The 123,374-nt window shown below is 40.9% G+C and overlaps 4 protein-coding genes and 1 pseudogene across 15 annotated transcripts; 2 read left to right on the plus strand and 3 right to left on the minus strand.

The window, feature by feature from the left end:
• Nucleotides 1-4,413: 4,413 nt before the first annotated feature.
• Nucleotides 4,414-6,233, minus strand: pigp (phosphatidylinositol glycan anchor biosynthesis, class P). The gene is given in 4 exon segments (NM_001304232.1): nucleotides 4,414-4,926; nucleotides 5,426-5,544; nucleotides 5,693-5,765; nucleotides 5,956-6,233. Coding segments are annotated over 4 exon segments (387 nt in total). The 5' UTR covers nucleotides 6,038-6,233; the 3' UTR covers nucleotides 4,414-4,813.
• A 4,313-nt stretch (nucleotides 6,234-10,546) lies between these two features.
• Nucleotides 10,547-20,721, minus strand: LOC105023996 (annotated as a pseudogene).
• Nucleotides 20,722-21,777: 1,056 nt separating this feature from the next.
• On the plus strand, nucleotides 21,778-54,013 carry ttc3 (tetratricopeptide repeat domain 3). 6 transcript variants are annotated; one of them, XM_010870853.5, is made up of 46 exons: nucleotides 21,778-21,858; nucleotides 22,680-22,752; nucleotides 25,288-25,330; nucleotides 28,977-29,133; nucleotides 29,407-29,488; nucleotides 29,577-29,630; nucleotides 31,167-31,299; nucleotides 31,568-31,653; nucleotides 32,996-33,090; nucleotides 34,510-34,572; nucleotides 34,668-34,722; nucleotides 35,706-35,889; nucleotides 36,122-36,167; nucleotides 36,268-36,373; nucleotides 37,020-37,056; nucleotides 39,101-39,161; nucleotides 39,351-39,441; nucleotides 40,299-40,451; nucleotides 40,861-40,941; nucleotides 41,034-41,143; nucleotides 41,233-41,359; nucleotides 41,472-41,594; nucleotides 41,686-41,787; nucleotides 41,885-41,977; nucleotides 43,904-43,968; nucleotides 44,146-44,285; nucleotides 44,471-44,788; nucleotides 44,987-45,262; nucleotides 45,424-45,470; nucleotides 45,571-45,630; nucleotides 45,901-45,983; nucleotides 46,073-46,231; nucleotides 46,387-46,990; nucleotides 47,069-47,140; nucleotides 47,381-47,530; nucleotides 47,715-47,854; nucleotides 47,988-48,056; nucleotides 48,187-48,283; nucleotides 48,508-48,611; nucleotides 48,733-48,817; nucleotides 48,937-49,038; nucleotides 50,444-50,733; nucleotides 50,808-50,934; nucleotides 52,888-53,046; nucleotides 53,152-53,244; nucleotides 53,338-54,013. In XM_010870853.5, the coding sequence occupies exons 2-46, from the start codon at nucleotides 22,690-22,692 to the stop codon at nucleotides 53,464-53,466; spliced, it is 5,514 nt and encodes a 1,837-aa protein (XP_010869155.3). In that variant the 5' UTR covers nucleotides 21,778-21,858; nucleotides 22,680-22,689; the 3' UTR covers nucleotides 53,467-54,013. The 6 variants fall into 6 exon arrangements, with proteins under 6 accessions (XP_010869155.3, XP_010869153.3, XP_010869152.3 ...); XM_010870851.5 differs by having other exon boundaries at nucleotides 21,802-21,925; XM_010870850.5 differs by lacking the exon at nucleotides 21,778-21,858 and adding an exon at nucleotides 22,129-22,148.
• A 105-nt stretch (nucleotides 54,014-54,118) lies between these two features.
• vps26c (VPS26 endosomal protein sorting factor C) lies at nucleotides 54,119-63,032 on the minus strand. 3 transcript variants are annotated; one of them, XM_010870844.3, is made up of 8 exons: nucleotides 62,837-63,032; nucleotides 62,479-62,622; nucleotides 62,131-62,280; nucleotides 57,991-58,071; nucleotides 57,812-57,886; nucleotides 57,493-57,643; nucleotides 55,550-55,702; nucleotides 54,119-55,063 (listed from the first exon to the last, which is right to left on the minus strand). In XM_010870844.3, the coding sequence occupies exons 1-8, from the start codon at nucleotides 62,891-62,893 to the stop codon at nucleotides 54,981-54,983; spliced, it is 894 nt and encodes a 297-aa protein (XP_010869146.1). In that variant the 5' UTR covers nucleotides 62,894-63,032; the 3' UTR covers nucleotides 54,119-54,980. The 3 variants fall into 3 exon arrangements, with proteins under 3 accessions (XP_010869146.1, XP_012990043.2, XP_010869147.2); XM_013134589.4 differs by lacking the exons at nucleotides 62,131-62,280; nucleotides 62,479-62,622; nucleotides 62,837-63,032 and adding exons at nucleotides 58,171-58,249; nucleotides 59,084-59,247; XM_010870845.4 differs by lacking the exons at nucleotides 62,131-62,280; nucleotides 62,479-62,622; nucleotides 62,837-63,032 and adding exons at nucleotides 58,171-58,249; nucleotides 58,401-58,558.
• A 9,250-nt stretch (nucleotides 63,033-72,282) lies between these two features.
• dyrk1aa (dual-specificity tyrosine-(Y)-phosphorylation regulated kinase 1A, a) lies at nucleotides 72,283-123,092 on the plus strand. Of its 5 annotated transcripts, XM_010870857.3 has the most exons (12): nucleotides 106,739-106,818; nucleotides 109,752-109,909; nucleotides 110,118-110,228; nucleotides 110,317-110,409; nucleotides 112,168-112,356; nucleotides 113,532-113,679; nucleotides 115,467-115,753; nucleotides 116,764-116,910; nucleotides 117,110-117,250; nucleotides 117,363-117,666; nucleotides 117,853-117,977; nucleotides 118,154-123,092. In XM_010870857.3, the coding sequence occupies exons 3-12, from the start codon at nucleotides 110,202-110,204 to the stop codon at nucleotides 118,763-118,765; spliced, it is 2,073 nt and encodes a 690-aa protein (XP_010869159.1). In that variant the 5' UTR covers nucleotides 106,739-106,818; nucleotides 109,752-109,909; nucleotides 110,118-110,201; the 3' UTR covers nucleotides 118,766-123,092. The 5 variants fall into 5 exon arrangements, with proteins under 5 accessions (XP_010869156.1, XP_010869157.1, XP_010869159.1 ...); XM_010870854.4 differs by lacking the exons at nucleotides 109,752-109,909; nucleotides 110,118-110,228 and adding an exon at nucleotides 72,283-72,907 and having other exon boundaries at nucleotides 106,622-106,818; nucleotides 110,290-110,409; XM_010870855.4 differs by lacking the exons at nucleotides 109,752-109,909; nucleotides 110,118-110,228 and adding an exon at nucleotides 72,283-72,907 and having other exon boundaries at nucleotides 106,622-106,818.
• Nucleotides 123,093-123,374: the final 282 nt, after the last annotated feature.

Consider the following 123,374-nt stretch of genomic DNA (forward strand, 5'->3'; position numbering starts at 1 on the left):
GTAAAAGTTTCTTCATTTTTACTTGCCATGACTATTGAGCTGCATTAAAAAAAATCTACTTTCATTATTAGCATTCACATTAAGTCACTGTAGACAACATGAAAATGTAAATTCATAAGGTGTAAAAAGTATGTATGCACCAGTTTTGGAAGAGCTAAATGACCAGATAAACAGAGTTCATAACTAACCAGTGACCTTAATTGATACTTTACACTCTTCCTTTTTATTTAATTGATCACTGGTTAGTTTTGAATTCCTTTTACCTAGTTACTTAAATCTTACTTAATTAGATACTTCCCTGAAGTGGTGAACACAGCTGAACCCAGAGTATTTTGTACTTTTTACACCTCTTTTCATAACTGAACACTTGGAGTGTGTTCTGGGTATTGTTCTCCTGAGACACAGCCCCAAACAAGACACATTTCAAACTGTGGAAACTTATTTTGATAATACAAAATTCAGGCCTTTAAATTATCTTGTTACAATGTACATTGAACTATAGATGAGGTTAATGAGATATTTAAGACAAAATACCCAAAAGTAGTTTAAATGGGGATTTCAAATACATGAAACCGAAATACTACCGATCTTTGATGACCTTTTGATTAACCTGTCAAAATCTAGGTCTTATGGCCACTGAAGTCTCCGTGAACCTCTCTTACAAGCCAGTAGAAAATCACGCTATGGAAAGAGACAGACCCAATCAATCCTTACAATCAAAAAGAGAATAGATGATGAACAGGGACACAGAATATCAAACAATGTAAATACACACAATCTGAGAACATAATACATCTCACAAAATATCTCACATGAAACATATCCTTATTTTATTGGCAGAGAACTTAAAACATTGAATCCATAAGATGACCAAGGATATGATGTTATGGGATCTTGTAAACGTCATTGTCCACCGTTATAACTTTTGAAAGAAAACAATTGGAAATAAGTTGGTTTGGTCACTCACAAATAATTCCTGATGACACAAGTCCAGTGATCAAAGCCTAGGTTGAGGGTGAGCCTGGGGGCAAATTTAGTCCTCAACCAAGCTCCCAACACACAAAGTGAACGGTAGTGGGCTCTCCATCATCAGATCCAGCTTGGTTTACAAGCAGGGCAGCAGGACCTGATAGTCCTCCAGAGGTTAAACACTGGCCAGACATCTGATCCCAACCTTTTGTTTGTTTATGATGGTTTATCTGGGCAGCCTCGCTGAGATGCACGCCCGACCTGTCCGGTCAGCCGTCTGGGACAGTCTAATGCTGGGGGGGGTCGTCAGACCCCTGTGGGGGGCCTGATCAGGTGGTCAGCAGACTGATTGAGGAGGCTCAGCGAAATCCTGGAGATGAAGAGATAAGGTGACCATTTCACTTGCAGTCTGAGTCAGGAGGTTATAAACCAAACTGCATATCTTACCTCAACTGAACAGAGGACATTATAGAAGCATGAGCACAATGCTTGGCCCAATGCAGCCCAGAGGTATCATGAAATCAAATAGAGAACCCGATGCATTTTAACAGTTAGTTGAAAGGGCCATGTTAACAGATTATCACAAGAGGTTTAAGAGCAGGAGGTGACTGAGCTGCTATGGTCAGGTCACCTGGGTGCCCAGGGTTCATCTGCAAGTCAGATCTTTGTCCTGTCACATGGAGGTGATGGAAAAGGTATATCTAAAACCTCAGCAAACTCTCGTAGTGAGGAGAGATGCAGTTATGGGGGATAAAATTGCCCTCTGTGTGCCCCAAGCCTTCAAATAGTCCACTGGCTTAATGCAGAGGGTGAATAATTTATATATATATATATATATATATATATATATATATATATATATATATGTTATCAGATCAATTACATTTCATGTATAATAATACATGTTCAAATGAAATAAAAATGAAATACAAATCAGAAGCATGACACCTGTTGTATATAGAAGAGTTATCCAGGAAGATTTTATGCAATCTGGTATTGAAAACAAACATAGTACAGTAAAATGTTTTTCTACTGCAAAATCATCAGCATAACGGTTCATTAGTATCTTCATTTGAGTTTACACTAGAGGATTTTAGACAGACAATATTGGGAGTGAAAAAGAGAAGAATTGGTCACATGAACATTTTAGGAGACTTATGAATTCAGTCCCAAATTATTAACATACTCAAACAAAATAAAAAATGAAATAACAAAGGAAAACAGCTTTTTAAAAACAGCTTTCTTGCACTATAAAATGTCTTGTTTTGGTCTCATTTATCAACCATGGGAATTTAAATCTAATTACTGGGATCTTTCCAATGGAATTCAACACATTTTTATATTTCCATCAATCAATTCCATAATATATTTCTGCACTCATGGATGAGTGTTCTAACCCTGCCTGGAAACCTGCCATAATTCAGCTTTTATGGCTGTGATTTGAAAAAAATGAAATGTCCAAGGCAGCCATTTCCAAATAATTTCTGAATCTTTTTAGAACAGGGCATCCTCAAAAACTGAGTATCTGGGCAAGATGGCAACCAAGATGCCTATGACATCTCTAAAGGAGGTGGAGTCATTGCAACAATAGCCTGGGTGCTTCACAAAAGTAGCCTTCATGGGAAAGTCGCAAAAAGAAACTTATCAAATCTTTGAGAATTTTCCAGAAGGCATGTGTGTGACTGAGACTAAGTGGAAGATTCTATGGGCTAAACATTTTTTGGACGCTAACACTAAGTGTTTGGTGCAAGGCTAACATTGCACATCCTCTTAAATACACCATTCCTACCATGAAGCTTGGTGGTGGAAGCATCGTTCTGTGGGGATACATCTCAGAGGCAGGGACTGGTAGACTAATCAGGATTGAGGGAAGGTTTAACAGAGCAAAATACAGAGGTGCTTGAAGAAAACCTAATCCAACTGGAGTGAAGATTCATATTTCAGCACGACAATGGCCCTAAGCACACAGACGATACAATGCTGGAGTGGCTTTAATGTCTGTGAATGTCCTTATGTGGTCCAGTCAAAGCCTGGAATGAGTTAAAATGTGGAATGAGTTAAAAATTGCTTTAGCGAAAAAAGGGCAAATGGACTCATGGCTGTAATTTCTGCCCAAGGTACCGCTCCCAAATAAGGGGCTGAATACTTTAGCAATCGATTATTGTCTGTTATTATTATTGTATATTTAATAATTTCAAACAATTTGGAGACTTAATTTTCTAAATCAGTGACAATAACTCCAAATGAAATACATTTTGAGTCTGATGGGAATAAAGGGAGAATTTGTGGAAAATGTCTTCTTCTGATGTACATTTATTTTAGTACTTTGATTAGTCCTTCAGAGCCGAATGCACTAAGAATGACAATAGCTGTGTCTTCCATGGTCAATGTCTTTTCCTTCTCTGTATTCAGGCATACTGTGATGAATGGAACGTCGGGTGAGCAAGGCTCTGTGTGGAAGACCAGGCCTTGGGCCTAGCACTATTCACTGGAAGTATCCCTTTTAGGCGGAAGGTCTCAATGGCAGCTGGGGGCTCCTGTTCCATTTATTGTAAAGATGAACAGGACTCTATTCCTTATTGGGAAAGCCGAGTTAGCAAAAATACCTATTGTAACAAGCCTCAGCTGTCGTGTGTGAGTTTTCACCAAGTTGTCTGGGCAATCAACATTGTACGACCTATGTCTGCTGGATCTATGTCTGTGTGCAACCTCGCATTCCCTAGGCTACATCATGGTGGCAGCTATTCCTTGTAGGTGCATTCATCAAGAGCTAATGGCGTCATCTGTACAGCTGGGAAGGAATACGTTTGAACCCCAGCAATGTCAAATCAGAATAACTGTCATGACATGGTTTGTCATGATACTTATATATGATTAAATCTGAAATAGTTAACTGTTCTACTAACGACTGAAGAGAGCCACTGTACAAGTGCAAACCCTGGCTACAGATTCTTTTAAACATTAACAGCTAATTCAAGCAGTCGGTGAGTAAATGAGTCCATAATGCCTAACAGTTAGACCATCTGATCAGTAACCAAAAGTTGTCTAGACCTCAGAGCCGGCCAGGTGAAATATTGGTTGTTTTATAAGTTAGCAATACAGTTAACCCTAATTACACCTGAAAGCTGATTGGGTGTCTGCTAAATGAAGAAAGACATACGTTTTTAATGTCTATCCCCTGCCTTGGAATAGATTATACAAATGAAAAATGTGACATTGTGCTCCACAAGCGCAGCAATAATGTAGCTTACTTCGTGGCTGGGGGAATGAGGTATGGACCAATGGTGATGTTTGTAGTGGAAATAAACCAGCCATGTCAGAGAAAGAGATACTGAATATGATTACAAATAGGCCTAAATAACTTAAGTAGGCTGCAACCCAACAACATTCAGATAATGTGCTATGCAATGTCTTTACAAACAGCCAGAACAATTAGTCTATCAACATCTTAAAAAGGTTTTTATTGCCAATATTACAATCCCAATTGGTTTACTCAGTTTCACCCTAACTAATGTTTGCTTACAGAACAATTATTCAACAACTAGATTCTGAACACATGTTCTGAAGTTTGCATGTACAGAAATACCAAACTTAGTGGGAAAATAGTTTTTGCACATTTCATTGCACACAAAAAACATAAATCAGGCCCCGGTTATCCCAGGACTAAATCCATCCTTGATTAAAAGGAGTTTGATAGGGTGTAATGTTGGACATATACTACATAAAAATGTTTTTTTTTTCTGCTGTGCATACTGAAAACATTGCACCTTAAGTCAGTATCCTCACTGCTGCCATACTTCCTTATTCTGTATTACCCTTCCAATGGGAAGGTGACATGTCATTGTCACTGAGGTGATGAATAGAACATTCTGTTAACGTCACTGATTGAGACATCCTTTAATCTAGGTATGGCCCTCTTCTGGCAGTCAACCATCCGCTGACCTCTGGCATATACATCTGTTCAAGACAAAAACATATGATATTGGTTGCAGTAGAGGTTTTGAAAAACATTATACAACCAAATAAGACATCAGACATGCTACAAACTCATTAAATGTGTGGGCAATTAATACTGTGGGGGGTTAGTTTGTCTTGTAATACACAATATAGGGTATTCTGTCCATTTGGTCAGGACTATAACTGAAACATCTTGGTCCATCGCAATGTCAAAATAATTTCATTGTGCAGGATGGCGCTGTGTTGTTCGGTGCATTTGGCAAATAAACCTTGAAACTTGACACCAAAAAAAATCTGATTTCCATGTTCACATCAGAAAAGTATTTCTAAAACAAATGGAGGAACAAAATAACCTGATCACTGATTTAAGTTAGCATGAAAAGCATGCTAACTAAGCATGTTAACTTTGCCTTTAAAAAACATTAAAGGCAAAGAGAAAAAACCTGAAATGTCATGTCATTTTGCCCCCACAGTCAGTGTCCAGATGCCTGTTCCATACCTGTTATGTTGTCCACTGAGCATAGTGGAGCCGTGTTAATCATGTTGACACCAAACAACATCACTACACAGACTACAACTGCAGCCAGTAGATAAACTGGCACACCAATAGCCCAGTACCTACAGAGACAGCAGAAATGAAAACAGAAACTATGGACTACCACAGGATAATTAAGTCACAAGCAAAAAAATAAATAAATCAATTTGAGATTCGAGTCTCAAGACACACATTTTCTATTTTCCAAACATGTTCTGTGAATACACTTACTTTTGAGGCCAGTATGTAAGCCCTATTGAATGAAGCCATTCCTCTGGAACATAGGCCCACACCAAATACAAAACTATGAATTGAGCAGAAATGGGTCAAGCATTTTATTAAACAGTAAGTCAAACTGACACTACATTTGATAGCAATTGGGACATTTTATGTAGCCAACATTGAAAACTGTGACACAGAGAAGTCATTAAATGCTCCCATACAACAGTCAGTGTGAACAGACTAAACATATAGTACACCCAATTGTTACTTACAAAAGCCAAATTGTGAGCCAAGGAACAAAACAAAACCGTAGATAGCCCGTTCTGGCAGGGGGGAGGGAGAATTTTCAACCATGGTCTAATTCCACAGAAAAGAGGGCGATGGAGATTTGACATACACAAAGAAACATAGGCAGCTGAAAATACTTAATTGTAAAAGGCTATACAATATGCATCACTAGATACATCCACCACATCGTCAGCCTGCTTCGTTCGACGGTAGCTTAATGCAATTTCAAAGGAACTCAGCCTCTTATTAGCGTCATGCTGGCAACATTAGAGATTCAGTAGCAACAATAAGACTTCCGGTTTTCGCAAAATGACTTCAAAATAAAAGTCAGCAGTAAAACGCGAAATTAATCATATTAAATTGATCTATTTTGCCACTTTGCTTAGTGTATACTGTAAACATATAGATAATAAAAGGAATATCTACATTCACAAAGGATTACTAATATTCTTAGGTGGAGCACATTGAGAAATGGCGATGGAGTAAACTATTGTTGTTAACATTTCATATTTAAAAAATGAGTTGATGATGTAATTCTTGTTACTTTGCTGGTGTTCATTGATTATGTATTGGCTCTTTGAGCTAAATCCAGCAACATTATACATTCCACCTCCTCCTCCATTGCAACACATTATAATATACTGTACACATCATAAAGCAAAATCTATTCTATACGTCACAGTGAATCTATTGTAGGAAATGTTCAGGAGAGTGTCTACTAACAAAATAACATGAGTTTTGGATGGGAAATGTGTGCTACATCCAGCAACACAATATTTTCCACACCCTCTACAGCACCCAAGTCAAAACCATATAATATACTGTATATGCATATGGGATGCATATTGCACTATACAGAAAGCAGTATTCTATACACCGCAGTGGATGTATTGTATGAACTGTTCAGGAGACTGTACAGAGTGATTATATGCAAAAAAAATCAAGGGGCACTATGTATTTGCATTGGCCACAATGTAACTGATTTCTTAGATTGAATGTGGAGCAGGTCATTTGCTAAAATGTTGGCAGGTAGAATTTCCTGAATAAAATCTTCAACTATATCCTTTACACAACTGTAATGAAGTTGTTGGTGAACAATGGATTGTGAAAACATGGTTGAATTCAATGCTTCTAACTAGGAAGTGGCCTTATTAAAGTGACAAGAAGGTTTCACTTGATCAGCTTTTTGCACTTAATCTCTTATTGCATTTTTGAAATGCTGATGTAGTATTTAGAAAAATCTAAATGGGTAACGCTTCATAAAGTGTATGGTTGGAGAAGTATTCATACTGTGGAATCGTAGAAATATCTGATTCTGAATCATGTAGGACATCACTACAATTGATTTGTGTCTGAAGCTCATTTGCTACTTCATAGAAATACACCAATCAGCCATAACATTATGACCACCTGCCTGATATTGTGTAGGTCCTCCTTTTGCCACCAAAACAGCCTTAAACCATCCAGGTATGGACTCCACTAGATCTGTGAAGGTGTGTTGTGGTATCTGGCACCAAGATGTTAGCAGCAGACCCTTTAAGTCCTATAAGTTGCGAGGTTGGGCCTCCATGGATAGGACCTGTTTGTCCACCACAAATGCTCGATTGGATTGAGATCTGGGGAATTTGGAGTCCAAGTCAACACCTTGAACTCATTGTTGTGTTCCTCAAACCATTCCTGAACTATTTTTGCTTTGTGGCAGGGCACATTATCCTGCTGAAAGAGGCCAATGCCCTCAGGGAATACCGTTGCCATGAAAGGGTGTGAAACAATGCATAGGTAGGTGGTACGTGTCAAAGTAACATCCACATGAATGGCAGGACCCAAGGTTTCACCGAAGAACATTGCCCAAAGCATCACACTGCCTCCGCCGGCTTGCCTTCTTCCCATAGTGCATTCTGGTGCCATGTGTTCTCCAGGTAAGCGCACACATGCACCCAGCCATTAATGTGATGTAAAAGGAAACGTGATTCATCAGACCAGGCCACCTTCGTCCATTGTGCCGTGGTCCAGTTCTGATGCTCAAGTGCCCATTGCAGGCGCTTTCGGCTGTGGACAGGGAACAGCATGGGCACCCTGACTGGTCTGCGGCTACGTAGCCCCATACGCAACAAACTACAATGCACTGTGTGTTCTGACACCTTTCTATCAGTACCAGCATTAACTTTTCAGCAATTTGAGCTACAGTAACTTGTCTGTTAAAACAGACCACACGAGCCAGCCTTCGCTCCCCATGTACATCAATAAACCTTGGCCGCTCATGACCCTGTCGCCGGTTCACCGCTTTTCCTTCCTTGGACCACTTTTGATAGGTACTGACCACTGCAAACCAGGAACACCCCACAAGGGCTGTAGTTTTAGAGATGCTCTGACCTAGTTGTCTAGTCATCACAATTTGGCCTTTGACCCTTACGCTTGCCCATTTTTCCTGCTTCTAACGCATCAACTTTGAGGACAGAATGTTCACTTGCTGCCTAATATATCCCACCCACTGACAAGTGCCATGATAATGAGATTATCAGTGTTATTCACTTCACCTGTCAGTGGTCATAATGTTATGGCTGATCAGTGTATCCCCTTCTGTACTTATGCAACCTCTTCCCTATTCCTGCCAACAGAAATGTGTACGTCATCAGCTCAAATATTAAAAGTGTCAAAATCCAGCATGGACCAGAAAAGACCCCTGTAGGTTTTTTACCCGAATGACATATCACAGAGATCAATCTGTACATCTCCTTCTTGTTGCCAACAACTGGGACTTCAATTGAATGGGAGTGAAGAACTGAGTTTCTGTTAATTGTAAAGCTGTCTGCTAGACAGGGCACAAACAACACAATAATATCTGGTGTGGTGTTCCAAACAATTTGTCTAATCAATACACCATCATACTGACTGCATTTCTTGGGTACCCCCCCCCCCCCCCCCCCGGTGATTAGTTGTCTGAAGAGAATATCAAGCGATGATGTGTCTGTATTAAGTCCAAGCTGAAAATACGAGTTCAAGTAATGCTCATTGTGTGAGATGCTGTTTTTGCACATATGATGCAATATGTATTTCATATCCATTGAGTTACATTGTGGCCAACGGTATAGGCGGAATAAAATGCTAGCAACAATTGCAAATACATAGTGCCCCTTGGTTTTCCAGCATACTTTTAATATACAGACTCTCCTGAACACTTCCAACAATACATTCACTATGGTTTATAGAATAATTTTTGCTCTATGATGCAAAATGAATCCCATGTACAGTATATTATAATGTGTTGCAATGGGAGAGGAAGAAATGGAAATGATAGTGTTGCTGGATTTAGCACAAAGAGCCAATATAAAACAAATGAAAACCAGCAAATTAACGATTTTTTTTAATATGTAGATATTCCTTTTATTATCTAAATCTTTACAATATACAGTAATCAAAGCGGCAAAATAGATTAATTTAATACTATTAATATCGCGTTTTACCGCGGACCTTTATTTTGAAGACAAAATCCGAAAACCGGAAGCCTTATTGTTTCTACGCAATCTCTAATGTGGCCCGCATGACGTTACTACGCTAATCCCTGGCCGACGCCGTTTGGCACAGGCAAACAGGCATTTCTGATTACTATTTTGTTCCTTATATGGTCCTTATACTGCCACCTACTGTTGTTACCTAATCCTGGAGGGGTTTTCAAACTAGTGTCTTCTGTGATTCATGGGACAGCTGTCCCAATAATTTGCTATATTCAGAGTTTGGATTTAAAATCTAACACTTACTATGAGGTTCAAGTATACATGAAGTAACTTTTTTTTTATTGACAGGCCAATTCTTCCTACTTTTTGTCCCTGATAAACTCCCTAGTTGCTATGGGAGTACATTTGGGTTCAATATCTTGCTGTTTCATAAAACACCACTGAATGGGTTTTGAGTATATACAGTAAGTTTTCTTTCAGTAAAAGAGTATTGGTCCACTGTCACAATAAACCTTTAATTTTGCCACTACATTCAGAACTTACATAATCAATTAATTAAGATATAAGGCAGTTTCAGACATAATATTTATTTCAAAGGTTTTCCTCTTGCCTTTATGTTGGTACATATTAATCTTTGTATCATGTGTCCACAATACTTTTTCATAACTCTGCAAGCTCTTTTGGGTACTGCAACCTGAAAACCCTTTTTATTTTTTTGTAAGAAATGTTCAGTCATCTATTGTAAAGGTATTTTTCATCCTACTAGGGCTTTTGCATAGTTCACCAGTGCTTTCCCTTACTGATGTTTTAAACTGTTGGTTTTGATTATCCTAATGTTGTGGCTAATGTTGGCAGACACCAATAGCAAACTCCAAAGGCAAACACAAAGCCTCAAAGGAAGATTAGACATTGATACCTCACTAAAGCCTGCACATATGTGACAATACACACCTGACTAACCAGAAACACCTTTCAAGCCAATTGTCCTAATATTCTTTATTCCCTGGGGGACTATAAAGTGATATAATATCTTAATTGTGAAACCAATATACAAATACTTTTTATTTTGATTAAAATGCAAAATAGTTAAACCACACATTAAAATAAATTAAACATATGTTCAATGGTCTGGAATACAATCAGTTACAAAGGTAACTATTCTCTACTCTTTAATTTTACAAAGCAGGTTCTAATAACCCAGAGGTCTGCCAACATCCATACATTTCACTGCTAAAATAATATCCAGTACATGACATTATAAAGCTTTTATAAAGCATTATAAAGTTTTTGTGGAGGCAAAAACTTGGGCCAGGGAGGAGTTCGGTGAGGCCATGGAGAAGGACTATCGGCTGGCCTCGAAGAGATTCTGGCAAACCGTCCGGTGCCTCAGGAGAGGGAAACAGTGCCCTACCAACGCTGTTTACAGTAGAGGTGGGCAGCTGTTGACCTCAACTGGGGATGTCGTCAGGCGGTGGAAGGAGTACTTCGAGGATCTCCTCAATCCCGCCGTCACGTCCTCCATTGAGGAAGCAGAGGATGAGGGCTCAGAGGTGGACTCGTCCATCACCCGGGCTGAAGTCAGAGAGGTGGTCAAGAAACTCCTCGGTGGCAAGGCACCGGGGGTGGATGAGATCCACCCTGAGTACCTCATGTCTCTGGATGTTGTGGGGCTGTGGGGCTGTCTTGGTTGTACGACCGAAGCAGGAGCTTGGTCCGCATTGCAGGCAGTAAGTCAGACTTGTTCCCAGTGCATGTTGGACTCCGGCAGGGCTGCGCTTTGTCGCTGGTTCTGTTCGTAATTTTTATGGACAGAATTTCTAGGCACAGCCAGGGGCCGGAGGGTGTCAGGTTTGGGGACCACACGATTTTGTCTCTGCTCTTTGTGTATGATGTTGTCGTGTTGGCACCTTCAAGCCAAGACCTTCAGCATGCACTGGGACGGTTTGCAGCCGAGTGTGAAGCGGTGGGAATGAGAATCAGTGCCTCCAAATCCGAGCCCATGGTCCTCAGTCGGAAAAGGTGGCTTGCCCACTTCAGGTTGGTGGAGAGTGCCTGCCTCAAGTGGAGAAGTTTAAGTATCAAGGGGTCTTGTTCACGAGTGAGGGAAGGATGGAACGGGAGATTGACAGACGGATCGGTGCAGCTTCTGCAGTAATGCGGTTGATGTATCAGTCTGTCGTGGTGAAGAAAGAGCTGAGCCGCAAGGCGAAGCTCTCGATTTACCAGTCAATCTACGTTCCTACTCTCACCTATGGTCATGAGCTTTGGGTTATGACCGAAAGGACAAGATCCCGGGTACAGGCGGCTGAAATGAGCTTTCTCCGCAGGGTGGCTGGGCGATCCCTTAGAGATAGGGTGAGAAGCTCAGTCACCCGGGAGGAGCTCAGAGTAGAGCCGCTGCTCCTCCACATCGAGAGGGGTCAGCTGGGGTGGCTTGGGCATCTGTTTCGGATGCCTCCGGAACGCCTTCCTGGGAAGGTGTTCCGGGCCCGTCCCACCGGGAGGAGACCCCGGGGAAGACCTAGGACACGCTGGAGGGACTATGTCTCCCGGCTGGCCTGGGAACGTCTCGGTGTCCCCATGGAAGAGCTGGAGGAAGTGTTTTCTTTGCATAGGTTGCAACAAACTCTCTGTGTTCTCACCCTGGCAGAGGGCGTTTCCATCAGAGGAGATGCATTAATATCTGTTGTCGGTCTGACGAGCCCATTCCCCATTCACCATGCTCAAGAAGCGTCCCCAGAAACAGTTCTCCTTCTCAAACTTGCAGTGTAGGCAGAGAATGGAGTAAGAAGGAGAGTTAATATTTTGCTCATGAGGGAACACTTAGCTATTCATCACACACAAGGAAGTTATTTAACATTTTGTTGTAGTAATGGAAAGGAGAAAATGCAAAAAGAAATAAAGCATACTATAAACTCATATGAAGCCAACATTCTGCTTTTGAAGGAGTTCAAAAAAAAGACTTCAGGGCCGCTGTGTAATTTGACAACCTCTACCTTCAGGGCTACTTTGGTGTGGTTCAGTAACACTGTCACTTGGACTGTGGTGGCCTCCAGGAACAGGCTGTCTGCAGAGTAACCCCCCCCACCAAAAACAACACAGAGGCAAAAGAGTGAGGACACCTCCTAAAAGTATTTTAGGTTATGCAATAATGCTACACTTGCCATTCTCATTGCAGCACTGCATTCCCTTGACTTGGCTGCCCATTGCCAGCAGGGCCTGGGAGACACGTCATGTTACTCTATGGGAGATTGTTGCTCCACTCAGACATTTAGGTGAACGGGAAAATGGCCTGGTCATTACCAGAACTGCCTGGCCTGCGCTGCATTCATTGCCCATGCGGCCATCAGCTCATTAGGAGTCCAGTAGCTTCTGCTTGATGACATCCAGGGCCTTGTCCAACGCAGCCTCCTGCACCTGGGCATCAAACTCCTTCATGCACTGCAAGGCCTTCCCAGCCATGGCAAGCATGTCTAAACAAAAACACAAGGGTACAGCATAACCTCTAAAAATCACCTATAGACATTTTGTTTGGGGGGAACCAATGTAAACACATTGACTTTAGAATTGGGAGACGTTCAGAATAGGGAGAATTTCCTGGATTTCTTTGGTCACACTTACTAATGCAATCAGAGTCTCCCTGTTTGATATGTCCATGCTCTACCCCATTGGTTAGCTTGTTGCTGACATGAGATTTTACTCGAACTCCACTCACACACAGTGCCAGCATGCACAGAGAGGACTGGTAGTAATTAGACAGAGGACGATTGCTCACTGCAAAATAGAAAGATGGACAATCAAACAAAACCAAGCAACATTAGTCTTGTCCCCTATAAATACTGCACCCTACCCTTGGACTAATTGAGATAGTGTGTGAATTACAAATTTGGTGATAACTACAGCCTTACCTTAAGCCAATAGGTGTAATTTTGTAAATGTGGAATCCTTAAGACAATACAGGTCATTCACCCAAGTTTCGTCAAAAGCGGCCAAGTGATGTATGTAGATTTTGTTTTTTCTTTAGCACCCCACAGGCCAATCATTGTAATTTCGAAATGCCAGTTCTCTAAGGCTGGATGCATCATTCTTTCATTCTTCCAAGTATTTTCAGAATTGTGCCTTGAGTGATCCTGAACTAAACAGCAGTAAAGTCACTTCCTCGTAATACATACGTGTCATTGCGGCCAGGAGTTAAAATCCTGGTTACTGTATATCCTCAACACCCAGGGCCACTGCATGTGGCGTTGCAAATTGGCTACCCAATGTCCGGGGTTTGATGTTTTAAGTGCCGTGTCTCTTAACGTTGTAGTGACTCCTCATGGTAGGTCAGGCGCTCAAGCTCAATTGTGTTTGTTATCAGTGGTCAATGTTTTCCTCCAATAACATGGTGGAATAGCAAGGAGTACGGCTCGGCAAGATAAGTATCAGAACACACATCTCAATCTATGACCCAATTTTTGACTCTACCAAACCTACCCAGAATTGCTGTGGAGAGGCAAGGCCATACGCAAAATTGTAGCGGGGATAAAAACAGCAGACAATTTGGAGAAAACATTTAGGGTCAGTGGAGGTGCACATTGCATGTGACGTACTTACATGTGTATTAAAGGACTGAAAACACAGTAAGGGACAGAATCCATAGTAGCCCCATTGTGGGAGACAATGGGCAAGTAGCAGCAACAGCTGACGAATAAAGAATGACAGCTAGGTTGTACAGTACACTGACAAAGAGGGTAGAGGCAGATGGTGGAGACAATGTGCTCTTTCTCCCTTTCCATCAGTCTCTTGAGAAGAGTCAGAAGGTACTCGTTCCTGTGGTTGACTGTGAAGGTCAGGGTGTTAATGTCATGGCAGGAGGCCTTTAGGGCCAGGGGGTACAGGGCCAGGCGACCCAGAACTGGCTCACCGTTTGCCAGAGAACTGAAAGCAGAGGACATGGGTGAGTATATTGGTAAAAATACTTCAATATAACCTCTGAAGTAGCAATCATTAATACTAAAAGCAGGAAATTGTACTAAATATATAAATGTATTATACAGAACAATGTTTAGACAATGATGTACAGTACCAGTTAAAAAGGTTTAATGGGTAAGTGTCCAGAGTATTGCCTGGTATTATATATACAGTAAGGGCCGGTTTCAGAGATAGGGATTAAGACTAGTCTAGGACCAAAAAAAATCAAGTTCAATAGAAAGCTTGTTTTTTTTTTTTGTCCTAAACTAGGCGTAATCCGTGTCTGCAAAACCAGCCCTAACTGTGCCATTAAAGGGCTTTATAAATATGATCTTTTACCTCTCAATCTCATTTGTTTTAGGTGAATTCAGATGATCTTTCTCTTTGCCAAGGTCGTGGTTAGTGGACAAACGCAGGGCCAAGTGCACACTGGGATAGGGAGATGTTCCCTGGTCCTCCAGAGAACGCAGCAGCTGCTTATTGAGTGAAAGGAGCAATTCACTACGCTCTGACCCAACAGGATCTGGAGAAAATAAGGGATGAGAAATGAAAAAAACAGTATTAAAATGTTTTGCATGAAAGCAACTTCCACTGTTACTGAAGGGATGTTCTGTTAGAGGACTATAATAATAAACCTATAGTATAGTATATAGGCCCTAAGGCCATATACATGCGGTGTCCTCAGACAATCACCGAGGTCAAAGCATTGCAAAACCACTGTTTCCTGTGGCTCAGGATTCACACAAACAAGGAAGAAACCAAAACATTAGCAACTTAATAACCGAAGGAATTTTGGGCAATTCCTTGGAACAGTCAACTTGAGCATCGACCAATAAAGTTAATCAATGAATTAAACCGTGTTCATAGTTAACTTTGATATGTTAGAGTTTGGGATTTATTTTAAATATTAATAAGTGTATAAATGACACCCATTACAATAATTGCTATTTTAAAGAGCAAAATCAACAGTAATGAATTTCAGAGTACACAGTAATAATGGAAATGTTTTCATCAAAGCAACTTTGAAATGACCAGGTGATAAAGTAGTTCATATTTACCAACTCTACCCAATGTTTACCCACTGTCTTTTCAAAAAGTTTTAGTAAATCAATATAAAATCATGCCAAGGAGACATCATCATCATCATCATTACTTTCTTCCGCTTATCCGGGGCCGGGTCGCGGGGGCAGCAGTCTAAGCAGGGATGCCCAGACTTCCCTCTCCCCAGACACTTCCTCCAGCTCTTCCGGGGGGACACCGAGGCGTTCCCAGGCCAGCCGGGAGACATAGTCCCTCCAGCGTGTCCTAGGTCTTCCCCGGGGTCTCCTCCCCGGCTCATTTCGGCCGCCTGTATCCGGGATCTTGTCCTTTCGGTCATGACCCAAAGCTCATGACCATAGGTGAGAGTAGGAACGTAGATTGACTGGTAAATCGAGAGCTTCGCCTTGCGGCTCAGCTCTTTCTTCACCACGACAGACCGATACATCGACCGCATTACTGCAGAAGCTGCACCGATCCGTCTGTCAATCTCCCGTTCCATCCTTCCCTCACTCGTGAACAGGACCCCTAGATACTTAAACTCCTCCACTTGAGGCAGGCACTCTCCACCAACCTGAAGTGGGCAAGCCACCCTTTTCCGACTGAGGACCATGGCCTCGGATTTGGAGGTACTGATTTTCATCCCCACCGCTTCACACTCGGCTGCAAACCGTCCAAGTGCATGCTGAAGGTCCTGGCTTGAAGGGGCCAACACGACAACATCATCCGCAAAGAGAAGAGACGAAATCGTGTGGTCCCCAAACCTGACACCCTCCGGCCCCTGGCTGCGCCTAGAAATTCTGTCCATAAAAATTACGAACAGAACCGGTGACAAAGGGCAGCCCTGCCGGAGTCCAACATGCACAGGGAACAAGTCCGACTTACTGCCGGCAATGCGGACCAAGCTCCTGCTTCGGTCGTACAGGGACCTGACAGCCCTTAGCAAGGGACCCAGGACCCCATATTCCCGAAGCACCCTCCACAGGATGCCGCGAGGGACACAGTCGAATGCCTTCTCCAAATCCACAAAACACATGTGGATTGGTTGGGCAAACTCCCATGAACCCTCCATCACCCTGTAGAGGGTATAGAGCTGGTCCAGTGTTCCACGGCCTGGACGAAAACCACACTGTTCCTCCTGAATCCGAGGTTCTACTATCGGCCGTATTCTCCTCTCCAGAACCCTGGCATAGACTTTCCCGGGGAGGCTGAGAAGTGTGATCCCCCTATAGTTGGAACACACCCTCCGGTCCCCCTTCTTAAAAAGAGGGATCACCACCCCGGTCTGCCATCCCAGAGGCACTTTCCCCGACTGCCACGCGATGTTGCACAGGCGTGTCAACCAAGACAGCCCCACAACATCCAGAGACTTGAGGTACTCAGGGCGGATCTCATCCACCCCCGGTGCCTTGCCACCGAGGAGTTTCTTAACCACCTCTGTGACTTCAGCCCGGGTGATGGACGAGTCCACCTCTGAGCCCTCATCCTCTGCTTCCTCAATGGAAGACGTGACGGCGGGATTGAGGAGATCCTCGAAGTACTCCTTCCACCGCCCGACGACATCCCCAGTTGAGGTCAACAGCTGCCCACCTCTACTGTAAACAGCGTTGGTAGGGCACTGTTTCCCTCTCCTGAGGCGCCGGATGGTTTGCCAGAATCTTTTCGAGGCCAGCCGATAGTCCTTCTCCATGGCCTCACCGAACTCCTCCCAGGCCCGAGTTTTTGCCTCCACAACCACCCGGGCTGCAGTCCGCTTGGCCTGTCGGTACCCGTCAGCTGCCTCAGGAGTCCCACAAGCCAACCAGGCCTGATAGGACTCCTTCTTCAGCTTGACGGCATCCCTTACTTCCGGTGTCCACCACCGGGTTCGGGGATTGCCGCCTCGACAGGCACCGGAGACCTTACGGCCACAGCTCTGAGCGGCCGCTTCGACAATGGCGGTGGAGAACATGGTCCACTCGGACTCAATATCTCCAACCTCCCTCGGGATCCAGTCGAAGCTCTGCCGGAGGTGGGAGTTAAAGATCTCTCTGACAGGAGACTCGGCCAGACGTTCCCAGCAGACCCTTACAGTACGCTTGGGCCTGCCGAGTCTGTCCAGCTTCCTCCCCCGCCATCGGATCCAACTCACAACCAGGTGGTGATCAGTTGACAGCTCCGCCCCTCTCTTCACCCGAGTGTCCAAGACATACGGCCGCAGGTCAGATGAAACGACAACAAAGTCGATCATCGACCTGCGGCCTAGGGTGTCCTGGTGCCACGTGCACTGATGGACACCCTTATGCTTGAACATGGTGTTCGTTATGGACAAACTGTGACTAGCACAGAAGTCCAAGAACTGAACACCACTCGGGTTCAGATCAGGGGGGCCATTCCTCCCAATCACGCCCCTCCAGGTGTCACTGTCGTTGCCCACGTGGGCGTTGAAGTCCCCCAGTAGAACGATAGAGTCCCCAGTCGGAGCACTTTCCAGCACCCCTCCCAGAGACTCCAAGAAGGTCGGGTACTCTGCACTGCGGTTCGGCCCATAGGCACAAACAACAGTGAGAGACCTATCCCCGACCCGTAGGCGCAGGGAAACGACCCTCTCGTTCACCGGGGTATACTCCAACACATGGCGGCAGAGCTGGGGAGCTATAAGCAAACCCACACCAGCCCGCCGCCTCTCACCTTGGGCAACTCCAGAGTGGTGAAGAGTCCATCCTCTCTCAAGGAGTGTGGTTCCAGAGCCCAAGCCGTGCGTAGAGGTGATCCCGACTACTTCTAGTCGGAACCTCTCAACCTCACGCACAATCTCAGGCTCCTTCCCCGCCAGCGAGGTGACGTTCCACGTCCCTAGAGCTAGTTTCCGTGTCCAGGGATCGGGTTGTCTAGGCCCCCGCCTTCGACTGCCGCCCGATCCTCTCTGCACCGGCCCCTTATGGTCCCTCCTGTGGGTGGTGAGCCCACGGGAGGGCGGCCCCATGTCGCTCGTTCGGGCTGGGCCCGGCCGGGCCCCATGGGGAAAGGCCCGGCCACCAGGCGCTCGCGAACGAGCCCCAACCCCGGGCCTGGCTCCAGGGTGGGGCCCCGGCTGCGCCATGCCGGGCGACATCACAGAACACAAGTTAGTTTTCATCATTAAGGGGTTTTTTGAACCGCTCTTAGTCTGACCCGTCGCCTAGGACCTGTTTGCCTTGGGAGACCCTACCAGGGGCATATAGCCCCAGACAACATAGCTCCTAGGGTCACTCGGGTACTCAAACCCCTCCACCACGTTAAGGTGGCAGTTCAAGGGGGGGCAAGGAGACATCAAACAAGCAAATGTTCTAGTGTTCAATAGGAAATTATATTTAGCGCAGGGTTTGCTTCCAACCAGTGCCAGCAGTCCACTCACAATATACAGGACATACAGGTGCTGGTCATAAAATTTGAATATCATCAAAAAGTTGATTTATTTCAGTAATTCCATTCAAAAAGTGAAACTTGTATATTATATTCATTCATTACACACAGACTGATATATTTCAAATGTTTATTTCTTTTAATTGTGATGATTATAACTGACAACTAATGAAAATCCCAAATTCAGTATCTTAGAAAATTTGAATATTACTTAAGACCAATACAAAAAAATTTTTTTTTAGAAATGTTGGCCAACTGAAAAGTATGAACATGAAAAGTATGAGCATGTACAGCACTCAATACTTAGTTGGGGCTCCTTTTGCCTGAATTACTGCAGCAATGCGGCGTGGCATGGAGTTGATCAGTCTGTGGCACTGCTCAGGCGTTATGAGAGCCCAGGTTGCTCCGATAGTGGCCTTCAGCTCTTCTGCATTGTTGGGTCTGTAGTATTGCATCTTCCTCTTTACAATACCCCATAGATTTTCTATAGGGTTAAGGTCAGGCAAGTTTGCTGGCCAATTAAGAACAGGGATACCATGGTCCTTAAACCAGGTACTGGTAGCTTTGGCACTGTGTGCAGGTGCCAAGTCCTGTTGGAAAATGAAATCTGCACCTCCATAAAGTTGGTCAGCAGCAGGAAGCATGAAGTGCTCTAAAACTTCCTGGTAGATGGCTGCGTTGACCTTGGACCTCAGAAAACACAGTGGACCAATACCAGCAGATGACATGGCACCCCAAACCATCACTGACTGTGGAAACTTTACACTGGACTTCAGGCAACGTGGATTCTGTGCCTCTCCTCTCTTCCTCCAGACTCTGGGACCTTGATTTCCAAAGGAAATGCAAAATGTACTTTCATCAGAGAAAATAACTTTGGACCACTCAGCAGCAGTCCAATCCTTTTTGTCTTTAGCCCAGGCGAGACGCTTCTGATGCTGTGTCTTGTTCAAGAGTGGCTTGACACAAGGAATGCGACTGCTGAAACCCATTTCTTGCATATGTCTGTGCGTGGTGGTTCTTGAAGCACTGACTCCAGCTACAGTCCACTCTTTGTTAATCTCCCCCACATTTTTGAATGGGTTTTGTTTCACAATCCTCTCCAGGGTGCGGTTATCCCTACTGCTTGTACACTTTTTTCTACCACATCTTTTCCTTCCCTTCGCCTCTCAAATAATGTGCTTGTACACAGAGCTCTGTGAACAGCCAGCCTCTTTTGCAATGACCTTTTGTGTCTTGCCCTCCTTGTGCAAGGTGTCAATGGTCTTCTTTTGGACAGCTGTCAAGTCAGCAGTCTTCCACCTGATGGTGTAGCCTACAGAACTTGACTGAGAGACCATTTAAAGGCCTTTGCAGGTGTTTTGAGTTAATTAGCTGATAAGAGTGTGGCACCAGGTGTCTTCAATATTGAACCTTTTCACAATATTCAAATTTCCTGAGATACTGAATTTGGGGTTTTCATTAGTTGTCAGTTATAATCATCAAAATTAAAAGAAATAAACACTTGAAATATATCAGTCTGTGTGGAATGAATGTATACATTATACAAGTTTAACTTTTTGAATGGAATTACTGAAATAAATCAACTTTTTGATGATATTCTAATTATATGACCAGCACCTGTATATTTTGACCAACCTGAATAAGAGAAAAATAGTTTGTAATGTCATAGTTGTAATCAGTTAATGCTATAGTTTAGCTGGGGCTCTCGGCTCTTGGGATTGTAACGGTATGTGCAGAGTTGAGAAGCTCTGAGAAACTCTGCCTTCCTATCCTAAACAAATCATTTTACAGATAATTTGTCTTCTTGTAGCGGTCAAGACTTGTCACTTACCCGTAGAACTAAGTTTTTGCCAAGACTAAGTGTTTGGGAAATGAAAACACTCCTGGGACAACCTGACTTTATTTTGACTTCACTCTCATGTTCAAGTCACGGGACATGTAATTCCAGGAACTACAGGATTATCAATTTGCAACAACAAGTCCCATGAGTCCCTGTTTGCAGTTTTGCATATTTTCTAGAAGGTCAAGCATGTTATTTTACATGGCTCTTTTAGTAGCGTCATGCTGGCAACATTAGAGATTCCGTAGCAACAAAAAGACTATTGCCAGCAACAATTGCAAATAGTGCCCCTTGATTTTTTTTGCATATAATCACTCTATAGAGTCTCCTGAACATTTCCGACAATACATTCACTGCGGCATATAGAATAGTTGTTTCTGTATAGTGCATTATGTATTTCATATATATTCATTTGCATTGTGGCCAATGGAATGGGTGGAGTAAAATGCCAGCAACAATTGCAAATACACAGTGACCCTTGATTTTTTGTGTGCATATAATTACTCTATCCACTCTCCTGAATATTTCCTACAATACATTCACTGCGGCATATAAAATATTTTTTTCTGTACAGGGCAATATGTATTTCATATCCATTGAGTTACATGGTGGCCAATGGGATAGGTGAAGTAAAATGCCAGCAACATTTGCAAATACATAGTGCCCCTTGATTATTTTGCATGTAATCCCTCTATAGAGTCTCCTGAACATTTCCTACAATACATTCACTGCAGCATATAGAATAGTTTTTTCTGTACAGGGCAATATGTATTTCATATCCATTGAGTTACATTGTGGCCAATGGTATGGGCGGATTAAAATGCCAGCAACAATTGCATTGCTTTCTCTGTGGAATTTTCAGTATTTTATGAGCTATGAGGCTATATGTATTCCATATTCAGCCATTGACAATGTCTGAATTTAGCCCTTGCAACGTATTTTAATACCCACCTTTTATTGAAATTACTCTTAAATATGATCAAATGTGAATTGTTGTCAATGTTTTGAGAGGTACATTTTCTTAAACAATGAATAAACTACATTTATGTCCGTTTTGAAGTAATACGTCTCTTTTATTTAGAAAATGTCCTAATTTTCGTGACCCGGAAGTGTTTCTTTAATGTCGCCCACAATACGCTGATTGAGTGGGTCACGTATCTTTTAGCGTTGTCTGTGTACCTGCCCATACGTTTTTTCGTCTCGGTGACAAGAAATAGGTAACGATAAAAAGAACGGTTGCTGATGTTGCGGTCAATAGTTTTCATATGTATTAGTGATATAAAGGTGAGCATAGTTTGAACAAAAATAGTTTTAGAAGCTACCTATTTTTCAGCTCAACATTCTCAGGAAGTGAAAAAGCAAAGCTGGTTGGTTTGTGCGTTCCAATATTTATTGTGGACTTCACACTGCTTATTTTGTAGTTCGCAAATAAACAGAACTGCGCGCATAGTTAATAATAGCTGCCTAGGCCAGTTGAACACTAATTTTCAGGACAATGCCAGATGAGGTATGGTACTAGTCTCCTACTGGCTGTCTGACGTTTACTTCCATAGCCCGACAAAGCAGAGGCTAAATAGTAGTTAACATTAAATGGATAGCGTTATCTATCTATCTACGCCATTGTTATAAGGAAAAACATTTAACCCACTAGTTAGTTGATGTTGAAGTGAGATCAGTATGAGCGGAATTATCATACAGGTTGCAGTAATAGTATTACTTGGGAATTAGCATACCTTACGCTTGTTAGCTAGGGAACAGCTAAGTTAAAGTAGCGAGATAAATACATGTAGTAGCACCGCACCCATTAGTTATCTTTAGAAAATAGCTACTGAAGATAGTTACGATAACATTAAACATTCGTTCGTTAATACCAAATATGTTACCCTTTGTTAGGTAATATTTGGATGGTGAAGTTAATTAACTAGAGAACTCGTCTTGGCCTTGAATAACTTGTTGATGTAGTAGTTAGCCGATTCAATGCTAGTAGTTAACAATACAGTCATTGCATTGGATTCAAACATGGTTCTTGTTGTTTCAGACTTTCCAACATGTCAGATTCAGACTCTGATCCAGAGTTTGTGGACTTCGACATCAGACACGGGGCGAAATTTGTAAGTTAATAAAGCCTTGGGTAATTGCTGACGTGTATGGTAGTGTTGTACAGTTATTTTGTGAACAACTCTACTGGTCATTTTTGCTTATTTCTATGCTAGTGGTACAGCAAATCGTACACATTGCCCCTTTAAAGCTATTCTGTCTGCGTTTATCACATAGACTGTATAAATAATGGACGACGCCCTTTCGCTCTTTTCCATTGGTGAAAAATGAAGCCACCAGTGTCCTGATACGGCGCTGACATCTTGGACTTGCGTCTGCGCAGATAGCGATCTTGGGACCAGTTCTGCGCAGTAGTTATGCGCAGTAGCGAGAAGGAAGTAAAGCCGTAAAGCCGCGAAATCAACGGCCCCACCCCTGTGCCCCGCCCTCACTCTCCCTCGCAGAATGCGCATACCGTAATCAATCGCAAGTCCAAGTACAGTACAACCTTTGCTTGTTAAACCTAGACGATATGTTATAGCCTAACTTACATCATGTTTAACCTTAATTTAGAATAGGCCTAATACAAAAATAATTGGTAACTTCTAGCTAACGATCACCTGCTAGCTATTAACGAGGCTTGTTGTCTTTTAGCTAACGTTAGCTAGCCCATTACATTTATTTACTAATTAAATAGCTTATTAAACTTACCGAAAAAAATTCAAAGATCGATTGGAAATGCCAGATCGGTTAGCACAATGTACAGCAGAACAACCCATTATGTCCGTGTGAAATTATATCAATTCTAGAAATTTAGAGATTAAATGTAAAGTTCCAATCTCCTCAGTCCTCCGAAGATTCAGTGGCTCCTCGCTCAGATAGCTGTCAATCACAGCTGTGAATCAGGACGTCACACCACCGTTTTTAGAGCATTAAACAACTAACTAAAAACAAACTTATTTTAAAAACAAACTCTTGAATTTACATTAGCGTGATACAAACTACAGTAAATGACAGAAACCAGCTTCGGAAAAAATATATTTGAAGGGTAATTTAATTGTTTAGTTGGTCTCGCGTCCCATTGAATAACATGGGGAGGGCGGGGTTTATGACCTATACTGGGACCACTCACCAGGGGGCGATCGAGACGTTTTGGCTTCACTTTTCAGGGCTTGTGTGGCACGCTTGGTTTATCAGCTAACTAAACAATAAAATATATATTTTTTGCTATTGGATCAAGCCCAGACCTAAAGATGCCACTGGTTCTGTAAAGGGATCGTTCAACCTAGATTCATGTTTGGCTAAACCTGCGTTGTTCTTGTTGGAAGGCCCGTGGAGTCATTTTTCACATCAATCCATTCGCTTCTGGCCTGGAATTAGCATTATCAGCATCACCAACACTGAGGAATTCAAAGTGTCTGCCCCGATCCACAAAAGCTGCATTTCCAGCTGAGACCTACTCCAAAACCACTTCGAACTAAGACCAGTGGTGTTGTTTACCTCAAAGAACTTGTCAATGTTGTATTCCTCAAAATCATTTTAAATTTGTTGCTGAAAATCACATTTTCAACTAATCTGATACTTCCAATGTTTTCCGGTCAGTTTTGTTCACCGATCAGTGTTATTTTTTCTAGGAATGGGAAGTGTCAGCATAACTTTTGTAAACAACCACTTGGCGTTTGGTAGCTACGGATGACAGCATTGTAGTGGTTGTGTGTTGTGGCTACAGAATAGAGTTCCACAGTACCAGTTTGAAGTTACCGATTTTTTTAACGTCTGTTTCGTCAGTATGATTTTGTGGTTTGGACCGAGGTGAATTATGGCTTATGAAAAATCACTCCATGGGCCTTCAAGAACAACTCAGGATAAGCAGAATATCACACAAATATGAATCTAGGTCAAACTATCCTTAGCAGCATACTAAATATATTTTTATAATTGGATGCAGGGTAGAGCAATTATTGTAATTGGTTAATTATTGTCATGACTGGCACAGATTTAGTGATGAACTATACGTTTGCTTAAGTAAAAAAAAATAATAGTGTACGACTGAGTGGTGTCAATTTTATTGATAAATTATGCAACAAATTCTACAATAATATTATTGTCAGGATTCATACCCCATCCAGCTCAGTTCAGTGTATCAACCAACAACTTTCAACATGGCAGCTTTTGAGAAGGTGTTCATGACATAATTGGACATAGTGTGGTCATTACTGAGTGTTATATATACACAGCTTAATATTTACCTAAAAACATAGCCCCTGCTTACGTTAAAGGCTTGTAAACAATCTAGTGATTTGTTCCATTGAATCATTCATTTGAATGAAATGATGAGCAATGTATTGTCTGTGGTCCTATTGGTGTAACCAATACAAATGAAAGTAATGGCTCAAAAGATGTGCTGCTTTTACTGTATGACTAAAAATAATCTGTAGAAAGGCAAATTTCACATCCCAAATGTGCAGCTGGTCTATAGTCCACATTTGACAGGTGTTTTACTAGCTATCTTTAGTTAACATAAGCTACAGTAGCTGCATGTTTAATTAGCAGACAGTATAATTTCATTTAACAAAACGTCATAACGTTAACCACATCTTCTTCCTCAGATATATGAGAACGACAGTCCTTTTGTAGCCCTGCAACCTCCAGGTAAGTAATATAGTTAAGTCGTCACAACTTTTCTGCATCATGTGAATTATGAATCAAAAGCTCTATTCTGAAGATGGATGGCATGATACAACATTTAGCAAATGATCAGTTACTATTAAAACAGTTTATTTCAGAATTAATAAACTGCAAAGGAATAAGTTGCAAAGGAATAAGCACAATAAATCCCCCCCACAAAAAATAAATTAATTGATTTGCATTTTAATGAGTGAAATAAGTATTCAACCCCTCTGCAAAACATGACTTAGTACTTGGTGGAAAAACCCTTGTTGGCAATCAGAGGTCAGATGTTTCTTGAAGTTGGCCACCAGGTTTGCACATATCTCAGGATAGATTTTGTCCCACTCCTCTTTGCAGATCTTCTCCAAGTCATTAAGGTTTTGAGGCTGACGTTTGGCAACTCGAACCTTCAGCTCCCTCCACAGATTTTCTATGGGATTAAGTTCTGGAGACTGGCCAGGCCACTCCAGGACCTTAATGTGCTTCTTCTTGACCCACTGTGTTTTGGGTCATTGTCATGCTAGAATACCTATCCATGACCCATTTTCAGTGCCCTGGCTGAGGGAAGGAGGTTCTCACCCAAGATTTGACGTTACGTGGCCCTGTTCATCGTCCCTTTGATGCAGTGAAGTTGCGTAGTGTGTTACCAATTATTTTTTGGTGACTATGGTCCCAGCTGCCTTGAGATCATTGACAAGATCCTCCCATGTAGTTCTGGGCTGATTCCTCACCGTTCTCATGATCATTGCAAGTCCACAAGGTGAGATCTTGCATGGAGCCCCAGACCGAGGGAGACAGTTCTTTTGTGTTTCTTCCATTCGCGAATAATCGCACAAACCCTTGTCACCTTCTCACCAAGTTGCTTGGCTATGGTCTTGTAGCCCATTCCAGCTTTGTTTAGGTCTACAATCTTGTCCCTGACATCCCTGGACATCTCTTTGTGGGGAGTTTGGAATCTGATTGGTAACAAGCAGAAATTAGGAGGACTCCCTTTAAGTGTACTCCTAATCTCAGCTTGTTATCTGAATAAAAGACACCTGGGAGCCAGAAATCTTTCTGATTGAAAGGGGATGAAATACTTATTTCACTCATTAAAATGCAAATCAATTTAACATTTTTGACATGCGTTTCTCTGGATTTTCTTTGTTGTTATTCTGTTTCTCACTGTTTGAATAAACCTACCATTAAAAGTATAGGCTGATAATTTCTGTCAGAGGCAAACATACAAAATCAGCAGGGGATCAAACACCCCCCCCCCTCACTATATTGGTATGGTATGGCTAACACAACCAGTAGACAACATCTGTAGTAGTAGCCAACACCAAAGTAGCTGAATTTGCATTTGTCTACCCATACAATAAAACCTGCAGTAAACCTGCATTAATGCAATAAAGTTATTTTGGAAGCAGTCGTCACAGTGGCATGACTGAGTTTTGTGGATTTTCCATATAATGTATTCACATTATAACAGCAGTGTTGTGGCTGTGTGTGAACGGTCAGAAGTGCAGTCAGTTGAAAACATTCTAAAATGGGCATCAGCAGTTGATGCAAATATTTGACTGGCAATTCATATATTGACTAAAGTATCAAGATTTGGCAGTATTATTTTTTTGCCAACTCATGTTTGCATCACTTCAGGGTTGAGAGGCTATTTGTCCTGTTTATGCATACGATGTCAACTGGGGGCTCATTTATAAAACTGCATAGAATTCACAGAAAAATGTTGCGTACGAATGAAACACAGTGCTTAAGCACCAAAATATTCAGATTTATGAAAGCACGTCCCATGCTGATTTTCTTTTATAAATCACAACCTACTTGAAATTATGCGCATGTGTGCACGTGTATTGTCCCAATTAATTGATGCCCATAATTGCCTATAAATGTTCACTGTAACGCCCCAGATTAATATTAATCTAAACTGACTCCATGATTACAGTGACGGCAAATACCAACAGAAAACCTAAAAAAGGTTCTTGTAGGGGTGGTTGAACGACGGAAAAATATATTGTTTGGTGGACACTGTGTGAGCATTACAAATGCCAAAAAGGCGTTAGAGTGGCAGCATGTGGCGAACGCTGTGAATGTGACAGGCTCAGAAGGTCGGACCATCCCAGAAATGAAAAAGGTGTGGTGTGACATTAAAGTGGAGGCCAAAAAGCCCATTGCTTTACACAGTCTTTGTGCCACAGGCGGGGAAAGGGGGCACCGGAGCTCACCTCCATATGACGGTGTCATGGGTTGACCCAGGCCACCGAGCCACTACATTAGTCAATACCATGTCCGCATCACATTTGGACTTCAATGGAGTGATGATGCTTTCGATAGGTTAAAGCATATTCATTCCCACTGAGGGCCTTTATAACAACAATGAGCAGAGTCAATAGCTCCGATTACATTTGGGAAACTGGATTTTGCTGCAAATTGCACTTTTTTTACTTGCCTGTTCAACCACAGAGGAAGGATGCTTTATGTAGAGGGGCGTCAATCCAATGATATCTCTTAACACATCCGGCATAATGCAGCTGAAGGTTGGCTGAGAGATCCCTGACATGTCAACCAATTCCCTTTGAAAAGTGCCAATTGCCAGAAATCCGAGGGTTGTCACGACTTGTAGTACAGACATGGCTTGGTTTCTGCAGGTGCTTCTCTGTTAACTTGGTCCCCCTACAGCACAGAGATCCAAGATATTAGCTCTTGGTAATTGGCTCATAAGCCACACATCACTGGCCAGTAAATCTTGCTGGTCCCTGACAATTCGATCTCTACGAATTTTTCCATTCGCCAAATATTCCAACATTGCCAAAGCAGCCGTTGTGCATCATTACGCATTGCAATTGCATGCTTTTTTATACCCACCCATTTTATGGTAAAAGCCACCTAATTTCGTGACACTTTCAGGTGTGGCATTTGCACTGATTGTTCTTGATAATGACAGGGCCATTATCACATTGACAGTTATGCGCAACAAACAATGCCATGTTATCACGTGTGCATTTGTATCTGCCCGACCGAGGCAACTGCATCAGTTTAAACATAATTTGTCCTCATGTTCATCTTATTAATTTTGAGAAAGAATTACAGAACATGCTAGAAGTGTTGAATGATTACAGATACAATCAAGTATTATTCCCTATTCACCTTTACAAATATGTGGGGTGCATGAACTGATATCGCCGTTTGCATTTATCTGAAAATCCCAAAACAAAAAGGGGCACTCCAGGGGACTCTTCAATATGTGAGAGGTCTTATTTCGGAAATGTTTTCACAATTTGAAAGCGTTTCATCCTGCCATCAGTCGCAGTTTGCCCTTTCTCAATTTTTTGTGTGCGTACCCATGGGGCAAAGTGTGTGTGGAGAACTGCACATTCTTACGTGAAGTTAGTTTTTATAAATCTCAAAGCTTCTGTGGAAACTGGTGTATGCATTATTATATTATAAGTTCATAAATAAGGCCCCTGGTTTTGAGGTGGAAATTTAATGTCACATGATCTCAGCATTTATTATTTTTGCGTTCATTGTGAACGGGATTGTCCACTTTCTGAGACTATGAACGATATTCATTTAGGATGTGGGCTGAGAAACAACTTTAATGTTCTTCTGAATGACACACACATTCTTGTTTCAGATGCTATATATGAGCGATGGAATAAAATTCCTGTCAGTTTGAAAAAGAAAGCTGCCCAGTTGATGCACGTGTGTGGCTTTTGGTACCACATTCTCCTGTGTCGAGGGAATCACAACACCACACGCTGGGCTGTGCAAGTGGGCTTCATAGACTCAAAGTAAGATCCATGACCTCCCTGTCTCATTACTGCCAGTCTCAATCACAATTAGGGTTAAATGTGCCGTAGGTAATTTAGGCAGAGGATGTACTCAATAGACTTCTCACTTATTTTGCCTTTTAAACCAAAGATATGTTATGAAAGATGAATTTTGAGATGCAAAGGAATTTGAGATAGATGATTGTGACTCTTACCCTTTAACCCCAGATTCTTCAGTTTTGATTACCGTGTGTTACAGCTCAAATGTTCCCTTTTCACCTTTTCCTCATCTAGTGTCAGCAACGATTTGAGCCTGAAGAGACTGCATAGGATAGAAATTTTGGAAGCTATCCTGAGAGCAATGGATAAAGGATGTGTAGGTTTCATGTTTTTTCTTAAATAGCATTCTACAGGAAATGCAGTGTTTTATCTTAGGCTTATGTTGTTAACTTTTCTTCCTCCAGTTATTAGATGAGCAAACAAGACACATGGTCTGGATAAGTAATAAGTTTAACTTGGTAAGTTGAATGCATGTTTTTGCTTAATTGCCAAAAAAATACCTTGCAGTGCTAGGTAGTACTGTAATTCCCCGTTTATAACCCACACAGTGTATAAACCACACCGTTCATTTTATAGCTTTGTGTGCATACAAACCCGAGTATTAACCGCACCCATATATGAACTGCATTTGCCTGGATAATTATCTGTCATAGGGCGCTGCCAACATTTATTTGTTGAAGAATGAAGTCTGTTTTAAAACCCTGTAACACCAATTGTAGCATATTTGCTACATGAGTTTCTGAGACCTGTGTCGTCAAGCCATCATCTGTGAGAATGTTCACCGGTAGAAACGGCTTTTAAAATGCTAACTTGTGTATTAGCCGCACCCATGTACACTGCTCAAAAGAATTTAGGGAACACTTAAATCACACATCGGTTCTCGATGAAGGAAATATATAAAAAATCATTACCTTTACTGTACATTTTGCAGGCAGCATAACTTTCACCATGGCGTCTCCAGACTCTATCACGTATGTCATATTTGCTCAATGTGAACCTGCTCTCATCAGAAACATGCACACCAGTGGCCCATTGGAGGTAATTTTGTAGGGCTCTGGCAGTGTTCCTCCTTACACAAAGGAGCAGATAACGGTCCAGCTGCTGGGTTGATGCCCTCCTACGGCCCTGTCCAGCTCTCCTCGTGTAATGGTCCATCTCCTGGTATCTCCTCCATGCTCCTCAGACTGTACTGGGAGACACACAAATCTCCTTGCGACAGCATGTATGGATGTGCCATCCTGGAGGAGCTAGACTACCTGTGCGACCTGAAGGGGCTGTAGGTACTGCCTCATGCTACCAGTAGTGACAAGGATATTAGCAAAATACAAAACTTGAGAAGAATCAGTCAGGAAGGATTAGGAGAGAGCAATTGTCTGTGGACTGAAAAACCATTCCCTTTTTGGGGGTTGTCTTGCTGTTGCCTCTCCAGTGCACCTGTTGTCACTTATTTGCACCAAAACAGGTGACATTGATCCACAATTGCTTATGCTTCCTAACTGGACAGATGGATGTCCCTGACGTTTAAATGACTTGATGTTACACTTTGATGATTACGTTCCCTTTTTTTTTTTAGTGGTTTGTTATCCGCTTTGGGTGAAAATGTCTTCAAAATACATGTATAAGCCACGGTTTATAAACTGGAAATTACAGTATTAGCTAATCCAGTTGGGAAACTATACCATTAGTCGCAGCCTTTTCTATCATGAGTGTTACTGACTTTTTAGGGCAATGTGGTTTCTTCCTACAAGACCTGCCCTAGAGGGAATGAAACCATGATCTCCTGTTTCTTGCACTTGAATGTGAATCGTTGATTTTATCAAGTCATCCTCAACCGGATTTGCTGCAAGGTTCATCTAGCGTCAGCAAAAATTACCCCATGCAACATAAGCTTTCCATTCCCAACTATCGCTGATTTGGTGTTAGTGTCATGACAGTGTTAAGGAGTAGTTTTGGTATGGTGATGTTTTGCTGACTGAGAAATCCCATGTTGTCAGCATGTGCCGGAGGCCCTGGATGATGCAATGCGCTGGCTTGAATGGACAGGAGAGCACCGGATCAAGCAGCGGGTTCAGGAGCTGGGCCCCAGCAGGAACTGCTTTGCTGCCCTTCAGTTCATCTTCACGGAGTGTAAGAACCACCATAGAGTCAGGTGGTGTCCCTGTGCTTTTCACTTGGTGCCTGGTGATATACTGTGTTTGAGCCTCAGATGTACTCTATGTATTCTCTACCACCATCTCACTTGAATTATTAGTCCACTCATTCCCAAGAATCCTAGGAACATATGGTAGGTAACTCAAATGTTCCTAGGAGAGATCAGATGTTTTTTCATATTCTAGTAAGTTGGTTAGTATGGAATGGGTCTGAATATGAACATCATCAACGTCTTTCCCACCAGATGCTCACTATACCCAGGCCATGGGTGCTAACAGGAAAAAACTTATGTCTGAGCTTGCAAAGGGCCCTGACCAATGTTCTAATGAGGTAAGAGAAACTCTGTATTTTATCATATAGCTTTATCTGTTAGTGTTTTGTACAGGCTTTTGTTAGCGGCCTGTTTCTCGTCGTCATTGTATTATGTTTTTCCTTAGAAGTTACATTATAGCTAGTTTCAAACGAACCTTTCGGTTCATCAGCTGCTGTGGCAGGTAGGTTGAAGTGGTAATGGTACCAACAGCCTCTGCTGTGTGTATTTCCTGCTGTGTTGCCTCTGCCTAGCTTGAATCTGATGATACTGTTGTACACTTGCTGTTGCAAAGCCACCAAGCATGTGAACAATCGGGGTGGGGTCTTGCACAGGGATTTTATCATTCTACGCTCTCTGGGAATTGAAGCCATGAATCCCTTTTACATTTGTCCAGTTTTTCCTATGAATTGAATATGGCCATGCAAGTGATCTTGTCTAACTCCATTGGTTAAGCATTGCGGTTGTATTGTCTGGATTGTGAGTTTGCATACTTATGTGGTCCTGGGTTTTGTCCTCTTGCTATTGAATGCTTTTGGCAAGCTCGTCATTGAAACTGGGAATTTGTTCTCTGTTGAATTGCAGAGCTAAATCATGGTAAAATATATAAGGGCCACTCATTAACACTTAAAACAATTTAGGGGAGTTCTTGTGCTCGTGACTAATTGATTACATGCTGGGCAGCTGAGAGTCGAGGGTGGCCTGTTTTGGATGTCAGTTGGCCTAATAAGCTTTGCTAACGTGGCTAGGAACATTGGCATTGATTTGAAACGTGCCTGAAACAAGTACTTTAGTGTTCAGGACCTGTTATCAGAATTTTTTCCAATTTTTTAACTTGGTGTTAATGTTGAAAATCACGAATACATTTACTTTTGTTAACCATGCCTGGGCTACCCAACAGAAAGCATTATCCGGGAAGGTCTCAACAACTGTCCTGATTCTGCTGTCAACACTTGCTCCCTAACATACATCATTATTTTGTTTGTCAGGCATGTCTATATATCCCTGCCTTGTAGCGGTGGATGGTATGGATGTTTTAAATATGCAAACGGCAGAATTCATTATGATTTTAGAATTCCTATTTGAATACTAAATTATTTTGTTAGCTTTTATCTGGATATCTTTATCTGTTAGTTTTTAAAGAATTAATCTGTAAATGGTGTCAAACTGAAGATTTCATATCTGTATGTCCGAATGTCTTGAGAAAAATACAACTTTCCAGGTGGTGTCCTTTTTCACATGACTAATATAGCGCCCAGGCCTACTAAGTTGACCACACTAGAATTTACTTGAAATTATTCCTGCTTATGCAGCTGTTTACTATTTTGAGTTATTAATGTCATTATTTCCTTATTTCCTCAGAGAAGTGAGGAGATGAAGAGTAAAGGAAATGATCATTTTCAGAAAAAGAAATACGATTCTGCAGTGAAGTGTTATTCAAAAGCCATCAAATATAAGTAAGTTACATGTTCAGTTTTAACATGATTTATACTACCGTTCAAAAGTTTAAAGTTGCTTAGAAATTTCAAGGACAGTTTTTTTTCCATACATCAGAAATACAGTGTAAACGTTGTTAATGACTATTGTAGCTGGAAACAGCTGATTTTCAATGGAACATCTACATAGGCATAGAGAGGCCCCTTATCAGCAACCATCACTCCTGTGTTCCAATGGAATGTTTTTTGCTAATCCAAGTTTATTATTTTAAAAGGCTGTGATCATTAGAAAACCCTTTTGCAATTGTTAGTCCTGCCAAAAACTGTTAAGCTGATGAAAGAAGCCATTAATCTGGCCTTTAGACTAGTTCAGTATCTTCAGCATCAGCGTTTGTGGGTGTGATTACAGGCCCAAAATAGACAGAAACGAAGAACTTTCTTATTTTTGTTCTGAGGAATGAAGGCTATTCCATGTGAGGAAATTGCTAAGAAACTGAAGATTTTGTTCAACGATGTGTACTACTCCCTTCATAGAAGAGTTTCTATGGCGGAAATGCTCTGTTCAGTACATATTGGGCGCCATAGTGTATTCACACTTCACTGATTGGTGGAGAAAGTCTATGGTAGATGTTCAAAATAATTTAGTTGTTCAAAAGTTCTAATTTATTTAAATGTGTTACCAACACAATCTCCTGAGATGTCTTGTTAATTTTACTATAACTATAAGTGTGAATCGGCCATATGTTGATTTTGTAAAGGTTATCCTCCTCACTGCCTGCTGTAGCTATATTTACATTTGTGTAATTTAGCAGTTAACATAATTTCCTTAGTTTAACATTATAGTATACAGTGGATATAATGTCTACACATCCCTGTGAAAATGGCAGGTTTTTGTGATGTAAAAGAATGAGACAAAGATAAATCATGTCAGAAATTTTCCACTTTTAATGTGAACAATTCATGTGAAAAATAAACTGAAATCTTGTGGCTGTGTTCAGAATTAAACAATCACATTCAAACTCATGTTAAATAGAAGTCATTACCACCTTATCACCTGCCATCATTTAAAGTGACTCTGATTAATCACAAATAAAGTTCAGTTGTTTTAGTAGGATTTTCCTGACATTTTCTTAGTTGCATCTCAGAGCAAAAGCCATGGTCCTCAGAGAGCTTCCAAAGCATCAGTGGGATCTCATTGTTGAAAGATATCAGTCAGGAGAATAGTACAAAATAATTTCCAGAGCATTAGATATACCATGGAACACAGTGAAGACAGTCATCATCAAGCGGGGAAGATATGGCACAACAGAGACATTACTAAGAACCTACCACCTGCTGTAATATTTCCCATTTAGCCTATGAACCTGGTTGGTCAGTATCTAGTTTAATTGCTTAGTATTCTTTTTGTATCTTGTTAAATAGTTAACATTTATTTTTCAGCCCTTACAACCACATCATCTATGGGAATCGAGCACTTTGCTATATCCGTTGTGAAAAATATCTGTAAGTCTTTTCCAAACTATAAACTATTGTAAACAAACCTGTTTGTATATGACTCTCAGGCTGATGAGTAAAACATTAACATCATATTTTTGCAGAAAAGCTGTTGGTGATGGTAAACGAGCTGCTTTGTTACAACCAGAGTGGGCAAAGGTAAGAGTTTCCTGTGAGATTTATCAGCAATAAACCCCCATGTCATTTTAGTTAAGTTCTTTGAAACGATCAGTGTTAAAACCTTTTATTGTATAGAATAATGTGTCTTTAGGAAAGTAAATGCAGAGCTTGACAATAACGATGGCTCCCGGGCTAGTATAAAGGTAATTCTGGGCAATTAAAGCTAGCTACTCAATGTCCCGATTGGGCCATTTCAAAATTATTTGAGGTTGAAATAAAATAATCGCATTATAAACTCTACATCCTCCAGTTGTTTCTTAATCTGGCACATGCAGAAATAACAACTTTGCATTTCTTTTGCGATATGATGCGCGGCTGTGTGGTATTGGGTCTCACGCACGCATGCGTGAACTCGGGTGCACTGTGTTGTCTGCTGTAAGGTCCCAGCTAGAGCAGACCGAGGCACTGACAACTTTCGCAGAACAGTCCGCAATTAGCAAACAGCACCTGGTCTGCCTGACAGCCATGCAGGTGGATGACAATCCATCTTCAGGGCCCATGACCTTGGTGGTCAGGAATTCAAATGCAGATGCCCATTTGGGGATTGCATGACTTAAAACAACCGCACACCACAGAACTAAGGCAGATCAGCCATTTGCCTTGTTCACTCAGAGATGAATGACTTAGTAGCTATGTTTCATGTAAGAGTAAAACATTTTGACTTGCTTCTAATTATTAAAATCAATAAAAATGTGTAATTATTTCTTATGTTTTATATATCCGGGGTGCATTTAATAAAGGATTAAATATATTAAGTAACAAAAGTATTTGGTTTATGTTGTGACACTGATAAATTACAGTAAAACAGTAAAAATCTTGTTGGGGCCAGGACTTTTCAAACCCAGTTCAAAATGTTAACGCTGAGCCCTGAAATGTCAATAAATTGTTAATGCCCGAGTACCAACCTTTTATAAAAGGTGTTGAATTATGTCATCTTCACCTTCCTCTGTCCTGTGTGCCAGGGTCACTATCGGTACTGTGAGGCTCTCTTCCTCCTGGGGGAGCGTACGCGAGCGATGGAGGCCAATGAGTGGGCCCTGACCCTGTGCAAGTCTGACCCAGAGGGCATGAAGGACCTGCTGCAGCAACATGAGAAGTTCCTCTCCGAGATGGAGGCCAGACGCCTCTCTGCAGAGGATCGCAGAGGTATTGGCATAACAGTCACTCAGTCTTGTTTGCACATAGATTCTAAGTGACCCCATCCGATCCATTAAAATGAAAAAAACATTTCAAATGATTTTCATAATTTTTGAAAATGACGTTTTTTACTGTAAGATTAGAATTGTTTGTTGGCGGATCTAGTTTTGCAAGGTTACTTAATCCAGGTTATGATATGTAATGATTCTGATTATGTAAAAGCATTTATCTTAATTTGTAGTTGGAACATCCAGTAAAACTGCGGCTAAAATTGTGACAAGTAAAAGGTATGTTTTTTCAATTACGAAATAGAATTTGTGAAAAAACAGCAATTACGCGTTTGTGGATTGTTTTGAATATGTAACCCTGGCATGTCCTTACCTACAGAACGGAAAGTACCACCAGAGGCAACACTATGGAGACATCACAACAGACTGCTAAACCAGTCAGTAGGGTTGAGCCTTCCAGCAAGAGCAATGTTCTTGAGAATAAGGTCTGTTACTCAGACCTCATCAATTTGTTATTGTACATTTTTTTGCGTTCACGCTCTGTTTAGGGGCTTTTTCTCTGTGGGTCAAGCATCTATGATTAACATAACTAGTAGGGCTCATCCCAGTTCACTGGTTGACAGTTTAGACTGGCAACAGGTGGGCCAAAGGTCATTCATATTTTATAAATTACCGCCAAGTGGCCTTGTTTTATGAGAACATATATTACCCAAAAGTCCAACGTTACACCTTTCTTTTGAAACTTTTTGAGGGATATTCTGATGGGTTTTGTTCATTTTCCCCTCCAATGAATGCAAAGAGGCCTACATCACACAAAAAATATAGGCTTTGGTGATTTAATGAATGTAATCAGACATTGAAATATTTAATGTTGAGTGCTTCTTGGATAGCCTAATTGAAAACCAAATAGTAGCCTACAATTACAGAAATAGATGTGGTGTTTGTTAATTTATGCTTCTCAACAAAAAATAGGGCAATACAATGAGGCAGTTTTTGATTGTTCCAAAATAGGACTCTCAACGCAAGATGAATATTGATTGCTTCCAGTGTTTTGCAGAACAAATGTTACCCTAAATGTTTTAACCAATGTATGTTTATTTCTTGTCTTTTTCATGTCACTACCAAACCTAGTGCTTGGATGTCAAATTGGAATGTCAGACACAACCAGGTAAGAGACTTTTGCTTATATGGTAATTTTGAGCAATATTCAGACCCCTTAGCTTTCTCCATATTTTGTTGTGTTTATAGAATTTATTTATAATTGTAGTATAATTTTTTTTGCCGTTGATCTACACACAATACCCTGTAATGGCAAAGGGGGAAAATGTTTTTAGAAATGTGTGCCAGTATACCGGTCTCCCAGTCCCTGCAGCTGAAAAGCATCCTAATAGCATGATCCTCCCACCACCATGCATCACCCAGATATACTGCTTTGCATTCAGACCTAATAGTTTGGTTTTGGTCTCATCAAACAAGATTTCCATGCGCTCAGTCCTTCAGGTGTCATGTCATATGCCATAAAGGCCTTATTGATGTTGTGCTGCAGAGCTAGTTGTCCTTCTAGCAGGCTCTCCCATCTCTGCAGTGAAACTCTGAGGCTTTGTCAGTTGCCATTGTGTTTCTGGTTTCCTCCGTGACCAAGGTTAGTTACTTAGTTTGGTTTGATGGACATCTCTAGGCAGATCTCAGTGGTTTCGAACATCTTGCATTTCACAATAATTGAGCCTCCAGTGCTGCTGTGCCTTGACCAGAGTTAAATAGATTCCTTGGACTTCATGGTATTCGTTCTGATATGCACTGTGAATTTCGGGACCTAATATATACAGATGTGTGTGTCTTTCTAAATCCTATCTAATCAATTGGATTGGCCACAGATGTTCACCAATCTCTAGAGACCATAGAACACAGGATGCATTTGAGCTCCATTTGGATTGTCATGGCAAAAGGTTTAAATATTTATGTACATATTTCAGTTATTCCACTTCTAATAAATTGGCACACATTTAAAAAGAAAAGTTGATGTTATGGACAATTGTCGATCGATGGCAAAAATATATATTAAGTCTATAATACTAAAATATGTGGGGAAAGTAAAGGGTTCTGAATACTTTCCAAAGGCACTGTATATAGGCTACTGCTTTTTGATTTCATGTATTTTTAAAGGGGCATTTTATTTTTATTTGTACATGGTATTTCTGAATTAATAGTGAAAATTATAATGTTTCACAACATGTAATATCGCAATTTATTTTGGCAAATGCTGAAATGCAGAATTGATATTGGTCAACTGAAGCTATGCCGGCTTCTTTTTTCACATGGATCCTGAATCCATTGACAAGCATGGTGTACAGGGGCAAGCACACTCTGGCATTTCCTGGTTGCTGAAGTTCTACACAGTTCACAAAATTTCAGTGAGAATCGGCACTGTATATTGTTAGTCATTAGTCACTATACCATTTGTTTTTTTAAGCTAGTCTACCAAATGTAAACCTTTACAGTAATGTGATTTTAACATAGTTGTGATTGTTTTTGGTGGATATTTTTCGATATTGAAGATACTCAAGGTGTGAGAAAATACAAAGGCTTCATTGAAGGGTTAATACAGATATTTACTAGCATCAGATCTGGGTCAATACAGCACTGCCTTTTAGCCTGGGGCCACGAGGTTAACGGGATGTAGCCACATCTGGCATACGTCTGCCCAAGTTGCCAGATTGGGGCCCCAAGTATAAGGACACTTACCAAACACATTCCTGGACAGTCCATAGAGAATTACCTCATTTGGTTTCTCGCATCAATTTTCATACATAGACAAACAACGACCATTTTAAAACATGCATTTGCTTGCTGTATAAAGGATTTTGTTTAATGTGAACAATTGCACTTCTCCCAGCTGTCACATGGAAAATAAATTCTACAGACAGCCCGTTTTAATACAGATATTCCTTTAAAGGTTTTGTTGAAATGTCACTTGGTTATGTTGCACTCTCACATCGGTACACCTGCCCCACTCAACCAATGCGAAAAATGTTATGTTGTTTCCATTATGATTAGTAAAACTGGGTGTTGTCTGCCAACCGGTTGAGACATTTTGGTTTTTACTTCCTTGAGCTGTTTGTTTCCACATACTGCAAATTTGTTGATTTGGTTTGGTAGAAGGCACACCATGTTCTTTTCACAGAGATTTCTGAATCAAACTTTTTTCCACATAGGGAAAGATGAAGGGAGCGCAGATTCGGTGGATTATACCCAAAGGCCTCAAGACACAAAAAGGTATGATTTTACAATGGATATGTCAACAGTTTTGTCATTCTATTGACAATGAGTTTGTGTTCCAGTTTTATGTCTGTTTTAGCAGGCAGGAGATTTTCAGAGATTTTTTATTTCTTGTTTTTGTACTGAACAATTTACTCAAGTTTGCCACTCTGAATAAGTACAGAATGTTTTCTGTTTTTCTTTCAGGGAAATGGCTGATAAAAAGAGAAGCAAACCAGAGCCAAATGTGTCAGAGAAAATAAAAGGGAAGGGCAGAAATCAGCATTCAAAGGAGAAGGTACATACTCTGGGTTATTTCTGAATGGAAAGGGGCTAGGTGGTAAGAAATATGGTGCTGCATACATTTTAGAAGTAGTTTTCTTATGTATCATTGTTGCTAAAATAAAATTCTGACAATAGCCCATTAGCATAATTACCTGTCACACTGCTTTTGATATTTTACAGATTCATGTCCTATGATATCATTTATATTTTAGTTATTCAGCATATGCTCTTATCCGAAGTGACATGTTGATGTATAGATGGATGACTTGATTTAAAGCATAGGCCTATTCATCATTGAAATATGTTGATCAAAACAGCTGTAATGTCATTAAGTATAAAATATTTAATGGCTTGATCAGAATTTTTATTAAAAAACCTGCTTTGCTATCAGTGTCTATGACAAGTAGCCAACCAATAACCCTAACCCGTAAGTCCCAAAGGCTACTCATTGAGAGAGTAAATAACTAGGGCTCAATGCTAGCTGCCGTGTCTTACCAGGCATGTTCTTTGTCTAGAGAACTCTATTATTCATTACTGTTGAGATTGAAAGCTAGATTAGCAGTATGGGATTTGTTCTTTTGGCAGCTGGTTAGTATTCAAAAGTATTTGTGTATTTTAAAATGAAACAAGCTTATGATGTAAATGAAGCACTCTCTTCCTGTAGTGTCTCATCATATTTTCTACCGCCCATACTTTCTGCTGGAGAGTAACATATCATGCAGTTACATATATACATTTAACAACTTTCTGCCACAAGTTAAAGGCCTGATGCAGATGGGATGTTACAAATGCATGATGATGTTGTTGCAGTCCATCCCCCATTTGTGCAAAAAGTGTCACTAGTGACTACTGATACCCTTTCCAACCTAGATGGTCATTTTAAGCTCCGGGGTCCCGAGTTTGCGGGACGTGCTGGTGTCAGCTGTGCAGGAAGCTCACATGGCCCTATCTGACCAGCGCTACCACAACGCAGAGAATGCTTTCTCCAGTGCCCTCAGTATCCTGGATACCAGCACGCCAAAGGTATGTCAGCCATTTCCTTCCTACCACTTGTTTGTGTGGTAAAAAGTGAGTGGGGCAAGCAGAGTACAAATTGTATTCTCCGTCATCCCACACTCTTAGCATTTTCTCAAAACTGTATGGTCTTAATGCCCTCCCAAATGTTTATTTCGGTCATGAAGCTGGCTGAGAGAATGCCAAAAGTGGGCAAAACTCTCATCAAGGCAACGGGTGGTTCCTCTAATGAATCTAAAATATAAATATATTTAGATTTCACTTAACACTTGTGGTTACTACATGATTCCATGTGTTCATAGTTTTGATGTCTATTTTTCACATTGAACAATAATAGTTTAGTGAAAATATAGAAATACCCTTGAATTAGTTGGTGTCCAAACTTTTGACTGGGGCTGTATATTTTTCTCTTCCCCAGGAACTTGGCCTCTGTGCTCTTGACCAAGTTGTACTAATTTATGGCCATGCCACAGCTCTCATACAGATTGGTCAACCTGAGGTAAGCCGTGATCATTAGCCACTGAACGTCATAGCTACAGTGCCAAGTATGCCTTTATATGTTTATAATTTGACATTTATTTTATTACTTAGAAACTTGCTGGGGCTCTAAAGGACTTTGAAAAGATCAAAACCTTTGAAGAGAGGACATTTCACTGTCTGGTTTTTTATGGAATTGGAAAGGTGTATCAGAAGGAGAACAGGTAAATGCGCATGGGGCAATATATTGTTTATAGGACACTGAAATTATAGTTGCACATCACTGGGTACACTTTTCTTCTCCACCCTTTAGATTTTCAGTTGCCCTGGAACAGTTTTTGAATTCTATGCAAGTGGTCAAGAAAAATATAACACCTGGTAAACTGACCTGGCCCACTACAAAGGTTATTGTTGAAGAAACAAAGCCAGACTATTTCAAGGTATGTAATCATGCATTAGCCCACTGAGGTTTGAATAAATTCAACTGTGTGAATTAGGCAGGAAATATCATTGCTTGCTATAGTTTTAAAATGTTTTCCCTTGTTGAAACAGGAGCTTCTTGAAGATTCCATAGACATGTGCAGGTTTCCACCTAACCCAGATGCTATTTGTCGGCATCACAGTTGTCATGGACATTCCAAAATAGAAATCTACTTCACAGATCCAGATTTTAAGGTAAATGTGAATGTGTTCCATCTAAATTATCTACAAATTAAAATGGTTAAAGTGTTCACTAAGTACTCAAACTCCTGTCTTTTACTCATAGGGTTTTATTAGGATGGTTTGCTGCCAAAGCTGCAAAGTGGAGTATCATATTAGCTGCTGGAAAAAGTTGAAAGCCACTGTTTTTCCTGATAAAAATGAGAAGGTTATCTTTTTGTATCTTTCATGTTCAATTAAACACTATTTAATATTTTACCATAGCTGCCGCTGGTATGCTAATGTTGTTTTTTTGTCCCCCACAGGATTTCTTGCAGGGAATGTGCTTCACTCCAGACTGCGGGAGTAGAATCTGTCATATTGTAATCTATGGTTCAACAGGTCTTGTCAAATGTGAGGTGAGAAATTGCTTTAGATGGGACGTGTTAAGGTAAATTCATATCTACCCATTCTTTCCTGACATAGCACGTGGGCCATTTTTGCTGGACCGCGTTAAGCAGAGCCGGCCAAGAAGAGCGAATGTCTCTTACTGACTGACAGACTACCCCTTGTTAAATAGCGTAGTGGTTAGAGACGTGGACTGCCATGTTGGCGACCAGTGTTCCTAAGTATGCATTAGGATTTGTTCAGGATAGACAAAAACTTCACTGGCTACAAGCTTAAGTAGCTACATTACAAGTTAGCATAAAAACTGTTTACGGTTATATTCCGACTATTTCTAGTGGGTTGTTGAAGTACGCAACCGTGCATGCTATTTGGGGTAATATAGACCACAACCCCATGCGCAGTAAAAGAGGGGTTTCCACGATTCTCTCGTCTCTTCACTTGATGAGTAGGTAAGTTATCGTCACCTGTATTGATAGTTATTGTATCAATGTCATTCACAAATTAAAGAAACTAACATTGTTGTGACATTAAATGACTTTGGCAGTATGAAGTTCATCTACAGTCTCACTAGCAATTGCTCACTTTTTATGACTATTCCAAGTAGTAATCAGTGGTTCTCAACCTTTTTTAGGCCAGCGCCCTTTTATCCATTATCTAGGTCCCTAACTGTCCCCCATCAAATAAGATGTAGGCCAATTTCCCTGAAAATGAATTATTATTATTATTAAGATTATTTTTGTTGTTGTTACTATTGTTATCATCAAAGCGGAAAAGGAACCAGCAAGCCTAGTTCAGCTGGCCCGCAATTAAAAGCGATAAACGTTATTGCCCACATTTGATTCAAACTCGGGTCTCCCATGTGAATGGCTGTGTCTTTTACCACTACACCACGATGCTATACGTTTGCCCATTGTCGGTATATCATCTTGACATTAGATCATTTTGTCACACACTTACATCACGCCACGTTTGAAACGTTTCTTATTAACTTTACCTCCAACACAAAAAGCGTCTATGAACTCTATGGCTTTTGCCACTGGCTGTTTTAACAGCTTATTGGCCAGTAATAGACTATTTGGAAATGGTTCTGTTAACCCAACCATACTTATGGGCATCAACCAACATTCTTATGAGGGCCTCCCAGAGCGCCTTTAAAATGGGCATGATGTGTAACCAAACAAATTTCATGTCTGCGAGAGCTGGCCTTTCTCAATCGATGAAGGCTTTGTGGGACAGATGTGAATAAAACAAAAGTCAGGGTTCTGTCATGTTGTCACGATCCTATCTGACGGTCTAAAATGCCAGTTGGGTCATGGAGTGGGGGCACTCCAATGAATTTGGGTCCGGATCTGATTTACGTCAACTTCAGGATACCCTTGCCTGATAACACTGGTAGTGCAGCTCCAGCCCATGTCTTTTGTAGGAAAGATGCTTCATGCTGATAATCCACAGTTTACCTGAATCTATAATAACAGGAAGAATGATGTGAACAGTTCTATTTGTAGTACATTACAAATAGAGGATAGATCATTAAGTAATGTTGGTACATGGATCAGCTGTAGCCGCAGGTGACCACTAACCCGATACTGAGCTGATGTCACACCCCCAACTCAGAGAGCAAGGTTTTTCAAAGCCACTCCCACATCCGTAATGCCAATGGTTTATACACTGAAGCCCCTGGGGACAGAAGAGTTAGGTCAGGCAGCAGCCTGGATATGTCTGGTGGTTCCCAACCTTCTTTTTTTGCTCCACCACCATCTGAATTTTGCTCTCCCTGAAGTACCCGCTCATGAGTATTTCACCAGTAAGCCTATAGTCTCAACTCTCACCATTGTGACATCCCAACCGCAGCTTGTGATTGGAGGCGCTGGGGGTTCTTCAACTACCTATATTATTGTAGTAAACCCAATGTAATACATACATGTTTGTCTTTTTAGTTTGAAGCGTCTATTGAAAAACCTACCGGCACAACAAAATTGAGAGTTAAGCAGAAATGTACAAGGTGAGTTGAACTCACGTCTGGGCTTAACTTTCCCTATCAATAATCGATGCATGTTATCAAACACTGCGTTGAACAGGAAAAGCGCATCAAATATGTCTGTTTCAAGTCAGTATTATGTGTGCCGTTGCAATTGTTTCTGTAGCCGTTCAGTGTTTATAATTGAATTTTGTTCGCCAGTCTGAAGACGTTGAAAGCCAAAGAGGACCGTAAGCTCAGGCGGAAGCAACGTAGGCAGGAGGCTTCAATCAATACACAAGACAAGAATGATCAGAGAGTTTTGGAGAACCAAGAGGCCGTTGCTGTAGGCCAGGAGAACGGTACGGACATCTTACATTTTGTTGTATGCCACATGATGCGCTTTAAACATTCTCCTTTCCAGAGGCATTTGTTTGGCTGACCTCCCAATAAAAGGTGTGGCTGTATAAATGTTAGGCTATGTGCCGAAGATTGTTTTGACAAAGCTACACTATCCTCAGTTCCTAACTTATACACTCTTTTCTAGCTTCATCAACCACCAACTGGCAGTCTTATGAAGACCGTGTTTTGCTTCAGATCCACAACAGCAAAGAACTGTTCCGGCATGAGAGCCACAATGTTTCTGTCCTGATGAAGAATTTAAAGCCATGGATGGACCTGGACCAGTTTAAGGGGAACAAGCTGTGCATGTATGCCAGGCAGCCAGAGACACTGGGGGCTGTGGTAGATATCCTTCTGGAAAGGAAGAACCGGGTGTGGGCCCGTATCTTTATCCAGAGCCTGAGCAGCTGCCTGGACACCAGCCCCAAGCTGCACGACTGGGCCCAAGAACTGGAGAGGGCAGGTCAGCACCAGTACACTTTCTCCAGTTAGAACTTCTACGTATGTTTTGAGGAGCGCTGCTAATCTCCAGCTGCGTACCTGTGTACCCTCACACCACTAGAACACCGGTCTGCATGGCAGCGACAGAAATTACTTTATGCTTTTTATGCGATCTGGGCTCACTTTCCTTTTCCTCTTCCCTCCTGATCCCTCCCCCCAGGTCTAAATGCAGCTGGACTGTTTATTGACCGATATGCAGCACACCTTGAGCAGCTGGACTTGGCGCCTTTGCTCAGTTTTCCCCCTGTGCAAGACATGCTAATAGAGAAGTTTGGAACCATGCCTATGTTTTTTAGCAGTCATGGTCTTACTGTAACAGAATATCTTAAGCAGGCTCCTCCACATGAGAAAAGGTTGTTTATCTGGACGTTGGAGGAACACCGAGACCAGTATACTTCCTGCCACACTGTGCTGGATGAGTATTTTGAAATAATGGGTAAGTATTTGGTTTTCATGTGGGACAAGCTCACAGTAAGGGGACAAGGTCACAGTAAGGGGACAAGGTCACAGTAAGGCTACAATTGGAATTTGTTGTGCTGCTGGTGTTTTGGTTTCTGTTGCCTGTTGTCAAACTTAACGGTTCTTCACCTCTTTCAGATGGGTTTTGTTTAGTGATTAAAAAGACGGATATTGAAAATAAACTTGTGAGTATTAATTATTCAATGCTACACTTGTCATTTTTCCATTTTTACCAATGCACTATTGATGTAATACGTGAGGATTCACTAAAACGTTCTTTTTCAGAATTCTCCTATTAAAGCTAAGAACAGAAATCGCAAAAAAAAGCAGAAGGATGCAAAGGGGGTGAGCATTATGACTTAGCCTTTTTTACCATCACATTTGGCCAGTGCTCATTATAACAAGGAGCTTTATTTAACTTTAGAATTAGGCCTAAGGTTAAGTTTGGGCATTAAGGGTTAGGTTAATGAATTAGGTATAGGGTAAGGTTAGGCATAAAGGCTAGGTTATTGGGGTTAAGGTTAGGTTTAGGTAAGTAATTGCCAGTCGTCACCTTGATAATAAAAACTGTTTGTTCTGGACGTCATTCTTATTGTCACGTTTTCTATTACTCAGTCCGTTATTGTCCTGTCCGGAATGAGAGGAGGAGCCTCAAGGGATGAGGACGACGATAATTTTTTTGATGGGGATGACTCTCTGTAAGTAGCCTAATTGGTAGAAAACTAATCCTTTTAAGCCTGCAAATTGACAACCCCCAGCTAGTTCCAATCAGTTCACCCCCTCTCAGCAGATTGTTTGGAGACCTCACTGACCCATTCAGCGTTCCCCATCATCTTCGACATCAGGTAGCAGAGTTTGAAGGACAGTACAATACTGGCAGCCATAGTAGCCACTACAAGAGAATACTGGACAACAACCCTGACCCAACAAAGGAGAGTTTGTATGAGTAAGTGTCTCATTTGGCTATTGGAAACATGGTCCAATCAATTTAATTGATCTATTGGGGTTGCTTTGATTGTGCGTTTAGTTGTAATGCTGATTCATGTTTGTTCGGTCTCTTGTATGGCCTGTGTCTTTTCTTACCTATATCTTTATTTCCAGCTACTTCGCCCAGATCCTGGAGAAGTACGGCCCACTAGAGACCCAGGACCCCCTGCTGGTGGGCGAGTTTGAGAATTTTCCCCCTGACACCCAGATGATGATCCAGGAGGCCGGCGGACTGAAGTTATTCCTCCTGGAGTCGCTACGCTTTGTTATGATTGAAGACCATGTGGGCCTCATGAAGCATGCAGTATCCCTGCAGGAAGCCAACTCTCAGATAATGGACGGTCTGGAATCTGTAGGGGATGTCTCCAATAGTCTCTCTCTTAACCCATCTGCTTATGAGTTCCTTCCAAAGTTTCAAGACTCTGGACCTTGGGGTTATAACGAAGAGTCGATGGCTACTATACCTGTACAGCCTAACCAGGTTCAGGTGTGCCCTGGTCTTCCCAGTCCGTATGTTTACCCTGTTTTTACCCTGAATGCTAATGGAGTAGCAGGTGCCGATGACAATTTCCATAACAACTATGACCCGGTTAACCTTGAGGACCTAGACCTTTATATTGGCGATGTGGATGAACAAGGACCCTGGGAGACTGTGTCTGCTCCTGTTACACATGGAACTGTAGCAGCAGTACCTGGCAAGATTGCAGCCGAAGTGCAGGTTGGGAATTTTTCTCCTCACTTCATTGGAACAGTTTTGAGAATACAAGAACAAGTGTAATATGTCTTGTTTCTGCAGGTATCAGCTTTTGACTCCTTGAGTGAAGTTGCGGTTAACACAGAGCCTTATGAGATTTTTGAAGGGAAAAATGTGAGTTTTAAATACCAATAAGCATATACATTTGCACCTATTAGCTTGTCGCTCTTTTAAATTGACTTATCATGTCTCTTAAATATAACAAGCATGATATGCATTGTTCTAAATAGCAGTGTGCTATGTTATCCTTTTGATTTGTTAGTGCGTTCCATTCAAACTCCAGCATCTGCAGCTATATTCCAAGGATGTTCTTATGTTTTGCTACCATTTGATATGTTTCTTACCATGTTATAGGGAGACATGACCAAGAAAGAGAAAAGTAATGCAGAATTTGAGCAGCAGATCGAGCAGATGAAGCAGGATTACGACACGGTGATACAAAGGCGCCAACAGGAGATCTCTGACCTGGAAGGAGAGCTAGAGCATGTCAACCATTCAATACAGGTAGGAAGAATACTTCCATACTGGTATTTGGAATGCTCCAGGGTGAAGTTTAACTAGATACAGATCTAGGGTCAACTTCCCTAATCCTAACATTAATGTATGGTTGAGAAATGCAAAATGAACCCAGTGTCTATGGGCGACACTACTTCTTTCTAGAAGAGCTGAGTGTGTGTTTGTGTTTTAGATCACACTCAAAGAGCTGGGCCTGTTCCGACAGAAGCTGGAGGAAGAGGTTAAGAAGGATCAACAAGAGAAGAAAGAGAACCAAGACATCCTGAAGACCTTAAAGGCTGAGATTAAGGAGCTGGCCGAGTCACAGGAGAGGTATAGATGAGGCTGTCTGCCGTGAATATCCAAATGGGCAACATTAAAGGTTCCTGTAAACCAGATCGACTTTGAAGACATGCATAGACACATTGTCTTTATCGATGTAAATAAAACGTGTATCCTTTCACAGTATTTCCAAGAGCATTCATGAGAAGAACAAGGAGTATGAGACATGCCTGAATAATTTCCTGGAGCTGAGGTAAGTTATGACAAAGCATCACGGCATGTGCAGCGGCGCCACGCGCCATAATCCCTGGCATTTAGGCAGCGGCTCTTCTGAGCGTTCTTGCTGCTGGTGTACTTAATGTGCAGTGATTCCTTCCCCACAGTAACCAGTCAGCCACGGAGAAGATGAGCCTGGAGGACGAAATCAAGAGGTGCAGGGACTCGTGTGCCAAGGCAACCCGGAGGTCTCAAGGAGCAGAGGTGTGTCAGTATAGGTTGCACGTCTGTGTGGATGGACTTGTGTGTTCCTGGGAATTTGAATGCGGCGCCCTCTGTTAGCGGAGCTTGCTGACTGTGCATGTTTCATTGTATGAATGTACATTATATTAATTCAGCGGACCCTCTTATCCAGAGCTTGTTACAGTTCGTAACTGCTATTAGATCTCGCACAGTCTTTCCTAAATCAGTTGTTTCCTGTTCCCTAGCTGTCTGTATTAGAGAACCGTCGTGAGCGTAGCCTGCGCTGCCTCTACAAGTTTCTCTCTGACACTAAGGCCATCCTGGCACAGCTCAAGGAAGGAGCAACCAGGTGGGAGTTAGCTAAATTAACTACAGGACAGTCTAATGCACCATACACAGTCACATGCTGGATCTAATAGCCTATTGTTGGTTCAGGGTCTTCTTCACAGCATCCATCTTTTCTCCATCAGGTTCCCTTTCCCACTCCTCCAGTCAGCAACAGATGCCTGGGAAGCATGTTTTCACCAAGCAGAAGAGAGAGTCCGTGCAACTGAGGTAAATTGTTTGTAGATTCAATTACTGTAATGCAATTTCCATTAATGACTTTTACAGTAGACCTTGGAACAAACTGGACCGGTGTGTAATGCGAGTGAGGTTTTTTTACGTCTTCACAGGCCCAGTACCAAGAGCAGATGGAGCAGGTGAAGAGGGGAACCAGGCTGTGTACTCTGCCCCTAGTGGCTGTCCCTAGCATTCCCCAGGCCCCAACCATACCGGTAAGATGCAGCACATCCAGGCTTACTTGATCTTTAGTAGAGATTTAGAAACAGCATGTTCATTTTGTAAGTAAGCTGTGGTATAGTCCATCCAGAAAATAAGCCCTATGTGGAAAAATTAACCCACCCAAATGACCTGAACTGATATCCCCCTGACGCAAGCTGTGCTGTTCACATAGACTGATGGGAGACGTTCTGTTGCAATGGATGCAGATTCACGTTGGTTTCTGTTATGAAAACGCAAGTGTGTGCCTATTTACAATGGCATTAATTTAAGGTCCAACTTCTTATCGATACATTTGTTGCAATTGTCAGAAATGTTTTCTCCATCTACATAAACCGCTGTCCGCCTCTCACGGTCTTTGGCAGGGTAGGAAGAATGTGTGTAGTGGTGGTTTGCCCAACGAGAACTAACATGGCTCTCACGGACCCTTCTGACCATTTCCCCACCTTTTAGAACACTAATCGACCTATATTTAAAATGTTGGTTTGTTGAATTAGCATGTAGGTCAAATTATGTAGGGTCTCTGTTTTGAAATTGAGTTCTGAAAGCTTGGAAACAAGCGTGTTGTTGCCTTTAGCTCAAGTGTGCATGCATCTAGCACTGTTGTAGCTTGGTTTTGCTAAACTAACGGCCACTTGATTGTATAAATATATACTTTTACAACCATCCTCATAACTTGTTGACTGAAGATGGATTGACTCCATAAACGCAATGGGATTATTTTTTAGAATGTGGTGCCATGTGAGAATCTGTCCACTACTGACTTAGCATCAAGGTTTCCGTAAGGTATGTATTCATATTACTTAAGTGATGGTATTGTTACAATAAAACCACTTTACACAAGTTTCCAAGGAGTGCCACCTTGACTTTACTCTTCACCAGTTGAGTGAAGCTTTTGTGTGGGGTGCACAGCCCTTCTCCCAGATGCAGTCAGTCCCAGAGATAAACCCAACCCCGTCACTGGTCCCCTTCCTCTTCCAGTACCCCCTCCTTCCCTTGGTCCCCTGTATTGGCTCTCCCCCGCCTTAAGCTTTCCCTCAGTGGTGCCAGGCTTGAGACCCGCTACAGGCTTCAGTCCACAGGTAGGAATGGTGCTTGGGGCCACCTCCCCATCTGAGGGCCTGAGGACAGAGCAGGTCTATCAGGGAAGGAGAGGTTGGGTGAAATGTGACTCAATGGGCCCAGAATCTACAGTGGTCTGTGTTACTTTTATGAAAGACATGGAGACCTAGTAACACAGCAAACCTTCGGTATCTATCTAGAGATCTGTACATTCAAAAATATTAGTCTCCTCTTGTCATGTGGTCTTAGAAACCAGCTTCTGACCTGTCTCGCTCTCTGGCTGTCCTAGGCCTGTCTCACTCCCTAATTTCTCTCTCTCTCTCTGTCTGTCTCTCTCAGATGCTGTTCCCCCCCCACACTCACCAGCAGCTCCCATACCCCCCAATGCACATGAGAGGCCCCGTATATGTCCACCAGAATGCGCCAAGAGCCGCATCAGTTCCAGCCAGGACTCCAAGTGTTGTTTCACAGCCAAGCACGGTTGTAGATCCCTACAGACCTAGTGGCGGTGTCCCAAGGCCTTCCCAGCCCCAGCAGAACCATGCTTCCAGACCACTGGCCTCACAGCCCAACAGTGTGTATGAGAAAATTGTGGGCCGCCTACGCGTCATGTTCCCCCACTATAGCAGGTAAAGACAACACACAGCAAAGCATGTGTGAAGGGTGTACGAGGGCTCCAGTGTTTAAAAGCTGTTTGTTTCAGGGACGTACTGTGTAAATTTATTGGGGAGATGCGCACAGAAAATGGAGGTACCCTGAGTTCCCTGTCCTACGAGGAGGTCATCAACAGAGTGGCCCAACTGATACTGGACCACCAGGACACCACCAGGGTAAGAAACCCCAAACTACTGGCATTCTGCTTATATTTCTCACCTTTCTCAGGGATGTTGTTTCTTATTGAGAAAAGCAAGGGATAGGTACAGGTGCATCAAAAAACAAAGAATATCGTGGAAAAGTTATTTTTTTCCTGTAGTTCAAATCAAAATGTGACACCTTCATATATTATAGATTCATTACACATTGTGAAACATTTGAAGCCTTTTGGTGATTACCGCTTATTGCTCATGGAAATCAAAAATTCAGTATCTCAAAATATTAATATAAAACCTTTATAATACAGAAATGTTGACCTGAGAAGAGCTCTAATCATCTAATTAACTCAAAACACCTGCAAAGGTTTCCTAAGTATGTTAATTTATGCACGCAATACTTGGTCAGGGATCCTTTTGCACAAATTACCGCATCAATGTGGCGTGGCATGGAGGCAATCAGCCTGTGGCACTGCTGAGGTGTTATGGAAGCCCAGGTTGCTTTGATAGCAGTCTTCACCTTGTCTGTGTTGTTTGGTTTGGTGAATCTCATTTTCCTCTTGACAATACCCCATAGACTTTCTATTGGGTTTAGGTCAGGTGAGATGGCTGGCCAATGGGCAGCACCCCAGTTACCAGTCATTTTGGCATTGTGGGCTGGTGTCTAGTCCTGCTGGAAAAGTAAATAATCTCCACAAAGCTTGTCAGCAGATGGAAGCAGGAAGTGCTCAAATCTCCTGGTAGAAAGCTGCATTGACTCTGGACTTGACACAGTGCTGCATTGACACAGTGGAGCAACACCCGCAGATGACATGGCACCCCAAATCATCCCTTACTGTGGAAACTTCACACTGGACTTCAAGCAACTTGGATTCTGTGCCTCTCCACTCTTCCTCCAGACTCTGGGACATTGATTTCCAAATGAAATGCAAAATGTACTTTATCTGAAGAGAGGACTTTGGACCACTGAGAAGCGGACCAGGTCTTTTTCTTCTTCACCCCCCGGTCAGACGCTTCTGACATTGTCTCTGGTTCAGGAGTGAAGAATGTGACACTTGTAGCTAGTGATTGCCAAACGAGGTTTCATTAGCGTTATTTTAGCAGCCGGATATTATGCTGGCAGCACTCGATATTCTTTATCACAATAAAAGCCATCATTGAAATTTATAAGGCAATGTAGTTAACAATATAGTCTGTAAAAAAGAACAGACACGAAGGGACCTTAAACAGAAAATGACAGACTAAATTAACTATATAGCATTATATATTTCAGTGATAGATTTTCTTTTGAAAAAGAAAATCTGAGTTTGCTCTGCTAGAAGAACGGCAATGAAGCCTCGAATCACTATTTGTAGCCCACTTTCTGGACACCTCTGTGCGTGGTGGCTTTTGATGCACTGACTCCAGCCTCACTACTTGTGAAGCTCCCCCAAGTTCTTGAATTGGCTTTGCTTGACAATCCTCTCGAAGGCTGTGGTCATCCCTGTTGCCTGTGCACCTTTTCTTACCCCACTTTTCCCTTCCAGTCAACTTTCCATGAATATGTTTTGATACAGCACTCTGCAAACAGCCAAACCTTTCAGCAATCTGTGGCATACCCTCCTCGTGGAGGGTGTACATTTGTGTTTTCTTGACAACTGTCAAGTCAGCTGTCTTCCCCATGATTGTGGTTGTGTGTACTGAAGGCTCAGGGAGTTAATTCCGTATACACAATAGAGCTCTTCTCGGGGTCGACATTTCTGTATTGTAAATGTTTATTATAATATTTTGAGATACTGGATGTAATCATTAAGATGGAAACCAAAAAGTCTTCAAGTGTTTCACTTTGTGTATTGAATCTAGAATATATGAAGGGGGTCCCTTTTTTGATTTGAATTACGGGAAGAAATGAACATTTCTGTGATACTGAGATGCACCTGCATTCAAGTATTTTTCCAATGTCATCATGGTCATCCAAGTTTGGTCTGTGTCCAGGAGCAGCTGACCAGTGTGGATAGAGGTGACCCTGGGTCTCCGCTGTGTGTGACCCCATCCCGATCCAACTCCCCCGCCTCAGTCCGCTCCACCGGAACCCCTCCCCCTGCCCATGTCTGGAAGACTGGGGTGGCCAACAAGCGATCCCAGTCCAAGGCAGTGAGTTCAGCACACTAATGGACTTGTAATACAGTGTATGTGAACAGTAAAGTTGGTTGTGGTGTAATAGAACAATTTAATTGATTCTGATGTCTCTTTTAACAGCTTAACTTGGAGGATCCATGTATCATTTGTCATGATGAAATGTCCCGGGAGGACTTGTGTGTGCTGGAGTGCAGACACAGCTTCCACAGGGAGGTATGGGCCACCTCCAACACACCCAAATGTAATCTGAATTCGTGTTCTTGGCACTCAGGATTTGTTTGATAGTCACCCTCTCTCTTCCCACAGTGCATTAAGTCATGGCTGAAGGAACAGAGCACCTGTCCAACCTGCAGAGAGCACGTTCTCCTGCCCGAGGACTTCCCTCTGCTGCCCGGAAGAATACGCAAGAGCTTCATGCCCGCCACCTTTTCCTAAACACCCCCAGCTTTCTACCCTTAACCCTCCCAGGTTTATACTTAATACCTGAATTCCAAAACATTTTTAGTCAATGCTCACCTTCTCCATTCATACTCAACACTTCTGTAAGATGTTGCAGTTGGAGACAGAACTTGGACCAAAATCAAGTGTGATAACTATTTACTCCCTCTACTGTGGTTATAGACCAGTCTATATCATGAAAGGAACGTTTGGTTTTGTATTTTTATTTAGTTTTTGTTTGAGCTTACATGTTTGCTTTCATTTAATGTTTTCGTAATTGAGTCTGTTCATTAATCACAGCATGGTTTTTGTTAAAAACATGCTTGAGTGAGGTAGTTTTAGTTGGGGCTGGTTTTGTCAATGCTCTGCTGCGTAAGCCTTCTCATGCCTTAAGTGCTCATGCCAGGTTTGACTCTGTTGCTTTGTGAGGCTTCGGTGTTTCAAAAGTAATCTGTCAACTTTTCTAATGCCACTTACATTTTATGTAAAAAAGTTTGATTTGCATTTTAAGATTTTAACTCAATTAAATATCTTATCAGATTTGTGTCAAGCTGTATATTTCAGATTCTTAAGGTTTATTGTATAGATTAATGTACTGCTGAGATTGGGTCTTGGAAAAGACGGGTGAGTAATGTGACAGACATTTAAGTTCAACAAACCATTGTAATAAATGTGTGTGAAAGACGTGTCACATGCAATGACAACATTTTATGAAAAATGAAGGGTGCAGATCAAGTGTCACAATGCTCATAAAACCTTGTGGCAAATGGGACACATTATTTTTGCCTTTCAATTTTTCTTTTCTTCAGGACAAGGTGACATTTGCCAAGTGATCAATTTACAAAAGAATCTGCGCTTTTATTTGGCCAACAATGACAAGTCATCTTGCCCTGTAGATATCTACACATTAAAACACTGAGTTGGTGTTATTCTAAATGAATCACAGACCTTACTTGAAGTGGACCTAAAAATCCTCAAAGAAATTGAAAGCTGTAATCAAAAGACAATGTTGATATTTCTACCAAGTGACCCAGACAGCCGATGAAACGGGGTTTACATAAATGATTTGTCGTGGAAGCTCATCGGTGTGGTCCGGATGGTCTTAACCTGACTGCAGTTCGCTATCATAGTGTTTTCACTAAGCAAATGCACACCTATGGCCACTGTGCTCTTCACAGATGAATTCCACTAACCGTATAGTTACAGTAAGTATTAACAGCGCTCTACAAAAGCTGAAAGATTATTTTCACAATTGACATTTGTACTGTTGTTAGATAGCCCATAATCTTAAATCCTGAGCATTTTATGTATTCTTCAGAACTGAAGACATCGTTATGACAGCGTCCACATTGTTCAGAGCAAAGGCCCAACTAACAGAGACATCTGCCAACACTTAAGGCTTGGTCCTCTATGGACTTGGTCACTTCAGATAGGTCTTTCCCAGGCAGGGTAAAGGTACCACTTCGGCCATCCTGAACATTGCAGTTAATCCTCAGATGAACTCTAGGCTTTCAGACTCGGCACAGCTTCAAAGGGAAGTTTTCTGTGATCAGATGGTCATCATGGAGAACAATCACCACATTCACCTCAAACTCTACAGAGGAACAGAAAACAATGTCATTGCTAGGATAAATGTGTATAGTCATTAAATTGTTACTGTAGTGTTTCACACTTCAAGACAATTCAAGGCACTAAATATCTGGATTATCTGTAAAAGACTTTCATGAGTTGGAGGATGGTAGTTTTGAATGAAAACAGTTGTTGCTGCAATTCACTTCCATGAGGATAATACATTTTACACAGGCATTAACTCTTTGTCAAGTTTAGAGCTATGCTAAGAGAATTTCTACAACAAAAATGTTGCTATTTAACATGTACAGTACTGCCTCAGTCTAGCTGTTTAAATGGCTGTGGGAGTAGACTATCATCTCAGTGGCTTGTCAGATCCAATATTCTCCTAAATGTTTTCAACATCGAACAATGTCAGTATTCAGTGTATGAGCGATCTGTATCAACTCTGATATTGCAGTAACAGCCAGCAAAGAAACATTTGATTTGTATTTATGACAGGTTTGCTCACCAACTTTAAAGTTCGTTGTCTCGAGGGTAGGGCAGGTAAAGAGCCTGGGGAAGACCATGTAGATTGGAATTGGGAGGCTGTGGCACACATCTCCCTCTGCTATTTGGATGTTCTGGATCTCTGTGGCATCTCTGGCATAGCCCTCAGCACAGCCTAAAGCACAAACATAAAAACAATTACAAAAAAAAGCTACTAATAGTTTCAAGGCACAAGCAATGCAACTCAAGGTTACAGACCAGAAGGCTAAGAAGGGTTTGCTGACCACCATGGACAAGCTCACTCTTCTGATAAAAGCCGGCTGCAGACACTGATCAACTAGATGGATATCAGATGTACAAAATGTTTATGCTATAATTATGCAAAACATAACATTTTAATTTATTTCAAGGTTATACTTTGGCCATTGCCACTGTATTTAAAGCATGCAGTAGGTTGGATTTTTTCAGTGAAAAAAACTATTAAAGAAATTTGCAATTACTCACTGGTCAGAAATCGGTTCCCGCACCAATGCCGGATAGAGAATTACGTTCCGAATAATAATATGAATAATTGAATTACCTGTTCCAAAAAGCGCTAACTCAGAGTTTGACATTATTCTTGCTTAGGGTTCCTGGTTGCTACCTAATAGTTAAGTGTAGTATAGACAGCTGCCTGGTAGACTATACTTACCTGTGTTGTAGTAAGAGTGTAGTATAGACAGCTGCCTGGTTGACTATACTTACATGTGTTGTAGTAAGAGTGTAGTATAGACAGCTGCCTGGTAGACTATACTTACCTGTGTTGTAGTAAGAGTGTAGTATAGACAGCTGCCTGGTAGACTATACTTACCTGTGTTGTAGTAAGAGTGTAGTATAGACAGCTGCCTGGTTGACTATACTTACATGTGTTGTAGTAAGAGTGTAGTATAGACAGCTGCCTGGTAGACTATACTTACCTGTGTTGTAGTAAGAGTGTAGTATAGACAGCTGCCTGGTAGACTAAACTTACCTGTGTTGTAGTGAGAGTGTAGTATAGACAGCTGCCTGGTAGACTGTACTTACCTGTGTCATAGTATAAGAGGGTAGTCTATATTATTGTGCTGGGGGATATGAGGAATGCACTCTAACTTTTGTCAGTCTCCTCCAGTTTTAAATTTTAGGAGGTGATGAGGTTCTGGTCCACCTGGTTTTGGGGGCCTGTTGCTGTCCCTGTCCTTATCCACCTGGTCATACTTTTGACCTAGTCTAAAATAAAATAGACTCTGGATTTAGCCCAGAGAAATGTATTAATTATTCCAATTGGACTCATAATATCTCACCCGGGCACAGCCAGAAGAGGACTGGTCACCCCTCTGAGCCTGGGTCCTCTCTAGGTTTCTTCCTAAAATTCGGCCTTCTTAGGGAGTTTTTCCTAGCCACTGAAATCCAACACTACTGTTGTTTGCTCCTTGGGGTTTAAGGCCGGGTGTCTCTGTAAAGCACTTTGTGACAACTGCTGTTGTAAAAAAGGCTTTATAAATAAATGTGATTGATTGATTGAGTCTAGACAGCCGCCTGGTAGACTATACTGACCTGTGTCATAGTATAAGAGGGTAGTCTAGACAGCTGACTGGTAGACTATATAGAGTTGTGTTGGAGTAAGAAGTTAGTATAGACAGCTGCCTGGTAGACTATATTGAGTTGTGTTGGAGTAAGAAGGTAGTATAGACAGCTGCCTTGTAGACTATACCAACTTATGGCAAGCGCTCATAAGGACAGTACCAGGACATCGTGATTGGGGAGGTGCATTGCAAGCAAATATTTGCCCCCAGTAAAAACTAATCAACAGTAAAGTGATAGAAAGTGTATTTGTATTAATGTGACGATGTACAGTCCTGGTAAATGATTGTTGAATTGTTGTATTTTGAAATGATGCGACCAGGGCTCATCCCTATAAACAGATTACCTCAGTAGCTTCAAACTCACCACAGGTCTCCACTCGAACCAGCTGTAGCTCAATGCTCTTGATGGCCACATCAGAGCTCTGCACCACCAGCTCTCCAGTCAGGGGCTGGGTGATCACACAGTTGGTGGCGTCCAGGTGACCTCTGATCAGGAACTTGGGCAGCAAACTCCTCTATTTAGGGAGACAATGTTTGTTTCCTCAAATCATTTTGGTCAATGACTAAGTAGATTGAATAAGATCCAGGAAATCCAGGCTGATGCAGGAGGACAAAACATTTAGAATGCCGGAGATAGATAACATGTAATTGAACTTAAAAATATTTCAACAGGCAGCAGGTACCTCACGGATATTCTGCAGGGTCTCTGGTGTGATGTTGAAGTCCACTGGGGTGGGTTGCAACTTGGCTTTCTGTGGCTGGGAGAAGATCAAGGAGAGTCTGACCATTTGCAAATTATGCACAGTATGGTATCCCCAGCAGGGGTAAGAGTGGTCTAAGTGAGGATGATAGTTGGTCTCACCAGACAGTGCACCATGAATTCACAAGTCTTGGACAGGTCTTTGGCCAACAAGGAACGCTTCATGTCACAACGAAGAGTATACTGACAAAATAAACACAGTACAATTAATAACATTACTAACAAAGCTTATGTGGATATCATGCTGATTAGGTATTGCGTCACATCAGTCTCAAAACTCACGCGCACATAATATGGTCGAGAGCTGAAACACAAACCGAGAGTGCAGAGGACCAAACTCGCGCTCACGCCGGTGCCACTTCTAGAAGGAAGAATTCAGTCGAGAGAGCAGAATGTGACGTTGAGAGAGCAGAAACACATGCGTAATCAAGGACCAGTCGCGGGAGATTATAAACATTGTGAGGGAACAGATATGGTGGCTTGGAATTTCTTCGCGACTTCTAAAAATTCACCTGCGACTTCTTGAAACCCCCTGCTCTCCAGTTATGGGTCGTTCACGAACGAATGTCTCTTTTTGTTGCACGACGGGAGCCAACTCGCGAACGGAAGAGACGTTAATTAGGCTCTTAAATATGTTTGTGTTAAAAGAAGACATTTACAAAAGGCATTTGCCGTAAACCACAATTATTAAAATAAACTCGTTGAACAAAATGTTGCCTACTGTTAATTACGTTGAACAAAAATATAATTCCAAAGGAATAGTCTGAACCGTGAACCCATTAAGACTGATTTGTAATTGGAATTCGATAGGATATTCATAAATGTATATATACATTTTAATAATATTTTAAAAACTCAAAAACACTTTTGCATCATTCGTATTATTTTCTTGTAATATACACTATCTGTAAATGCGTTCAATTATCGATTTTTCTATATAGCCTATATAAAATAAAACGCGTGGCACCCGCGAAAAGACTCAGTAGCTAGGATGCCAACATGAGTGACACTCCTAAAAAAATCTCAAATTTGGACGTGTCTTACAAAAAAAAAATCTAGGAAAATGCAGTATACAGTATTTGCAAAGCACCACTTTCAATTCGTTCTGGCTCCACAAACAATCTCCACAGGCACGTAAAAACGAAACATCTAACTGTCCTGTTGCCACAGCTGAAGGTTGCTGATAGTGTGTTACCTGATGCTAGCAAACGTCTCTACCAAATCTGCCACCCAGACGTCCATAAGCCAGTACATGCCAATGGCCATTATCTCATCAAAGAAGAGGATAGATGAAGAAATGGTCAAAATGGTTGCCAGATTTCCAACCATATCATTGTTGAGGACAAGGGATTCAGAAAATACTGTTATGTTCTAAATCCAGCTTATGTTCTTCCAAGCAGGACAACCCTAACTTACACAATAGTTCATCTATTGAACCTTGAAACATGTTTATAGTTTGGCCAACGATTAGAACAAATGCCACGTTGAACTTAGTAATTTTTTCCTTTAACCATTTTACATTATAAGTTAATGTGTTGCAATGTTTTGTTATTGTGATCTAATTGTGATCTGTTCTACTGTTCTTTCACTATTACATTTTTTTCAACACAATGAAGAATTATTGCATTGTAAACAAGGTTTTGCACTTATTTTTTTAATGCATAGAACCTGCTAGGATAAAAATGCATAATTTCAGTGAAAGATAAATTAACAAATAAAAGTGTTACTTTCTAGAGCTTTACTACGGCCGGCACATGTTATTATGGCCATTAGATAATTTGGGTTGATTAGGAAAATGTGCATAATCATATTTGCAATAAAGGGTAATTATTAAAAGAAAACTGACAGAGGAGCCGTTTTGAGAGACAAAGTGAACCATTTCTTTTAAATGAACTAGTACAAGTGAGCCTGATCATTAAAAAGACTCGAAATTCCCATCAATATATTGCTCTAATGGCCAATGATAGCCCGGTCCCATTCCCAGGCTTTTAAATTAGCCAATCAACGGCATTGTAACAAAAAGACGTGATTAAGCAATAAGTCTACCAATCATATTTGAGGTACTGTTCCGTGAGTGCAAACCAGGTGCCAGCCATAGACAGACGTATTAACCATGACCTCACCCATATACACTCACCTAAAGGATTATTAGGAACACCATACTAATACTGTGTTTGACCCCCTTTCGCCTTCAGAACTGCCTTAATTCTACATGGCATTGATTCAACAAGGTGCTGAAAGCATTCTTTAGAAATGTTGGCCCATATTGATAGGATAGCATCTTGCAGTTGATGGAGATTTAAGGGATGCACATACAGGACACGAAGCTCCCGTTCCACCACATCCCAAAGATGCTCTATTGGGTTGAGATCTGGTGAATGTGGGGGTCATTTCAGTACAGTGAACTCATTGTCATGTTCAAGAAACTAATTTGAAATCATTCGAGCTTTGTGACATGGTGCATTATCCTGCTGGAAGTAGCCATCAGAGGATGGGTACATGGTGGTCATAAAGGGATGGACATGGTCAGAAACAATGCTCAGGTAGGCTGTGGCATTTAAACGATGCCCAATTGGCACTAAGGGGCCTAAAGTGTGCCAAGAAAACATCCCCCACACCATTACACCACCACCACCACCAGCCTGCACAGTGGTAACAAGGCATGATGGATCCATGTTCTCATTCTGTTTACACCAAATTCTGACTCTTCCATCTGAATGTCTCAACAGAAATCGAGACTCATCAGACCAGGCAACATTCTTCCAGTCTTCAACTGTCCAATTTTGGTGAGCTCGTGCAAATTGTAGCCTCTTTTTCCTATTTGTAGTGGAGATGAGTGGTACCCGGTAAGGTCTTCTGCTGTTGTAGCCCATCCGCCTCAAGGTTGTGCGTGTTGTGGCTTCACAAATGTTTTGCTGCATACCTCGGTTGTAACGAGTGGTTATTTCAGCCAAAGTTGCTCTTCTATCAGCTTGAATCAGTCGGCCCATTCTCCTCTGACCTCTAGCATCAACAAGGCATTTTCGCCCACAGGACTGACGCATACTGGATGTTTTTCCCTTTTCACACCATTCTTTGTAAACCCTAGAAATGGTTGTGCGTGAAAATCCCAGAAACTGAGCAGATACTGTGAAAAACTCAGACCGGCCCGTCTGGCACCAACAACCATGCCACGCTCAAAATTGCTTAAATCACCTTTCTTTTTTGGCGGAGATGGTCGTCGCCATCTTGGCAGCGCGTCACTCGGCCTACCTCCCGGATAACCAAAAATGGGCAAAGAGGTGGTGCGTGGGTGCAGCTGAGGGGCCTGATTGCTGCAACAATTACCAAGTTAGCAAACACTAAGAAGCTAGGTTAAATGCTACCAGTATTCTACTCTGCATTGCTAGCAGTTGGTATCCAGTCACCGTAACAATACCAGCTTAAACTTGAGGCAAGTTAACCTGAAACTATACAACAAAAAAACGTATATGCTTAAAATGCTTCAGCGTTTTTGTAATATATAAATGTGGTCGAGACTTGCAGATTATATATTAGATTTGCACAACTGTATGGTTACGAGTCATTTATTTGGATGTCACTTGAATATAAAGATTGGAGTTAGCTGGGGCGCTACCAGAAAGGACAAACCGCTAGGAGTGACAGCACCAGCACCACACCTGCCACTCAATAGGCCGCGCCCTCTAATTACAAGACTTAACAGTTAAAACGGATTAATTTAAAAAAAATAAAATCACTCCCCCCACAGTTGTCAAAAAGGGGGAAATAACCCAAAACAATTTTTTTAACCAGGCTGTAAACGTTTTTCTTCTGTAAAGTTGGGCATTTTACCATAGAGGTCTATGGAGATTGGTCCCTTTTGCAGCCAGCCTCAAGTGGCCATTCGATGAATTGCAGTTTTTGGCACTTCGGGTAGGCTTCATTTGTCAGCCACGGAGTTTGCCCCTTGGTGCAAACACGTGTCAAGTGAGAGCAGGTGAATTTTGAGAAGTGGCAGAGAAATTCCAAGCCACAATATCTGTGCCCTCACAATTGTTTATACTCTCGCACGACTAATCCGTCGCTCACGTGGCTTGTGTTACTGCTCTCTCGACTCAATTTATTCTTCTCGAATTGGCAAGTGCGGGCGCGTGAGCTTTGAGACTGATGTGACGCCATAGTTAGGCCCTTGTCTGACATGGAGGAGAATATAGGTCCTAGTCTGAAAAACAAAAGAGACAACAAGGCTTTTGAAGTCATTACCTGAATGTTGACAAAAACACCATGATAGGTCTCGTACAGCACTTTGTTGCCCTTTGTGTGCAGGGGGAACTCAAATGGAATTTCTGTCTTGCCTCCAGGCACCTTGCCTGGCTTTACCACTTCAATGTTGCTGGTTATAAGCTGAATGGGCTGTTGCAGAAAGAGGGGAGAAAACGAAATCTGTGATACCAGAACCCTTGATATACTGAGTAAGGCAAGCTATCCTCCATGTTGACATGAAAGAGCCCATTCCAACAACATTGTAATGTAATCTTGAGAAACAATAATCAGGTTGACAAGGCAGTCCAACCTTGCACTAAACCTTGGTTTGGAAATATTTACCCTTACCTTGACCGAGTTGTAGAAGGCCTCAAACACTCCCACACTCTTGGAGCTGAGCTGTAGGTTGACTAAGCCCTCCATGGTGAGAGAGATGCCTTGGTGTTGGACGGTCTCCTTGCTCACAATCACCACAACACCAGCAAGGACCTCCTGAAGTAATACAATAAAAAATGTATTATAAATGTGTAAGGCATAGGTATTGTTTACAGAGCTTACAAATAATTATTAAAATATAAATGTTTTCTATTTAAGACAATATTAACGTAGTAGGTCACGTTACAGTAGTTGCTACTCGACGTGAGTTTGTTAGCATCACAAGCTAAAGTAGGTCACAGCGTAAATCTAGGGCATTTTGACCTCTTACCCCTTCATGATATACTTTATTTGCTCTTTTCAATCTGATGTCCAAACTAGCACTCATTATCTACGATTTAGCCGATCATTCAAAATATGTAGACCCTGAAAGACCGCTCCTTTCCTTAGATTAGACAGTTCAGTCTTCCCCATACACGTCATGTGACACATTGCATGTATCATGTGACCAAACATTTCTGGGTAGACGATATTGGATCCTTGTGGCGAGGATATACAGGTGCTGGTCATATAATTAGAATTTCATCAAAAAGTAGATTTATGTCAGTAATTCCATTCAAAAAGTGAAACTTGTATATTATATTCATTCATTACACACAGACTGATATTTCAAATGTTTATTTCTTTTAATTGTGATGATAACTGACAACTAATGAAAATCCCAAATTCAGTATCTCCGAAAATTAGAATATCACTTAAGACCAATACAATTTTTTGTTTTTTTTATGTTGGCCATCTGAAAAGTATGAACATGAAAAGTATGAGCATGTACAGCACTCAATACTTAGTTGGGGCTCCTTTTGCCTGAATTACTGCAGCAATGCGGCGTGGCATGGAGTCGATCAGTCTGTGGTACTGCTCAGGTGTTATGAGAGCCCAGGTTGCTCTGATAGTGGCCTTCAGCTCTTCTGCATTGTTGGGTTTGGCGTATCGCATCTTCCTCTTCCCAATACCCCATAGATTTTTTTATAGGGTTAAGGTCAGGCGAGTTTGCTGGCCCATTAAGAACAGGGATACCATGATCCTTAAACCAGGTACTGGTAGCTTTGGCACTGTGTGCAGGAGCCAAGTCCTGTTGGAAAATGAAATCTGCATCTCCATAAAGTTGGTCAGCAGCAGGAAGCATGAAGTGCTCTAAAACTTCCTGGTAGATGGCTGCGTTGACCTTGGACATCAGAAAACACAGTGGACCAACACCAGCAGATGACATGGCACCCCAAACCATCACTGACTGTGGAAACTTTACACTGAACTTCAAGCAACGTGGATTCTGTGCCTCTCCTCTCTTCCTCCAGACCCTGGGACCTTGATTTCCAAAGGAAATGCAAAATGTACTTTCATCAGAGAACATAACTTTGGACCACTCAGCAGCAGTCCAGTCCTTTTTGTCTTTAGCCCAGGCGAGATGCTTCTGATGCTGTGTCTTATTCAAAAGTGGCTTGACACAAGGAATGCGACAGCTGAAACCCATGTCTTGCATACGTCTGTGCGTGGTGGTTGTTGAAGCACTGACTCCAGCTGCAGTCCACTCTTTGTGAATCTCCCCCACATTTTTGAATGGGTTTTGTTTCACAATCCTCTCCAGGGTGCGGTTATCCCTACTGCTTGTACACTTTTCCTTCCCTTGGCCTCTCAATTAATGTGCTTGTACACAGAGCTCTGTGAACAGCCAGCCTCTTTAGCAATGACCTTTTGTGTCTTGCCCTCCTTGTGCAAGGTGTCAATGGTTGTCTTTTGGACAGCTGTCAAGTCCGCAGTCTTCCCCATGATTGTGTAGCCTACATAACTAGACTGAGAGACCATTTAAAAGCCTTTGCAGGTGTTTTGGGTTAATTAGCTGATTAGAGTGTGGCACCAGGTGTCTTCAATATTGAACCTTTTCACAATTTTCTAATTTTCTGAGATACTGAATTTGGGTTTTTCATTAGTTGTCAGTTATAATCATCAAAATTTAAAGAAATGAACACTTGAAATATATCAGTCTGTGTGGAATGAATTTATACATTATACAAGTGTAACTTTTTGAGTGGAATTACTGAAATATATCAACTTACTAATTATATGACCAGCACCTGTAGCTACATGTTTATAAACTTAAATACATAGACAGTTATATTTGCATATAATTAAATGCTGAAATGACTAAGGAATAGTCTGGACTTGAATGGCTGACTGGCAAATGCGAACAGTGAAAACATGTACAACAACCGATTGCCTATACTTAACGTGGCTCTGAAATAAACGCTTATCAAATTTGCTTCTTAAATTCTTTTGACTTGACTAATAAGAAACATTGAAACATAGCTAGTCCGTGCTCTACACAGCTGCGGAATAGTGATTGGGCGATTTTCAACACATGCGCAACATGGGGAAGCCCAAAAGATAACCCCGTCCACTGGCCATACGAAGCTTCATTTCCATCCTTCTAGCATCAAGATATTATGCTAGCAGCGCTAACTCAGATTTTCTTTTTCAGAATAAAAGCATTAATTGAAAAATATAAGGCAATATAGTTAAAAATACATTATACAAGTTAATTCCCGAACATGTAGCTGCCCCCTCAGAGCTATATTAATATCAAATAACTACTCAGGTATGTATTGTACATTGCGGGGGTCAGGGTCAATGGATCCCAGCATTTCACTCTTTCACTCCAATAAAGTGCATAGGACCACAGGGCTTGTTTGGGATTCAAAGGAGTATGCTTTAGTTCAATTATCATAGTTATTTTGCCCACATTATATTCAAGCAAATAATCTAATGGTGATGACATTTTTATACTATACAGAATAAATGCTGATATCAAGAGCTTAAGTGGTCTAGTTGAATTCTCAATACTTTAATCTACAAATGTTACATTTTGACCCCGATTCAATTCCCTCTTTGTCTCAGCTATGGAGGAATTTTAGGAATTTTAGGGAATTTTTAAAATAAATGTATACACCATGAAATAAAAAGGGACATTTATTATTTTATTTAAATGATAAATAAAAGAATGAATATGTTTTTAAACATATTTAATGGTGTTTTCACAATTTCATATTTCACAATTTGTTTCCTGATTAGATTAGATTGAACTTTATTGTCATTGCACAAGTACAAGTACAGTACAACGAGTACAGTTAGCATCTAACCAGAAGTGCAAATAGAAGAGGGCAGAAAATTTATTTACAATTATTTACAGTTCAATTAGCAATACTACATGTGCAATCAAGGCAAATAGAGAATTAAGTAAAGTGTATGTTACAAGTGGGATAATAGTTGTGCGGGTACAAGTGGCATTCTTGATTTCCAGTTGAGGCAAATTGAAGGAGTAAGTTAGCATGTGCCACCGGGATGGAGAGAGAGCAGCAATGAGGTCCCTGAGGTAGACATTCATATATAACTGTAAAAATGCAAGTACAATGGCAATTTTAAATGTGCAATGAAGGCAAATGAAGGTAAATGTGCAAGGTGCATGTGCAATTTAAATGCAGGGATAGCAGCAGTGAGGTTTGTCAAGGTAGACAGGTAACTGTAACGTACCTGTAGTGCAACAAGGTCCCTGAGAGGTGAGGGGGTATGGTTAGTGATGGGTCACAGAATTCACAGAGTTCTATGGGTCACAGAGTTCAGCAGGGTTACAGTAGATGGAAAGAAACTGTTCCTGAGCATGCTGGTGCAGGAATGTAGAGACCTGTACTGCCTGCCTGATGGTGGGAGGGCAAACAGTTTATGGCATGGATGTGAAGGGTCCCTGGTGGTCTACATTGGCTGGAAGCTGGGCATCAGTGATGTGCTGGGCAGTTTTCACCACATGTTGCAGAGCCACGGATTGGCTATGGGGCAACCACCAAGCCACACTGTGGCACAGTTAGTCAGAATGCTCTCGATTGTGCAGCAGTAAAAGTTCACAAGGATCTTGGAGAACAGGCAGGCTTTCTTCAGCCTCCTCAAAAAGTACACGCACTGCTGTGCTTTTTTGACCAGGGCTGAGGTGTTGAGTGTCCAGTAGAGGTCCTCAGAGATGTGGACACCCAGGGATTTGAAGCTGGACATGCTCCACTTCAGTACCATCAATGAGAACTGGGGTGTGACTGCTGCCTTTAGACTTCCTGTAATCCACATTGAGCTCCTTGGTTTTCTTTAAATTGAGGGCCAGGTTGTTGTCAGTGCACCACGCCGTCAGGTGCTCAACCTGCTCCCTGTAGGCTGACTCGGCGAGGGGGGGGGGGGGCAGTCATGGTTGCCGTCATTGTGAAATATGCCATTATTGAATCCGTCATCGAATCTGTCACTTTCACCCATCAAAGTTGGGCGGCACTACCGAATACTGTTTTTTGATTGGTGCATCGACTTCATTCTGTAGCACTTATGCATCTATATAGCTGCACTGGGTGACTTGGTGAGGAAAATGCTTTCTACTGCAGATTAAATTGAAACTGCCAAAGAGATTGCATGCTTTGCAATGCAATTTTTATGACCTCACTCTATGCCATGACACAATTCTATATCTGAAGTCTACAGAAATGTCCTTGGAATTGACAGCATCGTTTTTGCTCTGATGTGTGTGATCTTATATAGATCATTATTTGGCATGGTGCTGTTCATTCAGTATTCACTGTACCACTTTGTAAAATCCTGGATTTCTATCTTTTTTATTTAAAAAAATCATCACCTGCGCAATGAAAACAGCAAAGACCACTTTGTTTATTTTATTGTTCACCTTCTTTCAAGCTATTGTCTATTACTTCTTCATTTTGTCTGGTTCCTTCATAAACGTGCACTGCCTCCATACACGACACCTCAGCCCTGATCCTCCCTACTTTGTCTGCCTTCATCCTAACAGGGCACACTTTGCATCTTCCAACTCTTCCACCACAATCTTTAGTTTACAAACACTTGCAACGTCACAAAATGTCTTACATTTGACAAAGCAGAGGCTTTTGCTCAATCGCCTGCACAGCATATTCATTATGTCTAAGAATTACATAAGAGTATAAGGTACCATTTATCAAACATCAGGAAAATAGGAAAGCTTTCTTTATAATTTCCATTCACAAGGTTTAAGTGTCTTGGATCAATAACTCCATATGTTGTCATTAATTCACGACATTTTTATATTCAGTGCTATATCTTCACACTGAGTTCACTTTCATATGAAGGAAACTGATGATTTGTGGCAATTGGTGTGTTTTACCTACAGTAGGAAGTTGCACAAAGGAGTCCACAACTCCAACTTTGCTGCCAGAAATTCCATGATAATTTATTCTAGATTATGGAGAGATGTTCTTTCTACATAGCAAATTTGATAGCATAGCTGTACATTCCACAATATTACATTTTCCTAAACACATCCCAGTTCGACATATCTGTCTTAATGATCTGTGAATTACACTGCATTACCACAAGTCCTCTAACAATAAAATTGGAAACCCATTAAAAGACTGTTGAATTCCAAAAAGGAGTGGGACAGAAGTGATTTGGACTGCCTAAGAAATCCATCTGAGGACCCTGGTCTATTCCCCTTTGCTTTTTGGGTAATGCAAAGGCTCTGTCAACGAAGACTGGGGTTCAATTCCAAACTACAAAGATGGTGCCCAACTGTAGGGCGGGTCTCTCAGATGTGAGGAGCTGTTAAGACGATGAATGTGACCAACATTTATTTAGATCTCTCTTTAGCAGTTATATTATCCCTGCTGTTAAACCTTTTCTGTTCCCATTGGAACTTCTGCAGATCATCTTCTTCGGACGGTTGAAATTGGAGTATGTTCCACCAAATCCTGGGGGATGATTCCCACTGTTGACAGGAACATTCTTCTGCTGAACACTTTGTACAGTGGGAATAGAAGTCACCACCACCTTTCAAAATGCTGACCTTTTCTTGCCTAACAGCCTGAAATGAAAACACATAAAAACTGACTTTTCCCAGCTGTATATTCCCACAGTAACCCCCAATATCCAAGTGGAATAAAATCTTATTAAAAAGGATGTAAGGCATGTAACATTTTGAGTACCGTGACGTCGCCCGGTATGGCAGCTGTTGACCTCAACTGAGGATGTCGTCGGGCGGTGGAAGGAGTACTTCGAGGATCTCCTCAATCCCGCTGACACGTCTTCCATTGAGGAAGCAGAGGATGAGGGCTCAGAGGTGGACTCGTCCATCACCCGGGCTGAAGTCACAGAGGTGGTCAAGAAACTCCTCGGTGGCAAGGCACCGGGGGTGGATGAGATCCGCCCTGAGTACCTTAAGTCTCTGGATGTTGTGGGGCTGTCTTGGTTGACACGCCTGTGCAACATCGCGTGGCGGTCGGGGACAGTGCCTCTGGGATGGCAGACCGGGGTGGTGGTCCCTCTTTTTAAGAAGGGGGACCGGAGGGTGTGTTCCAACTATAGGGGGATCACACTTCTCAGCCTCCCCGGGAAAGTCTATGCCAGGGTTCTGGAGAGGAGAATACGGCCGATAGTAGAACCTCGGATTCAGGAGGAACAGTGTGGTTTTGGTCCGGGCCGTGGAACACTGGACCAGCTCTATACCCTCTACGGGGTGTTGGAGGGTTCATGGGAGTTTGCCCAACCAATCCACATGTGTTTTGTGGATTTGGAGAAGGCATTCGACTGTGTCCCTCGCGGCATCTTGTGGAGGGTGCCTGGGGAATATGGGGTCCTGGGTCCTTTGCTAAGGGCTGTCAGGTCCCTGTACAACCGAAGCAGGAGCTTGGTCCGCATTGCCGGCAGTAAGTCAGACTTGTTCCCAGTGCATGTTGGACTCCGGCAGGGCTGCCCTTTGTCGCTGGTTCTGTTCGTAATTTTTATGGACAGAATTTCTAGGCGCAGCCAGGGGCCGGAGGGTGTCAGGTTTGGGGACCACACGATTTCGTCTCTGCTCTTTGTGGATGATGTTGTCGTGTTGGCACCTTCAAGCCAGGACCTTCAGCATGCACTGGGACGGTTTGCAGCCGAGTGTGAAGCGGTGGGAATGAGAATCAGTGCCTCCAAATCCGAGCCCATGGTCCTCAGTCGGAAAAGGGTGGCTTGCCCACTTCAGGTTGGTGGAGAGTGCCTGCCTCAAGTGGAGGAGTTTAAGTATCTAGGGGTCTTGTTCACGAGTGAGGGAAGGATGGAACGGGAGATTGACAGACATATCGGTGCAGCTTCTGTAGTAATGCGGTCGATGTATCGGTCTGTCGTGGTGAAGAAAGAACTGAGCCGCAAGGCGAAGCTCTCAATTTACCGGTCAATCTACCTTCCTACTCTCACCTATGGTCATGAGCTTTGGGTCATGACCGAAAGGACAAGATCCCGGATACAGGCGGCCGAAATGTGCTTTCTCCGCAGGGTGGCTGGGCGATCCCTTAGAAATAGGGTGAGATGCTCGGTCACCCGGGAGGAGCTCAGAGTAGAGCGTTTCTGCTCCTCCACATCGAGAGGGGTCAGCTGAGGTGGCTTGGGCATCTGTTTCGTATGCCTCCGGAACGCCTTCCTGGGAAGGTGTTCCGGTCCCGTCCCACCGGGAGGAGACCCCGGGGAAGACCTAGGACACGCTGGAGGGACTATGTCTCCCGGCTGGCCTGGGAACGCCTCGGTGTCCCCCCGGAAGAGCTGGAGGAAGTGTCTGGGGAGAGGGAGGTCTGGGCATCCCTGCTTAGATTGCTGCCCCCGCGACCCGGCCCCGGATAAGCGGAAGAAGATGGAGATGGATGGGATGGATGTAAGGCAGTACAGCAATATATTATATAAGTACAGCAATATAATACAATATCCAATATATTATATGGTAGGACCAACAGGTATTATGTCAGCTATTGTTGGTGCCGTGGCAGGTGAAACAGAAGATGGGGCAGGTATGTCAGTTACATTGACAGATTTTACTTGTCATGAGTAAGTAGTTAAAAACCTGTACTCCAGCTCCTACAAGGTGTTCTAGTATGAAATGCAAGCCCATTTTGACTGCAAAATATATGTTGTCCCTCACTCACAAAAGCTAACAGGAATTTACTTCTTCAACAATTCTCTCCAGAAAGTGTTTCTAATATCTCCACTTGGTAAGCTGGGATCACAGACAGTGTTGATGTCTCTGCCTAGGTTGAATTCTACTCACCACTAAGGTTCCATTAAAAATGAATGAGCCGCCCAGAGCACCACTTGCTGTCTGAAACCACCAACATTAGTAAACCAAGAAATAACTAATATAGCTTGCAAATAGGATTTAAAAATATGTATATATATATATATTTCAAATGAAGACTGTTTTACCCTAATATGTGTTCTTCCATTCATTCTACCTATGAAATTGATTTAATTTCCAGTCTGCCCAGACTAGCTAGTTTCCCATTCCTGTCTGTCCACACAAACTGCCGAATGTATGAACAGAAAGGCATGAATTGAAGGTTTATGTTCCAGACAGACAATTCTGGTTCCGCAGGTTTGCTAGTTCAACAAATTAAAAGTGTCCTGTTCTACACAATACTCTGCATGCATGTTTTTAAAAATCCTGAAATTCTACCAAGTGCCTATTGGTCGTACAGTAACATAGTGGTTAGAGACATGAACTTGTGAATCCAACTTCTTAGATTGGAATCCCCAGCGTCATGCTTTTTTGGTTTTTGCCAGGGACTCATTTGTGCAACATCCCAGGTAAAAACGCCTGGCTTGCTGATGTCATTACCGTTTTGCGTTTTTAACACACGGCCAACAATTTCAATTATATTGCAATGCCATGTTGACAATCTCATTGTGGCAATGAAATTAAGTAATGTCCCAGAAATGAACAGAAATGCATGGTTCCCAGAGGTTCTGGTGTGATGGTGTTAAATGCAAAACTAAAACCCATAAATGGGAGCCATGCATTGGTTCTTGGATTATTAATGTGATGTAGATTAAAATGCAGGGCCATGTTTACTCCATCGTCCCCCATATAAAATGCTTGAATCTATTTTAAGGCACCAGGCAGAATGTGGGAGATCACCAATATGGAATTGCAATATCATTAAAATGCTCTTGTCTTAGTCATGGTACTTACCAAAAATGACCAAAAACACATGTTGACTGGCTTCTAGTATCAAGACTTGGCGCTTGGCCCATAAATAGCTACTCTTCAAGCCCCCTCCTGGCTCACCACAGTCACTTCTACCTGCAGACTCACCTAGTTTTCTTTCTCATTTTATATTCAGTTTGCTTGATTTTGTATATGCTTTAATATTATTTGTTATTGCGTAATGTAGTTAAGTGTTTATTCAGAGTTCATTTATTCCACTGACTGCTTTTTTAGTAACTAAAACCCTTTTTTTCCCAAAATATGTATGTGACAAAACAAATTGAAGGGTCATTAATTTTCATCTGGCAATTACAAGTTTTTGCTAACTCGGATAACGCCTGAACACAGATGTACTTTCCACGGTCGTTTCTATAACCCGCCCACGTTCAGAAGAACATTTGATTGACAGCTTCTATGGTAACTCCGCGGTCTTTGACAGCGTCATCGAGCGAGTTCGTTTTATATGGCCCGGTGCCTAAGGTGAGCGACGTTGGCAGATTGTATGCCATTCCATTGGCATTGAAGTCAAGGTTCAACCAGGTTCAACAATACATTTAATTTGTTGAGCCAAAGCTTAACTGAAATCTCCACCTACCGGGCTTACCGGACCAAGCAAAACAAACTCGCCTATTGGTCCACATTGGAAGGTCTTAATTTGATTGACAGTCGTCATGGTTACATTCTATTCAGCCTCCATTTTGTTAGCTACTTTCCATTTTTTTCTTAAAAATGTACCTTCCCGCCGGAATAATAAAATCATTAATCATAGCAATGGCTGTTCAATTGAAACCTATGCCCAGACATAAATCGGTTATGATAATCAAAGCTCTTTGTTATCACGCGGTGGATGTGGTACAACGGCGTTAGCTAACTGATATAACATTGCATGGTTGACGGTAGTTTCTGTGATCTGACGGGCCGGTTCGCTGCGCAGGTTTGGAACGCGCGCCATTTTGTGAAATTCACCAAAAAAAGCCATCTTCAAGGAAACAGTCTTCAAGTTTTTAACCGTAATTTTCTAAGATGATTTGGAAGCAATGATGCTGTTATTGAAATATCGACAAGTTAACGATATAACTTTAGATGCCTACATCAGGATGTTGGTTTTCCTATGGTCAGATCGAATACGTTTCTGCTGTTGACGGAGAGGCGCTGTTGATTTGGAAACAGAATTGACATCTAGTCAGAGGAGTGAGGGTTGTACGTTGGGAAATCTGGGGGGGCTCCATGGAGAAGGAACTGGATTCAATAATTCGCCGTAAGGCATTGGGGATTGTAAATGAGGATATAGTTCTGGATTAGGAAGACTGACAGCCAGCGACAAAGGTAAGTTTGTAATGTAGTTCTGATTGTAGTCATAGCCAGTCTGTTACCATTGATATGGTCAATGTGTGGCTGACAACAGACAGCAAACTAGCTACAGTTAGCTTTAGTGCCAAATCTGTTAGTTAGTCAGCTAACGTTAAGATGATAAACGGCTTGACAACCCAATATTCTGGAATAATAAATTGTTGCTAGTTCCCAAAACTCAATTGCCAGGCATGCTGGTAAAGTTAGCTCGCAAGCTAACTTCCTAGCGCTGCAGTTATCATAGCGTTAGCAAGTTAGCATCCTAGCGAACTAATATTATTGTGTTGGCTTTTGAGTGACTCAATTCCAATATCGTAAGTTTAAATATATAGCTAACGTACGCTACTTCATTGCTTTTGGCTAACTTGTATACTGTCTTTGAAAAGTGCACATTGGCTTGCAAATGTCATGTCGTGGGAAGCAGTCTTGCTGCTTAACTAGCTAGCTAGCGTTGTCTAGCTACAACATAGTTCGAAACGTTAGCTAAGCTAACGTACAGTACGTTTGTCACAGTTGGTGACGTTAGCGAGCCACTACAGTTAAGCCTAGCTAGGTGGTTAGTTTGCTACACAGGTACTGTACTGATATTAGCACCCTAACTTACTCTTCGCACGTGAACTTAGTATGCTACCGTTAACTAGCTAACGTCAGAAACAGGTCCACTTTTTGTTGGTCCTGTATGTAAGTCACAGTTGATAAGGCAACGTTAACTTGCTTAGTTATACAGACATGTCAACTTCACTTCAGGCACCTCAGTTCAGTAGACTACTCTATGCACAGTAATACCAACTAGCTACGTTGTCTAAGATACAGTTAGTTGGGTTCTTTCTATCCAGCTTTTTTGTTAACTGGACTGTTGTCAGTTCCCTCAAAGATGGGGGCATAGATTCTTAGCAGACTAGATCAGCTTGGAAAAAGGTGGGGAGCTTAACCACTTCAATACATTGAGTTCCCAACTGTTAGCTAGCTAGCTAATTGAACTTGGCTTAATGCTTGGCCTCCGGACTGGCAGCAGCTTGGAGCCTATTCTAAAGCTAGCCAGCTTTCTGTTAACTGGATCATAACGTCATAGCTAGATACGCTTAAGAATCTAGGTCATTACTTGTACATGTATAGTTGAGTGCGTTCATAAATACAGTTCCTAATGTTAACCAAATGTGCCTAGTTATGAAGGCGGCTAATGTTAGTGCTTGTACATTAGCTAACAACAAGTTGACCCTAGTATATTCATGGTCGAGGTTCTGTCTGACTTGGCTATTGGCTAATTATAATTGAGTTATCTAGCCAACACAAATGAATAGCGGAAGCTAAGTTCCAGATCAAAATGAGTACATGATAGTAGTTGACTACAGTATTCACCTTCTGGGAAGCACGTTTATTTGTGTTGAAACTAAAATAACTTCTTCATTTGGAGAGAAATCAAAGGAAACTAAATTGCTGCTGTCACCATCTGGACCCAGTTAAAAAGAAATTGGATTCAACTGTTGGATTATGTGCATAGAAATATAATTAATAGAACAGAAGTTGAGGCTAGGGTCCAGCATTGTTTGCCCACGGTCTTCTCTGGTTGGGACTGCAAATAAATTGCTTATTGGGTAGAATAAAACATGCTTTAAAACTTTGGGTCGGCTTGCGGTTCAGAACCTAATTTGCGGGTTGAAACTTTTTGTATAAAGATAACTTTTTGTTTGAGAGGTGAAACGGATCATCAGCAACCACGCAGAAAGTGGAGCAGGAAAAGGATTTTGGATTTGGATAAAAAATTCACTGATTTGCTGCGTTACAGTAAGCCTAAAATAAAACTGTTCACCGTTAAATTGCAACTATTTCTGAAAGATTTTAAAAGTACACATCCATGCATGCCAGTTAGTTTTCTTTGACCTCACTAGGTAGTTTGATACTCTGAACGTGCAGGACGTTGTTGCTCTGCTCTGATGCTTGTGTGATCGTAAACTGTGTGCAATTCAATGCATTTTTTCATCCTCTGCTATTTCATTTTTTTCTGCCTGCAGGCTGTCTGGTTATTTTATTTCACTTCTCCAGTGTTGGAGTTAGCTGTTGTGGTTGTGCAAAGTTTGCTGTTGTTGTGGTTCGGTGCTGCTAGCATTAGCATACTCATTGAATGCTGCACTGTGTAGTGTCTAATGATGTTTGATAAAATTCTTTGTGTTAAATTACTGTTTTTCCATTTCCTCCTCTTGTCAATTTAGCAAAGCTTGCACACTGCTTGTGTCATTGCTGACATCTCCATCTTCCTGCTCTACCAATCTGAGTTCTATATTCCGTACTTATGTGTCTAGAGGTGACACAACCATCGAGTTTAACTTAATGTTTCCATGGCGTGGTATCGGCATGTTTCTATGAGTACAAGTACATGAGCCCCGTATCGGCCCGATACTGGTATCAGGATCGGTGCATCCCTAGGCCGGGATATAGTATTTCTTTCCGAGGCGCAGTCACCCGGAGCATAGAAAGGCGCTACTGAGATAAAGTAACTTTGTATGGTATATTCTACCTCCACTGGATGGAAATCCAATGGACTGGTGTAAAGTTGGCTTAATGAAGATTCCCCCTGCAATACATGTGCATTCCCACGACCTCAGTGCCAACCAAGCAGGTGTTTTCAACTACTGGACTAACCGTAGGAACTCGCCCCTGAGTTTAAAAATAAATCAATAGATTTGCTTGGAAATCAGATCAGCTTGTCATAGTTTAGTAATCTGAAGACACTTCATTTAAAATTAGTTTTTTTTAATAATGGAAATGTTTTATTGTTTTTGCAGATCATTTCTTTTCTATTTAATATGGTTATATAAATTATTCATGCTAGGTTATATGTGCAGAGCGCATTGTCGGCCTCATTTAAAAGTAGTAGGCATACTCATCCAAAAATGGAGACTCCGATTTTATTTTTTTTGTTCTTTTTAAATACAAGCCTAGGTTTAAAATAATTGATTTTTCTGTGATCTTTTAATTATTTATATTTTACAATATACTCTCTCTGTTTTTGATCCAGGAAGGATGTATAAGTGCGTTGTGCTAGTTTTCTGATTATTTGGTTATCTACATGGTCATTTTTCTGCAGTGTATACATTTGGCTTCATTGTGTTCGGTTTCGTCTTTACTGAATCCAAAATGTGTCCAAACGACAGACTCTCCATGTTGCTTCCATGCTTCTGACTGGATGGGGCGAAAATGAAATAACTGTGAAATGAAATTTTTTACTGTTTCATCTCTAATGGTGAGCCCCTCTTTTGTTTGAGATTCAATACATTTTTATAGATTTCAAGATGTGACCTTTTCAATTGCGATGGAGGTGTTGTTTCAGAAAATTACCTTTTGAAGTTACAGAAACAAGTTGACGAACGTGTAGGATTTCTAGCTAGTCACGTAAGCACTTACGCGGTCTGGAAAAAACTCAATTTAGCATCAAAGTGTTTGTCCAATCTAGCAATACAAACGCCTGGATGTTAGCTAACCCCTTTTCAAATTTGAATTGTAAACATTAATTGTCTTACGAGCAAAACATAGGGGAAGACATGTTGTTAGAGTACTTGTAGATATTTTTGGACTGACAAGATCGTGCCATTCACTTGCCAGGCTCCAACCGTTATGCTAATAATCTGAATTATTATTTTTAGGTAGGCAAATGGAATCTAAAATCAACTTTTAATAAATTGTATGAAAATATGATCATAGCGAAGATGTCACACCAGTAAAAATAATTATTTTGAGTGAAAAAGTAGGTTGTGAGGGGGAAAACTTATCCTAAACTCCAAATGAAGAGGTGGCGCGGCAGACTTGCCCATTATCGTTGACTTGCCCATTTTCTATTTCAATAAATTGCAAACTGTTGGCAATGCTCGATAAATTTAACTTACCATGCAGCCTGTTAGGAAGGCACACCAAAACATGTATTTTCTTTTCAGAACAGCCTGTTAAAGCAGAGAAGTCGTAATGGCTTTATTGACTCCATGTTATGAATAGAGCACAATTCCAAAACAGAATTAAAATTCCTCAATCTTTGCTTCTTTTTCTGATATGTTGCAACTAAGGTAGGAACTAAAAACGTTCAGGTTATGTGTTCTATCCATTTCGAAGAAATTGTAAAAACCACAATACATTTTTCAGTTTAATTTGATGGCGTTAATGACCAACATAACAGCGAAAGGAGCAACGTAATAGCGAGTCATTAAGGACCAATAGCAGTGGGTATATGTTGATATCGAACACAATTGCACTGATTTATACTGGCCTTATTGTGGTTTTCAAGTTAGTTTGTATATAAATGAAAAGTCCTGAGCGGTATGGTTATGTAGTGCAGTTAACTAGCTAACATTCAAATGGGACAGATTATCATTCTAATACTGCTGCTAGTTAAGACTGGTTTCGAGTTCATTATATTTTTTTCTGAAATTGCAAGCAGCTTATGTTATGAGTTGTTAATGCCATTAAGGCTTAACGGGTGGCTTCAGAGACGAGTGTAGGTAACTAGTATTATCACCTTAGATTGTGTTGTGACGCAGTTAGCGAACATGCCAAAGGAAACTAATTAGCACGTTTATCTATTGCAGGACAGTGGGTTCATGTCCAAATGAATGTTTTAGTTTGATAATGCTTTTTAACCCTTGGTAGCCTATGGGGCTTTCGGCCGGATTCACTAGTGGGACATTTTGGGTCCTAGATTCATTTCTGTAACAGATACAACCTATTATGATGTATCCTTTTAATAGCAACCCCTCTGGCTACAATAAAAACACATAAAAACAGACTTCTGGGTCACTATTTATAAAACTCATCTGTTTGAAAGGCAAAAAAATTGTTTTCGGAAAACATTTCTGCCATTCAGCATCAAGATTTTTTTTTGAAAGCATTATGAGATTTTGTGTCAATGGTATTTCCTCATACTTTCATGCCTTTACTATCAAATTACACTGTAATTGGGTTGAAAATAATGAATTAATTATATAATAGAAGGTAAAAAATATAGGCACCCCCAAAGAATTTGGTTCTTCTACCTAGAAATAAAACATTATGAAATAAATAAGATTGAATGTAAAAACCCATGTAATAGGTGTAATGACTCAAAACGCTCTAGATAGCACTAGATCGCTAGTTACGTTTGGACTATATTTTATAAACTCAGAAAAATTACCAACTTCTTCCCAAAAACTCAAGAACATCCCCCTACTATTTTGACTAAATATAAATTTTTATATCTTATATATAATACAAACGATGTATTATGGTTCAAAACATCATATATAGTGATGTACACGCTTGTAATATTTATACTGATGTACAAATGAGCCTTTCTAAGATGAATAGGCAATGTCGTTGCCTGGTGAAAAGTTCTCATAGCAACCCAAACTATACAACTATACAACCCATATTATACACGGAAAACCCCAATTATACACGGAACGCTTCAGGAAAGTGGCTACAAATAATATACCATTGGAATCGGACGATTATGGAGAATCTATTTTTCGGACGTCGACCATGGATGGTTAAGATGCGCACTCGCCCATCCTCAGTTTCAGAGGCATTGGTATTCATAGCCATTTTACTTAAGTGTTTTAATTCTTTGTTAACTAGCCAGCTAGAATACGACTTACATTGCCTAAATGGTGAACTACTCTTTAAGTACTAGGTATCTTTGTTCACAGGTAGTTATATCAAGTAACTAGCTAGTTAAGTTGTCATGGTATTTTAGTGCCCTTTAGTTGGTGTCATAGTCATTTGCAGTATAACAATTTGACTTCGTTTTATACAGTAATCTGTTAGCCATTATACCAATAATTACTGCTCTTTAATTAAATGCATCAACATTTACCGATATTGGGATAGCCACTATTGGGATATTTAACTTTTGCTAACTGTCAGTTTTTGAAGAATAAATAATGTAGTAATTTTCATGCCACTTTTTGATGCAATGTTTCATTAATCAGAAATGAAAATGCATTTGTCCTTATACTTCAGTACTAAAACAGCTTTGCCAACCTACAATATTGTCCACAGGGTTCCCACAGGTCATGGAATTTTTTGAATATCATGGGATTTTAGAAAGTATATTCCAGACATGGAAAGTCAGGGGATTTTATATATTTTTTTAGTCCAAGTCTTGGAATATCAGGGAATTTTGTAGCATGTTTCAATTTTAGGTGCCATTTATCAATATGTATTTTCCATGCAGTATTCCTCTTTGTCGGGTTGTTTCACGCATTTCTCGTATTGCGTATTGTTTTGGTTCGGCTACTTAATTTTTCAGCATCCATTTATCCCCTTTCCGTTCCTCAACTGGCAATCATTTCAGTCAAGATATGCAGTCCCTTGTACCTGCTAATGAATGCCAGGAAAATTTACATTTCAAGAGCTTTGGCTAGATAATGATGACCTCAAAGACTGGGTGTTAAAAGTAGATGACGGAAAAATAAAATAAAATGTAATGTTTGTAAAACTACTATTGATCTATGAAATATGGGAGAGGGAGCACTTTGCAACCACGCAAACAGTCAGAAGCATGGATCGGTCTTGTTTGTCAGCACATTGCACAAATGCTCGATTAGATTGAGATCAACACCTTGAACTTGTTCCTCAAACCAATTCCTGAACAATTTGTGCTGTGTGGCAGGGCGCATTATCCTGCTGAAAGAGGCCAATGCCTTCGGGGAATACCATTGCCATGAAAGGGTGCACATGGTCTGCAACAATGCTTAGGTAGGTGGTATGTGCCAAAGTAACATCCACATGAATGGCAGGACCTAAGGTTTCACCATATCATCACACTGCCTCCACCGGCTTGCATTCTTCCCATAGTGCATCCTAGTGCCATGTGTTCTCCAGGTAAGCGACGCACCCGGCCATCCATGTGAATTAAAAGAAAACGTGATTCATCAGACCAGGCCACCTTCTTCCACCGTCATCCGGTTCTGATGCTCACATGCCCATTGTTGGCACATATGAAACAAACTATGTTCTGACACCTTTCTATCAGTACCAGCATTCACTTTTTCAGAAATTTGAGCAACGGTAGCTCGTCTGTTAGATTGGGCCACACAGGCATAAATGAGCCTTGGCCACCCATGACCCAGTCGCTGGTTTACTGCTTTTCCTTCCTTGGACCACAGAAAGTTTTGGAGATGATCTGACCCAGTCGTCTAGCCATCCCAATTTGACCCTTGTCAAAGGCGCTCATAATATATCCCACCCACTGACCGGTGCCATCATAATGAGATTATCAGTGTCAGTGGTCATAATGTTATGGCTGATCAGTGTATGTTTAAGCAGTGAAAACTTCGTTTTGTATTGAAAACATCTGTGAACTGTTAAATAAAGCTTGCAAATTGATGTTTAAAATTCTGCGGGCTTGTTTTTGTCTGCTCAGTGGCACAAAGGCTGCTTATTTTTCTCTTTATTGTAGGTCATGGAAATTCAGCTTTTTAGTCAGGGAATTTGACAATTGACTTAGTGTGGGAACCTTGTGTTGTTGTTGCAAATGGGACTGGCCACCCCTTGTTAAATAGCATAGTGGTTAGAGACGTGGGCTCTGGAACAACAGGTCCCGCGTTCGCCTCCCATAACAGTCAAAACGCATTATGCCTGAGGTTCAGCACAGAAAAACTATGCTGGCTACAACCCTACGTAGCTACCTAAAATAAAACAGTTCTGGTGGGTTTTAGGATTTGTTCAGTATAGAGAAACACTTCTCTGGCTTCTCTATTCTCTCATCTTTTCACTTGACAAAAAAGTCAGTTATCATTAGTGATGGTCATTCGAGGCTTAATTACCGTTCTTCTAGCAGCAGGATATTATGCTAGCAGTGCTAATTCAGATTTTCTTTTTCCGAATAAACGCCATCATTGAACTATATAAGTTAATATAGTTAAAAATCTTGTCTGTACATTTTGTTTAATGTCTGTTCCAATGTTATTCTTGTTTTCTTGTTTACCATATTGCGACTATTTCTGGTGGATTTTCGAATTATATCTCAGGGTTTGTTCAGGATAGACAAACTGGCTGGCTACACAATTCTCTCGTATTTTCACTTGACCAAAAAGTCAGTTATCATCACCTATATTGATAAAGTAGTTTTTGTATCAATGTCATTCACGAATGGCTAATAAACTGTTAAAACGGCCAATGGCAAAAGCTGTAAAACTCATAGATGCTATTTGTGATGGAGGTAAACTTAATAAGAAACGTTACTCAGTTTAACACAATATAATGATGTCTAGCAAAATATTTTTTGCTAATAAGCTTTTAAAATGGCCAGTGGCAAAAGTCATACAGTTCATAGATACTATTTGTGGTGGAGGTAAACATAATTAGAAACATTACTTGTTTTAACACTAGTTAATGGTGTCTAACAAAATATTCAAACTTGGCGTGATGTTAATGAATGAAAATAATATAATGCGAAGAGGCTATACTAATGCCTGGCATGTGTGCAGTTCGGTGGCGTAGTAGTTAACGACAATGCCTTTCACGTGGGGGACCTGTGTTCAATTGTCGAGATTTTACTGAGGCATTTCTGAGATTTTATATGGATTGTTATTTCGAGTCATCTTATCCAACTATCAACACTATATATACAGTTTCAGCTAGTTAGATCAACAGACGCTATCTGGTAGCTTTCTATCACACACAGTTAATCAAATGGTTTTCCTAAATGCTGAATGTTCAAACGATAACCTAACCAGCAATCTGACTATCTATCGTCATTTAAGCTACTTAGTTAAGACTATATTAAAGAAAAACCTAATTCCTGTTGGAATTAGTTAATGGTCCAATAAACTATCAACTTTCTTTGCCAGCTGCTACTTGCTTCCTTGTTGCATACATATCTGGGTGCATTATTACGATTGAAACGAGAGGAGGGTTAATTATCAACTAGCTACCATCATTTAAAGTGACTCTGATTAATCACAAAGTTCAGCTGTTCTAGTAGGATTTTCCTGATATTTTCTTAGTTGCATCTCAGAGCAAAGGCCATGGTCTTCAGAGAGCTTCCAAAGCATCAGTGGGATCTCATTGTTGAAAGATATCAGTCAGGAGAAGGGTACAAAATAATTTCCAAAGCCTTAGATATACCATGGAACACAGTGAAGACAGTCATCATCAAGTGGAGAAAATATGGCACAACCGAGACACTACCAGGAACTGGACGTCCCTCCAAAATGTATGACAAGACGAGAAGAATACTGGTCAGGGAGGCTTCCAAGAGGTCTACAGCAACATTAAAGGAACTGCAGGAATTTCTGGCAATACTGGCTGTGTGCTACATGTGACAAAAATATCCTGTATTCTTCATATGAATGGGGTAAGGTGGCAAGATGGAAGCTTTTTCATACAATGAAAAACATCCAAGCCCAGCTGATGTTTGCAAAAACAAACATTGGCTGCAGTTATTTGTTCTTTGGGTACCAGTGATAAACCAGTGCCATTAATCTATCCACTAAGTCTCATATTTAGTCTGAGTTCACATGATTCTGGAGTGTCAGTGCATTGTGTTGTAATCCATAATTTTGTATATTAATACTATTGTGGAAATGACAAACATAAACAGATTTTTTTTTCATGCTGTGAACATTTAACTACATAAAGTGCATTCTACAAATACTTCACATTGTTACATTACTGTCTTCTACATTAGACCGGTAATAAGACATCCAGAATAGGCTCTCAACTCCATGCCCCCTTTTGGGGGAAAACAATCCTGCGTCCCGTGTAGACTACAACAGTGTAAACAAGACAAACCAGCAATCTTAAATTAATAATACTTATGTTAAAGAGTTGCTGTGTAGAAAAAAAAAACATGATCAGAAATGTTCCCCTGCCATGTCTTAAAAAAGATCCTGATAGAAGGGCTTTATGGGTCCAAGCCTTACGAATGGAAGAAATGCCGGGAAGCTATGGGACCCTGCATCTCCACACACTTATGTTTGTGAAAAACATTTCATATCAGTTAAGAGCTCACTGGAGTAATGCTGTGTCTGATTAACAATATATGCTATGGCCAGATAGCGATCTATAAATACTGTACCTGTGTTTAGGTTACTAAAAGCCCCACATTTAAGGCTTGTTGGGCTAACATGTAAGGCTAACGTGTAAATGCTTAACTTAGCTAACTTCGATGTATCATAATTTCAGGGTTCCAAATAAATCTGACTTCGTCCTGATTACATACCCTCCATTTTCCCCCACCAAAGACAGACCCTTTCGGTTTCAAGAAAAGTCAGACATAGCTAGCTAGGTCAGTGGTCAGCGCACTGGGCTATTGCTATCTTGCATACTATTCATAGAGCATGAATGAAAAGTAAACTTTCACTCGTAATTTGCTTACCTGGAGAATCAAAGTAGAAATGGATGTCTGTGTAGGACACATTTTGCCATAGAGTCGGGGTTTTGCATCAGTTTGATGCTGGGAGACTGAAGAGACATGATTTTAGATTGACCAAATTAATCCTTTCTGTGTCTCTTGCATGTTCTATGGCAGGCATGGTAGACATACAGTATATTGACTTGACAATGTATCGATTGTAAACTCATTTTATTCTGGTGGTTCTCTTAGTGTTGTTCTGTACTGCTTTTTTTACATGAATGTCAATGGCGAATGTTGGTTTTCCCTCCAAAAAGGGGCTGGAACGTGTTGGGGGCCAAAGTTCCCGGATGTGCCGTTCTGATGTATTCTAAAATAGATTACATTGATTATGTCCTAATCAGTCTACACACCCCATAATCAAAAACAGGTGTGGTAGCGATTACAGCCTAGAGTCTTCTTGGGGATGTCTCGACATGCTCAGCACCTGTATTTGAAGATTTCCTCCGATTTTCTCAAGTTATATCAGGTTGAATGGGAAACTCAAGTGTTCAATCTTGGTTTCGTCATATCAGTGATTCTTGTTTCTTATAGCCTGAAAATCCTTTAGGTGTTTATGGTAAATTCCCAGTGGGCTGTCATTGCGAAATGTTTTCTGTCTGGCCACTCTATTGGCAGATTCTCTAATTTCCTCACAGGAACTCAGGAGCTCTATAACTCTGTGACCATTCGGTTCTTGGTGCCCCCTCTGAGCATTTCTCTCAATTGCTCAGTTTGGTTGGGCAGCCATTTTGAGATAGTGTTGGTGGTTCCAAACTTCTTCCATTTAAGAATAATCGAGGCCACTGTGTTCTTGGGGATGTTCAGTACTTCAGAAAATGTTTTGGTGCTCTTCCCCAGATTTGTACCCCGACTCTCTGGACAATTCCTTCGTCCTCTTGGCTTGGATCTTACTCTGACATTTTCTGTTTGGCTATGGTTCTTGAGTACAGAGCAAAAAAGGGAGCTTCTCCTCCCTACCTTCAGGCATTGCTCCAACCCTACACCCCTACCCAGGCTCTTCAGTAAGCCACTTCTTCGGGGCAGTTCGCAATCCATGCTCTAAACTCTGTTCTGGCGTCTCTGGTCGAACCAGCTTCCATTGCTTTGTCATTTTGGGATGTCGTGTAGGTGAGTAAAGAAATCGATTTAATCAGTTTTAGAATAAAGCTGTAAAGTAACTAAAATAAGTGAAGGGGTCTGTATTCTTTCTGAATGCGCTGTAGTAGCCTTTGCAGACTTGCCACAGGTGTGGTACAGAGAAGATAGGTGATCAATGGTCTCCTGTTAGTGTGCTTATGAATTAATGGGTAACTACACACAAAAATATAATAGTAATAAAAAAATATATCTGGTTGTTATTGACCTCGAACGTCAATATTCTTTGTTTTACAGTAAAAAATAAAGTGGGTTTTGAGAGCTAAAACCTGAAAATAATGGGAATCTAAAACCTGGAATTTTAGACAAAATGGAGGACCCAGATTTTGAGAGTAAACTAAATGTTATTTGCCACCATCCTTGCAAAATAATTTATTAAAAGGTATTGAACACAAGATTGGGAATAATACTAAACCCTTTTCTTTTTTTTGTATGATTTTATTTGTCCATTCTTTTTCTCATTATCATTTGTTTTTAAACTAAACTGTAGGTAATAATCAATGATTAAACATAGCAGTCAAGAGCTTAGCAGGGAAGCAAATTACCGTAATGTAATTTTGTTTGTATTTCTTCAGTGTTGCTGGACTGCCGGGATAATATTAGAGTTACTAAGAGACGATGCATACAAGCTGGCACCTGATATCTCGCTTTCCTGTCACTTCTCTTACTATTTGGACTTCATTTTGGGAAATCAATACCTATGACGTTTGGTCATATGTTTCAGTCCATCTTCCCTACAACCACTGTATAGTTATAGTTCTGTTTATCGATTTTACGAATAGTCCTGCATGCCTCAGATTAAGGATTGCATATGGATGAGAGTAGTTATGAGGGTAGGCAGTATGGCTGCCCATTTCATACCACTTGGCTGCCGACTAACCAATTAACAAATAATTGTCTTTTTGTCAAACAGTGAAATGTCACCAACTAAATAGTTTTTATTGGGCATGCACCCACTACAGTCTGAAGAGCATGGAGGAGATACCAGGAGATGGGCCGTTACACAAGGAGAGCTGGACAGGGCCGTTGAAGGGCATCAACCCTTCAAATTGTCAAAAACAGACTTCAGGAGGGCTCGACATCCTCTAGTGGGACCTGTGCTCAGAGACCAGCACCCGTGCATCACGATTTGCATTCACCAGAGAACCCCAGAATTGGCAGGTCCACCATTGGTGACCTGTTCTCTTCACAGATGAGGTTCACATTGAGCATGTGACAGACGTGAATGAGTCTGGAGACGCCGTGGTGAACATTATGCTGCATGCAGCATCATCGAGCATGAACTGTTTGGCGGTGAGTCAGTGATGGTCTGGGAGGCATATCCTTGGAGAGTCGCACAGACCCCCACGTGCTAGCCAAGGGTACCCGGACTGCCGTTAGGTACCAGGATGAAATCCTCAGACCTTACACTGGTGCCCTGGGTTCCTCCTGGTGCAGGACAATGTGGCCAGAGGGTGTAGGCAGTTCCTGGAACACAAAGGCATTGATGCCATCGACGGGCCCTCACGTTCTGTGCTGACAGGCACATGGGGGATTTGGGTTTCCATTGACCGTTATGTCATTTTGTTCTCAAATGTCACAATCTACAGTAAATATTTCCTTCATCGAGACCTGATGTGTGATTTAAGAATTGCCTTAATTTTGTTTTAGCAGTTTTATTGGCACCGCAGTGGAAAATGATGTACAACCCAAAGATTCTGCACTGGAAATATATAAAAAAATCACTTGCAGGTAGACGAGTGCTCAGCATCATACCATGATCTTAAACTAAAGTGCCATTGTCTGATGGTCTGGCTACAACCCTACGTAGCAACGTAATGGGAATACGTAATAAAATAAAACAGTTCTGGTGGATATTAGGATTTGTTCAGAATAGAAAAACACTTCGCTGGGTACATGCTTCTCATCTTTTCACTTGACAAAAAAAGTAATCGTTAGTGATGGCCATTCGAGGCTTCATTACCGTTCTTCTAGCAGTAGGATATTATGCTAGCCATGCTAAGTCGGATGTTCTTTTTCAAATTAAACGGCATTATTAAAATATAGAAGGTAATACAGTTAACAATCAAGTCTGTACATTTTGTTTAATGTCCATTCCAATTATATTCTTGTCTGTTCTTTTTCACAGTCTAGATTGTTACCTATATTGCCTAATACATTTCAATTATGGCTTTTATTGTGATAAAGAAAATCTGAGTGCTGCCAGCATAATATCCTACTGCTAAAATAACGCTAATGAAGCCTTGAATGGCAATCACTAGTTATCGTTACCTATATTGATAGTGTATCTATGTAATTCACTAATGGCTAATTAGCTGTTAAAATGCCCAGTGGCAAAAGAGCATTTGTTCAGGATCGACAAATACTTCTGGCTACAACCTTGAGTAGCTTTGTTATACGAAGCCTAAAATGAAACTGTTTACTTTTATATTGCGACTATAACAGTAAACAGTGGCTTTTCGAATCCACTGTTATATCTTTGGTGGATTTTCGAATTATGTCTCAGGATTTGTTCAGGATAGACACACTTTGCTGGTTACATGATTCTCTCGTCTTTTCACTTGATGAAAAAGTTATTTATTGTCACCTATATTGATGCAGATTGTATGGAGGTAAACTTAATAAGAAACGTCATTCAGTTTAACACAATAGTTAATGGTGTCTAACATAATATTCAAACTTGGCCTGATGTTTATGTCTGACAAAATTATATCATGTCAATACTGGCCATACTGACGCCTAGCAAACTTGCAGCTTGGTTGCGTAGTGGTTAAAAACACTTATTTTGCTGAGCTGATCCTAAGTTAATACAGGGAAACATTGCTGGCGTTTCTTAATATGCTCTTTGAGTCTTTCTCCTTAATATAGGCCTTCAAAGCTGTGTTCTTCCCACAATTTCATTCAGTATTGATGCGCAATGACTTAATTTATTGGAACCTTTTTTTTTCAACAAGATGTCGGAGTAGTTGCGTGTGCCCAAGTCCCAATAAACAATTCTCTCTTTCTGCATTAAAAATTAACTAGAAAGTGTGTTTAACAGCCTCAGAAATGAAAGGCATGACCATCAGTGCCTCCAGGATTTTCTTAGGTCTGCTTCTCCTTTTCCGAGGTTGCAGGTAGCCTAGAGCATGAGGAGGTGGGCCAGTAGACAAATTATGTCTGTATGAAGTTGGAATTGAACTAATACCTACCCCCTAATTTGTTCTTCATTCAGAGGCACTGCTTTGTTGCTGAGCCTATGCCTTTCAGTATGTTTGCATTAGTCCATAAGACAACTCCAAATGTGGACATATACATCTTCAGAGGGAACACGAGGGTCAGTCTGGCTAGTCTGGCTCCCTAACAACAACAGTGCGTCGTAGCAGTTTCTTTGACGGTTCTTTTAGGGTTAATATCAATTGTGATATTAACACTAGAGATCAAAGTTTTGTGGATCTGAATATTCTAAAACGTGTCTCATTTTTCCTGGAAATCTAAGATTTCCAATTCTAAGTGAACAAAGGTTATTAGTCAGCTTGCTCTATACTAACATAGGGTGAAATCTGTAGGGGGAAAATGTATGGAACAGACACATTTATTGATGTACAGAAATGTAACATTACTGCGTAGGGTGCCATTCTGTCCCTCACTATCAAGACTCTTGTCTCTGCCTTGCTTAGTAAAGTAATGTATACACTTATAGAGATGGTACTAATCATTTTCTGCATCCTTTAATTCAGACTCATCAGTCAAGCTCAAGTTACCTTACACTATTGTCCCTGCTCCGCCTTTCTCTTTTGCGTCAGTTTATACAGTTTTAATAAACTAATCTGAAGTTCATGTCGCAATGTTGGTTGAACAACTAGCCAGCATGGCAAAAGTTTTGTTAGCAGCAGTAGAATAGCTACATCTAAATGAGGTGAGAATAATTTATTTAACACACTCCCGCAAAACAAATGACTGGTACCTTTTTAACATGCGTTCCTCTGGTGACTGGCATGATCTCTACGCTATCTCCTTCCTGCTGAAGGAGGTGTAGGTGGATCTCAAATCACATATTTGCATACTATATAGTATGCCAAATTAGTATGCGAGAAGATTATATCCCAAGCCATAGTACGCTGAAAATCGTATGCCAAAAGTTCCAGGATGGTCTACTATTTCTGTAGAATTTCTGTATGCTTCTGTGCATGCTTTTTGCGGAGTTGAGACCACAACCACTTGCGTAGTAAAAGAGCATGGGTTTCCAGGATTCTCACCATTTCACTTAAGCCAGTTATCGTCACCGATATTGATGGTTATTGCATCAGTGTCATTCACGTATGAAAGAAAACAAACGTTGTGCTATGAAATTAAATAACTTTGTCAGTGTAAAGTTGGTCTTCAGTCTTGTTAATTCTGATCAAATCTTATGACCGTTCCATGTCGTAAGATACTAGTATAAGATACTATTTTGAGTTTCTTTGGAACAGAATGACCTATAAAATATGATTTAAGATTAAACAAATTATATTATTTTGAGTCAATCTGGAGCTTTTGGGGGCTTGTGATGTCATCACCTTAAATTAAATGTTTAATATGTAAAACACTGCAGCAACACAAACGAAACTTAACGGCGCAAACAGAGCGCAAACAAGTGCATTTTGTGTGAATTGGGAAGATGTTTGGGGGCTGAGAGACCTCCGAATTACCTTTTGAAATATTCTTTAACATCTAAAATGTCATCAGCATGAACACAAACGGAGCACAAACTATTAAGCCTATTTTGCTGAAGTTTTGCGTTGGATGGGAGACAACTTCATGCAGGTTCTGCTCTGCTGTAGCGTTACGCAGCTAGCAACTGAAGCTAGCGATCTTGCCTAGATGCTTCTACTACTGCTCTGACTTAGGAGAGCACAGTGAGAGAGAGCAAGAGCATTACTGTGTTGTCTGGCTGCTAGTGGCTGGTTCACTGCTACTGAGCAGGGATGAGAACTTCATTAGTCAAGTCAGTCATAATTAACTTAGGTTTAAGGTTAGGAAGAAGGTTTATTTTGGGTTTTTAATCCTGTTAAAATGTTCCCCTTAATAACATATTACCGTGTATGTAGTCAAGTGACTCTGCCCTGTCCAGTCAGCAGCATGAAAGCAACATGGAGAACTCAAACAGAGAGTCAACTGAGCAACAGGCGCCGCTTGTACCAAAGAAAAATGCAGTGTCTGTCGTTTGGACACATTTTGGCTTTAGTAAAGATGACACCGAACAAAATTATGTCAAATGTAAACACTGCAGAAAAACAGTTTCAGCAACCAAAGGTAATACCACCAATCTGTTTCAACAGTTGGAGCGCAATCATGTTAACAAATATGAACTGTGCATGGATCAAAAAAGAGACTGACAAGCGCCCAGCAGCAAGTGCCTCCACAAAGATTTAGAACTAAATACTTTTTTCATAAGGTGTTTTCATGTGTGCTTTGATTTCAATTGTTCAAAATATTCAATAAATAACCATAAATAGTTCATCTTTGTGTTTCCTTAAATTATTTTTAAATCACTAAGGTAAGATATTTTGTTCTAATGAAAAGGTGCATATCCCACCTTTTAATAGTTGAGCATATTTACAGTACAAACCTTGTCAGTGAACTGAGGGCAACAAACAAAGCTAAAAAAACCCCAAATAATTTATTTGTAATTGTCCAAATTTATTTTAGGTTATGCTGTCCAACCCTAACCAATAGCATTGGGCTATGGTCATAATGAACGTAATAACACTGTTGATATGTTCTTACTGTAAGTAATTACATTTTCCCTAAATATGAATGTAATTCCTGAGAGGATGCATTGAAAGTGTCATTTAAGTAATTTTAATAATTTGTTGTGATAAGCTGTGTGGTAATGGAGCTCTTATTAGCCTAGATTCATTGGTTTTGTCGTTTGAGCGTTCAACCTATTGTCGGTGTCAAGGAAAAGTTTCATGTAAATGTCAAAATGGTATTCTAAAAATATTTTTTGTAGTAATTCAAACAACCAAAAAGGCCTCTAATAGTTCCCATTGCCCAGGACTAAAACTGTTGTAGCTATAGTTTGTTTTCTTCTGGTTGGACTAGCATATTACTCAACTGCACTTTACTTGCAACTGAATTTTGGCCCAGTTAACTTTTTACTCTTCAGATATGTTTTTCTTTTGTGTCTTAGATTACACCTGCCTGCTAAGGAAAAATTGGAAGGCTAAGTTTACTTTAAAAGTAATTGTAAATGTGCTGTCTCATCCTGGTTGGATTTCCCAACAGCATATACATGATGTCTAATGGACTCAACCAAGTAAGCTTTAAATTGTGCATTAATATATTTTGCTGAGATTGAATTGAAGTAGTCAATATGCTCCACCAGTCATAGGGTTTGTAAATAAATGTGTTGCTGATCATGCATTGCCTGAAAATGTATTGTTTAAATACATTTTGTTTCCTTAAAGATTTCCTTCTGATTACCAAGTTCATTATATCAGGCCAAAAAGCATATAGAATATAGGTCATTCTTTTCCATCTCACTTGTAGTACTCGGCTCCACTCCCTTATCTTAGGTCAGACATTTGCTAGAGCTCTGTGCTTGGAGACACTGCTTCCAGGCTCTAAACGGCTTCATTAATTTAATCTGGGAAATAATGTGTTAAAAAAAGCTTGGAAATGTGACAAAGTGAAATTTAATTTCTTGTTTAATAAATGTTTTCCTATTGGACAATAGATCGGAACTCTGCCCTGGCAACAAAAGTAGGTTATTTGCATACTGTCCCCTGATTGGCTTGTGCTTTCTCCGGCTTGCCCAATGGTGCGGTTTCTTCCTTGTGTTAGGCTATGCTAATTAGGTACTGTTGCTGGGGTTCAGAAGGGTGGTTACTCTGAGTGATTCTGCTGCATTGTGTTGCCTGGTGAGAGACGTTGATAAATGAGTACTTAATGATCTGCAGAATTCCCACTCACTGCAGACTGACTGAGATTTCAAAATAGAACTGAGAAGATTTGATTACAGGGCTATCGGCTTGCTTTCATTGCTTTGTTGAATCAGTCAAGATTCTGCTGGAATCAACTGATGCAACTGGACTGTTTGCTAATTTAATCATTTTAAAAATGTTATTCTCTTAAAAAAAATGCAGTTATGAATTATTAATATAGAGATGTTGTTTAAAAACAACTAATTAGCCTTTTATGTGTTGTTTGAATTTATTGCATGATGCATGTGTACATGCCTTTTGAATAATGTGATCAGACATTAGATTTACTTTGTGACATCTTTGAGTACACAGTTAATAAAGTGTGCACTCAAAGCATCAATTTTTTTTTTGTTCTCTGAAAGTGGCTTGTGAATTATTGACATATTAAGGTTAAATCATCAAGTGTTTTTTATCAATTCAGAGGGATGGTAGGTTCTTTTAATAGAATAATGTTTTGATTCTTTTGTGCTTTGTGTAGCATTTTGTGTAATTGAGGTGTTTCTAGATGTATTGTGTGGACACACAATTGGTCAGAACATGTAAATATCCCTGATTGTGCTTTTTTAAATTACCATGTCTCCAAGTACACCAATATCCCATTATTATTCACGGTAACCTATAGGGCCCTATATATTCTTTTTTTTTGTTGCCAATTTTGTTGTATTTTAACATTTTCTGATATCTGTTTTTTTCCCCCATCCACGCAGACCAATTCTGATGCCAGCACCTGACCCTAAGGATATATACAGTTTGCGTAACATTCTTTAGAAGTGCTTCACACTGAGTGACAGAGTGGCACGCGCTGGCAGCTGTAATGTAGCTTACTTTGAAAGGCATGCTATGGCCTAGTTCTCTAGTTCAAATTATTCCGAAAAGTGTGTTAGGCCATGCAATTTCATTCCACCCACAACTCACCCACCTACCGTTATCCAGATAGTATTTTTTGACCCCAAACCAGCCTGAACCGAGGACATTGACATTGGGTCTAGAGACTATGATAGGAATCAATCAGCGCATCACTACTAGGCAGGTACACCTGTTGGAGCAGGGTGCTAATCAGTTTAACAAATGTAAGTATCGTGCACCAACACTAGCTAGCTGCATTTGTTAAGTTGCTGGTAGCTACAACAGTTATATTTCACAAAGGCCGCTAATATGTAACGCTTATTTAATGCAAAATGATTGCATTAAATAACACTGTTTGACATGTCAAATAAAAACATATGAAAACAATTGAACTATCATGAATACATCCAACCATTGCAACTATTCTCGATTGTCTTAGTGATGTTTTTGCTTCATATGTCTATATTAACTTGCTTTATTAAATGACTTGAACAGGAAAACAGCTTTAGATAAATAGCAAACTAATCAAGTTTTCCTACTTGCTTCTTGTTTTCTGTGACATGCATTACGTGCATACATGCATACATCTGCAATCTGTGACATGCATTATACATGATAATGTAACCACATAAGAGAGCTTGCGATGTTGACGTTAACAGCTTAGGTTTGGTGGACTCCTCAATATTAGCTAGCTATTTAATGTTATATGGCATTTAACATTTATTTGATTACATCAAAGTGATAGAAAGTTTAGCTACCGATTGCTTGTCTTCCATATAAGGGATATTTATTTTAAGCCCTAGTAATGCTGTTAAGACTAAAATATTAATCTCCCACTGAGGAAACATTGAGTAGAATTTTCCCATGGTTATTGTGTTTTCAGATGTATTGGGAAGTGACTTGAAAATAATAATACAGACTCATTTCTGAGAAGTCTTTCCAAATGTAGGGGCAAGATGTCAACAACAGTATGATTTACAGGGCAGTCGCATATTAGATACGTGTATAGTATAGTTGCCTGTTTCACGTGTATATGTCCACATTTTCACGGTAAGTTTCACCGCTACAGGCAGTAGTACATTCGTGACTTGTAAGTTTTGCTAGGGAGTTGTGGTTAGGGATCATGGCCAGGCATAAACACCACCAACTTGGGCCCCAGTCCTTGGCAGTTCGAATCTCAAACCTTACCCCTTACTTTTATCCTAACATTAACCACACTGAAAGTGTTATTAAACGTTAACCGTTAACATAGAGTCCCAAAACCAATGATTATCTACACCGGCTGATTCTCAATGTATAACTTATGTATACATGAATAGGGCTTTCATGATAGACATTTTAGTTGACGATTGTCTCACACATAATTGTGATTAACAATTGAATTGTCTATATTGTTACTTTTGTGTCACTATTATAGTGTAAGCCTAATAATATTGTAAAAGTACACATGGTGGATCCGGAGATGATCAATCAGAGTTGTGGTGTTGGTGCCTTTGAATGCCACCTTTCTAGAGCAAATCTGTCTATTTGCCTCCTCCAAATTATTGGACTCACCTTTCAATTTGTTTTAAAACCAAAATGCACTCTGAGTGGTGAAGTTGCATTCGGCTTTGGACCTACCACTAAATCAATGTTGTTAACGATTGCTGTTCACATAACACAAACGCAAATCATTTCGCTGCGCATCATGACATTTACCCTCTCACTCTCCTGCAAATATTATAGCCTCTTTATTTGACACAGCCTTCCTTATGTAACAAAATGTTTCAACATTTAATATGCAATAGGACAGCAATCATTCGTGTTGCCTAATTAGGAAATATGGTTGGAATTGACAAAATTCTTAACATATTTGTAAGAATATTTTACACATGCTTGAATGTTTTCCTTTTGTCGATCAGAGTTGATGCAACAGATATGCGACTGAAATGCGTTTGTCTATTAATGTTGAAAAATGTCATGACTGTGCATCGCAAAACAGTTCTAAACTACGTTTTAACATACTGAAATTAAGAAAAAAAGTCAAACACTCTTCTGCGCCCATGTGCTAGACGTTTTCACTGATGGAAACCTATGGGATTTGTTGAGACGTTTCTAACATTGGCCTAAAAACCCCTTATTCAGATTGGTAACATGATTTTGGAATCAAAATATTATGCAAAAAGATTAAAAGATTGTTGTCTATAAAATAATTGTGATCTGGCTCAACTAATAGCGATAAGGCAATGATGTAATAATTGCGACAGCCGTATACCTGAATCAGAACATGTAATTGGTAGTCCATTCTACGTTGCACTTGGGCACGTTCATATTTAGGAGACTGCGTTTGCTGTATAATACAAGTTCAGCTACATAACTGTAGTTATGGCTGTGTGTGTTGTCTAGTAAAACCTGAAGAATGTGACTCGTGGGGAAATTCTTCCGGTCCCCTCGACCAAAAATGAATTTTGGAATTAGAACTGGTTTCTTTAAGGTCCTGGCATTATTGGTTAAGTTTAGTGTTAAGGTGAGGCACTACATCTAGGTAAAGTTTAGGCATACTTGTTACTTTATTGAGGTTTGGGTTAGGTTTAGGGTTAAGATTAGGGCAAGGGAGCATGCAATTGTGTTTTTCTGGTCCCCATTAGATACAAAAAACAAGAGTGCGTGTGTATATGGTGTAACACTGAAATAGTTTTTTGCACTTTAAATCATTGATCAAATTGGTCATGTTGCCTCGTGTTGTGGCAACAATTGCAAGGCACTCTCGACAAAGTACCTGTTTTTGGTCCACATGATCCTGTCTGTAGCCAAAATATTTCCATATAACTGGCGATGCATTTCTTTTTGCAGCCAAATTCTCCATTTTGATCTTTTACTTGTTCCCCGCTCATCATTTCGTCATGTGCAAGCAGAGCCTGCATGTCAACAATGTGCAGCAATTAACTCTGTGTTTAAAATAATATTAAACTCTGCATATCCAATAACCCATAAATCAGAGTGAATTGAATCATATCAGACCGATATAATCTGTGGACTGATGTTTATCTTACTAAATCGCACATTCTGGGGTGTGACTTTGCGGATGCGTATTACTTGTTCCCTGAAAAAGACAGTTTCTCTGAAATGTACAGTTTTTTTCAGTTATTCACTGGACTTAAACGGCTTGAATGTCAATAAAAACTGGAAAAATGGGGTGTTCTAAAACTTTGGAGTGGTTGTGTATATTTTAATTGAAAATAAGCCCATTTTGACAGCAACAGTCAATCATACATTACAAAAAATTAATTGCTATTGAATTTATAACATACAATTTGGGGTCACGGTTGATTTATCATTGTCAGATGTGGGTCCAAAAGCAAAGCGTTTGTTTATTTTTTAAACTTATTATTTTTTTATATATCCCTGTTTTATCCAATCTTAAAGCCTTGTCTCATTGCAGCAACTTCCAGCAGACACAATACAATGTCAAGATATGTCTTTCGAAGTACATCGAATTACTGTTATGGTTTTTATCACACTGCTTGCTTAACCCGGATGTCCAGACCAGAATCCTGATTAAAGGAACAAACTCTTTGGCCTTTAACCATGATTGTGTTCTCAGGTGTCCAAGCTGCCACAAGGAGGCGCTAAAGTGGGATGAGAAGGCAATCACACTTGATGACTATCTCCACTAAACCAGGATGGTCTGGCAAAATGCATTGCCTCCCCTGGACCCCTGAGCTAATCCGCAAGTCTGAGTTGAAGCCTGGTCTGGCAATCACGCAGTTAATTGTGAGGCTAAGAATTAACCTCTATTCCACCCAGGGTACATTTTCTTTCCAAAGCGGTGACTGTTGGTCATTAGTATTTTAACATGGCAATACTTGGTTATTACATTTTTTTCAGTCTGTCCCTCATTAGAATTTGTGTAATATAGAAGCTTCATCTTCCTTGTTCTACATTCAGTTCTCCTAGTGCTCTTTTCTGAAATTCATGTAGATCTGTAAACAAAGCTACCAGAAGAAAGTCTAGAAGGGAACCATTAGTTGCTTAGCTCACCGCTGTGGATTCGGAAAATGCAAGTAGCTAGCTATTGATTGTAAGTCTAGTAAGATGTCAGTGGACTACCAGTTTGGTTGGCAACCTTTCCCTTGTTTTGTGAACCTAATTGAATCAACCATAGATTTCCAGCAGTTTTGTCTAAGCTAACTGAATACTACCATCAACTGCATGCAGAGGCAAACAAATGATATTCATGGTTTCAGCTGACTCTGCAGAAGTTGTAAATTAGGAGATGTCCGATTTGCTTCTCATAGCATCAGAAAACACTGTTTTATTTCTCCTTTTTCTTTGTCTCTCTCTCGCGCTCTCTCTCGCGCTCTCTCTCGCGCTCTCTCTCGCGCTCTCTCTCGCGCTCTCTCTCGCGCTCTCTCTCGCGCTCTCTCTCGCGCTCTCTCTCGCGCTCTCTCTCGCGCTCTCTCTCGCGCTCTCTCTCGCGCTCTCTCTCGCGCTCTCTCTCGCGCTCTCTCTCTCTACACAACATTGGCAGGGCAGCTTTTGGGAATTGAGATGATTTTGCGGTCATGAGGCGGTTTCCCAGCCCAGCCCATATTGAGAATCTTGTAAATGGGATGAAAAAAATGCATGGAGTCCCGACTTTGGCTGAATCTTCCATTATGCTGCTGAGTCACTAGCCAGCAGTCGACCCAGACCTATTGAGAGCCTTCACAGTACCCTCCCCCCTTCCCTCCCACGCACCTCTTGTCTTTGATTTCACCAAGCATGATCGAAGTTAACACCCCACACCTCCTAAGAGCACTTATGTTAAAAATAATTGTTTCATGCACAGATCTCTCCACATGTGGCCCAAGTAATAGTTTCATTTCGTCATAAAACTGCTGAGGAAACATGGGATGGAACCTGATCTGAGGGCGATGGAGCCAAAATTCCAGCAAGTTGCACTAAGCTGTAGGACGCATTAAACTCTGACATCATGTGCTGATGTTTTTTTGGGGGTTCTAATTTCGCCCTGTGTGCCATAGACCTAGGAATTACTTTCTTTGCAGCAGGGCATAAAAAGTCAGTTTTATCTTTACAAAGTAACTTGATGCCATTCACTGATTTGAAGTTTGTGTGGTCTCTGGGTTTTTAAGATTTAATTTCATAAGCACAAAATTGTCTTGGACTGGCCATGTCTATTTGTGTCCATAATTTACATGCTCATCACAACACATTAGAATGGAGTAAGGACCTTTCCAGCCGTGTTCTAGGCCATAAGTCCAGACCACTGAAAATACCCAAATTCTTGTCATTTACTTGTTGTCAATGTAATTGTAGCAGTTTGCTTCTCATCTTTAATCATCCTTCAGTTATGTAGTGTTATTACATTTATTCGTAATGTATGCAAAAATCCTTAGACGTGTTTGTTATAAGCAGGTTTAGTTCAACGTTCAGGTTGAAGTTTAATGTATTATTGTCACTATTTCTGATTCTTTTTGTGACTGATGGTCCTCTAATTCGGCCACTGACTATTTGGCCTCTTTGGAACTCTTAATTGCCCTATGCCATAATTAATAATTGTCAGACCTTGGTAATTGGAGTTATTATTCTGATTTAGTGTAGTTACAGTAATTTTCCATTTCATGTTTCTGTTATTTTGGAGCGTACCCCTTTATTTCGTCTGTACAGTGTTTCCGCGTTGTTTTAAAATGTGATGTGCCGCCACATAAAAACAAAAGACATTGAAAGATTCCCCCGACCCCCAAACTGAGCACAGTTTACCATTGCACACAGTTTACCATTGCACACAGTTTCCTTGCGCTCGAGCATCCGAGCAGAGCAACGTCCTGCACCTGACATCTGGAGTATCAAGCTAGCTAGAGAGGTCAGAGAAACGCAACTGTCTGTGCCTGTGCACATTTGTGCTGAACTTTCAGTAAGTGGCTGTGACATTGCTATAAAGAAGGTAGCCATCGTTTCAGCGACAACCAGCGTAGTAATTTCACGATGACCATGGCCATCGTGCTACTATCTTCTGGCCAACAGTTTGTTCCTAAGTTTGTTTGTAGTTTGCAACTGAGAACAACCACAAGAACGGACTACATGCAGTGCAAACTAATCAAATCTCAGAGTTTTGGAAGGTGCGTTCATGAGCAACTGTGAAAGTTCCGACCTCTGAGTGGGAGAATACACCTGAATGCTCCGAGAAGTAAGGTTAGGTTTGACATCACTCGACATGGCAGCGTTTGTGGTGAAAGATAAAAAACCAAAAATGACTTGCTCCATGCACAAATGTCACTATATTTGTTTATTTAGGTTGTACCCATTAGCGCAGGTGATTATGATGTTAAAATAAACTTTTGGTTTACTTTTGGGCAACTAAGGTAATGTTAGCCTTCTGACGAGCTAGCCTTAATGTAATTCACCTGTCAATAGATGAACATTTAAATTGTCATGTTCTAATCCTTAAAACTACATGTGGAATAAAAATATTAGTTATAATAATTTATTATTCAAAGTATGATATTAAAAAAAGTTAATATGTATGTATCAAAACCCCATGGGCAATAAAAGAGTTGGGGTTTCCACGATTCTCTTGTCTTTTCACTTGACGAGAAAGTCAGTTATTGTCACCTATAGTTATTTTATCAATGTCATTCACGAATGACAAATGTTTTTGTGCCATGAAAAGAAATTGCTTCGACTGAGAAAAGTTCCTCTTCAGTCAGCTCAATTCATATGACTATTCCTAGAAGGTTAGTAGATACTACTAAGCCTGTTACTGGCAAATAAGCTTAAAACGGCCAGTGGAAAATGTCATAGTTTATAGACGCCATTTGTGGTGTAGGTAAACATAATAAAAAACATGAGTGAGTTTAACACTATGCTAAATGGTGTCTACCGACAATTAAATGTGTAGTGCCTTGGCTTAGTGGTTAAAGTCGGTGCCACTCATGTGGGAGACCGGAGTTTGAACCCAGTAAGGACGGCGATATTTAATTATTGTATTTGCGGGCCGCTATCAAACTGTTTACGGTTATAACGAGACTACTACTTGTGGATTTTTGAAGTACGCATCCGAGCATGCTTTTTGGGTCAGGATAGACAAATTTGTTGGCGACAACATTCAGTAGCTATGTTATAGTAAGCCTCAACTAAACGGTTACGGTTATACAATATTGTAATTATTTCTGGTGGATTCCACAATTCTCTTGTCTTTTCACTTGACGAAAAGTCAGTTATCTCCTAGTGATGGGCATTCAAGGCTTCATTAGCGTTATTGATTGTTCAGGATAGACAAAAACATTGCTGGCTTAAACCTTCTGTAGCTACGTTATGAGTGTAAAATGAAACTGTTTACTGTTACATTCCGACTATTTCTGTTTTTCTCGTCAATGTCATTCACGAATGGCTAATAAGCTGTTAAAACAGCCAGTGGCAAAAGCCATACAGTTCGTAGATGCTATTTGTGGTGGAGGAAAACTTAAGAAATGTTACACAATGGTTAATGGTGTCTAAAGAATTATTCAGACTTGACGTGATGTTAATGCGTGACAGAATTATTTAATGTCAAGAGGCTATACCGACAATTGCCAGATGTGTAGCTTGGTGGCACAGTAGTTAAAGACAGCCTTTCACCTGGGCGAATCTCTGGAGGGCAACAACGATCAATGCTTTTTATTATGGGCCGGCTGAATTAGGCTTGCCTAGTTTCTTGTTTATGTGATGTACGTTTTTTTTCTTATCAGCAGTTCAAATTGTTCATTTGTAAGCTCCAAATACCCTTATTTCACTCAATGGCCTTTGTGCACTGGCATGTGGCCTTTGTGCCCTAAACATTTTTGTGACACAGAAGGCCAAATGCCTCTAAAATGACAATTCCATGCCTGGCGACAACCAAAGGTGAGAAGCAAGCTAGCTAACCAACTGTCACAACTCTATAGCTACAATCAACTGCAATAGATTAGCGTCATGCTGGAAACATTAGAGATTCGGCAGCAACAATAAAACCTCCAGTTTTCGTATTTTGCCTTCAAAATATAAGTCTGTGTTGTATCTGTATAGTGGATATTCTGTAAATTTCCAAGGAAAAACTATGTGGGGAAAAACATAAATGAAACAAAATTACTATTTAAATAATGTACATAACGTAAATATTTTTTTAAGGTGGAGCGTACTGAGAAATGGTTAGAGCTTATTTAGAGAATACATGAAAAAAAAATCTATTTTGATATCATTATTGTTAGTAACTTGCTTGTGCTCATTCACCTTGGAGAGGGATTGTGTTATAATTTTCCACCCCCCGACTTAGGGATGAGATAATAGATTATGGCAGTACTAGTCGTGACATTGTGGAGAAATTCCATAATCGGTATAATCGTAAATGAGTATAATCCTTACGTGTGACTTTGAAAAGCTCTGCCAGTCCCTGAAGTGTCCCTGACTAGTTGTTTGATTTTACAAGTGGAGCACACTTCTCAACTTACGCCACTAAACATTCTCTGCAATGTATTGTCAATAAAGCGGAATGGCTTTGCTAGCAGGCAACCATATAAATATAGTGATTTACATGTTCTTGTTGTAATGCAAGAAAACCCTTCTTTGATATTATTTTAATGTAATTGCTTTTTAAATGCACAACATCAAGATTTATGCGATGGAAGAAAATCAGCAGAGATGAAAGCCGGGTAAGTGAATAGAAGAATATTGTCAAATGTCATCGAGTTGGGTTTGAATTGTATAGATGTTACATAAAAACATCCCCAAACTCTCCACTGCAAAAATGTAATTATGAAGCATCCCTATTATTTCCATCTGCCTGTTTTCGTTTGTTTCCTGGAGGAAGCGCAAGAATAAACGACTTAGAAAAACTTGATTGTACTTGAAATGTACACCGATCAGTCAATATTATGACCTCTGACAGGTGAAGTAAATAACACTGATAATCTCGTAATCATAGTGGGTGGGATATATTAAGCAGCACGTGAACATTCTATCCTCAAAATTTGTGTTAGAAGCAGGGGAAAATATGGTCAAGCGAAAGGAGGAGCGACTTTGACATGGGCCAAATTGTGATGGCTAGACAACTGGGTCAGAGCATCTCCAAAACTGTAGCCCTTGTAGGGTGTTCCCAGTCTGCAGTGGCCAGTATCAAAAGTGGTCCAAGGAGTGAAAAGCGGTGAACTGGCAACAGGGTCATGGGCAGCCAAGGCTCATTGATGCATGTGGGGACCGAAGGCTGGACCACGGAGCAATAGAAGAAGGTGGCCTGGTCTGAATGAATCATGTTTTCTTTTACATCATATGGATGGCCGGATGCACTTTAGGAAGAAGGCAAGCTGTTTGAGACTGTGATGTTTTGGGCAATGTTCTGCTGGGAAACCTTGGGTCCTGCCATTCATGTGGATGTTACTTTGACACGTACCTGAGCATTGTTGCAGACCATGTGCACCCTTTCATGGAAACGGTATTCCCTGATGGCATTGGCCTCTTTCAGCAGGATAATGCGCCCAGCCGCAAAGCAAAAATAGTTCAGGAATGGTTTGAGGAACAAAACGATCAGTTCAAGGTGTTGACTTGGCCTCAATTCCCCAGATCTCAATCCAATCGAGCATCTGTGGGATGTGCTGGAAAAACAGGTCAAATTCTTGGAGGACCCACCTTGCAACTTACAGGAATTTAAGGATCTGCTGCTAACAGCTTTGTGCCAGATACCACAGCACACCTTCAGAGGTCTAGTGGAGTCCATGCCTCGACGGGTAAGGACTGTTTTGGCAGCAAAAGGGGGTCCTACACAATATTAGGCAAGTAGTCCTAATTATGGCTAGTTATGGCTGATTGGTGTATTTCCCTGATGAACTGTTTCGGTGACAATTTTATCTGACACCCGAAATATCTGTACACTTCTAAAAACAATACCCAGTCAGCCGTATCCGATTTAAAATATGCCGGAGATGAGGGATATTCAGTTCTTAATTTTGTCGGATAATTAAGCAAAAGACAAAAAGGCTGCCATCCATCCATCTTCTTCCGCTTATCCGGGGCCGGGTCGCGGGGGCAGCAGTCTAAGCAGGGATGCCCAGACTTCCCTCTCCCCAGACACTTCCTCCAGCTCTTCCGGGGGGACACCGAGGCGTTCCCAGGCCAGCCGGGAGACATAGTCCCTCCAGCGTGTCCTAGGTCTTCCCCGGGGTCTCCTCCCGGTGGGACGGGACCGTAACACCTTCCCAGGAAGGCGTTCCGGAGGCATACGAAACAGATGCCCAAGCCACCTCAGCTGACCCCTCTCGATGTGGCGGAGCAGCGGCTCTACTCTGAGCTCCTCCCGGGTGACCGAGCTTCTCACCCTATCTCTAAGGGATCGCCCAGCCACCCTGCGTAGAAAGCTCATTTCGGCCGCCTGTATCCGGGATCTTGTCCTTTCGGTCATGACCCAAAGCTCATGACCATAGGTGAGAGTAGGAAGGTAGATTGACTGGTAAATCGAGAGCTTCGCCTTGCGGCTCAGCTCTTTCTTCACCACGACAGACCGATACATCGACTGCAATACTGCAGAAGCTGCACCGATCCGTCTGTCAATCTCCCGTTCCATCCTTCCCTCACTCGTGAACAAGACCCCCAGATACTTAAACTCCTCCACTTGAGGCAGGCACTCTCCACCAACCTGAAGTGGGCAAGCCACCCTTTTCCGACTGAGGACCATGGCCTCGGATTTGGAGGTGCTGATTCTCATCCCCACCGCTTCACACTCGGCTGCAAACCGTCCCAGTGCATGCTGAAGATCATGGTTAGAAGGGGCCAACACAACAACATCATCTGCAAAGAGCAGAGGCTGCCTTATGTCTGCCTAATTGTTTTAACCTCTCTGGCACATGCACATGCATTTTTTATTATAGCTAAGCCAGTCTGAGATTCCTCACGATCAACAGTTTAGTATTTTCATAAAGACATCCCTATTTTTAAATGTGGAGCGAAGTCTGTATTGTAAACGCATCACTCTCTCCTGCTAATTTGTTTGCTTTCATTTAGTTGATGAATAGGATATTGCTTGGGTACATTACCTGGCCTGTCTAGATATGTAGGACTATAAAGGCGTATGTGAGGTGTCTGATAGTAGGCTAGTAATTAAAATTAACTTCCCTCAAGAGTTAGTGCTTCTTCACGTATTTTTTCATCACCTCACACACCAAGTCAACAGTGTAATTGGCTATTCGTTGTGATTGAGAATATTGACTAATGAATAAGCTAATGCTTTCCAATAATTTGTACTAGACAACAATCAATCAATCAATCAATCAAATTTATTTATAAAGCCCTTTTTACATCAGCATATGTCACAAAGTGCTTTTACAAAACACCTGGTCTTAAACCCTAAGGAGCAAACAATAGTAGTGTTGAATTTCAGTGGCTAGTAAAAAACTCCCTAAGAATGCCAAAATTTAGGAAGAAACCTAGAAAGGACCCAGGCTCAGAGGGGTGACAAGTCCTCTTCTGGCTGTGCCAGGTGAACATATTAATAAATGCCTAGAGTCTATGTTGTCCCTGATGGACAGGGACAACACGGGGGAGGTGTCAGCATAGCGGCAGCTGAAATTCATCAGGCATCGTCTCGATCTGCAACACAACCAGGAGGAATCTTTTGTCATCTCAACATTGCATTGGACCACTTTCTATGTTATGTTTATAATAGTAAGGATATTTTAGGCTAGAAAAATAAACTTTCTTGATTTATGTTTGTGTTCATGGCAAAATCATTCCTAGCCAGTCACTATCAAAATATTACGACCACCAGGTAATATTTAAAAACAGCGATTGAGCCATGCGCATGGCATGGCAGGGCATGTTAAGTGGCTGGCCTCTACTGTAGCGAAGTCTGTCAGTGAAAACATGATGATTACGGAGGATGCTAAGAGGCATTTTAATTAGGAGATTTCGTTGAATCTTCAGCTTATGGGTCTTGGTTAAAAGAAAGTATGTTGCTAAGCCATAGTTTGTTAGCTATGCAATGTTAATGTTAGGACTAAGAACTGGTAATATCAGCCAAGGTGTTATCTATTGTAACTAATGTTGGCTATCTTAATAAACTGTTATATTTTCCTGCATTTCAGACTAATGAACCTTTGCGGTTGTTTTACAAACTAGGGCAGATTTGAAGTAATTTGTGTACTATTGAGCTTACCAGAACTAAACTAGTGCGGCAAATCCTGGTTTAGTTTTGGGGCTTCCAAGCCTCCCTTCAAACTGTAGTGGCCAAGTTTAATCTTTTCTCGTTTTAGGGAAATCTACTGTAGCTAAAACATTTTTTATTTGATTAGGTATTGGTCCAGGACCTCAAGCCAAAACTAACAACCAATCAGCTAATACAGTAGTGTTAGTACTAATCATTTTACATTGTAAGAAGTGTAGCATCAGCTGGTATTAAAACAATGAAAGTATTCTGGGGTCCCACAAATGTTTAGAATTGAAGTGGTCTGTTTGACATGAGACTAACAGATAATGCCTTAAGACCTTGTCAATCACTGCTGAAAAATGTATGAATAGTCAGGGATGACAATCTATATAAAGGAACACATACTTATTTAGGTCTATATTAGATCAAGCAATTAACTCACTGAAATTCCACAAAGATTTCTGTCATTACTCTGCGACAGCGGAAACTAACTATCTAGCAGAAACAACCTATCTCACCTTAACTCCTGTTCTACCAGCATATTTTTTATCACAAGAGTTAATTGTACTAAAGACCCTGCAGGATTACTTATTGTTAGGTAAAACTGTTTTTGACCTCCATCCCTCCGAATGCAGAGTGAACTTAAGTTAGAAGCATTGGTGCCTATCAAACAGTTGAAATGTTTGATATAGGGATGCACCAATACCCTTAGCTAGCAAGACTAAGCTTCTATACTGTCATTTGCAACTACTAGTTTTACTAGTGGTTGTTTCAAGTGTAAAATTTCAGACTACAGACACAATTGTTTTTGTTATTGAGTTCACTGAGCATAGTGGGCATGTTTCTGGTCTGCCCATCATCCACAACTTACAATGTGTTTTCCTCACATTGTTATTACAATCTATTTCGTGGTATCGGCTCATTTCATAGACTCGCTGTTGCCGATATCAGACTTCGTATTTCTGGTCAGAATCTGACATATTTCCAATCTGGACCAGTGCTTCCGTAGTTTGATACATAACCTTTTCATTCTTTACTGTAATTGCTTTTCTTAATATATGTGCTTCCTATCCATTTATTTGGGTTACATTTCTTTGTAGGTCTGTATACCTTTTATATTGCTGTAATTCAGGGATCAACTCTAAATGAGACATTCATCTCAGCTTGACTCATTTTTCTTTTTTAAAGCCCCTACGTGAAAGTGCAGAGTAAATGGTCTGAATACTTATGTACGTATGTTATTTCCAGTTTTTATTTGTAATAAATAGGCAAAGCCTTCTAAAACAAGTGTTTTGTCATTGTGTGTGTGTGTGTGTGTGTGTGTGTGTGTGTGTGTGTGTGTGTGTGTGTGTGTGTGTGTGTGTGTGTGTGTGTGTGTGTGTGTGTGTGTGTGTGTGTGTGTGTGTGTGTGTGTGTGTGTGTGTGTGTGTGTGTGTGTGTGTGTGTGTGTGTGTGTGTGTGTGTGTGTGTGGTAATAAAATAAATAAAAAAATCTTCAACCGCCAGACTGTATGGGTAAAGTGAAATTCCGAAGCCCACATCAACCCTAAACCCGCAAATATATTTTGTGGTAACCAAATGTTTGCATAGCATAGTTTAGCTCAGGCAGTTCAAACCGAGTGAACGAGAGGTGTAGGTCGGCAGCTGATGTAGTTTATTTTAAAAAGGCATGCTATGGCCTGGTTCACATAGATTATTGCAAATTAAATGTCTTAGTCCTAGCCATGTCATTCAGCCTGCTTGCAACACACCTGCCATTAGTCCAAACAATATTTTATGATCCCGAACCCGCGTACACTGTGGGTATATTTTAACGGTGGGGATTGAGGGTGGTATGATTCAACCAGCATTACTATGCAGGTATTCCCGTTTTTTGGCAGCGAACAACCTCTGAACAACCTCTGAACAACCTCTGAACAACCTCTGAACACCCAGGTTGCTATTATTATTTTTCCAAGACTGTATTAGAATTGTTTTTGAATAAAAATTGTTGACACATTGACATTTTTATTTTGTAAAATTCTGTTTGATTCTGTCCGCGATCTCTGCAACGCTGATGGCACTGTTAAAAGGATAATGCCAAAATACTTTTTTTGCACATTTGGCAATTTCTGCAAACAACAATGACAGCAATTCTTTGCATAATTTGTTCAAGGTAACACAGTTGCAAGAGTAAACACTGCGATGACTGAGCTTGGGGCATTTTTAATGTCGGTCTAGCAGACTCTGACCATCACTCATTTTTTCAGGAGGAGAGACTTCAGCATGCAAACCTTCATCTGTCCGGCTTGCCCCCTCATTATCGTTCCACGCTGTGGGGATTCAGATGGCTGCTCCCATGCCCCATTCTCACCAGCAGTACAGTGAGCGGCATCAGCAGACCACTGACCTGTCTGTGCCAGCTCTGCCCTACAGCGAACAGGCGCAACAGTCTATCACCAGCCAGGTAAGCCAGCTACCACTAAACGCCACTCATGGCCACACAAACTGATGTGGTCCTGTGTGGCTTAGTCAGTAGAACATGTTGCATGCTGTGTTATAGGTTGTAGTTTTAATTCCCATTGGAGCTGTGCATATGTAAAGTGAAATGAGAAATAAAAATGTATCAGGGTTTCAGCAGGTCATTATTACTTAACTTAAAAGGGCCTTTTAATGCATATTCCCGTGAGATTAAATGTCACTAAAGGGCTCAAATTTGCATTGTGGTGCAGGCCGAAAGGCCACTACTTCTCGTTGCAATGCCATTCAAATCGGCCTCATGGTGGCGCTTTCACTAGCCTCCAAAGTTCTCTACTTTGTGATCTCACCATGCCTACCATGGGAGCTGGAGCCATGAGCGTTGGTACATTGGTCCATCTCCTCCCAAGGAATGTTTTTTGCCAATGAGATTCATAATCTCAGCCATATTGGATATTTGGACATTCTGATTTTGTTTAAAGCTCTTTAAATGCTACTCCTATAGTACTAAACAAATACATCTTGACATAACTTGGTATTTGTAATCTATAGACAAAGCTCTTTAAATGTTAAATGAACCGGGCTAGTATGTCAGAAAACATGGCTGCTCCTGATCCATAATCATGTGCGGGGGTGTGGTTTTGCATATTCTGTCAAGTTTGGACTGACCGACTCATTCAAGATTATTTCTTTAGTTTTACTATTTTCCACATTGTAGAATAATAGTGAAGACATCAAAACCTTGAAATAACACATAGAATCTTCAATGTTTATGATGATTATTAGTGACATACAAATGTTAGCAAGCATATCAATAATGATCATTTCAGAAATGTCTGTGTATATATTAATACTTTCAGGTATTTGTTTGTGACATACCTAAAAAATATGAACCCCTATCGTAGTTTCCTATAGCAGATGCACCGGAACTATGCAGCACTGAAGTGTCTTCTTGAAAGTTTAGCTAGCTTTCTTGCCTTCTGAAAGGGTATATTTATTAGCAAAACATACTGTTGTTTTCAAGTGCATTTACATTTTGAACTTGAGATTTACTTCTCCAACTACTAGAAACCAATAACGTATATTAGGGAGACATTTGCAAATTTTTACAGAGGGGAGCTTGCTTCTGATGAGTGAGTTACGTTCAAAGCATCATACTCAACAGAACATGCTGCCAAATAAACACGATTCTATACAACTTCTATAAAATTCATGCAATGGAACGATTGATGGAAAAAAATAGGCCTAATTACGTTCCTGACCCTGGGTTACTTAATTAATCAATGATTGTTAGCTGTCCTACTCACATACCTTGAATCATGCCAGGTCAGTTCAACACTGGAGTATGGCTGGATTGCTTGATCCTGGCCGGCTGTGAACTTGAGCTGCTATCCAGTCAGCTCTGATAAGCATAAGTGCACCAATTAGAGACTAATTTAAGATACAGCTGCCAGGATAAACCAGATGTTTTTAATTCCAGAATATAAAGTTATATTGTGCCGATTGGCTTTTATTTGAAAAATATTTATAGATGGGCCTATACATTTTTGTTTTATAATTACCGGGGTCTGGACCTCAGTGACCTCATAGCTGGCTTCAGCCCTGCTTATTTTCTATAAATGGATTACTACAGTGAAGACATGATGATAATCTTCTGTATACTAACCCTACCTTGTCACAACACATTAATGGCTCAAACTTGTTAAGAAGGAAAGAAATTCCACAAATTAACTTCTAACAAGTGACTACCTCATGATATTTGTTTATAGAATGCAGATGAGTGTGAAAAGCTGAGTGTCTTCAAACATTTGACTGGTACTATACACAAGGTACTATACAGTACTTTTGTTCACAATCACAAGACTACCAAATTGGGTGCAAGCTCATTTCTGTGGCGATATTAACCACGCTGTGACGATATTCAACCAGACATGTTTGCAAGCTCTGTTTCATTCAGAGCCTTGCAAGTAGATACAGAAGTCCATATCTTCAAAAAGATTTATTTATTTGCCATTGGGAACCTATAACTCTGTCTTTATATATTTTTGGCCATTTTGAATTTGTGAAAAACCCTTCAGACAAATCTCTTATAGATAAAGATCTCTTCATGTCATTTTATATATGGCATCTATGTACAAAACCCTTAAACATTATGTAAACCTGGCCACATGCTTGCAAGTTCCCCTTGGTCAACCGTTTCTCTTACAGCCTTGGCAAGTTCAGAAGTCCATCTCCTCGCAAGGAACATATTTGCCATTGAGACTCATTAACTACTACATTATGGATTTTTGGCCTTTTTGAATTTGTAGAAATGCTTCAAACGCAGATAGATAATCATATTATAATATAAAATGTATTTCTATGTTTTTTTAACTTAGAATTTCCCCTGTGTATGAAATGTGCTATACAAATAAACTTGCTTTGTCTTTCCAATTAATGTAAATGGCCACAAGAGTATTAAGATATGACATACACAAGTAAATTCAGTTAGATCATATGGTGGGACCATGACAACCACTTGACAATATCTATTGATCCTTGTCACTCACTGTGATTCAATTTGGGACAGGTGCTCAGGGTTATGAATATAGCACATTTATGAAGTTTCAATCAATTTGGCCAAATTGGAAAATTCCTCCATGCGGCATTTGCTGCATATATGGTGCACATGTCTCAGCACAAAATAGGTGCAATTAGGTAATGTTAAACTTGAATGCTGAAACTCTCTCAATGCTGCTTGTAGCTTGAATTATTATTATTATTATAAGTTTTATTCATAATTGTTGTTATAATTATTATTATATATTTTTTTCATGATAAACACACATTCTTACTCAAACACAAACCGAAATGCACAAACCAAAAACCATGTTCATACAGCAAAAAACACTTCTCAAAGTAATGCCAACTCCATGCCTGCAGCCTGTGTCTGCCTTCCTCTGCTTGCTGTCCCCCTTTCTGTTCCTTAAAGGGGCACTTCTCAAAATGTATCCTGACCCATCATGAGCATGGGGTTATTCTGACTGTACAGGGAACACCACAGCCTACGTGTCCAGGGCATTGGACTAAGAATAAACAGGGTGAATTTCCATTTGATTGTATTACTGTCGACAGTCACGGATATTACAAACAATCTGAAGGGGGCTGTCAAACATACCTATAGCCTCACGTGTGTCTGTGTCTCTGATATCAGGCCATCATCAAAGCTAGAATTTGGATCCACACCTCTGAGTTCTCTGTTTTAGTTTGGTCCTACTATGTGTCCCCCTGTCAATCTTCCATCTTCAGTTTGGCAAAAAGAAAATGACATTATCAAAAATGTGCCACATAAACAACCGATGCACTTGATGGTAGCTGCAGACAAGTGGTCTAATGAATCGTTGTGATGAGATAGACAAGGTGAGTGTGTCCATGTTTCTGAAAGTGATGTTCTCTGTGTTTGGTGCGTCTGTGTTTTAAGGTGACTCCTGATGTTGTCATGTTACAGAGGCGCATGCCCCAGTGCTTTCGCGACCCCTCCTCGGCTCCCCTGAGGAAGCTCTCTATTGACCTAATCAAAACCTACAAACACATCAATGAGGTAAGTCGTACCACTCACTTTGCCATACACTACACCTGTTCCCTGAACTTGGTCGCACAAGGCTAGGGCTCAGACACGCAAACACTTACATATACACACACACACACACACACACACACACACACACACACACACACACACAGATCGATCATAACTCGAGTAGGGATGTGACAAATCGACAATTTTGAAAGAACTTTGATTTAGCAGTATGAAGGCTATGGGGCAGTTAAATTGCACAATATTTATAGGCTTCAGTAGCATAAATGAGCAACACTGTGCGGTGGTCCGAGGTGGCCTTTTCAAGGCAACCTCCCAAGCTCATTGCGCCACCTGCATGATGGGCAATCTAGTAATGATACTAAGGTTGCACGATATTGACAAATTGTGATATTCATCATAAATATTGCAATATCGATATTCATTTCGATATTTTTAAACATATGTAAAAACATAATGTATGGGAAAACCCATCAAAATAGATTCATAACATATGAAAACAATATGTTTTCTTACAACACATGGGTTTATTTCAACTGACAGTCATATTGAATAAATAAAGACCATGTCTACAGAACAGGACATGGTACTGGTGGTACAACAGACCTGCTAGCCCTGTCCAACATTTCAGAGTACCTAATGGATGTGGCAAATTGGGGTTCAGAACTGCTATTTGCACTAGCATTTGCCTTCATTGTACATCTTTACACCCCACTTGTACATACATTATACTTAATACTTGTACATTTTCTGCCCTCCTCTATTTGCACTTCTGGTTACTGCATTTTGTTGTACCGCACTTGTACGTTCAATGACAATGTTGAATCTAATCTGAAGTTTTTCTTAGGATATGCCCCCAAGTTTAGTCTCTATAGTAGAGGAACACTTGTGAACTTTCAAACAGGGCCAATCACAGGTATTGGCATTTTAGACATGTTACTTAATCAACACTAAAAGCAAAAACTTTTTGAAAACCTGAAAACAAATGATCGCACGGACACAGACTGCAAACTAGCTACACAAAGTTTTGTAGGCTACCACAAAGGGAATCTGAACACTGCGGTACAGGAGTACGGTGTTTCAACCTATGTAAAGCCGGTGCCTATTGTATTTTTTAGCACATACATCATTTGAGATTTTTTAAATTGATACAATTTCAAATCTCCTGCAAAGACATTTTAGAAGCTAATACCAGACACTCATTAATTCTTTGTCTTCTAAACTCCCGACTCCATTTAATGCCAGTATGTTTATTTATTTAGGGTTATACTTTTGTAATGTTTTTTGTGACGTGGATACGTAACTTTTTGACCACTAACGTTTCCTCTTCGATCTCCGTTGTTTCGCTGCCTCCCTGAGCCACACATCTTCTCACTTTTCTGTCATTTATTTTTTCACTCCTCTTGACTCGCTTCGCCCTCTAATTCTGTCCTTGCTTTTCTTTCGCCCCACTGGTTCGTTTCGCTATCTCTCGCTCTCTTCACACGCATCACGTGGTATGGTCCATAGGGTATGTTCGTGTAGTGGACCCATGCACTCACACTTGGATGTGACAGGGCAACTGACCAATGAAACATGGTCATTCTATAGCGGTTTCCAGCAGGCTCTAAATCGAAGACTGCTAAGCCACATAGCCAACGGACGCATCTCTCCGCAAAATAAACCGAATATCGCATACTTTCCGTGACATTTTCATTTTGCGCAGCCTGATTGAGTCAATATATTGTACACCTCTAAATGACACCTTTTTTTTCCCGGCAGGTATACTATGCAAAAAAAAAGCGAAGACACCAACAGTGCCAGGGCGACGACTCTAGTCACAAGAAGGAGAGAAAGATATTCAACGACGGCTATGATGATGACAACTATGACTACATTGTTAAGAACGGGGAGAAATGGATGGACCGCTACGAGATTGACTCCTTGATTGGCAAAGGCTCATTTGGACAGGTGAATCACATGATGACTACTATTTTTTTCTAGACCGCGTAAGCAGAACCGGCCAACAAGAGCGAGTGTCTGGGTGGGTGGGTGGGTGACTGATTGACTGACTGACTACCCTTTGTTAAATAGCTTATTGGTTAGAAACGTGGACTACCAAACCAGAGGTTCCGCATTATATTCAAGACAAATTATGTGTTAGAATTTGCTCAGGATAGATAAAAACGTTATTAGTTACGTTATAGTAAGCCTAAAAAAAAAGTTTGCGGTTCTATTGCGATTGTTTCTGGTGCATTTTCGAAGTACGCATCCGTGCATAATTTTTGGGTCAGGATAGACAAAAACTTTGCTGGCTACAACCTTCAGTTGCTACGTTATAGTAAGCCTTAAATATAACTGTTTACGGTTATATTGAAACTATTTCTGTTGTGGATTTTTGAAGTACGCATCAGTGCATGCTTTTTGGGGTAATATAGGCTAGATCACAAACCCTTGGGCAGTAAAAGAGTAGGGTTTTTTCGTCAAGTCTTTTCACTTGATGAAAAAATCAGTTATCACATATATTGATAGATATTGTATCAATGTCATTCATGATTTAAAGAAAAACTAACGCTTTCAAATTAGTATTATTAGTAGGCCTATTACTGGCTAATAACCTGTTAAAACGTCCAGGGGCTAAAGCCATAGATGTAAACTTAATAAGAGACGTTAGTCAGTTTAACACAATGCTCAATGGTGTCTAGTGAAATAATCAAACTTGGCATGATGTTTATGTTTGACAACACCAGGCAAGCTATTACTCAGTGGTGTAGTGGTTAAAGACACACCACACCCTCTTGTGTGGGAGACCCAGGTTCGAATCCAGTGAGGGCAACAACATTCATCACTACTTTTCGCGGGCCGGCTGAACTAGGCTTGCCTGGTCTTGTTCTGGTTAATTACAGGTGAAGCAGTTGTGACGAATCTCAACTGGTAATGTTTCAACCACAAACACACAAGGTCTAATGGGCTGGACTTGGTTCTTTAGTTTGAACCGACTGTTTAACCAGGAGCACACACAGTGTGGAGGTGTCTGTTATGACCATGCGCGTGATAAATCAGAGCCTCCATCCCCCTTTTTATTGCTTGTGTTCCCGCCTGGCTCATTGTGTTTACAATGATTTGTTTGGCCTCTGTCTCTCCAGGTTGTAAAAGCATATGACCGTGTTGAGCAGGAGTGGGTGGCAATTAAGATCATCAAGAACAAGAAGGCTTTTCTTAATCAAGCCCAGATTGAAGTTCGGCTCCTTGAGCTCATGAACAAACATGACACTGAGATGAAATACTACATAGGTAAGGATGCATTCTCTCTTGCTCTCATGATTTCTTTCTCTCCAACTTAGAGGTAATTTATTATAATTATATATCCTGTCCAATTGTACCTACAACCCTGTCTCGTCACAGCAACTTCTAACAGGCTTGGAAGAGTTGAAGACTGGGTAATGTCTTCCTTCTAGGTATCTGCACCAAGTCTTTCTGCTTTTTTCCCCACACTGCTAGTCCTACCAGGAAGTCCGTCAGATCAGTGCATGTGAGGACACGCTCACACTGACTACCTTAGTTAGCTTTTGCAGGTGCCCAACCAGCCTGAGGGTGTCACTATAACGCAGTGAGTCATGAGATTCCCTGCTGGTGCCAATCTCTACCCCAGGCGATGCTTGGCCAATATTCATTGCCTTAGAGCTCCCAGGCACACAATATTTATTTCAAAGTATGAAAATGAATGTAAATTAAATGTATTTTATTACATTTAAGGTTACAAAAAATTGGCAGCTGGGAGCTATTTTAGTTGTTTGGCTGATGTTATGGCAGAGGTGATGCAAAAGTGATTGGATGAAGCAGATGGTCACTTTAGTTACTGCCAGAATGGTAGCAGGTGTCTGACGCACTCAGATTGCTCTCTGTCCGTGCCTCACAGCAATGTTATTTGTTCGCTAGCTAGCTACCTACTGGCCTTTTATTGTTTATTTTGGTTTAGTGTCTTTTGGTTTGTCTGTGTTGTAGCATATGTTACTTTTGATTATTGAGCCAGCATCACATGCCCTAATCTCATCCCCAGACCAGGCTTGATTTCTCACGCAAGATATATTAAGTTGCCTGCTGAATGAGTGTACATATTTTCCTTTTTCACTGTCATTCAAGTGCCATAGAAGAAGTACAGGTTCTAGAAGTGAGTACAGTTTTGCAGGAAACCGCATTTATGTTGCAAAGTCCTGCACCATCCTCTATCAAGTGGAGCTACTTTCTGCCAAAGATTCTCAGAAATTCTCTGATTCTCAACTTCCCTTATTTCCAGGCATCAAATGACACTTGCTTGGACAGGTGTTTTTCTATTTAGTCAGGTGTTCTGTGAAATAATTATTGCAGGCAAAACAAAGCGGTCAATCTCTAGTCTTGATTCTAGGCTTTGTTTGTGTTTGGAGTCTGCTGTTGGTCTATGTGAACCAGAGATTTGTCAATCTGCAGATTTTAATGCAAATTAACATTACTGTTATTTACCAAAATTAACGAAAGGACACTTTGGAACTAATAGCATTAGTCCAATTTGGCCAATGGTTCACAGACTTCAGGTAGTTGCATGTAAATAATGTCAAATATTAACAATAAGTTTGTTTGAACAATATAGTTCACAGTATAGCAACATATTTTTGTGCCTTGAGGGAGGGGGACTATGTATAAAAAGTTGATTTCAACTCTAAACTTTTGTAATATAGAGCCAAAATAAGGAAACTTTGTATGCAATAAACACGTAATTGACACATGTTCAACTTTGTGACAGGTCTTCAACATAGTAGTACCAGAGTTCCTGGACCAGCAATATACCTCATTAAAACATTGGGGAGGTTTTGGGAAAATCTCAGGTGTAAATTGTTTTTTGCTCTAAGATAAGGCTAATTCAGTCAAACCTGCATAGTTTTCAGTTACAATTTTCCATCCCATTGACAGGCATTAGTCAGTGACATCTATCCAACTGCTGTGTAAGGCAACATCCCAGGTATATTGTGCAGTACCTAACTCACTCAGTAAATTCCTCATGAGTCTTTTTGTGTATCTCCCCATCTCTCCCCCCCTCTTCCCAGTTCACCTTAAGCGGCACTTCATGTTCCGTAGCCACCTGTGCTTGGTGTTTGAGATGCTCTCTTACAACCTTTATGACCTGTTGCGGAACACCAACTTCCGCGGCGTCTCACTCAACCTCACGCGCAAGTTTGCCCAGCAGATGTGCACAGCGCTACTGTTCCTGGCCACGCCGGAGCTCAGCATCATCCACTGTGACCTGAAGCCTGAGAACATCTTGTTGTGCAACCCCAAGAGGAGCGCCATCAAGATTGTGGACTTTGGCAGCTCCTGCCAACTGGGACAGAGGGTATGTGAATTAATGACCCACTATGACTGTTTGAGATATTAGCGGATAGATATGACCAAAAGTATGGACACCCGACCATCACTCCTATGTGAGCTTGTTGGATATCCCATTCCAAAACAGTGGCCATTATCCCTCCTCCACCAAACTTTACAGTTGGCACTATGCACTCTGGTAGGTAGCGTTCTCCTAGTATCGGCCACGCCCAGATTCGTACATCAGACTGCCAGATAGCGATTCATTATTCCAGAGAACGTTTCCACTTCTCCAGATTCCAGTGGCTGTGTACTTTACACGGTCATGTACTTGGCATTGCGCATGTTGATGTGAGTCTTGCATACAGCTGCTCAGCCATGGAAACCCATTTCGTGAAGCTCCCAACGTACAGTTCTTGTGCTGATGTTGCTTCCAGAGGCAGTTTGGAACTCTGTGGTGAGTGATGGAACAGATGATGGGCGATTTTTACATACTACGCGCTTCAGCACTCGGTGGCCCCTCTCTGTAGTTTGCATGGTCTACCTCTTTGTTGCTGGGCTGTTGTTGCTCCTAAACGCGTTCTCTTCACAGTTATAACACAGTTTCCCGGGGGAGATCTAGTAGGGCGGAAATCTCACAAACTGACTGGCAAAGCTGGCGTGCAATGACAGTGCCACGTTTAAAGTCACGGAGCTCTTCAGTACGACTCATTGTACTGTCAATGATTGTCTATGGAGATCTCATGGTTATGTGCTGTATTTTATCTTCAAACATCTAAACTCAATAATTGGTAGGGGTGTCCACGTGCTCTTGGTCATATCGTGTAGGTTTTTGATTTCAATGATGGTCGCACCATACATGGCATAAATGAAACATGACACCATGAAAACATTGTACCAAATCGTTCAACCGGTTCTCTTCAAATTTTTAGGGGAACAATCACTGTTGCTAACCAATTGCATTTCTAATAATCTTTGTTATGTTAACCCCTTTTTAAATGAAAATAAACGTTCCCTTTACCCCTTTGCTCCCCTCAGATCTACCAATACATCCAGAGTCGGTTCTACCGCTCCCCCGAGGTGCTGCTGGGCATGCCTTACGACCTGGCCATTGACATGTGGTCCCTGGGCTGCATCCTGGTTGAGATGCACACAGGAGAGCCCCTCTTCAGTGGGGCCAATGAGGTAGGACTCATGGAAAGAGAAGATAATATTTCTAATGAGTACTATCAGGTTTTGCTGTGGTGAGAACCAAATTACTCAACAGAGGGAGATGTGGTGCCTTGAATGTTTCACTAGGAGATGTATACTATACATATATATTGTATACTGGATTTTTTAAAAATATATATTTATTTCCAAATATGGCTTGCTGATTTTTCAGATTGATCAAATGAACAAAATAGTTGAAGTGCTGGGTGTTCCTCCCAACCACATATTGGACCAAGCACCCAAGGCCAGGAAGTTCTTTGAGAAGATGTCTGAAGGTATGTGGGGTGCAAAGAAGACCAAAGATGGCAAAAGGGTGAGTTCAAGAAATCACTCTTAAGTTAATTATGTTTTGGTGCCGTGACTGTCCTTTGCAACAGTGAGTATATTTGTGTCTCATCTCTGTTTGTTCACTTGTTTGTGTGTAGTATAAACCACCGGGAACGCGGAAGCTGCACAGCATCCTGGGTGTAGAGGCAGGAGGCCCAGGGGGGCGGCGGGCGGGCGAATCTGGCCATGCTGTCGCCGACTACTTGAAGTTCAAGGATCTGATTCTGCGGATGCTGGACTACGACCCCAAGAGTCGTATCCAGCCCTATTACGCTCTGCAGCACAGCTTCTTCAAGAAGACTGCGGATGAGGGGACCAACACAAGCAGCAGTGTGTCCACCAGCCCCGCATTGGAGCAGTCCCAGTCCTCGGGAACCACCTCCAGCACCTCCTCCAGCTCAGGTTGGGAGTGCGCTGCATGCTTTACTTTTTACCTGATTGGCTTTTGAAAACCCTGGATTAGGCTTGATGATATTAAAGCAATAAGTGCATTAACTAATAGCTCGGGTACAGCATTACAGAGCTTCGTGGAGGTTTCAAACTGTTTTAAATGTTCAACGTTGATTGTGCCTCTGGGTTTTGCCGCAGGAGGTTCGTCTGGCACAAGCACCAGTGGACGAGCACGCTCAGACCCCACGCATCAGCACCGGAACAGCGGAGGTCACTTCAGTGCCGCTGTGCAGGCCATGGATTGCGAAAATCTCTGCCCACAGGCAAGTTACACACACAGTATTGTTCCTGGCCTAGTAACACCAACTAGACTGTTACTTATAATTCCCATTTGGGATAGATGAGCTTTTCACAGACAAGTCTTGGCTACTTGAAACTTTAGAAATTGTTTTCCGCTGTCAAGTCATTTAAGTTGCTAACTGTTGCTGTTGTGTGTCAGACGAGGCAGACCTTTCCTCCCCCTGTGGGCTGGGCTGGTGCTGAAGGGGCACAGGCGGTGACCGTGGAGACCCACCCGGTCCAGGAAACCACCTTCCATGTGCCTCCCCAGGCGCCCAAGGCCATCCACCCCTTGGCCCCCGGGAACAGCTCCTCCACCCACTACCATCATCACCACGGACACCATCACCATGGACACCATCACCCCCACCAACCCCATGGACAGCAGGGCCTTCCGGCACGGCCCCGGCCCCGCCTCTACCACTCCCCCACCAATAGCGCCTCCACAGAGAACTCCATGGAGGTGGTGCATGGCCACCTGTCCATGACCTCCCTGTCTTCCTCCGCCTCTTCCTCCTCCACATCTTCCTCCTCCACTGGGGCCCAGGGCAATCATGCCTACCAGCTGCGCCCACTCCCTGCCAACGCAGCCTTGGAATTTGGCCAGAATGGCAGCATGACCATGGGACTGGGTGCCTTCTCCAACCCCAGACAAGAGACTGGCATGGCGGGTCACCCTACCTACCCCATGGGCATGAGACAGGGCATAGACAGGGAGGAGTCGCCCATGGCGGGGGTCTGTGTACAGCACAGTTCTGTTGCCAGTTCGTGACTAAACTGAGAATGGGTTTTTTTCTGTATATTTTTTAAGGTGGTGTTTTTTCAACAACAAAAATGCATAAAGATCCAAAAGCTGCTTAAAATTAGAGGACAGATTATCACTGACCCGCTGTCACAGTGCAGAGCCCACCATCTCTTCAACTCCTCCCCATGCCAACTCTTTTCTAATTCAAGTTTTCAGTGTTCATGGGGAAATAGATTTTTATTTTAAAACAACTTTGCATCACATGGTTCACAGCATTACTGAAACATCTGTTTATTTCGCATACATTTCTCACTCAACTGCATTGTTTGCTTTATTCCCTATAGTAGACCAGCCAACCTGGACAGTATTGTAGTTTCTTTTTATTTCTTGTTACAGGCTGTCATTCATGAAAATTGTCTGATGTTCTTAATTACAACTGTGTAGATTATTAAATATAAACACGTAGACACAATAGTGTATTCATTAACATTATTTTCCATTACCTTCTAATGTGTTCTTTAGATCCACCGAAGGCCATTCTTGCATGATGTAGACCCTCTCAGAAAACAACAGTAGACCCTGCTGATCGAGGAGAATATTACCTCTTAACAATCTGACTTCCTGCACTAGAGATTCTGACACTAATAAAATGTTTCAAGGTTTAAGTTGTACAAGCAGGTAAGTATGAAAGTCAAAGATTCATAAAATTCACTGAGCCAATCAAACCTCACTAATTTTTAATCCATTCTTAGACTAAGGAATGAGACATTTAAAGATATTTATTATAATAATTTGGCTTAAAGATTAGCATTTTCATCAGAAATAGTTTTTCATCATTTTGGTCAAACATTGGAAACTTTTGGCAACAAATAGAATTTTATCAGAATTGGCGGATTCCCTCAACTTACTCAAAGACAATTACGAACAAAAAAGATGATTTTCTTTTAGTAATGATAGATTTCAGCCAATACAATCATACGGAACAATTTATGCACTCAAGCCTTTACTACCTGGACTTAGTTACAGAACCCTACAGACCAGAATATGAATTACAGCCCCAGTCTCCCTGCAGATCTCAAGTCTGGTGATTTGCTATAATGATTTCAGCTTTTTTTTAAGGAGCTGATAATATAATTGTAAAATATCAACCTGAAATAAAAACTGCTTATATTATGTGAAAATGATCAAAATATATCGCTATATTTTACTTTATTTATGCTGAATAGGTGACCCAATATAGTTGATGCCAAAACAGTACTGAGTGGCCCTGCCTACCACATCTGCCTCTTCCACCAGTCTTGGGTTAAATGTTGGATCTTTGAGACATTGTAAGGTGTGCCTGAATGCCTATAGGTGAAAGGGTTTGTTTCCTAATTGTTTCCCGCATTCCATAGTATAAGTATATTTGATTATTTAGTACGTATTTATTGGCTCAGTAAAGTTTGTGTCTCTTTCGTTGTGTCAATATTTATTTTTACAAGGTTATCCGGATCCCGTGGAGTCTCCTGCAGCCTTCTGAGAGTTTCTACATAATCTGAAAATGGTACTACAGCCCTCTGCTGTAGCTGTGGATCTATTTCCATGTCTTATAACAAGTGTTTGACAAGAAACATTAGTGTATCCATTCCGGGGTCTAAATGTTTGTTTCATAATCTGCACAGTTGTAATTACCAATATCAGAGTGATATTTGACTTAAATCAGTTACTATTCCTATCATTCACATTTTTCGGAGATTTTTAGTTTCAACCCTTGAAAATGGCCTTAAAAATCACAATTTTACATGACACCTGAAGTAACTTTCTGTCACACTAGCATTGTTTAATCTAGCGTGGGTGACAGCCTGTAGCAATAATACACAAAAAACATTGTTTTCCTTTTTGGCAGATCCACTACAAGGAATAACGCTGCTCTACTAGTTATGTTATCAGTCGATTCCGTTCATGGTTATAAAATGAAATTGGAATGTTTGGCAATGGCTATCTGGTAAAGAAATTGCTACAGCGCCAAATGAAACTTCCGGCTACCCCATCCACACATCCATTTTCATCTACGGCAAGAAGTATTTTGTCTTTGTATTTTGTCATTTGCATTTCCCTCTTCTGTTGTGGGATTCAACCTGTGAGCTGCGAGATCTGTGGCATGGCAGAGGAAAAAAGCATTATGCAGGGAGGATCCATCTTGCTGGGTTGGTGTGTCAGTATCTCTAAATGTGTTGTGGCTGAAACTCTAGCTGGGCCAGCACGTGTGCAGCTGGGCAGCGGAGTGCTGTTCTCGATAGCCCCTCACCAGGCCCTGGAACAAGGCCACACTGAAGAGATGCACTGAGGAGCAGTGTCCAGGGCCTCTCCAGCCCAAACTAACATTACAGATGTCAGGGCAGTGGCAGATTTTTTTTTAAGATAACCCTTTGGCCTTATTATTTTTTGGACTCTGGATTTGGGTGGGTGGGGGAAAGAAGCTGAATATTATAGTTTAAATGAGAAAATAGCTTTTCTGTATTTTTTTTTAAGTGGGGTCAAAAAAATAAGAAATCTTTAAAAAAATATATGGAAAAAATGTGTTTTTAGAATGGTAATTTAAGAGGCCTTTTTAACTAAAATGTATGACTTGCGAGGCCCAATGATTGCCAGCCCTTGTCAATTCACAAACCTTTTTTTTTTTTTGCAAGATGGATGGAATTAGTTATGACCGTGTCCCTTCCTGCTTTTTACCTGCTTTTTGTTTTCTTTGCTTTGTTTCTTCAGCATGTTGTTCCTCCAACAGAGCTTCTGCACAAATGTCTTCTGTTCATCTTGAAAATGAAAACATGCAGAATTTTACGTGACTGCTTTTTTTGCCTCACAATTATGCTGTGAATTTTACAAGAATTTATTTTCCCTTTTGATAATTTATTGTACCAAAGCTGTTTTTTTATAGCACATAGATGTCTGTAACCAATAATGTAGCAGTTCTGCACTTTGACACAAGGTGTATCAAGACCTTTTTTAAATGTCAGTAAAAATGGCTGTATCTATTGCTTTAGCAAAACTGGAACTGTTGTTGAACTCAGTACATTTACTGTTAGCTGTATCCTCGACAGAATTGGTTGTACGCTTTTTTTTCTCTCTAAAAAAAACCCACAAAACAAACAAAAACAGATCTCTCATTGGTAGAACTTTTTTCCGTTATCAAGGACTTGAGGAACAATAGATGTCGGCGCTGGTTGCTACTCTGCAGGTTCCGGAGTATCAGTATAGTGGCCGTGAGTCGAGGCAAGTCCTTGTATTCATGAGTCTGAAGTGAGAGAAAACGTGAAAAACAGTGCATTAATCCTTCAATTTGTGGCCTGTGATTGAGGCTGTTTCAAACGTGCCTATCTATCTGGGTAAAGCTGCCTTAAAACGACTTCCGTCAGTCTTCACGGCAGTGGCTAAAATGGTACCCTTTTTCCCTTTCAATTTTGAAGCAACCCTATTTGACCTAGCCAAGCAGAGGCACTGTACACATTTAACGTTTAGATCGTTTTGGAGATGGGATAATGCTCTAAATTGGCTTAAATCCATGTTTGACTGAAGCTTTCACCATGGGTGTTGAATCCAAAAGGAAACTAGTAGAGATGTATGGTGTGAAGTGAGTCCTGCCTACTGGAGCATCATACTCTAGTCTCATTGTGTGATGTGATGCCTGAGGCCTACGTTTTGTACCAGTTGCAAAAATGGAAAGGGGCGGCAACAGCTAGAAGAAAGGTGTCCATGAAAACACAGGCTTCAGGTGTTTACTTTTCAACCCCATTTTAATAGTTGAAATAGAATTTATGTATATATTTATATTTTTTTAATAAAGGAAGTTTAGAACTCACTACTTTTTTCCTAATGGTATTTTGAGTACATTTAAGTCAATGTGGAGACCATGCAGTGGAAGTTCTTCTGTGATATTAGTCAATGGGTAACAGTGCTTCCAGGCCAAAGTAGTTGACAATGCCAGTACAAATGCAAACTTGTAGGGTTTAAATTTTAACAAAAGAGTAGATATTCATACCTTAAATATTATAGACAGGGTATAGTGTGTGGGTGTATGTCTATGAACCTGAATGACAGATGTGTTTTAATATATAACAAATACATAAACAATTATGTACACGTTACAGGAACTATTTTTAGTTGCGTTGAATTTGGCATAAGCTTCAACAGTGGGTCCATTTGAAGTCAGACTACTGACACGTGTGAAAGCCATGATCGTCGACACAATATAACCAGTGCATCGTCAACAAACATAACGTTTACTCCCGAGTGTTCAATATAATTTCTGCTCTGCTCTCTGTTTTATTAAAATAAAGACTTTTTTGTCCTCCTTACCACCCCATGCCTTTCTGTCTCCCAGTCTGGTTTTGAGTGATTGACAACCCAGTTTGGTTACAGGATGTCTGACGTGCACTGTAAAGATTAAACAGCATGGGAAAAGGATAAGTACCTGTGTCAACAGATTGTAAGATCTAGTCAATACTTGCTGTGTATATGATAATGTTACAAAAAGAAAAAAAGGACAAACCCTTTGTATTATATTCAAGCGGTCTTATGTATGATATTAAAAAAAGTTAATTAACTTGAGTTGGTTTTCTTTGTTTGCTTTTGCTCTATAATTTGCTTTGGGATTTTT

Source organism: Esox lucius, chromosome 7, assembly GCF_011004845.1.
Source record: "Esox lucius isolate fEsoLuc1 chromosome 7, fEsoLuc1.pri, whole genome shotgun sequence".
In the NCBI taxonomy this organism is placed as follows: Eukaryota; Metazoa; Chordata; class Actinopteri; order Esociformes; family Esocidae; genus Esox; species Esox lucius.

Bases quoted from the DNA above. Each gene is read 5' to 3' on its own strand.
- dyrk1aa (XM_010870854.4), top strand. From the start codon at position 106,699: ATGGCTGCTCCCATGCCCCATTCTCACCAGCAGTACAGTGAGCGGCAT. The intron at 106,819-110,289 runs GTAAGCCAGCTA...CTGTGTTTTAAG, and splicing joins AACAGTCTATCACCAGCCAG to GTGACTCCTGATGTTGTCAT. The intron at 113,680-115,466 runs GTAAGGATGCAT...CCCTCTTCCCAG, and splicing joins TGAGATGAAATACTACATAG to TTCACCTTAAGCGGCACTTC.
- vps26c (XM_010870844.3), bottom strand. From the start codon at position 62,893: ATGAGTGCTAGTTTGGACATCAGATTGAAAAGAGCAAATAAAGTATAT. The intron at 58,072-62,130 runs GTAATGACTTCA...TTATTTTGTCAG, and splicing joins GTGTTTTTGTCAACATTCAG to TATACTCTTCGTTGTGACAT. The intron at 57,887-57,990 runs GTGAGACCAACT...ATCTTCTCCCAG, and splicing joins AATTCATGGTGCACTGTCTG to CCACAGAAAGCCAAGTTGCA.
- ttc3 (XM_010870847.5), top strand. The intron at 39,162-39,350 runs GTATGATTTTAC...TTTTTCTTTCAG, and splicing joins AGGCCTCAAGACACAAAAAG to GGAAATGGCTGATAAAAAGA. The intron at 46,991-47,068 runs GTTGGGAATTTT...TTGTTTCTGCAG, and splicing joins AGATTGCAGCCGAAGTGCAG to GTATCAGCTTTTGACTCCTT.